The sequence below is a fragment of the Eulemur rufifrons genome, chromosome 9 (assembly GCF_041146395.1).
Source record: "Eulemur rufifrons isolate Redbay chromosome 9, OSU_ERuf_1, whole genome shotgun sequence".
Classification (NCBI taxonomy): Eukaryota; Metazoa; Chordata; class Mammalia; order Primates; family Lemuridae; genus Eulemur; species Eulemur rufifrons.
Genome location: NC_090991.1, coordinates 12,592,882 through 12,734,325, shown reverse-complemented (window position 1 = coordinate 12,734,325; position 141,444 = coordinate 12,592,882). Strand labels below are relative to the sequence as shown.

Sequence of the window (141,444 nt, the reverse complement as noted above, 5' to 3'; positions counted from 1 at the left end):
CACTTTGATATTACATACTTCATGCTGAATTTTTAAAAGGGGGCTTAGTGTATATTTCTGCTTCCCCAAATTTTATTCATAAAAAAAAATCAAGCCAGTTTTTAATTAGCTTTAATATTCACCTTTATTGTTTATAGACACAATTAAGATGTTAGTGTGCACTTGGAGAATTTTGATTGTGGTTTTGCACATTTGTATTTCAACTTCAGCAAGCACACTGTGTACACAGCTTTACAACAGCTGATAAATACATAGCAGCTTGTCACTAATGCATGAAGAACTTTAAAATGTTCATTTTGGTTTTCTTTCTTTTTTTTTTTTTTTTTGAGACAGAATCTGACTCTGTTGCCCTGGCTAGAGTGCCATGGCGTCAGCCTAGCTCACAGCAACCTCAAACTCATGGGCTCAAGCAATCCTCCTCTCCTGCCTCAACCTCCGGAGTAGGTGAGACTATAGGCATGCACTACCATGCCCAGCTGGCTAATTTTTTGTTTCTAGTTTTAGTTGCCTGGCTAATTTTTTTTTTTTCTATTTTTGTAGAGACAGTCTTGCTCTTGCTCAGGCTGGTCTTAAACTCCTGACCTCAAGTGATCCTCCCCCCTCAGCCTCCTGGAGTGCTAGGATTACAGGCGTGAGTCACCACGCCCGGCCACCTCAAATGATATTCAGAATGTCAGAAATCCCAAAGGGATCGCTGTGGTGGGACTGGGTAGGAATTACTTGAAGCATTTAGCAGGGAGCTCGGCCATTATGGGGCTGCTGGTGCTGGGGGTGGGAGCACAGTGGTTTCCAAACTTGTCTGCGTATTGGAATCCTTTGGGGGACTTACAGAGAACTGTGGGTCCCTGCTCACCCCGGAGGATGTGATTTCACTGGTCCCACATGTGGCCTGAGCTTTGGAGTTTTTTAAAAGGTCCCAGGTGATTTTAATGTGCAGGGAAGCTGGAGGCCCTGACCTAGGAGGGAGATGTTCTTGTGGAAGTCAGGCGTTTAGAGTTCCAGGGCCAGTGCTGTGACGCACGCCTTTGACCTTTGGCCTTTGGCTTTGCATCTGAAGAATGAGGGGATGGGAGTAGGTGAGTTTTGTCCTGGACTTGGAGATGAGTTATATGGGGACAGTCCTTGGTACTCATGAAAGGAAGACTGGGCCTGTGTTGCTGCAGAGAGGACAGCCAGGATCAGCATGTGGGAGTTGCAGGAGGCCCTGGGCTTCCTTCCAGCCAAGCCATCATGTCTGTGGGTGGACCTGTCAGGGACGGAGCGGAGCCAGCCCCAGGAGTGGGACTGGGAGGGTCTGGGATGCGGTGAGCACCTCGCTCTCATGTCTCGGGGGAAGAGCAAGCTCCCCCGTGGGTGAGCTCTCGGGAAGCCCACCTAAGCCAAGGTGCAGACAAGCTCTTCATCCGAGCTGGCCTAGGGTAGCACACAGGGAGAGAAGGGGTGGTGGCCGGCAGGCTGGGGTGCCACTGGGACGTGGGAACACGAGGTGGAAGCTGCTTACCTTCCCCTCTGGCTCGGGAGACCCACTCTAGTGTGTATCCCTGTGGGAGCCTGAGAGCTTCCCGGACCCCAGAGACAGCCGCGCTAGCCGCAGGAGTCTGTAGCACCACCTGGAGCCCTGACAGGCAGCACAGAGAATTCTTGTGAAGTCTGAGAGTGGGGTGGGAGCAGCCCCTCTGAGCAGGATACTGGGATTAAGGAAAATGCCCAGACACACGCTCTAGCCTCTGCGCAGACTCTAAAATTCAGGCACCAAATGAGGACAGTGGGTGATCATAATGACCAAAATGGTAAGAGGTAAGAGAGGGCGGCTGCTTCCACACTTTCCACGTCCCGGGCGTTATACAAGCATTTTATAAGTATTGTATTTGTTTTAATCTGCCTAACTGCTCTGGTGGAAGGATTATTAGCTTCCTTTTGCAACTATAGAAGAGGCACAGAGAGGTTAAGTCAGTTGTTCAAGGTCACACAGTGAATGTCAGAGCTGGGATTCAAACCGGGTGGATCTGACTCAGGAGCCTGTGTACCCACCCACAGCCCCACCCACCTCACTGACAGCTGGCGGGTAGGGGGAGCACTGGGCCAGGAGTCAGAGAGACGGGGGTTGGCATCCTCATTCATGTCCTCGTCAGCTGGGCAGGCCCCTGAATGACTCTGACCTTTGCTTCCCACTCTTGTCTCTCTCCGGGCAGCCTGTGAGCATCAGCAATGATAGAAAGCAAAGAGTTTTCACACAGTCTCCTGCTGAGATGCCCAGGAGCGGGGTGGCAGGAGATGCAAAAGAGGGGTGTATAGGTGGGAGGTCCTAGAGGACAGGAATCTGGGGCAGGGCCACGGGGGTGGAACTAGTATAGAAGTGACCATGACTTGTTTTTCATCTACATCCTAATTTTCTTCCAAGATGTTTCCTCTTGCAGACTGTCCCACCCGGCACCACCTTCCCTTCCCTCCCAAGATCCCAGCAGTGCTTTAAGACCAATGCCTGTGCTACCACTGACACAGGAGCCACCTCCTCGGTCTCTGGTGATGTCCCCACCAAACCACAGGTGTAGGCGATTTGCGAGCAAGCGCTTTCTGATCCATCACTCCCACGTGCTTCCTGCCCAGCAGGCAGTGGAGTACGGGGCTTTGCACCGCGGGCAGTCGAATGCTAGCTGACCTGAATGGATGTGAAGGGATGTGTTTTGAGATAATTAAGCAGGAAGTTAGAAATCTCCCCCACCCACACAACACCCCAGAACCCGAAGGCTCTCAAAGCAGCCGCAATGGCCATTAACTTCTGATTTTTCAAGATAAGTTACGATGACACAACTAATGCATGAACATGCTTTCTTTTTTAAAAAAAATATATTATGGATAAAGCCATGCCTGTTCCTGAGCTATCACTATTTTTACTCAGAGCGTATATGCAGGAGCATTCTGGTTAGCACAAAAGCCCGTCCCCATTCCCACTACAACATGAATCAGTGCTGTGGGCTTGCATGATTTCATCATTCTGCCACCCATCTCTGGCTCCTCGCCAACCCTTCCCCAACCCCAATCCCATGAAAAAAAAATCTAGATGAGAAACGCTCTGTTGTGGGCTTAGAATTCCTTTCCAGGACACTGTGGCTACCCGCCTGGCAGTTGTCAAGAGTTTCCGGCAGTCCCTTTGTGTCAGGCCTGTGGGTCAGGGCGGGGGGTGAAGGTTGTCCCTGGGAGCCAATCCGTCAGACGTGATTTGGCCAGGCTGCCCCTGTCACCTTCCCTGCGAGGAGGTGAGGGGGGAGCAGGAACTCCGGGCTGGCCCGGGAAGCAGGAATAATATTAATAACACACACCTCCATGCATTGCTTTGAGGGTCAAAAGAGAAACAGTGAGCGAAAGCTGTATAAAATGAAAATAGGAGCCAATATTAAAAGAAGATTGTTTTAATAGTTGGCTTTGAGAAGGGATTTTATTTAGGCTTTATTCTTTCAAGGGATGCTAAGGAGAATGATGTAACAACAGAGATATTTCACTGCCCAGACAGAAATTATACGGTGGAATTGCACGCACTTCTGTCAGTCGTGCCTTTAAAAGGATCCTGTGGTCAGAGTGGGCCTGAGGTCTGGGAGACGTGATCACATAGATTGCAGCCTTCCTGAGCACAACGTGTTTGGGTGGGAGTTTGTTTTGCAGACCACATGCAATTGCATCAGATGACTAGTCTCTGGATGGAATTCAAGCCCGGGAATTTCTGTGATTGTGTTTGGGGCAGACTTCAGGCCTGGCTGGGTGGGAAAGTCAGGGAATGTCCTGCCAGCTCCTGCTTAGTTGGCATGTGAAGGAACCTTGTCATTAAGCTCATGGGCAAGAAACAGCAGCTCTGCGGCGTTCCGTCTGTGTTGGTGGTGACCAGTACCTTCCCCAACTTTCCTTTCTGTCAGGGGTCTGTTTTCACACTTCCGCAGTCCTTGGTCAGGCTGAAGCAGCTCCTCACCCCACCCCTCGGCCCATCCCCATCCAATCCGCAGTCACAGCCCAAATGTCAAGGATATTTCAGGGTCAGTGTCAGGGGCTTCTCCCCCTCCCCGGTGATGTTTGTAGATCTCGATCATGGTATGGCCCCCTCGATTGCTGCCAAATCTCACGGGACACAGGATAAATGACCACGTATGTCAAATTTTTGTTGTTACTTTTGGGGGACAGCGAAAGAGAAAAAGTTCAGATCCTCAGGGTCTTTTCACGATCAGAAACTGGGGTGAACGTCATGTGCATGGTTAAGCTGTGGTGATGAGCAGCCATTCAGACTCTCATTTTAGAGAATAATTAGTGTTTTCAATTTTAAAAATGAAAGCTTGTATTCACATCTGGAATAATAACATCCTCTTCCACTCCGTGTCTCTATGAGCCTTTCTTCCTACCCTGTCACTGACATCACATGGTCTTTCCTACAGTAGCTCAGGGCTCTGGGATCTTACTGTGCCCATGTCTTCCCAACTTTCTATTTGTGAGGTCATGTAGGCAGCTTGACATTGGCCATGGTGGAAGCATTTACACCATGGAAATTGGCAACTACTACAAATCAGGGCACCTGTGCTCCGCACCTCCCAGAGCTGGTTGTTGAATATTTAGCACCGCACCACAGCTTTTCTATCTTAGTAACGTGAGATCTGTGCAGAAGGCCGGGGGTGGGTCACTGGGAAAAAAGAGACAAAGTTAAGGAAAAGTTTATTGTTAATATTAATATTTATCATGGAAATGTAAAAAAATTGGGAGGTCCGAGGTGAGAGGATTGCTTGAGGCCAGGAGTTTGAGACCAGCCTGGGCAACATAGTGAGATCCTGTCTCCAAAAAATGAAAGAAAACAAAAAAAGCAAAAATGTATTTGGAGGAGAGATTATAAGGGTCAGCTTTTGCATTGGCATGTGAATTTATCTTCTCCAAAAAAGTAAATCAAGGAAGGAATATTAATTAATTTGTTTGAGCAAATATCTTAGTATTGGTCAGGAAAACAATACAGTGCCATGCCAACTTGGCAAGATATTATTTTACAAAGCAGAGAACATGGTCTGGGCTGAATTATTCCCCTGTCCAAGTTTGCTATTACAAAGTATAGTAGGTAGGGTACAGTCTATCATATTCACTACTTATTTTATTTATTGATTCATGTATTTGACAGACACCTGGCTCAGGGGCTACAGTTACAAACAAAATAAACTCTCAGCTCTTGGTGAGGTCACATACCAAGATACAATCTGACCTATGCATATATATGATCTATTTTAATTGGAATGGGGGAGTGGTCAGATCAGATCATCTCCATGGAAAGGTAAGACATGAGGGTGTGTGTGTTTCATGTCGGGGGAAAGGGTGGGATGAGATAGGGAAGACATTATAGGCCAAAGGTAGGGTGTATGGGAGTGAAGTAGCCCATTACATTTGGGTAGTCCCAGCACTTTGGGAGGCCGAGGTGGGAGGATCACTTGAGCCCAGGAGTGTGAGGTTGCAGTGAGCTATGATGACGCCACTGCACTCCAGCTGGGGCAAGAAAGCGAGACCTTGTCTCAAAAAGAAAAAAAAGGTGATTCTGTCCAACCCTACATGGCGTTCCTCCAGAGCATTTGTATTCTTGTTTCTTATTTTTATTTTTTATTTCCCATTGCCTCTTCCCTCCCCTACTCCCTCCCTGCATATAAAAATGTTCATGCCTTTCACATTATAAAAGCAAATAAACAGAAAATCTCCTTTGACCCTCTGGCCTTTTCAAGTACACCTCAGTTTTTATTTGTCTCTTCATAATCAAACTTCTGAAAGGGGCAATCTAACCTGCTGTTGTTTCTACACATCGCCTCCCATTCTCCCCGCACCTGCAACAGTCTGGCTCCTTCCTCCACCACGCCCCTGAACTCCACTCCCTCTGAGTAATCCTATTGCTGAGTCCTCACGCTCTTGACAGTCAGAACTGCAGACCCCTCCCTCCATGCTCAATCCCTTCCAGTCCTTGGTTTCCACTCATTTCTTCTGCCTTTATTTTCTTCCTTCTCCCATCCACGCACCTTTCTCTCCTTGCCATCAGCATCCTTTCCTCCTTCCACCTGCTAAAGGTTGCTGTTTCCCAGGGCTCTGCTAGAGAGCCCCTTCTCTTGTCAGGGTCTGTCTTCTCTCGGGGAGTCACTGTCAGGTGACTTCTGACCCTCCATTTCCAGCAGGGCCACTCTCCTGAACTCTAGGTTAAATTAACTACTGCCTTCTGGACAGCAGGTGGACTCCAATGCAACTAGTCAATAATGAAACGTCACCAGCTGGCTCCCCCACTCCACTCCTCCTACCCCTACATCCCTGTCTTAGTAAATGACACCACCAACCACTCAAGCCAGAAACCTGGAAGTCACATTGGCTTGTCCCTCTTCCACCTTCATTTATTCAACAAGTGTTTGTTGAGCATCTACTATATATGAGACACAATTCCAGCTGATGGGTGTGGTATGGCACTGGACAAAACGGTCTCTGCTCTAATAGAGCTTATATTCTAGTAGGGGAGAGAAGACTCTAACAAAAATGCAGTTCTGCTTTATCAGGTGGTGGTAAGAGTTATAAAAATAAAGCATGGAAAATGGTTGTGAATTACACTTGGGGATGCCATTTGTGTTGGGTGGGCAGAAAAGGTTCTCATAAGGTGGAATTATTCCGAGATCTGAAAGAAGTGAGGGTGCCGACCACGTGGATATCTGTGGGAAAAGTATCGAGGGATGAAGGAACAGCGTTTGCAAAGGCCCTGTGGTGGAAGCAGGCACAGTGTGCTCCAGGAGGAGTGAGGAGGAGCAGCTGGAGTAGGGTGGATAAGGCGGAGCATGGTAGGAGCAGAGGACAGAGGCAATGGGAGGCCAAATCACGTGATTCTGTGACACCCTACTTTATGGTGAATGAGGTGGAAAGTCAGTGAAGGGTCTTGAGCAGAGAAGTGACACGATCCAACTTATATGTTTAAAGGTTATCTCTGGGGACTGTGCTGAGGATACACTGAAGAGAGGGAAGTGTGGACCCAGGGAGACCAGTTAGAAATTCAAGGACCGGCTGGATCTGGTTGGTTCCCATGGAGGCGATGAGAATAATTGGATTATGGGTCTATTTAGTAGTTAGAGCCCAGAGGGTTGCTGATGGGTTGGACGTATGGGTGTGAAAGAAAGTCAAGACTAACTCCAAGTATTTTGGCCCGAGCAACTGGAAAAACGAACTTGCTATGTGCTAAGCTGGGAAAAACTGCAGAAGAGTTATTTGCGTTGGGAAGGGAATTCTGGAGTTATTCCGGAGTGTGAGGTGTCTGTCCATTAGAAATTCAAGTAGAGCTATCAAGTAGGCTATTGGAGATGCAAATCTGGAGTTCAGCCGAGAGGCTGGGACTGGCCTGGAGACATAACTCTGGGAGCTGTCTGTATGTGATGGTATTTAAAGCTATGATACTGGACAAAATTGGGAGGCACTGAGTGAGCCCTGGGACACTGCCGTGTTTGGAGTTTGGGAAGAACTAGCAAAGGAAACTAAGAAGCAGCCACCAGGAAGGTGGCAGGAAAACCAGGGAGTGTGGTGTCTGGGAGGCACGTGGAGAAAGTGTTGTGAGAAAGAGGATGCTCAGTAGTGCCAGACACTGCCAAGGGCAGGGGAGATGAGAGTTGAGAGTTGGCCACTAAATCAGTGATTTGGTGACCTTAACAGATAGTCTGGATGGAGTCACAAAATCCTGATTGGATGGGTTCCAGGGAGAATGAGAGGAAAGAGTACAGACAACTCTTCCCAGGAATTTTGCTACTAAGGCCATGAGAAAAACAGGGCTTTCTTTGACTGGCATGGGATGGGAGTGTAAGGGAGAGAGTGTTTTGTTAAGATAGACGTTAACTGTGTATTTAGGCACTGTTGAGAATCTTCTAGTAAAGAGGGAAAATGAGTCCTCTTTACTAACTAAAAGAGAGTTTTTCTTTTAAATAGATCACACCAATCCCATCCTTCCGTTCCCAATACAGATGTCTTATCTGGGATTCGGACTACTTTCTTTATTAAAAAAAATTATCTAAAAAATCTAAAAAAATTATCTAAAAAATGTATCTAAATTCAGAAGGTGATAACTTCATATGACATCTCTAACAATGATATGCAAAATGGGCCATAAAAATGTATACATTTTACTAATAGAAAGACATCCCCCTCACACAAATATTTTCATTTTTTTCTGTTGATGAGAAAAAAGGGACTTAAGAATTACATGCCCAGGCCGGGCGCGGTGGCTCACGCCTGTAATCCTAGCACTCTGGGAGGCCGAGGCGGGTGGATCGCTCAAGGTCAGGAGTTCAAGACCAGCCTGAGCAAGAGTGAGACCCCGTCTCTACTAAAAATAGAAAGAAATTATATGGACAACTAAAAAATATATATATATATACAAAAAATTAGCCGGGCATGGTGGCGCATGCCTGTAGTCCCAGCTACTCGGGAGGCTGAGGCAGTAGGATCGCTTAAGTCCAGGAGTTTGAGGTTGCTGTGAGCTAGGCTGACGCCACGGCACTCACTCTAGCCTGGGCAACAAAGCGAGACTCTGTCTCCAAAAAAAAAAAAAAAAAAAAAAAGAATTACATGCCTTTCAGCAGGGAACTGCATAATTCAGAGCAAAGGGGAAAATGTGAAGCCTCACTCGGCTCAACGGAATCCGTGGTTTCAGATTTGCTGGTCAAGGCTACTAACACTATTTAGCGACACAGAACTTTGGACCTAGCATCAATTTGGAAAAGAGATCAAAGTTTAACATTTCAATTGTGATGTCATTTATATACACAGTGATAAAAAGAAACTTTGCCTAACTTCAGAAAACACAGTATACCCTTTTCATCCCTGGGCTGTGCTCTCTCTTACTTAACCATTCCCCACCGGAAAAAAATAGATGGTTTTGGAGGGCACTAAATTTGTAGTAAGTGGGACATTCACTCTTCTTGTTTTGTCTGAGATATTCTTCCTTCATCTTATACCTTGAGCCTGGTTAATGTTTTTCTAGCGTTAAATGTATATGGGACCTTTAAAAATGTTAGAAGCATTTATTGTGCAATATTTAAAATATATTTTAAAGGGATAAAGGATAATGTGATAAACATCTCTGTATCATACCAAATTAAAAATAATAAAACATTTCAGATGCAGTTGAACCACCCCTCTCTAATCCCATGCCTTTCTCCACTAGGCTAAAATTAAATTTGGTGTTTATTTATTCCCGTATTCTTTACACTTTCACAACTTCTGTTTGTAACCCTAAGCAAAATAGAGTACTCTATTGCATGTTTTAAATTTCAAAAATATTATCACACTGTATTATTTGGTAACTTGCTTATTCACCAAATATTGAAAGCTTTTGCCAAATATTTATAAGCTTCATCCATATTTATGTGCCTACCTCTAACTCTTTCATTTTTACTGCTAGAAAAAATTTAGCATAAAAATACTCCACTTTATTTATTCATTCTCCTGTTATTGGATGTTTCAATTTTTTTGCTCTTGCCAATACTATTGTTACTATAAACTTTCTTTCATATGCCTCCTTGTAATAAGTGCAAGAAAAGATTTTTTTTTTCTAGGACAGTTATTTTTGGACTTCCTTGATCATATTCCCCCTAAGATTATTTTGGAAAAATTATGTCCCCCTTTCTACATTTTAAAATTGGAACCTAAAATTTTTATTATCAGTTTCAATATTAATTTGAAACATATGAAATTGCCATAGTCAAAGGTTGAAAATAGTTGAATATTGACAATTTTATGTGATTCAAACTAATACTTGCAAAGAGTGTCACGTCTGATTATTGTAAATAATATAATTTAAATTAAAAAATGGCACTTTGCTTTTCAAAATGTATCAAATGGAATATAAATACCATAGTAATTTGACACTTGTAATTATCCACTTTAAAAATATACAGACTCTTCCCTGACCAAAATTTTATGTTGTTATTTTTTCTCGTTTATCTTGTATTTCCATTCTACTTAACTTATAAAACCTCTCTTAACATATTTTTTAATTTAAAGTCTTCTGTTTTTTCCAATCATATTTTCTGCAATAAAACTATATGTATAAATTGAAATATTAATGTTTTAAAGTTTCTTAGGACAGTAAGGCTCTAAATGTCAACATTTTCTCCTGCTTTAAGTTATCATAACAATTATTATTAGTATGCATTTGACCAAAGCAGCATAAATGTAACATAGATTTTTACAAATAATTGTTACACATAAAAAGTAAAATATGATTGGAAAGGCAACTCAGTAAGATTAACAGGGCTTTTGTGTTTTCGTTTAGTCATGGATGAATCTTACTTATTACTAGGAGGAAGCAGGATTGGCATTGATTCTATCCCAATTTTCTGCTATAGATGTAAAATCTGAGAAACTTTATGTAAATGAGTTGATGGGAATAGAAGATTTTTTTAAAGCAGCATCTTTCAATTCTATGAATGTTTTCCAAGTTATATACCAAAAATCACATGATGCTCTATCATAGAATATTGTTTTTAATGTTGTATCACTTGCCAGCTTAATTAAGTTCTCATTCAATTTTGTTAACAGCAAAGAATTGGTAATCACCTGAGTCGGACAAGTATTTGTTGCTCAGTCTTTAGAGTCATTTTGTTGCTTAACTTTTGGGAAGTATGCTGTCAGTCTGTTTAGGCTGCTATAAAAAAATACCATAAGCTGGGTATTTTGTAAACAAAAGAGATTTTTTTTTCTCACAGTTCTAGAGGCTGGGAAGTCCAAGATCAAGGCAGGTTCAGTGTCTGGTCAGGACCTACATTCTAGTTCATAAATGGCACCATCTAGCTATGTCCTCACAAGGCAGAAGAGGCAAACTAGCTCTTTGGGGTCTCTTTTATAAGGGCACAAATCCCATTCATAGGGGTGCCACCCTCATGACCTAATCACGTCCTAAAGACCTCACCTTCTAATATCATCACCTTGGGAATTGGAATCTTAATGTATACATTTTGGGGGAAACACAAACGTTCAGACCATTGCATATACCAAAAAAGACCTTATTAAGATTTTCAAATGATAATAAAATATCTCTTTCACTGAAAGGTGTCTGAAAGATTTGGGGAAATTAAAATATTGTTAATTTCAATATGTCTTGGCCAATAGACTAGAAAATGATTTTCTGTTTTTTACTTTAAAGATACTTTTGTCAAAACCTTGGAGCTACAAATTGAGCTCCTCTATAAAACCTAATGGGCAAAGTTAGTCTTTTTCTTTCAAATTAATCATCCAAATCAGATTTACTTTCTGTAAAAAAAAAAAAGAGTCTGATTTCATTTTCCAATTTGAATAGATATGTTCATTTTCATCCCTGCGACAACCATCTCTGAACTCATAACTCATGGAACTGAACTCACGTAGCTCATACAAGTTGGTATCATTTCCAAACATATCACTTTGAAAAGATGCAAGTGTCTTGCCCTGGACTTACTATTTTATCGTGAGTGGTAGATTGTATTATTTGTTCACAATTATTAATTCCCCCACGTTTGCCATCCCTCCCGGTAGACAGAGTACATTTCCCCACCCCACTGACTTTGGACTTGGCCATGGGACTTGCTTTGGCCAGTAGAAGGTGAGCGAGGTGAAGCATGCTGTACCACTGCAAGTTCCCAGCAGTGCTCTTGGCTCCTGCTCTCTGCCATGAGAACAGCATGTCCCCAAGAGCATCTGCTTTCTCAGTTTGGGTGAAACAGACCTACAGTCAAGAATAAGAAGAATATGGAGCTGCCCACTGTCTGCCCACCATCTATCCACAGCCTGGAGCAGAGCTGCCAAGCTGTAGACTCCCAACTGACTTCCAGAACTCACATAAATATTTGCTGTTGGAAGTCTAATCTAGGGAAAGCTGACCAATACTCTCTTAATGGCAACATTCAGGACCTGCGTTTTTAGCAACCAAAGCTTGTTTACAAATAATATGCCTTTCCCAAGTTAAAGTGTGGACTAAGACTGTTCTTGTGACCAGTCATTGGACTAACCCTATCCATTGATATACTTATGCACCATGGCCAAGTGCAAATAAACTTGAATGAAAATATCCAAAGTCCAAGAAAATCTAGGCACCAGATGCATTCCTCTTTACATGTCACAATCTCATCAGTAACACCATTTTCTTAGCTACAAATATCAGCCATAAAATATGAGCTGGGAAGAATTGGATTCATCAGTCTGAAGTATGCTTTTTATTTACTACAATTTAAAAATGCTTTTTATTTTAAACTGTTTGACTCACAAGGAATTACGAAAAAATAGTGCAGAGAGTTTCCATATGCCATTCTCCAGGTTCCCCCAATAACTGCAAATTGAAACTGGGGTCAAATTGATGAAACACACCATATTTTAGAACTTCCATGCCAAAAAGTAGACTCCTACTACCTGGGTTTTAATGTTAAAATTTGTTAAATGATTCAGGTAGGGCTAAAATTTGCATCACATAATTATGTACTATTAAAACTAAATATTCCATGCCAGGCACAGTGGCTCACGTCTGTAACCCCTGCACTCTAGAGGGTTGAGATGGGAGGATCGCTCGAGGCCAGGAGTTCGAAACCAGCCTGGGCAACATAGTGAGACCCTGTTTCCACAAAAAATAAAAAAATTAGCTGGGCATGGTGAAGTGCACCTGCAGTCCTATGTACTCTGGAGGCCGAGGCAGGAGAATCCCTTGAGCCCAAGAGTTCCGGGCTGCAGTGAGCTATGTTTGTGCCACTGCACTCCAGCCTGGGCGACAGAGGGAGACCCTGTTTCAAAAAAACAAAAACACACACAAAACTGATTAATTTATTAGAAATCATGATCAAACTTCTCCTATAGGTATTTAGTGTACTTAGTGAAAGAAAAATGTCTATATTGCTAAAAGCTAATTGATCCAGCGAGTGAGAGCAGGCATTGGACCGTGCGTGCAATCTCTCTTCTAAGCGTGGGTCTATGTCTAGGCTCTATTCTGCTGTTCTGTTTTTCTGTCCTCATGCCAATAGTTAATGATTACATCAAGTATTATAACTTTGTCATTCTTGAAGTCTGATAGCAATTCCTCTCACCTTTTTAAAGAGATTTCTTAACTATTCTTGGCTTGCTTGCTATTCTGCCTGAATTTTAGGTTTGTCAAATAAAATTCCTGTTGGGATTTTAACTGGAATTGAATTTATGGATTAAGAAAAAATAGATATTTTTATAATGTCTCCTCTTCCTATCCATTAACTTGGTATAATTTCTCCATATGTTTAGCTTTTTTGCTGTTTTTGTGGCACTTTAGTCCCCGGTATTCCTGAACTAGGGGATTTTTCTCAACAATCTTTAATACCTTCTTTTTCATTCAGGGATAATTTTGACTGGCTTCCACTGCTGTCTGGAATATTATTACTTAGCCTTTATAGTCTTGGCTCAAATGCTACCTCCTCTGTGAAGCCTTACCCAATTACTGTAGTCAGACTTGGTGGATGCTTCTCCTAAGCCCCCTGCTACCCAGAGTAATTTGTATGTAATCGCAAGAGCAAATATTTACTGATAGCTGGCTATATATCAAAGCACTGTGTTAAGCACTCTCTGAGCATATGAACTCATATAATCTTCAAAACAGCTGTTGGATATCAAAGTGGGTACTATTTTCTCCATTTATGAGAGAAGTTCAGAGAGGGCCACTTGCCTGAGGCACACAGCCAGGATGAGACAGGGCAGGCTAGAAACCCAGGCAGTGTAGCGCCATGTCCATGCTGTCCTGGACCCGCTCTGCAGCAGTTGTAGTATTAACTGAAATCATTTACTTGCTCTCATCCATGCGTCCCACAGAGAAAGTTTTGAGAGCACGTCCTGGATCAGGCACTGGAATAGGTACTGGCTGGACATACGGTGACCAAAAAAGCAGATATGAAATAAAAATCATGCATAATAATTAATGTATTGTACAGTGCATGCAAAATAGCTAAAAGAGAGTATTTCAAATGTTCTCGCCACAAAGAAATGATAAATGTTTGAGGTGATGAATATGCTCATTAGCCTAATTTGATCACACTTCAATGTACACATAAATCAAAAAAATCACATTGTACCCATGTGATTATTATGCATATCAAAAAAATCACATATAGACGATTATTATTTGTCAATTAAAAAAATGAAACAACATTTTATTCCAACCTGAAGGCATTTAAGAAAAGGAGTAACATTTTATTTTTTTTATTTTTATTTTTTATTTATTTCATCTTATGGGGGATACAGAATTTCAGGTTACATACGTTGCCCATGTACCACCTGTTTTTTAAATGACATCAATAAATATGTAGGTACCGATTCAGCTAAGCGCCCTGGGGGAAAGAGGGAAGGGTGAACCCAGGATGACGTAGATGAGAATTACAGAAGGGGGAGGACATACGGGAGGCGACTGCAGGAGGAGTTTAGGAGAATGTGTGTCCTCGGGTGCAAGTCATAGGAAGAGTCATGAACTTGATTCAGGGTGTGCTGAGTCTTAGGGCCTGAGACACATCCATTCTGCGAAAGGTTGGAAATCTGAGACTCTGGCATCACAGCGGTTGAAGACAGAGAGTGGCAATCGCTAAGAGGCAGGCTGTGGTTAAACCACAAGCATGGATAAGGCTCCCCAAAGGAAGCTGCAGAATGAGAAGACGACAGGCAGAGAGAAGGGTCGAAAAGAAGAACGTAATAGAGGTGGTGGTGTCTTTGCACCCTCGTGTCTCCAAAACAGGGCTTAGCGGAGCACACTTGCTCAGTACGTGTTTGTGGCTAGCTGAATGCATGGTGGAGGGCCGAATAAATGGTCAGCTCTCTCAGAGGAGCTTTGGTTTCTGTCTCTTCCTCTCTAGACCCCCGTCTCCCTCTGCAAAATGGCACTAGCGACCTGGGTGGGATGGGCAGCGGCCGCCGCCGGGCTCGGGGTGCCCCTGCAGCAGCCCACGCTTTGGCAGACCGGGCGTCCGCGGGCTGCGCGGGTGTCCGCTGGAGGGCGAAAGCCGTCCTGGCTGCGGCTCGCGGTGGCCTTGCCTCCCCAGCTGGGTGGGAGAGGGCGCGCTGGGGAAGGGGGTCCTGTGCCTAGAGCAGGGCGAACGCGGCCAGGCAGCCAGGAGGGACTGGGGGAAGCAGGACCCTGAGGTGCAGAGGGCGCTGGGGGACCCCTCCGGGGTAGGTGTGTCGGGCGGGAGTTATGCGGTGAAAGGGGGGGGGGGAGGCGGCGGGGAGGGAGGGGGGGACTTGGGAGATAGATCTGGTAGACCCAGGGGCCGGTGGAGACTTTCATCCGGGACCCCTAAAGCCCAGGAAAGAACAGGTGCGGACGTGGGAGGGGACCGCACGCCAAAGCGGGCAGAATGAATGACCGAAAACAGCGCGCTTGGCAGCCCGGGGTGCGCCTCTGTCCAACGCAGCGCAGGAAAGGCTTGGAGAGTCGCGAGGTGCCAGGACGCAGGCTGCCCCTAGAGGGCTGGTCCGAAGCCCTGGGTCCGAAGACGCCTCCCGCCGCCACCGGGTGGCAGAGTTGGGGGCAGGCGCGCCCCACCGACCCCGAGGAGTGGCCCCGCCCCGGGGCTGCTGGGAGGCCCCACCGTTGGGGGCGGAGTTGTCGCCGCCCCCCCTCCAATCCCGGTGACTGCGGCCCCTTCTTAAGCCCGCAGAGCCTCCAGCTGCCCCTCACTGGACTCTCCTGCTAGTTTCCCTCCCCCACGATGGCCTCGGCGCTGAGCTATGTCTCCAAGTTCAAGTCCTTCGTGATCTTGTTCGTCACCCCGCTCCTGCTGCTGCCACTCATCATTCTGATGCCCGCCAAGGTCAGTTGCATCTCCAGGCAGCCCCGCGGACCGCGGGCGCCGGTTGCCTTCTAACAGGCACGAACTTGGGTGCACTGAGCTGGAACGCACGGATTCCCTGGCGGGCACAGCTCCCGGGGGCGCGCGCACTCGGCAGCTCAAGGTGCCAGATGGGAGGTGCCCTGCAAAGAATCCGAGGGGCATGGCGACCCCGAGGCTCACCAACCTTGGGGTTCACAGATCCCGGGGCACAACAGCCGTCCGGGCAAGCACGGAAACCTAGTAGTGAGCACACAGACCCCAGCCATAGGCTCAGCCCTGGCTCAGAATTTCCCGAGTGAATAACCATGTTTCTCCCCCAAATGCCACCCGCCGGGATGCTTGCCTTTCCCTCCCTCCGTCCCCCCTGTCTTCCCTTTACCAGTTGAGACCAAGCTGTAGGTGGCTTTTGGCGTCAGTCAGGGACCTATGTGGAAAGATCATCACCCAGGCGGATCCTGCGTGCTCTCTTTGCCACTCTCTGGCCCTTCTTTGGGCATCAGTTTCCCTGTTTATGATCCATATTTCTTTCCAGCTCTGAAACACGGAAGCCCCATCTGAGCCAAAATTCTGCTCCAGGCTGAAAGGCAGGTTGGGGTTGGGCAGCTTTGCCTGCTGCCTGCGGTGGCCATGGCAGGAGGCGGGACACATTCCCAGAGCTCACGCCTTGGGTGGCACAGCTTGGGGTTGCAGCAAAGCCTCATCCCATGCCCTGGCCTCCTAATGCTCCTGGGAGGGAGAGAGAGAATGAATGGCCTGGGCCGCAGGCTGGGGGCAGGGCCAGGCACCCTGGCCCAGGCTCCACTGGGCTGTGCACAGCCAGTTTGGCAGAGGCCCGAGCTCTTTGAAGCCTTTTGTGGCTGCTGGCTGCTCCTTCCTCATTCCCTCTTTCGGCCCTTTCACTTTCAGCCCAGACAGGAAACCTCAGGGTCTCGTCTCTCCTCCCCAGGCAGGTTTGGGAAATAGAGGAGCTCTTCAGGGGATGCTCTGGGGGCAGCCCCGGGGGAAGGAGGGTGCACTGGGGTGACAGGAAGACAACCTGCAAGAGAACCAGACTTCCACCATGCACTCATCCTTGTGACTTTAGCCCAGTCCCTGCACTCTCTGGGCCTTGGTGTTCTCATCTGTACAATGGGGCAAGGTTGTTTGGTTCTGACACTTTAAGACTTTGGGCATGAAAAGGGAGTGTATTGGTTCCTAGGATGGGTGAGGGGAGACTGGGAGGAGCCCTTGGGGTGGGCTGAGCACAGGCCCTGGATGGGGCAAGGACAGCAGATCCAAGTGTGGTGGCTCTTCAGTTGCCACAACTGTAAGCAGCCGTATTTCCTCTGTAGAAAGAGATTTGGGGCTGCATTGCCCGTGGGAGGGAGGCAGGCAGGAGAGCTGTGATTTTAGTTCTGCTGGCAGTGAGTGATGTTCCCTGGAATAATTATAGTAGCTTGGCTGACCTTCCTGCTCCAGGAGAGACCCTCCTCCCACCCTGACACACACAGGTGGGCCCTGAGCTGAGACCCCAACTCAGGATGTGTGTGTGTGTGTGTGTGTGTGTGTGTAAGCTGCCCTGGGAGTGAAGCTCCAGAGGGAAGAGGTGACCCCAGGGAGAGGCTTTCCCAAGGCTGTGTCACAAGCTCTCCCTCCGACTGACTGGCGACTGGGAGCCCAGACCCCATCTATGTTCTTGTTTTCTCCCTTTGTGCCTCTGTTTTGGTCATCGCTGAGGAGCTCCCTGCCCCCACCCTTCACGGCCACCCCACTGTGCAAAAAAATCCAGAGATACACAGCAGGGGCAGAGTGGCTGGGAAGCCAGCAGGACTTTGGCAGCCTGAGTGGCATTGTCCCCACTAGGCGGTGACATCCAGGGCACTCGGCCCTCTGCCCATGCCCCGGCCCCTCTCCTCACCTCTGTCTTCTTTTTTCCCCCCTCTCCACCTTGATTCCTTCCTGGCCTCATCTCTGCTCCACTTTCTCTACCCTTTCTCTGGGTCATTAAAAAAAAAAAAAAATCATTACAATGAACGATAAATTTATTGTATTCCTTATTTTATTTAAAGTGTTAAAAAATCTTTTTAAAACAAATTTGTAAATGTTTTTTCTTTTGGCACCTTCCGGGGTTTTGGAACAAATTTGTAAAATTTAAAGCAAAAATGATAATGCCCTCAACTCTCCTAACATTAATATTTTGATAGACATCTTTCCAGAAACCAATCAATTAATCTCTTGTCTCTCTCTATAAATGCACTCTGTCTCTCTCTCTCTCTCTCTCTCTCACACCCCCCCCCACAGAGTATGTTTTGTCTACAGTTTTTCATTAAGTAACATGTTGGAGACACCCTTCCTTGTTAATAATTATATAAATAATGAGCCATGGTTTTATTTGGTTGTGAATTTATTTGCATGTGTGTTCCGTTGTGCACATGTATTTATTGAGCCCATTATGCCCTGTGCTGGGCACTGATGATTGAAATCCCATTGTTTGCTTGGATCTCAGCTTCCGTCACTTCTCCAGCCGCTTTCTCAGCTGCAGGGAAGTGCTCTGAAGTATGCACCAGAAACTGGGCCCCTCCCTGCAGGTAGAGCCGTCTCATTCCTCCCAGTTACCAGTCCCTCCCCAGACTTTTCTACCATCCTCCTTCCTGCTCTGCCCTCTCCACTGACACCGGGGGAGATTTCCATCTAGGGAGGGCCACGTGCGTTGACGGGTGTTATTCAAGCACCTCCTGGGCTTCCTAATGGTGGTACGGAGGTGAGGGGCAGTTAGCCTTGTGTTGTCACCTCTTTTCTAATGGTTGTGTTTGGCCCCTCCAGGAACACGCAGTGAAAACTGGTTAGCGTGCCATCTACTGCTTCTAAGTTTAGAGGATAAAAAGTTACGCAGGACTTTGTGTGCCATAGGTTAAGAACGGGCACTCTCGAACCTTCCATTCACAGAGGAGGACATGAAACCAGAGGGAGAGGGGTCAGGATTGGGAGTAGGAGGAGTAATTTATTAATGACATTGTTCGGAGTTGCTATCACATGATGACAATAAGAAGCAAACTGATTTTTAGCTGGTATTATTGTTTTAAAATTCCCTACCATACACCTCTTATTGCCGGCCATTAGAGGGGATCCCCTCCCATTGCCTGTCCCGTGGTACACCCTTGACACCAAAGCTTAGAGAAGTTAGTGGCCGCTGAGGGGCGGGATGACAGCAGACAGTGGATCCTGATCAAGCCTGCCTGGTGTCTAAGCCCGGGCTTCGGCTTCGCACCACACTGCTGTTCTGCCTTTAGTTCAGTGGCTCTTAACCAGCATGGATCCTTTCTCCCCCCAACCCCACCACACAGCAGGGGACCTTTGGGAAATCTGGAGACTTATTTATTGTTGTCACATCTGGAGAGAGTCCTACTAGCATCTCATGGGTGGAGCCAGGGATGCTGCTAAACCACCTAGAGGCACAGCATGCCCCCCCCCCCCCCAACAAAGAGTCATTTAACACACAGTGTCGATGTGCTTAGCTTGAGAAACCTGCTTCAGACAGTAGGGAGGTGCCCCGGGTTGCTCACGGGATGCTGAAGAAAGATTTATTTCTTGTGGCTGATAACACAACCCAGACAAGGAATTTCTAAGTCTTCCTGCAACGTTTTGTGCATACGATACATTCTCTTTTGGGCGATGATGAACAGCTGAGAGCGTAGAGGTACGTATTTCTTCAGCAGCCTTGTCAAAGCTCGACTCAGATGAATACTGTTGATTCCTTTAATAAGCGTTTGCCGCGATCTCCTAAGTGTTAGGCCTGTTCTGGAAGCTGAGGACGGAGTGAATCTACAAATACAGCAGCTCCTTGAATAACTCGTTTCATTCGATATTGTTTCATTATAACATTGATGAGAACAATCGATTCTCAGCCAATGTCTGTGTGGAGTTTGCCTGTTTCCCCCACGTGTGTGTCCCACGATGGGGCGGCAGCGTGGCCAGGGCACGTTCCCACCTGGTGCCCTAAACTGCCAGGATAGGCTCTGGCCACTTGAGACCCTGAACTGGAATGAGCAGGTAAATAGTTATCTTGCTTGTTTTTATTAATCTTTATTCAATGTACGTATCACTCACATTTATTTTAATGTGCAATATTGGAAGTGTTTTAGTCTTGTTTGGAAGTTTGGTGACGTGTTTGTGATCAGAAATATGCCATAGGAACTTAACTCTTGTTTATATCAATTAGCCTGTGGCCAAATTGGTTTTGTGATACATCATTTCATGCATAAGTTACAGTTTCCAAGAACCTGTCTATAGCGTTGAGTGAGGACTTACTGTATTGTTTGTGCCCTCAAGTTGCACAGTTTGGTCGTGGTGAGACAGGAAACAGTGACAATCCCGTGTGCTAATTGCTGGGGGGAACTGCTGGGGTTCTCAGAGGAAGGACACAAACCAGAGCATGGAGGGGCTGGGGAAGGCATCCAAGAGGGACTCTGAGCTGAACTTTGAGTGCTCACCCCAGGCCCAGGAGCAGGTAAGAGAAGGAGGCTGTGAGCGGGACAGCATCTGCCTGGGTTACTGCAAGTGCTTTGGGGTGGCTGGCACTTGGGCGTCAATGGGTGAGGAGATGTGGCTGGAGGGGTCCATGGGCCTGGTCCATCACGGAGGGTCTTGTGAGTCCTGCTATGGCATTTGGGTTTTGTACCGAAGGCAACGGGAGGCTTTTAAACAAGGGGGTGATATGATCAGATTTGCCAAAGAGAGAGAGGGAGGACAGTGTGAGCTGTTGCAATAGGAAGATAAATGAGAGAGTTGCCGAGATCCAGGCAGGAGGCATGGCCTGAGCAGGGGTTGGTGGCCATGGGGATGAAGGAGGGAGGGGGGAAGAGGATCGAAGCTATAGGTCTTCTTAGTGACCGATTTAATTGGAGGGGACTGGAATGAGGGAGAGGGCGGAATCTGGGTCATCAATAAGGATTATAAGAACGACACTGATGAAACATAAAACCACTTAGGGAGGTGGGTATTTTAATCCACATTTTAAGAGGTGACAGGACTGAGGGCCAAAGAGGTTAAATCACTTACCCAAAGTCCCACGGGGAGTAAGGGGCTCGGACAGGGAGTGAAGGACCCAGTCCCCGTCTCACCCCAAAGCCAAGATCCCTCTGGCTAAGTGGCTAAAGGCTGGGAATCAGCTATTCACACAAATAGTACAGCTTGGGACCTTAGTAATTAGAGAAATGCCAGTGAAGACACCAGGCACTATCTTCTCAATTGTAATTTAAAAAACCAACCAACCACCCAACCTTGAAAACACTAGTGCTGCCAGGTGTTCTGGATGAGCTGGTGGACACGTTCATTCCTGGAAGCAGAAAAAGTCGAGCAGCCCTTTGAGAAAGGAATTAGGAAGAGGGAGCAGCTGTTCCAGGAAGGGCTTCAGGGAGCCTCTCCTAAGGATCCATTTAAAAATAGGTGAGCCCAGTAAAGTAGGGTGGGCAAAGCACCCTCGTGAGGGTAGAGAAGAAACCACGTTTATTTTGCTGCAGGAAGGCAAAGGAAAAGTGAAATGATCCCTCAAACTTATGAAATATTTGGAGTTTTAAAAATTGTCAATATGAAGATTACGTAGCCCTGTGAAAAAGTGACAATCCTAGAATGCAGAGAGAAAGAAGTAGGGTTGAAAGGGAACCTGGAGAAAATCGCACCTACTACGCGGAATGGAGAAGAATCGCACGCACTTTGTACAATGATTTTAATTCTTACAATATGTCATTAAAAATTGTATTTTCTTCGTTTCTTCCTTCTCTTCCTCCTCTTTCTTCTTCCTCCTCCTCCTCCCCCTCCTCCTCTTCCTTTTCCTTCCTTTACTTTTTCTTCCTATTCTTTTGAGAGGTGACTAGTCCAACGTTTGGAAAGATGAAGGAACTTGCCTGGAACCACACAGCAGAGAGGCGTGTGTGTGTGTGTGCGTGTGTGTGTGTGTGTGTGTGTGTGTAGGAGTCCTTGGTGACAGATTCTTCACCTCGCTTACTGTCCTAACCCTGGAGTGCTGTACTGACTGGGGTGAGGGAACAGGATGACTCTGAGGGGCTTCCCTCTGATGACACCGCTGTCCTCGAACCACCCCTGCCACCTGCCAGCAGCTGTCCAGAGCGTCCTGGGGGTGGGGGGAGTGGGGCAGCCACATGCCGAGGCCTCAGGCCATCTCTTCAGTTTGTCAGGTGTGCCTACGTCATCATCCTCATGGCCATTTACTGGTGCACAGAAGTCATCCCTCTGGCTGTCACCTCCCTCATGCCTGTCTTCCTTTTCCCACTCTTCCAGATCCTGGACTCCAAAGAGGTGAGCAGCCCCAGGGGATCCTGGGGCCTTCCCGCTTTTTCCCATTCCAACTGCCTCATTCTCCAAGCCCCTCTGAGCTGCCCAGGCCTGGGGCAACCAGATGAGCCCCATTTGTGGAGTCTCCCTGGCATGAAGACAGAGCCACCCCAAGCCTGCATTCCCTCCCCTGTCCCCCAACTCCCAAGCTGTCCCTGAAGTCAGCATCCGGCCTTCTTGCCTGTCTCTTGGGTGGCCCTGTGCCCTGACAGAGCTTCCATGCCACCCTCCAGGTGTGTGTTGAGTACATGAAGGACACCAACATGCTGTTCCTGGGTGGCCTCATGGTGGCTGTGGCTGTGGAGCACTGGAACCTGCACAAGAGGATCGCCCTGCGGACGCTCCTCTGGGTGGGGGCCAAGCCTGCACAGTAATGACATCTCTCTCTCTCTCTCTCTCTCTCTCTCTCTCGCCACTGGCTCTGCAGGGGCCCAGGGCTGGGGAGGGGAGGGTGGCACAGACCAGGCTGGCCCCTGGGTGGGGCATGTTACATGGTACAGTCTTAGCTGGGGAGACCAGATGCATGAGGGGTGGTGGCAGCATGTGAGGAGCAGCAGTAGCTAAGGGCTCTCTGAACCCAGAGGGGACAGGTCAGCAAGAATCCTTGCAGGTTTGGAAGGCTTCCTGGGGGAGGCGGCTGCAGGGCTCCTCAGGGAGCAAGTTGGATGGAGGCTGGATCCAGCCATGCCTGAAGGGGATTTGAGGGAAAAGAAGGCCAGAGGTAGCATAACTCTCCAGCTCCGAAGAAGCAAGAAAGTTCGCTCTCCAATACTGGGATTCTATGCCCCCTGCAAAGCAGCTTCTCACTCATCTTCCCCCATATCACTCGGTACTCAGCTTCTCACCGCTTCTCCAAGATCTCCCCGCCAGTCGGCACACCGGCCATTTCCAGCCAACCCACGAGTTGCTATAATCATTATCACGGCCATAATGGGGACACTGAGTGTCTACAACCCCAGTCATGATCCTGGGGGCTTATGTATCACCTCATTTAATCCGCACCGAACTCTGAGAGCTGAGTGTCATTCTTACCACCCACATTCTGTAGGCAAATGCGAGGCAGGGGGGTGAAGTGATTTGCTGATGGTCACATGGGGATTGGACACCCAGCTTCTCTGATAAGGCCTGTGTCCCCTCTAAACAGGAACTCGGGGTACATCTTTCATTTGAGACAATGTGCTCCCTAAAGGATGGTGTGTCCCCAGCCCAGCCCTTGGCAGGCAGCAGCAGGTCATTTCACAGTTGTCAGGGACTGTGCCCACCCTCCCGGTGACTATACCTGGGGCTCCCTGGGTGCCTCTGGCTCCCCTGCACAGAGGACGCTGTGGCTCTGTGATCTCTGTCACCCTTCATGGCATTGATCCCCTCTAGTGACTGGCTTATAAGGTTAAATCAAAAGCCATTGCATTTTCTGGAACTCGAACTCCTGCCTTAAGGGATCCTCCCACCTCAGCCTCCCAAAGTGCTAGGATTACAGGTGGGAGCCACCATGCTGGCCACACCATTGTATTTTCCAAAAACACGAGCTCTCAGGAACGTGGACCTTGGAGCCCTCAGAATTCCTGTTCCCAGCCCCTCTGAGTGGCCAACTTTTCTCCAACAGCAGGTGGGAGGCCCCCACAGTGGGCATCATTCTGGCATGTGCTGAAGAGCTTTGTTCATGGATCCAAGGACTGAGCACGTGCTTCTCTGCCCCTTCCTGTTGCCTGGCTCCTCCTGTGAGCATGGCTTCCAGCTGTCCATGGCACTGCCCGTCCTGGGGGGACCTGTATGTGAGGCTCCCTTGGTGCCTTAAAGCATCATGTAGAAGCCATGGCCCTTCTAAGACAACCCACATCCACGCAAACTGTCAGCCTCCTCCTAACCTGGGTTCTGGCCTTTGTTTCTGTGGGCCCATGAGGTCAACTTGTATGGACACCAGCCTGAGCCCTGGTGCAGTGCAGCCACTGGGTCCCTTCTTCAGGGAGGCAAATTAGCATCCCCAAGGAGGAGCCTGACTGCGGAAGGGCACACCCACCCTGAGCCCCCATGCTCCTTCTGTCCCTGGCCTTGTACAGCTGGGGTGTGTGGAGCCAAGGACAAGAGTCAGTCCTAAGGAGAGAGCAGATATGGAAACAGGTGCCTTGAGTGCAGCACAGTGATGAGCGTAGGAGGCAGGATGGAGAAGGGTGTGGCCAGCCCCACCTGGTACACTGCGAGGGCCCCAGAGCAGGGACTTGTCTGAGCAGGCTGTGAAGGACCAGGAATTTTCCAGCCAGATGGCAGAGGAGGGAGCAGGGCTTAGAAGCAAAGGGAGTGTATTTTCTGAATACTATTTGTTGGATGGGTGCACCGCCAAGTGGAGGGGGCGAAGTGTGTGAGTGGGGAGAAATGGCGGTGGGGGGAGATACTGCTGGTGAGCCAGGAAGGTTACATGTTCCCAAGCTCCCTCCCCAGCTGGCCGTACCCCTGCAGGCAGACCGGGCTTAGCCCCTCTGAACTTTTCAGTGGCATCTTCCAGCTGGAAGTGGCAGCTGGAACTATCAGCACATACGGTCACTCCAGCGTACCCCAGGTCATACATACAAGGGTAAACTGCATATTGAGTTGGCACCATCTGGATGCCCTTGCTTCCCCTGCCAGACGGGGAGCTCCTTAGAACCACGACTGGGTCCAAGGCTTCTTGGTGGCCCCAGCAGCCAGCAGAGTAGACTTCAGTGATGTGTGTGGGAGAGAGGAAGGAGGGAGAGAAGGGAAGGAGGGAGAGAAGGGAAGGAGGGAGTGATGGAAGGCACCCAAACTCTAATCCCCTGTTAGAATACCCAGTCTCGAACTGGTCTCTGCGTCTCTCTGCTGCTCCCCGGGGGTGCAGGGCTGCGGGGGACTCTCCGGCATCCCTCCTTGCCCATCTGCAGGCTAATGCTGGGCTTCATGGGCGTCACGGCCTTCCTGTCCATGTGGATCAGCAACACGGCCACCACAGCCATGATGGTGCCCATCGTGGAGGCTATGCTGCAGCAGATGGAAGCCACCAGCACAGCCACCGAGGCCGGCCTCAGGGCACTGGAGCTGGTGGAAAAGGGCAAGGCCGGCGAGTTGCCAGGTGAGCCCCCGGCCTGGGCGCTGCCGGGGCCACGATGGCAGACTTCCTCTCTGTTGCCACCTCCCCCTCCCTCCCTGCTTCCTGGAGCCCTCCTTTAAACATGCATAGGGGGAAAAATTAGATAATACTGCTTTTATAAGTTTTAGGAATGGGATCACGGCATCAAAGTTAGATCCTTTAGTAGAGCTCAGAACGAAGTCCCACCCTTGGTTCCCGCTAGACTCACAAATCCATGTGTTCGTTGATTATTCATTTGGGCATCTTTTGAGCACCTACTGGCGAGGTCCCAGGGCTACAGAGAGGAACCAGGAACTCCCCTACTGCAGCCTCTCACGGAGCCCAGTGGGGCAGCAGAAATAGGCCCCTCACAGGAAACATCTGACTTGGGGGTACCATAGGCCTGACTGAAGGAACTTGGAAAAGGGAGAGACCTTGCTAGGAGGGGAGGACATTTGAGGTGGATGTGGACGCCCCCCAGATGGAGGGAGCAGCTTGAGCAACAGCAGGGAGGCAGGAGAGGGGCGTTTGTCTTCAGTTGCATCGAGAAAGCGTTGAGGAGCCCTGGGGAAGCCGTGGGAAGGGACTGGGAAGGCAGAGGGGGCAGACTTTGGGCTGGAGGCAGAGAAGCGCATGAGAAGGGATCTGGTGGGACTGGGATGTCCCAGTCCTCAGGTTAGCGGCAGGTCAGGGGCTGGGCGGGAAGCCCCCCATGACTGGCTCAGCTAATAACAGCACTGTGCCCACTGCAGGGAACCAGGTGACTTTTGAAGGCCCCGTCTTGGGGCAGCAGGAAGACCGCAACAGGAAGAACATATGCAAGGCCATGACCCTGTGTGTGTGCTATGCCGCCAGCATAGGGGGTACAGCCACCCTGACCGGGACCGGACCCAACGTGGTGCTCCTGGGCCAGATGAGCGAGTGAGTCACTGGCCACACCTTCTGGGGACAACAAAGTCGGCCCCAGGGCTAGAGGGACCTACCCCACCCCCACCCTCCCTCCTCAGCTGGGCCCTGGAGCTGGGGACAGCCAGGCCTGGTCTGGAGCCTGGCAGGGAGGGGAAGAGATGTCCCCGTCCAGTCTCTGTGTCCCTGCACCCCTGCATCCACTCAGAAGCTCTCAGGGGAGCTAACATCAGCTTCCTGCCCTGGCTTGAGACCTTCCTTTCAGCCCTGGGCTCAGGGATTCAGCTCAGAGAAGGAATGTGGGTTGAACTCTGAGCTAAAATCATGGGGGGATGACAGTGCAGTCCCAGATGCCGGGTCCTTGGTAAAACTTATAAAAAATAGACACCTCTAAGAGACGCCCTCCCTTTGGCTCACCGACTTTGGTTGTTAATGGTGATGGTCCCTTGATATCGGGGTCTGCAGATGCGTCACTCATTGCCTTGCTGTTTCATTCACGACAGCCCCACTAATTGCCCTTGGGGTGACAGGTCCCCTTACGAGGCCCAGGTGAACCACGGGGGAGGTTTGGAACTTTCCAGCCTTGGCCACAAAGGGACAGAGGCCACCAGGACCCCATTTCTGTGCCTGGGTAGAGCTGGGATTCCAGAAGCGGGAGAAGCCTGGGCCCTGCCCCTGGGGTACTGTGGTCTGCTGAGGGCGGCAGAGGCCTGGAGAGCTCCAGGCGGGTCTGGTACATAAATGCATTAATTGAGGTGTGTACAAATTGCAGTGGCAGGAACAAAAATAAGGTGGTGCCCATGCTGTGCCGACAAAAGCCCCGGACAGGGGTGGGGAGTGCAGCTGGCACAGGAGCTGGGAGGAGAAAGGACAGGCCTGGAGCCCGGCCGGGCAGACGCTTGAGGTTCACAACCAGACTGTTTTGATCCTGGAAATGTTTTCTATAATGATATCCTTATGGTTCTCCCTTATCTTTCTTTGGGAAGAGCAGCCTGTCTGGGCTGAGTGGGGAAACCTCTGTGTCTGCTTTGACACCGTGGAGCTAAAGGAGGCAGCCCCTGGGGCTGGGAGAGGCCCCGGGATGGGTGGGGAGCCAGAGGCGGAAGTGACCTTTCTCCAGCCCCCAGCCTGGGAAGCTTTTGAGATTTGCTTCGCTAAGGGGGCCCTTCCCTTGCAGAAACCCACAGGGTGAGGGTTCTGAGGCCCCGTGGACCTCCTGAGGGTGTCGGCCACATTATGTGCATGTGTGTGTACCAAGGTGCATTTTCCTGGGGAGATGGGCTGTACCTTTCATACCTTCCATGAGATTCTTAGCAGAAAGGTTGGCCGGTCATTCCTCAGCCTTGTCTTGTGCTGCGGCCATGTTCTGGGGCCCCCCCTTGATTGGGGGGGTAATGCCTGGCAGGGGACATGGGTGGCTGGACCTGGGAGGACGTGGCCCCCATACGGCCCACCTCTCAGGGCCCGGCTGCTGCTCCGGCCCCACACGCAGGGCCGGCCTGCCCTGCACAGCTCCGTGTCTGAGCTGCGGTGTGGACCAGTGTCTCTTCTTCCAGGCTGTTTCCTCACAGTAAAGACCTCGTGAACTTCGCCTCTTGGTTCGGGTTTGCCTTCCCCAACATGCTGATCATGCTGCTGCTCGCCTGGCTGTGGCTCCAGTGCGTTTATATGAGATTCAAGTAAGTCGGAGCTGCTCCCGGAACAGAGTCTACACCACGCGGCTGCGGAAGACCCCTCAGACTCAGTAGGCGAGTCCACAGGGTTCTTTGTGTGTGGCCTGACCATTTCTCCAGCCCCGCCTCCCGCTGGTCTGCCCGCCTGCTCCGACCACCCCGGTGCCCGCTGTGCCTCTGCCACGCTGTTCCCTCCTGCTGGAACGCCGTGTCCTGCCTTCCGCCTTCCTGCCTCCTCAGCCTTCAAGGCCAGTTCGAGTGCTGCCTCCCCGACTCTCCCCCACCCCGTTCCCCTGGACACGTCACAGCCCTGTCCCATGGCACCTGCATTCATGTTCCAGTGCCACCCCTTCCCTGACCGTGAGCGCCTCCAGGGCCTCTCTGACCCCAGCACTTGGCACAGCTCCCAGCCCAGGGAGGGAGAGCCAGGTGGGTTAAAGCAGTTAAACAGAACCTTGTCCCCATGTGCCATAGCCGCACTGCTGGACAAACTTCCTCTTGTCCACACGGGTCCATTAGGCCAGGTCACAGCAAACCGGATGACGTTCAAATCAATCCAAACCCAGACCATTACCAAACGCCCGTGCTGTTCCCAGCAGCGTGCGGGTCCTGGAAAGTTTACCTTCCTGTTCCCAGCACAGTGACGAGGACATCAGGAGTCACCCTGAACAGCAGCCAGACTTTGGTCAGAAACCATGACGTGTGGCTGACAAAGACCTTCAAAAAGTTGTTGTTCTTTTAAAAGACACAGATTTCTCTGTGGTGCAAAGGTGACATGTCACACGGAGACAGAACATGCTTAGCTCTGAGCTTAGTGGGTATGCGCTGCCTCCATTCACAGGGAGCCCGAGCCAAGTAAAAACAGGGGAGTCTGTGACCAGAGGGAAGAGACTGCAGAACTGAGATGCAAAAGTGCCCACGGAAACCTGTGATTTAATGGGGAAAATGGAACATTTTTCTAAGTTTTCTTCTGAAGGAGGAATTGTTTTGAAAACTGCTGTTAAAAAATTGCTATACACATTGAAAATGGCCATAATAATGATAATAATAGTAGTAGGCATTCCTACACCCCACCCCACCCCGCCTGTGTGCAGGCCCCTTGTGGAGGGGAAGCTGCTCCCGTGGCTGTCTGCACAGCGTGGCTTTGAGAGCAGCCCTCTCTCCCCTGCTGCTCGAATCTGTGCCAGGACCAAAGTCCTGCTCGTTCGCTCCCATCCATCCAGCAGGCCAGTAAGGAGCTAGCCCTGAGCCTGCTGTAGGTGGGCATCTGTGTCTCCCCACGGGGCAATGGAAATGACAGTGACCAACATTTGTTGAGTGCCTGTTATGTGTCAGACACTATTTTCAGCACTCTACGTATATGAACTTCATTCATCTTCACAACAACCTGTGAGGTAGGTACTAGTAGTATTATTCCCAATTTACAGATAAAGCCACTGAGGCACAGAGAGATTAAATGACCTACACAGGGTTGCGTAACTTGGACATAGTGGGGCTGAGATTTGCACCCAGGCAGTTTGGCTTCCACTTCCTTACATCCCCTCTTGAGGAGGCCAAGGGATGCTGCCTGGGCGGCCTCCAAATTAGGCATGACTAGGTGTCAGGAGCACCAGCGGGGGCCTGGGGGCCACCCTAGAACCTTAAGGCCTCCTGAGCAAGAGGAGGGAGCTGGCCCAGCACCGAGACCACAAGGGCACCATCAGCCTTCCGTCTGGCCAGAGATGGATGCCAGGCCCCTGGGAACTCGCAGCCGAGAACCTGTAGCTGCTGTTTTGGTCCAGCCCGGCACGGCCTCTGTCAGCTCTTCTTGACCAGCAGGGGACCTGGACAGTGTCTGCTGCGTTGGGACTCCGGAGCCTGCTCACGGTGGGGGTGCATGGCTACGGTACGGTCCCACCCCTTCCTGACAGGGTGGCTCACAGGAGCCTCGTTTTGGTTCCAGATCTGGAAGGCAGAGGACAGCTTTTATGTTCCGTTTGAAAATTGGGAACAATGCTCCGTCCCAGGCCACATCCGGCCACATACCAGGACCAGGTGATCCCTGCCCACCTCCATGGCCTCTTGCAGAGCCTCACCTGAGGCCGGGGAGCTACCTGTCTCAGCTGCAGGAGACGCCTCTACTATCACGTCTTACTGAATTGAGTTCCTCTTCTAGATGATTGTGGAGAACAATGCCAAGGTGTTGGCCTCGAGCCTAATCTACAAAAACTGTATCTTACTGAGTTTATGGGCAGCCTCCTGAGCTTTATCTAGCCAAGGGGGCCACAGACCCCCCGCCCAGGACTACCAATAACTATGCAGGACATTATTACCGGCTTATACCTGACTGTCCCAACCAGGCTAACCCCCTGCAATAGGGATGAGGGGTCTTCTGGACCCCTGCCATGGGCATCAAGGATCCTGCCCCTCCTTGGCTCTACAGTATCTTCAGTCCAAGTTCACCGGGGTGTATCATAGTGAAGATCGTTCTGCTGCAGAAGGACACTGTGGTCCCCACCCAACCCCAGGGCTCTCACAGGCCAACTGGATCCATATGCCCACATCTCATGCCAGCCTGGAAGTCACCAGATGAAATTAACCCAGAGATGGGAGGGAAACTGCTCAGTGGCCAGAGGGTCTTGAAGGCTTGGTGGCACCACCGTCAGGGACCAGTCTCAGTTGACTGCAAATTCCATGCAGCTCCACTACAGTCTGCAGCCACTGTGGTGTCTGGACGTGTCACCGGCACCAAATGCTGGCTTGGGCTCCTTATAACCCCTGCTGGGCAGCTGGGAATCCCACCGTCTCATCCTGGAAACCTGAAGCCCCTGGCCCAGCCCCGGTATCTCCAGGACGACAATGGCAGCAGATTGGTGCTTGTTAGAGCACAGACTTTACCAATCCAAGGCCATGAAAGCAAAAAGGCCCCCTCCCACATGAGCAGGGTGGTCCCCACAATCGATGATCTAGAGCTGTGGTCTCCAACCCCCGGCCCATGGACCAGTACTGGTCTGTGGCCTGTTAGGAACCGGGCTGCACAGCAGGAGGTGAGCGTGAGTGAGCGAAGCTTCGTCTGCATTTACAGCAGCTCCCCACCGTTCGCCATCCCCAGTCTGCGGAAAAACAGTCTTTCCTAAAACTGGTCCCTGGTGCCAAAAAGGTTGGGGACTGCTGCTCTAGAGGGTGACCCTTGGGACATACAGCCTTGCCCTTGTCCAGCAGGGAGATCCTGCCAGATGTACAGACCTGAGATCCCATCACTGCACACCCCTGAACACCCCAAGAGGCTGTGTCCTGACATCCTTGTGTCCCCGTGCTCCAGGCCATGCCACCATCACCGGCATGGCTCTCACACTCAAAAGCAGTTCAGGTCCAGCACTGGCTCCAGGAATAAGCGCTTATTCCACCAACCCCTGCCTTCCTTTGGCCCCAGGACGTACTCTCATAAGGGAGAGCTCTTCAGGGCAATGGTCGTGGCCCGGCCCCCCCTTCAGACTAACAGTGGCCGGAACAGGAAGGCACGAATGGAATTCTCAGAGAATATTTCGAGGCCCACATCCCGCACAGCAGTGACCCGGTTACCGCTCCCCACAGCCAAGCTACCCTCTACACCCCCCTCCTTCCTGCCCTCCCCATGCCAGCACCACCCTACAGGAGGCCCTGCAGGCACCCTGGACAATGGGCATCATCCCTAGGGGGCCCATCCAAGAGCAGAGACTGGGCTGGTTTCTTTCCTGGCCCAGCCATGCCTGCTGCTAACTCCAGGGTCTCCTGAATCCCTAATCCTATACCTCCAGCTCCCGGGAATGCAAGGACTCATCCTGCTTCTGACTGGCCCAGTCTGCTGGGACCTGTCCTTGCTCCCTGTGTTCTCCTGAGCCTCCTCGGTGTTGGGGGCTGGCATCCCGGCACCATCCAAGGCAGCTCCAGATCGAGGGGGGAGGAGGAAGACTTGGGGAGCATGAGAGGGAGCCCTGGTCCCACTTGAGTGGGCTCCAGACCTTCTTACGGCCTTCCCCCAGGTGACCCTGGAACAGCTGGTCTCCAGGTGACTGGGCACCTGCCAAGACTGTCTAGCCTCTCAACAGAGACTTTTCCCCTCTACATCCTGGGAGGCAGGGTAGGCAGATGAAGGAAGAGGAGGAGGAAAGAGGGAGGAAGGGACTTGCTGCAGGTCCCCCAGCAGGCAAGAGGCAGCACCGTGTGTCTTTCTGGCACATTCTGCCGTGCAAGATTCAGGCTCTGTCCGACCAGCACCTGAGCCAACCAACCTGCCCTGCTGTTCTCTCACCTTTGCATTCTCTAGTTTTAAAAAATCCTGGGGCTGCAAGCCAGAGCAGGGCAATGAGAAGGCTGCCTACGAGGTGCTCCAGGAGGAGTACAGGAAGCTGGGGCCCTTCTCCTTCGCAGAGATCAACGTCTTGATCTGCTTCCTCCTGCTGGTCATCCTGTGGTTCTCCCGCGACCCTGGCTTCATGCCTGGCTGGCTGTCTGTTGCCTGGGTGGAGGGCGAGACAAAGTAAGTCTTTTGTTCTGGAGAATTCTCTGGCTTAGTGCATTGCGCCTAAATGCTGCTGTTCTCGGCTACGGGCGGCTAGAGGAATGTCCGGGGCTGGGCACCGTGTTTGGCCGAGGCGCTTCTCCTTGGCTCTGGAGTTGGGTTTCAGAGAGCTCTCTGTTGGCTTCATGACGCATTTTTGTTTTTCTGACAGGTCTTCATGGTAAGACTGCAGGTGTGTTTTCGTGGCACTCTCTACTCCCCCAACAGGTTGAGCAGAAATGATCTGGCCAGGCAGGATGGCCAGAGCTGTGAAGATTTGCTAGGAGTAGGGCTCCTAGAGCTCTGGTCCCCCACTCTCTGCTCTGCCATCTTTCCTTTCTTACCTTTCTTCAGATCCAGTCAAGTCCCTCCCAAGATACACATCCGGGGGTCCAGAAGCTTCTTAGACAGAAACTTGGCAAAGGGGATATTTGTAGTTTCCCTCCTGGCTAGGATGTTGTCAGAATGGAAGTAAGGTTGAGAAACAGGTATTTTCTAGAAACGGCAGAAGATGTGGGTGGGGAGATGCTGCCTGTGATGGGTGATTCCATTTTGAGCATCTGCTTGGGTCAGCACTGAAGTCCTTATGGTCACCCTAGTGAACCCAGAATCCTAGAGAATCTGCCTGAGAAGGGGTCATGAAGTTCACCTGTGGAGCAGCGCAGGCCGGGAGGGTAGGCTGCTCAGGGTCACCCAAAGTTGGTGGCCAAGAGTATGGGCGTCTTGGTTTCCAGGCGAGACTCTGGCTACCACACCACTCTTGATCTTGGCTTTGGGGGCTCCAGTTTTCATACCCAGTTGAGCTTGTTTCTTCATGTAGGAGGATGAAGTTCAGACACTAAACTGCTAGAGTTAGCACAGGTTTGTTGAATGACTGTCTCTGTAGCAGTGGAGCTGGGCTGAAGGCCTGTGTGTTCTTCCCCACCTAGGTACGTCTCCGATGCCACTGTGGCCATCTTTGTGGCCACTTTGCTATTCATTGTGCCTTCCCAGAAGCCCAAGTTCAACTTCTGCAGCCAGACTGAGGAAGGTAAGGCTTCTCCCAGTCATCAGGATTGGGGTCTGGAAGCAAAGGGTCTCCGTGGGACTCCCCGGGCCCAGGAGGGAGAAAATCCCCTCCTGTCGAAGAGAACTGGCCATATTACAAAAGCCTGGGAGACAATGGTTTTCAAGCCAATGGTGGTATTATTTAGCACAAAATCTCTTCTCTTTTGCTTTTTGAACTTTGAAATCTTATTTATATTACAACAGGAGCAGAAAATATTTCAAATTCCCCATAATGCCATCAGTTTTTTTAATTTTCTCTCTTCCTCCCTGTCTTTGTTAATATGCATATATATTATATGGTTATAATCAAAACACACACAGTTTGGATCCTATTTCTTTGTTGTTTTGGTTTTTTGTTTTTGCTTTAGATTATACTATGAACATGTCCTACTATTGCTACGATCTTCAAATATCTTTTCTCCAATAATGGCATTATATTGCACTGAGGAGCTATAACCATGTTCCTGTTATGGAACATTTTGGCTGTTTTGCATTTTTGATATGATCAATTAATGTTTTCTTGTACCTAGCTTTTCTTTTGAGGGTACTTCTTCTCAGGGTAAATTTTTAGGAGTCATATTGGTGGGGAAAAGAATATAAATGTCTTAAAGACTCCTAAAATGAATGGCCAAGTAGCTTTTCAGAAAGGTTGTACCAATTTATAATGCTATCAGCAGTGTGTGTGATAGTTTTACCATATCCTCACAAGCAATGTATATGAAAATTATTGTAAATTTTAGCTAATTTACGGGTATGAGATGGTACCTCACTGTCCTTATTGGTTTTGTGCCTTCTTGGTTCTATCTCTATTGTTTTCTAATGCTGTTCTGGGATGTATGTGTGTGTGTGTGTGTTTATTTTTTCTTCTCAGAAAGAAAAACTCCATTTTATCCCCCTGCACTGCTGAATTGGAAGGTGACCCAGGAGAAAGTGCCCTGGGGCATTGTGCTCCTACTAGGGGGCGGATTTGCTGTGGCTAAAGGATGTGAGGTAACCTCTCCAGCCATTGGCTGCCTGGGGCCCCCTTCTTCCACCAAGAGGGTGGCCAAAGAGCTCCCATCCTGCATCCCTGGGCTTGTGTGTTTTTGTGTCTGTCTCCTCCATATAACTGTATATTCCTCGAGGACAGCAACTCTGTCTTGTCATCTGGGAACCCTGCACCACGAACAGGTCCTGGAAGAGAGAAAGTACTCTGATTGAATAAGTGACCCTGGTTAGCCAAGAGAGGCAGAGTACACTGCTAGGCCCCCTTTGGGCTTTGGTGATAATGACCTCTCCTTTGATTTATTCTAGGAAAATCTTTCTCCCAATGTATTGTCAATATTTTTGCTACTACCTTTGGTCTCCTACTTCCTGAACTCTTTGTTGACATGGTAGCTATTTCGAAATCTTTCTCTAGCTAAATATGTAGCAGCATAGGAGGAGAGGAACATTTTGGAAAACAGCCAAAAATATAACATTCCCTGCCTCCCTCCTTCCCTCCTGGGGAAGAAATGAGCCAGAGGGAGGGATGAGCCAGCTTGGTGCTGCTGTTCTCCAACTATCCACCCTCCCTCCCACCCAGGAATATAACAGACAGACTTATTGCTGTTTCCTCAATACCTAGGACAGAGCCTGGTGCATAGTGGGTCCAAAAAAAATTTTTTTTGAGACAGAGTCTCACTCTGTCACCCAGGCCAGAGTGCAGTGGTGTCAGCCTAGCTCACAGCAACCTCCAACTCCTGGGCTCAAGCGATCCTCCTGCCTCAGCCTCTTGGGTAGCTGAGACTATAGGCATGAGCCACCATGCCCAGCTAATTTTTCTATTTTTTTTTTAGAGTTTTTCTATTTTTTTTTTTTTAATAGAGTTCAAGCTATTGCTCAGGCTGGTCTTGAACTCCTAGTCTCAAGCGATCCTCCTGCCTTGGCCTCCCAGAATGCTAGGATTGCAGGCATAAGCCACTGTGCCAGCAAAAAATATTTTTTGAATGAGCAAATCCATCCATCTTGTCACCTTTCCATCTATCCATCCATTCTTCTCCCCATCCATCCATCCATCCATTCTTCTCTCCATCCACCCACCCATCCATCCAACATTCCTATTATGTCCCTAGTGTTAGGCCAGGCACAGAGATTACGGAGGAGATTGGGACATGGTCCCTGTTCTTGAGGACTTCACAGACTAGGAAGGGGCACATATCTGGAAAGGCATTTCAGGAAATGACCCACAAGCAAGGGAAAAGGCAGGAAGCATCTAGCTTAGGAGCAGGAGAAGATGAGGCTGGTGAGGCTAGCAGAAGCCACTTCTCCGAGGGCCATGAATTCATGATGGGGGTGTGGACTTGATTGTGAAGGCAGTAGAGAGCCATTGAAGTGCTGAGGCTGGAGAGTGACGTGGCAGGTCTGCACATGAGAAAGATCACTCTGCTGTCTGGGCAGGCCGGGGTTGGAGGAGAACCAGTTCAGGCTCTGTGTTCTGCACCTAACTCAGTCTCGGAACCATGGGCTCCAGCGACCATTCTCTCCTTGACATTCCCTCCTCCTTTGGCCGCCAAGACACAACTTTCTCCTGCTTTCCTTCTAACTTTGTTCCTACTCAGCTTCTGTTGCCGACTTTTCCTCGGTTCTCCCTTAAATAGGAGTGTTCTTCAAGGCTCTGTCTTTGGCCTCTTCTCCGTTACTCTTCATTCTCTCCCTGGGCAATCTCTTCTCAGCTCAAAGCCCCAAATCTAATCCCCAATTTCTGACCCAAATCTTCTGAGCTTCAGACACTGTGAGGCCTGAGAGGAGAAGAATGTGAGATGTTTTGGGTGACTTGATGGTTGATGGGGTATAAGGAATGAGGGGGACAGAGACCCCATAGGATGATGCCAGCCTTCTGGTTTGCCCAAACTGGGGAGCCCAGAGGGAGAAGAAGATTCTGAGCTAAAGAGGATGAATTTGAGTTGGGGCACGTTGAGTCTGGTGTGCTCATGGGACATCTGGGTGGAAATATCTAGAAGGCACATGGCTGTTTAAATCCAGATAGCAGAACAGCTGGGCTGGAAAAACAGAGTTAGGAGACAGCAGAGTAAGGATGGAGATTAAGGTCATTGGGATGGATGAGGTCACCTATGGAACGAGTGCAAAGAGAGAGAGAGAGAGTGGAGGAGGGGCTAAGCACCCCCAGCCCTGGAGGAGCCGTGAGCCAGGAGCCCCGAGGTGACTGCCCTCCCGGTGCTTCCCAGGCCTCCGGGCTGTCCGAGTGGATGGGGAAGCTGATGGAGCCCTTGCACGCCGTGTCCCCGGCAGCCATCACCATCATCTCGTCCTTGCTTGTTGCTGTGTTCACTGAGTGCACAAGCAACGTGGCCACCACCACCCTGTTCTTGCCCATCTTTGCCTCCATGGTAAGTAACGCGATGGCAGGGTGGGGGTGGGGGCTTGGGCCTCATTTCATGGGAAACCATCAACACATGACCATGTTCTGGGTCCCCAGAGAGGTGATGAAATTGGGGACGGAGCCCGACCAGGCTCTGTGGCTTGGGTCTGGGCCTGCTGTGGATCTGTGTCCTCGGCCGCCGTGCTCTGGGGGCCCTTGCTACCTTGCCAGTTCCTCTTTGTGTCCCCCACACTGACCAAAGCACCAGATGTGGACCAGGTGCTCCAAACTTATTTCATAAATCTAATTGGATTATTTTTTTAAGCCCAAGGAACAGGACTTGTGCCAAGGAAGAGTGGCCAGTGCCGCAGTCTTTGGGTTTACAGCAGAGGGATGCAGGACTGCAGAGCAAGGGGAGCACCAGGGCTGGGACCCAGCAGGGAGAGGCCTTGGGGGAGGTGGGGCTTGGGAACAGGTGGGCGAGGAGAGGGTGTTCTGGGAACATGGAGCAGCCTGGGGAAAGGCAATGGAGCACACTGCTGAGGACTCTGGGATCCTTGGTGGATGAGCCCAGGGCAAGGGATCAGTGGTGGCTGAGGCCCAAGAGGCGGGTGGTGGCGGAGGGGCTGCTGAGTGCCAGGCTAACGTGTCCTGTTATACGGGCAAGCATGTTTCTGAGTTGGGATTGAGAAGAAAGCAGAGCGTATAGGAAAATCGGTGGGGACGTTTCTTGCATTTCCTTCTGTCATTCATCGCAAAGCAGTGCCAGCCTCGGGGTGCTGTGGAAAGAGCCCTGGGCTTGCAGTGAGAAGACCTGAGTTCAAGTTGTGGGATCCCAGAACATGTCACTGAAGTTCCTTCCTCCTAGAGTTGAGCTGAGGGTCAAGTAAGATGGGAGCTATGAAAAGCCTCCGTAGACTGCAAAATGAGCATAGGCGAGGCCATAGTTATTCTGGAGTCGGGAGACAAACTTGCAAAGGACCTGAACTCGGGATTGAAGTTGGTAAATTTCCATTCGGCTGCCTGGGTGTCCACGTGTATAAAAAGCAAACCTAAGTGATTTTTCCCTTCCATTCCAAGCAAAGATGAAAGTGTTAAAAATAGCAGGGTGGCCTGTGTCCTCCTCCCCCAAGCAGGCCGCCCAGACGGATGCTGAGGAAGAGGAGCACCCTCGGATGCTGGGCACGGTGGTGGTGCCTCCCCTTCCCCAGCAGAGGCCCTGGCTTTGCCATCTCCAGCCCTAACAGGGAGCACAAGGGTCCCAACCAGACAAATGCAGGCCTTACCCTGTGGGGGTGGCCAGGTCCTTTGAAAACAAGTTTTTCTAGAACCAGAAGCCTCAGGCAGGATGTCCCACAGCTACCTCCAAGGCCCTCACACTCTGGCCTCAGCACCCACTGTGAGAAAGGGAAAGGTTGTGGTCACCAGCTGAGTCTCAGAGGAATGTGGGGTACACATGTCGTAGGGTACCCAGAGCCAGGAACAGCCTGGGCCCCTCCTGGGACCTCTCAGTTACTCCCAGAGGGAGTGGAACTTGGTGCAGCCTTTTCACGGGGCTGTTTACCAACAGGAACCGGAAACTTAAACCTGCTCATACCCTTTGACTCAGCAATTTCATGTCTGGGAATATATCTTAGAAAATAACCAGAGATGCCTAGAGCATATATTATGGTGATGTAAGACAGAATCGTTTAGTATAAAAATATATCCATAATAATAGGGGGTTGGTGAAATAAATGATCATATATCCAGATAATGTAATGCTATCAGACATTAAAAATCACAGTTTTAAAGAGTAATAAAGTGGGAAGATGCCCATGGTATAATTTTTTTAAGTTGAAAATATAATACATATATATGCCTTAAATGTGTCTAATGATGCAAAGAAGTGTACAGACCCCAATCCTCTAGCCTCCCTAGAGATGATTTCTGTTATTAATTACTTAGATGTCTTTCTGGATATGTCACACACACACATACACATACATGTATTCTTTTTAAAGAAATGGTATCATTCTATGGTCCTGTTCTATATCGTAATTTTAAAAAATGGCCGGGCGCTCACGCCTGTAATCCTAACACTCTGGGAGGCTGAGGTGGGCGGATCGTTTGAGCTCAGAGGTTGAGACCAACCTGAGCAAGAGCGAGACCCTGTCACTACTAAAAAAAAAAAAAAAAATACAAAGAAACTAGCTGGATAACTAAAAATATATATATATAAAATTAGCCGGGCATGGTGGCACATGCCTGTAGTCCCAGCTACTTGGGAGGCTGAGGCAGAAGGATTGCTTGAGCTCGGGAGTTTGAGGTTGCTGTGAGCTAGGCTGACACCACGGCACTCTAGCCTGGGCAACAGAGTGAGACTCTGTCTCAAAAATAAAATAAAATAAAATAAATAAATAAATAAATATTTAACCATAGGTCTTCAAGATCTTTCCATATTAGCACATAAAACCTACCCAGTTCTTCACAGCTGCATGCTATCCTGTTGTCTGTGTATACCGCACTGTACTTAACCACCCTGCTATCGATGACCATTGAGTCTGCTTCCTGTGTTTTGCTGTTACATTGTTGCAGTGAACATGTTTTCATATGTGTCTGCCATTATGTGCATGTAAATCTGCATGATAAATGATTAATTTTGATAGATTTTGCAAATTATATCATCCATTCATTCATTCAATAAATATTTAATGAGTGCCAACTCTCTGCTAGGTGCCATTAGGTCTGGCTGAATTTTTAAATGTAGAATAAAAAAGGTGGATACCAAATTCCATATGCAAAATGATCTCAAATGTGCATCAAACCACATACGTCCGCAGACGCATAGGTAAGTGAGAGGATATGCATCCTGCCCTCTCGGCTATAAAACTGAGTGCAGTCTAAGTGCTCAGCACAGTCTCTGGCACATAGTAGGTGCTCAGGAAATGTATGTTGAATGAATTGAAGGGGGAAGTGGCCTCTGAGCTCAGCCTTCAGTGTTCAGTAGAGCAATCAGCCAGAGAGAGGTGGCAACAGGTAGAAGAGTCAGCAAGACAAAAGCACCCGCACGGTGCGCTCAGAATGCTTTTCAGAACTGGGCCCTGGGAGCTTTTGTGTTCTGTGCCGTGATGCTGCAGTGCTGTGTTTTTCCCCAGTCCCGATCCATTGGCCTCAACCCGCTGTACGTCATGCTGCCCTGTACCCTGAGTGCGTCCTTTGCCTTCATGTTGCCCGTGGCCACCCCGCCGAATGCCATCGTGTTCACCTACGGACACCTCAAGGTTGCTGACATGGTAACACAGCTGTTTTCATTTACTCCTCTCAGATGCTAATGCTGCTGTTGTCTGTGAGAAGGGATGATGCCCCATTTGTGAATGTGTGAGTTTCACAATGATGTCGTAGGATTTGGAGTACCACAGAACATCCAGACCCATACGTGTTGTTTACATTTACAATGCAGCTTTTCTCCTCTTTTGAAATGACCTCAAACTTCACAGTCTGTCCTGTTCTCCCACCTGGAGAAGGCCGTGCAGGCACCAGGGGAGCCCTGGCTAAGGGCTGGGAAGGGGTGGGGGCGGGGGGCTCACATGGCCGAGGACGGACTTCACAAACCAGCAAGAACCCATGAGAGCAGTGAGGCGGGGCAGGCTGAGACTCGGGGGCAAAGGTTACTGACAGTCAAAGAGATTTGTAGAGGTGTTGGAAGAGGTAGAAGCAAGGAGGGGTAGAGAGACCACTGCTTGAGAGTAGATAATGGCTTGGAAACAAATGCAGCCAAAGGAAGGACTCTTCGTGCCTGGCTTGGCTTTGTCACCTCTGGTGGGAGGAGGGCAGATTTCCAGCTCTGGGATGGGGAAGGGGCAAGTGTGTGAGCCCCAGAGGCAGAAATGAAGGTCACTACCTTGGACCAGCCAGGTGCTGGTTACCTCCGAGCCTCCGCTGGGCATCTTCGGGACTCCATGGAGCACTTTCTCAAAGAGGGTGGATCTCAGAAACCATGGATCGCTCTGCCACTACTTCCCTGAGTGCCTCACGTCACCCCTGTGAGGTCATTTTTCCAAATGCTAAGATGGGCGTAGGGAACCCATCTATCCTGCCTCCCGCCCGGGGTGCTTTGCGCACTGATGATGCCTAGTGGACAGGAAGCTGCTTTGTCTGGGGTGGGAGGAGCACAGAGCGTGGCCTGGGACATCGAGGCCCAGCAAACCGGTCCTTTGTCCTCCTCTCTGAGAAGACGAGTTCCCAGCATCCCCTGCACTCTTGTCCTGACAGCCCAGCAGACCTGAAGGCGCTGATGCTGACCCTATTTTTCTTCCAGGTGAAAACAGGATTCGTGATGAATATAATTGGAGTCTTCTGTGTGTTTCTGGCGGTCAACACCTGGGGACGCATCATGTTTGACTTGGATCATTTCCCTGACTGGGCTAACGTGACGCACACTGAGACTTAGGAAGAGCCACAAGAACACGCACACAGCCCGGCCCTCCTGAGGACTACTGAACCTTCTGGCACACCTTGCACAGAGTTTTGGGGATCACACCCCAAAGTGACTCGATGATGCCCACACCCCACCAAGACCCAGCCAGCGGGCCACCTCTTTTCTTCCTCCAGGCCCGGACACAGAGATGGGGATGGGCAGCCGGAGGGCAGGCTCAGAACTGAAGGGAGCCCTTCAAGAGGCTGCTGGTCCCCATCTTTCCCGGAACCCTGCCATCTTCTCTGGGATGGCGGGCAGCAGCGGGGCTGGGACACAGGCTCCTGTACTCACTCAGGCTCGAGCAGCCGCCATGCTGGCCTCACACTGGGCTCTGGTTTTCACTTTCTTACTCCTGGGTAGTTTGAATGGGAATCAGAGCCCCAGGTTGGAAGCTGAGAAAACAAGCTGCCACTCCCCTTGGGCCGCCTAAGATCATCTCTGTCACTCTGAAGGGGACACCCCAGCCAGGGGCAGGATGCTGGTCTTGGGCAGCTCCCACCGCTGGAGTAAGAGTGGGAATCAGAGCCTCCTGGGGACTCTCAGAACTCCTTGTGCGGCCACCACGAAAGGATGAGGGGTTTGAGTCGCTAACTTCAAGATGACACGTGGCTTCCCTCCCACAGCGCACCGCTGGCCAGCCTGCTCCCCTCCTCGCCTGCTCCATTCTAACTGACAGTTCGGACCCCTGTCCCAGCTCTCCAGTGAGCTTCCTTCAACTCCTAGCTTCCCCGTGCCTGGGCCAACATCTGCTGAGATGCCCTGGCTGGGGCCCTCCGGCCTCCCCCTTCTCTCCGGGCAGGTCAGTGTGGCTCTTCTGCGACATGCTTTCCCTGCCTCCCTACACGGCTGGGGTCACACTCCAAGGATGGGCGGTGATGGCACTTTGGAGGCCACAGTGGGGTCGCTAGGTCCTCCCTTACCTGCAGGCCCAGGGTGGACAGCTGCTGAGGTCTAATAGCTGAGTCATTTCAGAGTTTGTTTGTCACACCAGAGCTTGAGCTTCTCTGGGGGAACCCCCCGTTTGTGACTGGCCTTCACAGCCAGGCCTGGTGGCGACAGAGCATCGCTGAGAATGAACAGTGCCCGGTGCCCCCTGAGCAGACAGCCCCCGTCTGTGAGCGATCCGCCTGAGGTTACTGCGGCAGAGACCCCAGAGTGGCCGTGGGAACCCTCAGAACCCTCTGTGAGAGAGACATGAGAAACAGCCACCCTCTTGCCCCCAGGCCCATTTGCCCTCCTGGTGCTGCTCTGGAAGGGAGGCAGTGGCAGACGGATGAGGCCCTTGGGTGGCGTTTTTCAGGGCAGGAGGAAGTATGGGAACCTAAGGAAACCCCATCAAGGACCAAGTGTCCATCTGGTTCCTTGGGTGGAATAATTCTTGACCACACTGTCGAGATCATGCTCTCATTAAATGCTCCGTCTCCCATGGAAAGTTCCACTGTGCCGTCTCACCTCTGGTTTTCTCCCGTGTGTGTTGGGGTGCAGGGGAGGTAAATGAACGAACGATTGCTTACTACCCACCGCCTGGGTGCCAGGCCTTCCTGGACCTGGTGAACCCACTAGTTATCTCATTCAGTCTCCGCAGCAACCCTGTAAGACAGGCAGGTGTTACTGTCCTTGTTTGTCTTTCAAGAAAACTGAGGCTCAGAGAGGCCAAGTGAAGTGTCCTAAGTCATACAAGTGAGTGGCAGTTACAGCTGCAACCCAGATCTTCTGACTCCTGCCCACTGCGCCTTCGTCTAGACATTAAGGGCCTCGGCCTTATAGGGCTTTTAGGGAAAGGTGAACGGCCAAGAGCAAGTCCACAATGAGGTCCCGCCTGTTTAGGGAAGATCACCAAACATGAGTCCCTTTCTGTTGCCTCCTGAGATGGGCTCATGGCAGAATTGAGTCAGATAGGGGTGGTCCTTGCCCTAAGAAGTGAAGAGTTTGGTTGGGGGGGAGCAATAATGGAAAGGAAAAACTGACGGCTTCCTTCTTGCACCTCCCTCCACCACTCCCTCCACCACTGCCCTCCACAGTGCTGCTGTTCACTGCTCTGCCCCACCAGACTGAGGGCTTCACTGCCCGCTGGGTCTACTGCCAGCACCTTGGCTGATCCAGAGCAGGCCACAGTAAGTGTGGTTGATAAATTAATGATTGATCGGTGTGGTCCATTGGGTGCATGCTTGGTGGTAGTGAGCAAGGTCAGTGAAGGTCATCCCAGACGGGCACTGAAGGATGAGTAGGATGGCCAGGCATGATGGGGGGGCTTTGGTGGGGTGAGTGGAGGACTCCACCCTCTGGTTGAGGGCTGACCAAAAACTGGGTGGAGAGCTTCAGGACAGCAGGACTCCCAGCTGCGAAGGCTGACCGGAGGCTGCTTCTAAACAACTTCTCTTAGCGTCAGCTGGGGTTGCACCAACATTTATGGGCTGTGCCAATTAGGAATGCTTTTGACTGCAAATAAGAGAAAACTCAGCCAACAGTGGCTTAAACCATGAGGCCATTTGATGTTTACTTAACAGAATGTCTGGAGGCAGGTGGTCGCTGGCATTGGTTCAGCGGCTCAATTTGGCCACCAAGGACTTGGGCTCCATAGTCCACTTGGTCTTCAGGGTATCACACCTTTACCCCCATGTGTTACGCTTAGGCTCATACACAGTCATGTTCCTTCAAGGCAGGAAGAAAGGGGTTTGTGGGTAGGGCCATGATGGTGCCTAACTGCATCTCTCGCTTTGATTAGGAAAATAAAAGCTTCCTCAGAGGCCCCATACAGACTTCCCTTTATGTCTTACTGGCCAGAACTGAGTCGCATGCTCTCCCTTAGGCCCATCTCCGGCAAAGGGGAACTGGAATACCACGAGACCAATTAACGTTCATCTCTTAGGGTTGGGGAACTGGCCTAGGTTTCCTGAAATCAGGAGATTTCCACCCAGTACAAAATATGGGCTCTGGGGTGAGAAAAGGCAGGGGAGCTGTTGAGTGGATGGTAAGTGTCTGGCATGATCACTCCAGGAGTGCAATTTTAACTCTTTTGCCAGGGATTTATGACTCCACAAGGATTCTTTGCATTCCAGAGGTCAAGCCCCCAGACTCCTTATCGTCTGGTCCCTGGATTAGCAGCTCCTGAGGGCAGGCCACAGGTTTCCTTCTCCCTGGCGGAGAGCTTCCTCAGAGAAGAACCTGGTCCTCCCCATCTGGCAGAGCCAGTGAACGGGGCATCTACCCGGGACAGAGGTGGTCTTCTCTCCTCCTCACCATCTCTTGCCTACTAACAAAAATAATGGGCAGTGAGATTTTTCCTCTGGACTGCAAGCAGGGTATCAACTCACCAGCACAGAGTGCAATCCTTGACATGAGTAAGGATGTTCTTGGGTTAGACCCTTGATGGTGTATTCTTGTTTGTGGAAATAAGACCAAATGCTGGGGTGCCAGGTTAGATACTATACCTGGCAGTCCTGTTCTTAGCTCACAATCCCGTTGTCAGGTGCTCTCTCCCCTAGTCCTGCAGCCTCTTAAAAGCCTTGTGTTCTAACCTACCAGGGAAGGTTTTTGTTTGTTTGTTTTTTAAATCTCTTCACATTTAAAAAAAAAAGTTTCAAGACAAATCTTCCACGTCATGGGGTGGGCTTTTATATCATACAACTAGACGTTTTGTCCTTTCAGGTGGAAGTCTTTGTAATCAGATGTTCAGTTTACTTTACATGGTGTCCTGTACCAGGACGTGGCTACACTCCCTTCCTTGCCCCACAAACATCTTCCAGGTGCTTCCCTGACCTGCTTGTCCGAACGCCCACCGCCACCTGCAGGACCACAGGCCTCCCATGGCTGCCAGTCGTGTCCCTGCTTCCAGGTATCAAGGGCAGAGAAATATTAAAATTCAATCTCAGAACACCTTGCCATCCAATCAAGAAATTTTAACTAGTTTTTAATAGTAAAAAATTAATATGAACATAGTAAAAGAAATTCCAACAGCACAAAAAAATACCAAAACATGTCCCTCCCGCCTCAGACTTTGAGTCTACAGACCCCTCTGAGAAAGCATCCATTGTCAATAGTTTTTACATATCTTTCTAGAAATATTATATAGACACCATATTATGTAATAGGGTATATCCCCTTTATTACGTACATATGGGAGCGTACTATACACGTTTTCTGTCCTTGTTTCTACGCCCCCCACCACACAGACCTTGCTTAACAATTTATTAGGAGATCATTCTATTTCAGGATGTATTAAGTTTAGCTGTTTTTTTTTTCTCTCACAGTAATTAATTTTGTTTTTAAGTTGAGCTAAAATTAAATTTAGCTAATTGCACAGATCTTAAGTGTACAATTCAATGATCTTGACAAATGTATATGCCATGTAATCAACACCCCAATTCCATCACCCCTCCCCCAAAAAAGTTCTCTCCACCCCTTCCAGTAATCCCAACTTTTTGTAGGCAAGTGCATTGACTTCTGTCACCATGGACTGGTTTTGTCTGTTGAACTTCATATAAATGAATCTTATAGTACGTACTCTTGTGCCTGATTTTAACAAAGTACTTTTGAAATTCTTCCCTGTTGTTGTGTGCATCTGCTCATTACTTTTATTGTTGTTGCTAAGCAGTGTTCATTGCATGAATATACCACAATTTGCCTATTCTCCTGTTGGTGGACATTTGGGCTGTTCCAATTTGGGGCTCTAATGAATAAAGCTGTTATAAACATCTCTGTACAAGTCTTGTTTGTGGGCATGTGTTTTTGTTTCTCTTGGATGTATGCCTGAGGGTGAGCCTCAGTCTTTTTTAAAGCTGCATAGTATTCCATTGTAAGTCTATACTGCAGAACAAACAAGTTCCCTAGTGATGGGCGTTTGGGTGTTTCTAGTGTATTTGCGAATGCTGTAATAAACATGTCTGTACATGCATCTCTGTGTGCCTATGTGAGGAGAATACTTTCCTAGAATGTCACGCTCCATCAAGGGACATATATTTAAATCTGGGACAGTCTGCCAAATTGCTTTCGGAGAGGCCGTGCCAATATACATTTTCAAGAACCTTAGCAACTCTGTGTATGATGACACTTCTTAATCTTTGCTGACCTGATAGTCAAAAAGTGCTATCTCATGACTTTCAATTGCATTTCTTTAAATTGTAATATGGAACAGTTTTTCTCCTGTTTATAATCCACTTGTATATCTTTTTCTGCGAACTCCCTGTCTTTTGTCCATTTTTCCAGGATTTTTTTAAAAGGCTTTTTCTTATTCATTTGTGAGAGCTCTTTATATATTAAGAAATGAGTCATTTGTCATACAAATTTTTATAACATATATTAAGATCTACTGAGGCTAGCTACTTTTAGTCTTCTTTTTCATTTTTTCCCTCTAGCTATTCTAACATATTTTTCCATAAGAATTTCTGAATTAGCTTTTTCAGTTCCAAAAACATCTGGCCGGCATTTACCTCCCCGGCTCTCTTTCCTATTACTCTTCCCCTTGCTCACCCCAGGGGTTCCTGACCCCAGCACTGCTGACATTTGGGATGGAACAATTCTTTGTTGTAAGGGGCTGCTCTGTGCACTGTAGGGTAGCGAGCAGCAACCTGGCTTCTACTTACCAGATGGCAACAGCAACCTCTACCCCCTCTTGTCATGACAATGAAGAATGCCTGCAGACATGGCCAGATGTCCCCTGGGGGGCAAAGTGCCCAAGGCTGAGAACCGCTGACTCGCTGACTCGTTCAGATCCCGTGCACTGGCCTCCCTGCTGTGCAGAGCCTGCACGGTCTGCCCTTGCTCCCTTGCTGCCGTCCATCTTTGCTCAGATGTTACTTCCAGCCTATTCGAAATAGGCTCCCCCATCTGCCCCCACCCCCGTACTGTCCTGGGCCTTTCTCTATTGCACTTTTCATCATCCGACATACTAGGTAATTTACTTCTCTATTTTGCCTGTCTCTCCCCTGTCTGTAATGAGCCCCACGAGGGCAGGGATTTTTGTCTGTTTTGTTCATTCCTGTATCTCCCCCGTGCCTTGAACACACCTGGCACACCATAGGTGCACAATAAATGCTGGATAAATGAATGCATCAGAATGGATTTGTAGATTAAGCCAGGTGAGAAATAATATCTTTACAATATTGAATCGTCCCACAGAAGAACATAGTGATTTTCCTTATATTAAAGGTTTCTTTCATGTCCTCCTGTAAAATTTTAAAGTTTTTTATAAATAAGAAATTTTATTTATTTATTTATTTATTTTTTGTAGTTCCAAGTGCCCAGCCTGTTTTTTATTTTTCCTGTTAGTGGACTTGGGAAGCTAAACTGTCCGTGGCATGGGGGTGGGGATGGGATGCCACGAGGGGGCCAGGCCCCAGTGACTTCCCAGCGTGACTGAGGCCTGCGGTGGTGTCTGGGGGTCCCTCCCCATTTCACTTCCCTGGTGTCCCACCCCGAGTTCTTCACGCGCAGCCTCTTGGGAGAAGCTCTACCTTAGCTGACAGTGCTGCCTGAGGGTCCATCTCTGTCCTTCTCCCCAAGGGGGCTCCAGCCGAGGGACGTAGAAGAGACATTGCTCAGTATGATTCCGAGGGTCAGCCTCTGGGAAGGGCTCCTCAGTACCTCTGGGTTCCTGCCCGTAAGGAGAGGGATGATGCCAGGGCAGAGATGACCTGGCTGTTCCTGGCCAGCTCCCCAGCCTAACGGAGGGGCCGTGCCACGTGACCCCTCAAATTCCAGTGTTTTCCCCAGACGGTCCAGTGGAGTATGATGTTGGAGGAGAGCCCTTTCCTTGGTAGTCTCAGAGAGGACAGAGGAGAAGGGGCTCTCCTTCCCTTCCTCTGTTTCCCGACTCTTCCAGATGGGCCACTCCTGTCCAGGCCTGAAGCGCCGGAGTGGTCGGGGGGCCTGGAGGCAGGGCCAGGCTCCGGGCTCTCCCCTGTGCTTGTGTTTCCTGCTGTAAGATGGCACAATCACCCTCCCAAGGTTTGAGAGCCCCCTCATGTCAGCCATGGCTGCACCTCCTGGGGCTCTTTTTCTGCAGTGCCTCTGAGGATGCCCGCAAGAATCACGAGTCCCAGGCCCATCCCAAGGCAGCCCTGACTGTGCCCAAGGCACCCTCTGGGTGGGTATAAAGCTGTGACCTGGTGCCAACCAGGGCAGGATTAAGATCTTTAGAAGCACTGACCACCAAAAAGATCACGGGCCCCCCTTCCCCTTAGATAAGTCAAATAAAACAGGATGATGCTTGTGAAGCGAGGCCAGCATCACTGGCTGTTGGTGTGTAAAGTGCTACTGAGTGTCCTGCCTGCCTCGCCCCCAGCCAGGGCCCCATACTCTCTCTGGGACCCCCTCCATGGGGCTCCAGCACCCCTGCTCAGAGCCCAGAGCCCTGAGGCCCGGTGGGCAGGGCAGGACTGAGGCTCTGTGGCCCGGCCCTGCAGCCTGCAGGGAGCTGGGGAGCAGGCTGCTGCCCGCTGCTGGGCTGCGGCAGTGTCCCGCGGTTCGCCACTTCACATTTATAGCACAGCGCTTCTCAGTTTACTGTCCCTGCGGTGGGAGGCCTGGCTCTTTGGAAACCGCAGCTGTGGTTTGTTGGGTGCCTGCCTGGGTGCTGAGCTGGGAGGGAGGCTCAGAAGTTTCCCAGGATGGTGAGGCCCAGCCCCCACCTTCAGACTTGCCCTGGTCTCTTCCTAGAATTTGACTGAGGCTGGAGGAAGCTGCCAGCATATTGAGGGTCCCCTGGCACCCCTGCCCCAATGTGGTGTTCCTATAGGAGTAGGAGCCTTGCCAGAGAGCAGGACACTCCTCAGGCCACAGTGGGGATGGATGGAGGAGGTGAGGGTGAGTCGTGAGATAAGAGAAGGGTCAGGACCCAGGTGACAAAGGCCTCTTGGCCACCGTGGTGCCACGGCCAGGGCTGTTTTCAGAGCCACCAGCTCCTCCCCTGCTGCCAAGACCCAAGGTGGGCCCACCTGGCTGCTCACAGACCCAGGGCTGTGTTACCCGGAGCTTGAGCTTTGACGTTTGCACAAGAAGCATCGAGACAATTTCTAAACTACTGAAGCTGCTGCTCTCAAATCCGAATCTCCTTCCCTGCTGGATTTCACAAACAGCCCCACCGCGAGAGGGGCTGGCCCAGTGCCGTCCCTGACTCACAGTGTGGCTTAGTTGGTCCTCTCAGCAGGTGACACTCCCTTTGGCCAGGAGGAGTCTGAGGCCGGGAGGGGTTTGGGAAGGAAGGTGAGGTGTCTAAATGCTGGCAGGGAGGAACCAGGGCCAGGATGGTGACCACGATGCGAAGCCCCAGCTCTTCTCCCTGCACCATGTGTCCCCGTGCAACATCGGAGCTAGGGAGCGGGGCCCTGCTGGCGTGGCAGAGACCTGGGAGAAGCAGGGCTTCTGTGCACCAGCCATGAATCTGCCCTGCCTGGGTCAGGTAAGGGACAAAGCCAGTCACATGCTGACTCCCTGCCTGCCCCTCTCCCCACCCTCCCGTAGGGCCCTGGCTCTGGCCTGCTCCTCACTAACTCCAGGGTCAGGGAGGGAGGGAGGCAGTCTGGGGCCAGGCAGGAGACAGGCCCCTGGGGCGTCTGGAGCCCACACCCTGCAATCGAGGGAAACCCCAGAGAGCAAACAGGGAAGGCGAAGTGGGGCAGGTAGGGCCATGATTACCGGGTGGGATATAGAAGGCACCGGTGGGAGGGCAGGGCCTACCTTGGGGAGGGGAGTTGGGAGGGCTGTTACCTAAAAACAGAGCTGATTTTCATATAAATAGAACACCTATTCGATGTGTTTCTTTTTTTAAAGTTAGGATTTATTTCAGCATTCCCTTCCTCGGCAAACATCCCTGGCATGCCAGCCTGTGGTGGTTTCAGCCCAGTGACATGGGCAGGTAGCTGGCTGGTTCAGGTCAGGGAACCCTTAATCCGGGTCTGCAGTGTGTGTGTGTGTGTGTGTGTGTGTGTGTGTTTGCAACTGCAAAGGGCAATTCAGGTCTATGTTTACTGACCCGTGCAAGATGCCTAGTTTGTGCTGAGAGATGGGGTCACAGACAGGAATCAGGCTTTGTACCTGCCCTCAAGAATATAACCGAGTGCACAGGATTAAATCAGCCTGCATGAATCACGAAAGGCTTATTGGGCCTATCTATTTATTCTAAGCACAGTTTTTTTTTTTTTTTTTTTTTTTTTTTGAGACAGAGTCTCACTCTGTTGCCCAGGCTAGAGTGAGTGCCGTGGCGTCAGCCTAGCTCACAGCAACCTCAAACTCCTGGGCTCAAGCGATCCTCCTGTCTCAGCCTCCCGAGTAGCTGGGACTACAGGCATGCACCACCATGCCCGGCTAATTTTTTCTGTATATATTTTTAGCTGTCCATATAATTTCTTTCTATTTTTTAGTAGAGATGGGGTCTCGCTCTTGCTCAGGCTGGTCTCGAACTCCTGAGCTCAAACGATCCGCCCACCTTGGCCTCCCAGAGAGCTAGGATTACAGGCGTGAGCCACCGCGCCCGGCCTAAGCACAGTTTTGAAGACAGTTTTTCAGACTCTCCTTTTTTCTTGCAACAGTTACTGAGCACCTACTAAGTGCTATGTCTAAGACTAGTAAGAAAGAGACAGGACACAGGGCTGGCCCTTGAGAAGTCAAGCAGGAGACAGTCATGCAAATGGTGACAGTACAATGTCTTAAGGGTTCAATTAGAAGTGTGTGTCAGGTGCATCAGGGGCTGGAGGAAGGAACCATCTCTGTGGGACATGAGAGCAAGGGCCGTGCAGGGAGCTGGCTTGTCCTCTGGCTTGCCGGGGGTAAGCGGGGTGTGTGCACCAGGAGAAGAGTCCCGCCAGGAGACAGGTACTGGGATTGGGCCTCCTGAGGCCCAAGAGCTCAGCAAGTTGCCCGAGGATGTGGGACCACCAAGGAGCAGTGGAGGGGCAGCCAGTAGCAGGACTGGCGGCTTCAGGCCAGTGGCCTACGGATGAGCTGTGTGGTCTGGGGGTGTTTGGACAACTCAGTTCCAGCTCTCATCCTTTGCGTATGAGCTGGGTGACCCTGAGCCACACAAGTCACCACTCTGAGCTCCATTTCTCACATCGCAAGTGAGAACTGCGATAACACATACTTGGAAGGCTGACAGGAGGAGCAAATGCGGCAGTGCGTGCTGTCAATGAAGCGGAGCTGTTCCTCCCCCACGGGCTACGGGAGGCAGCTCTGGGCCTGGGAGGGCCGGGCGGAGAAAGGGCGGCTGGGCCTCCTGACTCCCACGGTGTTCCGGGCCCACGAGCAGAGAGCCAATCCCACCCCTGCTCCGTCTGGTGTGTCGTCACGGGGCTGAGGGTGGCGTTCTCTGCTGGACCCAGGACTGGGAACGGGGGCAGCCCGCTGGGAGGGAAACCTTCATTGGCCCAGGCCTGGTCAGTCGCAGGGACCATCTGTGTGAGCCTGGCTCCTTCATGCGCCTTCAATTTCTTTTTCTGTCTCTTCTTTTCCTGAACTTAGGTCCCTTTGGGCAATACCAGCTTGTCTGTGACAACTGTGCCGAATAGAGCTCGGCCCATCTGACACTGGGACCCGGTGAGGGCTCAGGGGGCGAGCAGCATTCAGGAATCTTCCAGACGCACAGGCTCTGAGACAGGTCTGCCCAGGGCCTGCTCCAAGGGTGGTGCTCACCTCAGCGGGGCTCCCGTGGGGCAAAGCGGTAGCATCCCAACTGCTCGCAGCCACCAGTGGTCTTCTCCGAAACCGGGTGCTGACTCAGCCTGCGTGTAGACTGCCCCGGGCGGGGGAGGGGGGGTCCAACAAGACGGGCCTTGAGAAAGGCCTGTTACCTGCCAGTGCTCGGCATCCAAAATAGAACCTCGAAGGGCAGCAAAGCCTTTAATTCAATGTGTCCCAACAGCGGGTCGGTGTGGGGATAACTATGATCTGACTGGTCTCGAGATATAATTACGGAGTCAGAATAAAAAATTACAGGCATTGTGTGGGCTTGTTTTAAATATAACGTAATCCATACCGTCCTCTCTCTTATTTGCTAGATTTGAGGTGGAGTCTTTGGCCGTTGGCACAGGTTTTGCCTGACGTGTAGCAGATAAAAATGGCCCTTGCCCAGTGACGACGGCACGGTGGGAGGCCTCCCCAGACCCCTGATGTTCCCGACTGCTCACTGCCCACAACCACAACCACACGCAAGTATGTGTTCATGCAAGTCATCCTAGTTGGTCACAGTACCTATAGGTCACGGCTCCCCAGCTGGGCCCCCTGTCTCCAGTCTCCCGTAAGCCAGTCCACCAGAAACATCTTTGTAAAATCTGCCCTTGATGCTTAAGAACCATTAAGAGCATCTCTCTGTCTATAGGGTAAATCCAAACTCCAGTTCCTTCATGACTTGGCTCCAAACTACCTTTTAGCATCGTATCTGGGAACAGCAGCTACAGAGTGGAGGAGAAGTGCAAGGGCCCTGGGGTCCAACTGCACAGGATCACACTCAGGCTCCACCTCCTGTGAGCTGAGATGAGTCTGGGCAGGTTACGTAACCTGTGGGTTTCAGTTCCTCCACTCGTAGAGAGAATGACAGCACCTTCCACTATTGACGTGGGGTTGCTGTGAAGACAGAATGAGATAACACATTCCTAGAGTGAACCCAGGTATGTCCCTTTTCCTCTCCAAGCCTCAGTACCTATCATTAACAGGATACAATAGACTTACTGACTTTTCAAATGAGTAAATGTTTCTTTAAAAGATATTTTTCGGTGCAGCTGATAGAATGTAGTGAGGTGGGCATGTGTTAGTTCAAATTTTCTCAAAAGCAAAATAAAAATACATATACAAAGTCTTAAAACATGCCTACATCCTATGAGTAGGAATCTAAGCTAAGGGAAAAACCAAATTGTGGATAAAGATTTATGCATACAGATGTTTACTTTAGTGTCTTTTTATACTCTTGAAAAACTGAAAACATAAATGCCCCACATTAAAGTACCAGTAATTAAGATGTAGACACTCAAAAGAACGTAATGCAATTATTAGAAGTGTTTTTAAAGAATATTTCATTATGTTGAAAATGCTTATAATCTAAAGTAAATAAAGCAGACACAAAATCATATATAATGTATGCTCACATGAAAATAAAAATACATACGAGCATAGAAAAAAGTTGAGATGGAAATGTAACAGCAATTATCTTTGATGAACTAATAAGAGGATTGTTATTTTCTTTCTTATAGTTTTCTGTGTTTTCCAAATATCCTAGAAATGGGCATGCATTATTTGTAGAATAATAATTTTTTAAAAGCTGAATGTTAAAATGGTAAATAAAATGAGAGGGTAGAACCTGAAGTCCAAGTTCCTTCCTGACTTTTATCCATCAATGATTCTAGCTCTGGGATCACCCGCAGGGTTGGAGCGGAGACTGTAGATATCTAACCTTTCAAGACTCACCTGGCTCAATGATAAGCAGTGACAGGGCAAGTCCAGCGCCTGGAGTTAGCAGTCCGCCAACCATGGGGGTTCACCAGGTGCACCTGTACAGACTTCCCTTGAGGTCAGCTGCCTTTCTAAAGTCTTTCTGGAATCTTCCCGTGTGCCGAGAATCTTCAGCACCATTGGAGGTGGGGTGGCGTGAGAGCCCTGCTCTGGCCCTGCTATACCAAGGGGCATTGGTGCCCCCTGTCCACCTGGCGTCAAGTGGGCTTTCTGCCTGAGAGGTGAGTTCTTTCTGCCACTTTAGGTAAGAGGCTTATTGGAGCAGGCAGGCAGGCTGAGCCGCGGTCACCTCTGTGGGCCCCTCTACTGGCCACACATCTGGACTTTGAGGACATCACTCGCTGGCTCTTTCAGACCACACATCCAGGACATGCTGCCCTGTCTGTCCAGTAGTCCTAAGGGTGGGGTATCTGGAACACTTCACTGGAGGGAGTCACTGAAGGACATCCTGGTCACTCATAGCTACTTCTGGGATGTCAGAATTACTGGATCTGACCTAGCAGGTCAGCCCAGGTGAGGCCACCTGATGATATGAAAGGGGCCTTGATGAGGCCCTGCTGGAAGGAAAGGAACCATCTGAGTTCAGAGAAGTAGCTCCCCCCTTGGAGGCTAGACCCTAGAGCCTTGTGGCCAGAACCCTATACCCCAGAGACTAGCCTGCAGCTTGTCAGGGCTTGGCTAAAACCTCCATGAAGCAGCTACATGCCTGGCCAGTTAGAAACTAGAGAAAGAAGATTCAGAAGCTAAAAGACTGAGGCACATGGGCTTAGAGAGACAGGAAGAGAGACAAGCTCGGCAGTCAGGGAGAGGTGGGCAGAGGTATGGAGACGAAGACTGGGAAACAGACAGTGCCTGGGAGGCCGCTGCCAGGTGGGCTGTGTACATCAGCACCTACAAACAGGCTCATTCTCACAATAATAAGGGAAATGCAAATTAGAGTAACCCTGATGTGCCATTCATTTTACACCTACTAAATTAGCAAACATTAACAAAATTATAATGTCTCATGCTGTTGAGGCGGTGGTAAAACCAGCTTAAATACACTGCCAGTGGCAGTGTAAATGAGCACGACCTTTTAAGGAAGAAATTGGGTAATACAGTTCCAGAGCTCGCAAAATGTTCATGCCGTTTTATTTGGTGATTCCACTCCTGGGATTGTGTTGCAAGGAAGGAACTCGACAGAACAATAAGAGGTTTGTACCTAACCAGGATGAGTGCAGTGCTTGCTATCTGTTATGTCAACCTGCAATAGTACAGCCACTATGAGTATTTTTAAAAATAAGGAATACGAAGACTACAGAGTGTAACATTTACGGATTCTTATAAAATGTGAAAATAAGCAGAAAATAAAACCATCTGTACATTAAAATTAATAATTACGTAAACAGCTGCCGGGAAGCTCAGGGAGGCCCCGCCATTGCTGGCGAATGGTAAACAGTCCTTGATTTCTGCCTGGCCATACAGACGCTCCCGTCTTCCCACCGAGGGGCCTGCCCTGCCGCTCCCTGTCTGGAACCGCCCAGTCGTGAAGCCTAATCCACAGACCTCAGACTGGTGGGGAGACAGTCTCAGCAGAGCCTGCCCACCTGCCCAGCTTATGCGGGTGGCCCTGGTCTGGTCTGTGTGATGATCGCTGAGTCACACCCACTGAGGTGTGACTCCAACGTCATACCTCGAGAAGGTAAACCAGAAAAAGAAAAGAAATGGAGTTGGGTCTTCATTTACGAAAAAGGATAATGTGATTTTGCAAGTTCTGAAGCGTCTTGCTATTTGCAAGCACAGCAATCTGTTTAAGCCAGCCGAGTTCAGGCTCCCGGCTGGAGCATCACCTGGTGAAAGCAATTTAGAACAGATTAAAGGCAAAGGAAGGTGGGGTCCTGGGGTCACCTCCCCAGCCCGCGCCAACAGTAGGCATGATCTAATTCTGAGCGGGAACCATCCAGTTCTTTTTTTTTTCTTTTCTTTTTTAATTTCAGCATATTACGGGGGTACAAATGTTTAGGTTACATATATTGCCTTTGCCCTACCTGAGTCAGAGCTTTAAGCATGTCCATGCCCCAGACAGTGCACACAGCACTCATTACGTGTGAATATACCCATTCCCTCCTCCCCACTCCCACCTGCCTGACACCTGATGAATGTTACTACTATATGTGCACATAGTGTTGATCACTTAATACCAATTTGATGGTGAGTACATGTGGTGCTTGCTTTTCCATTCTTTTGATACTTCACTTAGTAGAATGGGCTCCAGCTCTATGCAGGATAATACAAGAGGTGCTAGATCACTATTGTGTTTTGTGGCTGAGTAGAACTCCATGGTATGCAAATACCACATTTTATTAATCCATTCATGTATTGATGGGCGCTTGGAACCATCCAGTTCTGCATCTCCTCCCAGCCCCGACTGCCCATCACAGAAGCTGGCACTGAGTGGGAACTCAATAAATTGTAGCAAATGAAAAAGTAAAGGGGACTAGACCATGTAGCATATGAACGAGCATGTGTCACCAGACAATTCCGTCTTTGTTCAAAACCTGTCTGGCTTTCCAAATGTGCCCCTAATTGCTACAGCCTGGGTGCCTGCCCTGCTAACTTCCAGGAGATGCCCTGCCTTACAGAGGCTGAGAACATTCAGTGACCATGCCCACGTCCAGACAAGCCTAGCCTTGTGCGTTTGTTCCAGATAGCCGCTGCACACAAAGACGCTTTGTGACAGTCCTGCCCTTGATGTGCTTTCAGTCTCATGGGAGAGACAGGAGTAAACAACAGAGAGTAACGCAAGGAGCAACCACACAGGAGCTGTAAAAAGAAGCAGCAGCGGTGGGGAGTGAGGACACTGAGGTATTGCGCTCAGAGTCAGGTGGAGGACTGGGCCAGGCTCCTTGGGGTAGGCGGAAATGGAGCAGAACCTTGAGGACAGGCAGGAGTTTACCTGACAGAAAGAACATCAGAGGTCCAGGGGCAAGTGTGAGTCCACCTTAGCCTCCCTCAGCTTTTTGTCCGTGAACCTACCAACAGCCTTGGTTCAGGGCAGACAGTCCTGCCCAGACCGAAGCAGAGGGTGCAGTGACAGTCTCAGTCTGCCTCCAAACTGCTGACAGCCTAAAATTCATCTTGATCATCCACTCATTCACTAGTTCCACAGACACTTACTGTGCACCAGCTTTGTGCCAGCTACTATTCTAGGTTTGGAGATAGAGTGGTAAACAAGTCAAAATTCTTGCACTTCTCTGGGGAATGTAGACAATAAACAATTAAGCAATGAACAAGTAATATAAATTCACTTTATAAGTGTCTGGAGAAATATAAATAGGAGATAAAAGTGATGGAAGTGGGGAAATTGGAGGGATTATTTAATCAGGGAAAACCACAGGTGGGGAAGCCATATTTGATTTGACACCTAAATGACGTGAAGAGGCAAACCATTTAAAAATCTGTGGAAGGGCATTTTTGGCAGAGTACATAGCAAGTGCAAAGGCCCTGAGGCAGGAATAAACTTGGCATGTTTAAGGATTAGCATGAAAGTCAGAAAGGTGGGAAAGGAGTGAGGAGGAAGGTGGTAGTAGGTGAGATCAAAGAGGAAGCAGGGAGCCAGGCTTAGTCATGGCACTGACTCCCGGGCTCCAGGAAGTTACAGCATCTCCTGCGTCATGGCTAGGCTCCTGCCTTGAGTTCAAGGTCTCAGTTGGGACAGAATCCAGGCCGGGCACACTAATGGTCTTGGCTGGGCTCTGGTTACGTGTCACACTCTCATTCACAAGTGCCTACTACGTCAGACAAGGACAATGGGCAAGACACACCTGGTATGCTGCCCTCACAGAACACTGGACCCTGTGGGGTTTTTGGTGCCTGTGTCCTCTTCTTCCTGTTCCTCCAGAAAGTGCTGTTGGAGTTCCAGCATGACCCAAAACCAGGTCCCACGAAGTGTGCTCCCCAGGATCGAGCACCAGAAACATGCGGCCAGAGCACAGAGTACCTAGAGGGACCTGGTGGCAGATGACGCAAGGGAAGTGAAGGCCGGGCGAGGTATAGTGTAGGAGGCAGGGAAGCACCCAAAGTGCTTGAGGAAGGGAGAAAAGAGTGAAATGTGTTTTTAAAACATAGGTTTAGAAGCATTTTGGATACGGATCAGAAGAGAGGAAAAGAGACCAGGCAGAGAGAAGATGAGACACTGAATGAGGGCAAAGGCTGTGGGCTGGTTTCAAGAGAGAGCAGATGGATCCACTGGACTGATTTGTCTGGGGGTGGGTGTAACTGTGACAGAGAAGTCAAAGGTGACCGGGCAGATGGTGGTACTGAGGGAAGGCAGGCAGAGGTGTGTGGGAATACGACCCAAGTTATAGTGGGGAATCCGGCACAAGAGGCAGATGGGCATTTTGGACCCTCTGAATAGAAAATGAATCTAGCTCATCGAGGACAAGACGTCCGGGCCGTGAAGGTTTGTGCTCAGGAGAGAGGTCTGGGCAGGAGTGACATCCACAGCCAGGCAGCGGTTGATGCTGTGAGTGCTGGAGCAGAGTGTGCAAAATGAGAAAATAAGGCTGAGGAAAGAATTCTGGGGACCACCGACATTTGCAGGGCCTGGGGTCAGGGAGGGGACATGGTGGGGAAGACTGGGTCAGAAAGCTCAGGCTCATGGAAAACAATGGAGGAGACAGTTTTGAGAAGGAGGGAATTATTCTCAGTGTCAAATGCTCAGAAAGGTCAGAGAGGATGGGCATCAAGAAGAGGCCGTTGGATCTGACACTGAGAATAGCCGGAAGAGACTTTAGGAAGGACGATTGGTGAGCTTAGACTACAGGGTAGGAGAAAACTACCAGGATGGGGACACTAAAGCAGCAAGTGCAGGCAGCTCTGTGAAAACGTCTGGGAGAGAACAAAATAAGAGGAACTGCAGCTTAGGGTGGAGTGGGGTGGGCAAGAGGCAGAGGCAAGGGAGTCCACTTTGGGCCGAGGGGAGAGGAAACACTTTTGTTGACCTAGGTGAGGGAGCGGGAGATGTGACCCATGAATCGCCCACTGCTTCCTTCTTCTCTCCACTCCTCAAACCTCAGGCTACCTGGGACCTTCCGGGCCTCTCGCCCAGCACCAACCTAGATTCCCTCTGTGGTCGCCCTTCCTGAGTGGCTGCCCAGCCTTTGTCTGCTCTTGCCGCAGGAGACTGAGCGTTCACCGCTGGAGGATTGCCTCGATGGTGAGCAGGGTTCTCCTTGGGGACAAGAAAGAGAAGGGGCATAGTGTTGGGGTTGCAGTGCGGCTGGCTGATGGGTATTGCTTTCTATGTTTGTCTGGAGATTTAAGATTTTATAATAAATGCATTTTAAAAATTCTTTTTTTTATGAGCCCGAATGCCTCTCCTTGTAGCTTTTCACCTTTTGATTCTAGTTCTGCTCTCAAGGCTGCCTCTGACAAAGCCGTTCAGATGGCAGAATGAAGCAGTGTCTACCTGCACGTACTGTCTTAGGCTTGAGCAACCCCTGCTCTTCTGACGGCCTCTAGGGATCCTCCTAACCACACCGCACCCTCACTATCCTTAGAAGTAGATACAATAGGTAGAGGACTAGGCATTTATTTCTCTTATACCAACAGAGGCTAGTGGGGCCAGTATGCATGGGTTTGGATCCTGGCTCTGCTTCTTCCTAGCCAAGAGTGCTGGATAAGTCACTTAACCTTCTCACTCCTCAGTGTCCCGGCCTACCTCATCTAGACGTGAGGAAGGTGTGAGTTAGCATATAGAGAGTGCTTCCGACAGTGCCTGGAGGACAGTGAGTGCTCAGCGTGCATTCACTGCTCTTAGTTATCAAATCTCCTCTTGGAAGGGAAGGTTGAAACATCCCTTTGCAACTGGGGGAGGATAGGAGAGTCCTCCTTGAATTGACGTGGGCATGTCATAGGAAGATAGTTGGATTTTCTAAGATGACCATGTGTAAGGCCCAATCCTGAATAACAGGACCTTGGTTAGAGAAAAACTAGACATCTGAAACGTTCCCAGGGGGTTTAGGAAAATCCAGACGAGAATTCAGCCTGCAAACGGAGACTGGAAAGTGGATGCTGTGATACCATGAGGAGAGGCAAGGGACTGTGTCTCTCACAAGTTTCAGGCCATGCTTTCTGTTCTTCCAAGCTCAGCCTTTCCTGCCCTGTGGGGATTGTCTGACCTCTGCTGTCCACTGTCTGCTATGGCACAAATTTACAGATGGTGGCCGACTCAGAAGAGGCACTAGTGGGGAGAGACCTTAGAGATGTACTTTTCTCCAACTTTTTGGACTGTGACTCTCAGTAAGAAATCTATCTTATAATGTGATTCCACACACAAGAGTTTTCACAAAACAATTTTGACCTTTACTATGTGTGAGCACCCTGATATTTTCTGTATTTTTATATTTTATTTAATTAATAAGAAAAATGCTGGTTGTAATCGACTGAGTTGATGTCACACACCCAGGTTTTCAGGAATTTGAAAACATTAATTTAGCATACTAAATTAGTACCCTAGTTTCTCAAACTTCCGTCAGTGTGTACCATACCTCTTTTGAACCTTTAGCCACATCCAAGGAAAATTGTTTATGGAATGAGATTATCTCTTCTTTAAATCAATTTACTTAAAGCATCTTTAAACATTTTTAGATGCTTACTAAAGCCTCAGTAAAATATTGGCCGAATGGAAGTTTGAGGGTCATATTTTTTTTCCAATGAACACTTAAATATTTAATTATAAAAATGTAAAAAATGTTTCTTTACCACCTAAAAAATGTTTCTTTACCACCTAAAATCACTTTGCACACCAGCACTGATCTGCATGTCTCATTCTGGGAAATACAGATCAGAGATTTGTCCAAATACCTCGTTTTACAGAGGCCCAGCCAGGTGCATTCACTTATCCGAGGCTGCCCAGTAATCACAGGCCCTAATTTCTTAGTCAATGGGAAGAAATGTGTTATCTTAGCCCACTCCTGGCCCAATGCTGGCTGTCTACCAGTCTTATGACTTTTGGAGAGAAGGCCCCACCCTATAATCTCACCAGAGCCCGGATATCAGTGTATAGACATCATGCAGAGCCATTTTAAGACCTTCATAAATCCTACACATTCTTATTTTTGGAAGTACTGATCTATATCATATAATGCATATTAAAATTTATCCACATTGGGATAATTTCAATTTTGTTTTCTTTTTGTATTTTGAGCCAATGAATTTTTTAGGCCTCAACCATTTTTGGAGGCCCTTGGAAAGTTCACAGGCCTTAGGACTATATAGCCTGCCATGAATAATGGGTGAAATGGTCTTGGATCTGGTAAGGGAATCTGATCAATCAATACACCCTAAGTAACAATTTAATTACTTACCCCCTCTCTCCTGGTCTTTTAAAAGGGGAATGTGGACAGACCACTGACACTAAATACGAGAGTTTCCACTGGTGAAATCTTTGCTATTCCGGCAGACCGGTGAGGGCAGTGCCGTCGCAGGTGGGCCAGATGCTGTGTGACTGGCAGGATGTTTTCCTTCTGAGTCTCAGTTTCCTCGTAGTAAAACAAAGGGATCAGACTAACTTGATGATTTTCAAATATTTTGTTTTAGCCTTGGGTCCCTTTTGCAAATGAAATCTTATGAGGCAACAAGCAGACCTGGGATGGATAGACTTTTTTGAGTCTTAACAGATATGCAGGTAAGTTTGTGACGACATCCAGGAGAGCCTCCCCTAGGCGCATGCAAAGATAGAGAGGTTTCCTATAGTCAGGAAGGGGTAGGTTTAGGGACCTACCTGAGGCCCTGATTAGATTTTAGTTCTAAAGAATAGCAGCATAGTGTTTTTCAAACCTCTTTGACAGCGATGCACAGTAAAAAATAAAGTTTATTTTAAGACATAGTATACATGTCACAAGTTTTCACAAGTTTTCACAAAATACACCTTTATACTATTAAATAAAGGACTGTCCCATACATAGGCTGGGTCAAGGATGTTGCTGGGAATATAAGCCACAAACCTCTTCTTGGAAATCAATTATATCTGATATATAGGATTTTAATGATAAAAGGATAAAGGAGATAAAAGGATAAAATCCTGATAAAAGGATTTTAATGAGATTAAGCCCTCTTCTAAGAAGTCAGTTATCTATGTACTCAGCTAATGTTGACCTTGGAAGGGATCCAATGGCCTTTAACTGTCTTTCAATGAATCTATTAATCCTTAACCAAAACTTTTTTTCTTGTATGTAGTCTAACAATGATTATCTAGGTGTTCCCTTTTTCTGTAAAATGTCCTTACCAATGGGTACTTGCTGAATAGTCCTAGTAGAAGCCCAGTCTCTCGCAATGTTGTAATAAAAACTTTGATACTAGCTCATAACTAAATTGTCCAAACCTATCTCCTTTCTCCCTTCCCCTTTCCTTCCTTCATTCCTTTCCTCCTTCCTTTTAAATAGTGTGGTACACGCTGATATTTTTTGTTCTATTCTATTTAATTTTAAAAATGCTGATTGTGACCCACTACATTTATTTCATCAGTCTTTAATAGTTTCAACTGGAAGCTTAAAACTATTGAGATAGCAATCCTCGTGGGTCAGTTTATTGAGACAGAAACACGGTGCTGATTTCATTATGAAATGAAATCAGAGAAGGAAACCAGGTAAGATAAAGGGACATGATGAGAGGTGAGAAACTGTCTTTTGAAACTTAAAAAAAAATTAAAAATTAAAAGAGGGAGGTTATGCTACAAACTTTGAGAATATACTTGCAATGCAAATAAATGAGAACTTGTAGTCAGAATATGAAAGGACTCATAAAAATAAGAAAAAAGAAAAATTAGCAAAGGGTATAAACAGGCAATTCACAGAAAAGGAAACCTACAAGGGCAATAAGCATATGGAAAGATGCTCTTCCTCTGTGGTCCCCAAGCCCCAGGCTGTAGACTGGTACTGGCCTGTGGCCTGCTAGGACCTGGGCTGCACAGCAGGAGGTGAGCAGCAAGTGAGCAAAGCTTCATCTGTATTTACAGCCGCTCCCTATCACTCCGCATCACCTCCTGAGCTCCGCCTCCTGTCAGATCAGTCACTGTCTCCCATCACCCCTACATGGGACCATCCAGTTGCAGGAAAACAAGCTCAGGGCTTCCACTGATTCTGCATTATGGTGAGTTGTATAATTATTTCATTATATATTACAATGTAATAATAATAGAAATAAAGTGCACAATAAATGTAATGCGCTTGAATCATCCTGGAACCATCCCCCACCCCTGGTCTGTAGAAAAATTGTCTTCCGTGAAACCGGCCCCTGGTGCAAAAAAGGTTGAGGACCACAGCTCTACCTCATTAGCAGACAGGAAAGGACAGGGCTCAGAATTACTGAATCTTTAGAAACTTGGAGCAGGGGCCAGGAAGAGCTGAAATTCAGACTTCTGAGAAGGGTGCTGGCTGGCTGGTACTGGTGTTCCAAAGTAGGGTGCAATAAAAATTTGTTCTTCAAACATTGGAATGTTACAAAGTAGATTCAGCTGGCACTAAGGGATGGCACTGCTGCTGCCAGGGTGAAATGTTGCTGGTATGAGCTCAACATGGAGCCAGGCGAGAGTAGAAATATGGTTTTTGGAGACTTAGCCTTAGCCACAAAACTGAGTATAGAAGTGGGGGTTGGAGCCAAGGGACAAAACCTGACTGCTACAGTCACTCTTGTTGGCTAATCAGCATTTATATTTGAACTTCCATACCACAAAAAGGGTTTTTTCTATCTAACACAATACAACTATTCTTCAAAGAAATAAAGATGCCACTACCCTCTCCTCAAAAAAGAAATGCAAAAAGTTCCAACAGTCATTGTATCCATCTCTGGGAGACAGTGATACTATCCCTCTCTGGGCTTTAATAATTACTCTTTAAATGTAGTCACAGTCCCACAGCAGATATTCTGTTGCCTAAAGACCAAATTATAAAGTTAATCTTCAACAAAATTTATATAAAATAATAATGAGGAGGAGGCTTCTAGCCAGAGTGAAGTAACAGAAACCGGATTTACCCTCTTGCCTGAAATAACTGAGGAAACAGTATGGGTAACACACACACATAACATGCAGCAGGTGCACTAACAATTATGACAAGCAGGCTTTAACAAACAGCATCACTTTAAAGCTGTGGAATCGGATGTGTAAAACAGTGTGTATGACAAATATCTTGTCAGTCTTTTCCTTCATGTCTCTTGCCTTTTTTGGATACTTTCTTGCTCTGTGCGTCTCTCTTTGGAATTAAGCTTTGAAACATGGATAAATGAAATTGGGAGGAAAAAACCTAGGTAAATCCCCACTTAGGAAACAAGGATAACAAAAAGAAAGAAGCTACTAGGGTCCTGTATCATTCCTAGATAATCAATCATCAAGAAACCAGGTATTTGGCTTTTTCAGAGTAATGTTCAAACCAAGCCATCAGATACCATTAAGAAGAGGGATAGAAGCAGTTAATGAATGCAGAAAAGTCTGGAAATATACAAACCAAATTGCTGACAGTCATTTCCACAGGATGGGAATGGAAAAAATTAATAATAAAATATTAAATTTTTCCTTACATATTTTTGAATTATTTAATTTGTTACATTAGGCACATATCACTTTTGTAATAAAAACATTTATAAGGAACATTGTTAAAGAGAAGCAACTACTTTGTTCATTTGGAAAACACTGATTGAGAGTGTTTGTGTATAATGCATGCAGTCTGTCATGTTAAAAAGATTTAGTAGGATTGACAAACACTGAAATTCCAAGGACTAATTATTAGTTTAGAGCAGAAGTTTTATGAGGCAGAAGGATTAGGGTAGCTTCTGGGGTTGTATAACATTTCTTCGGCCTGAGCTCCCATTCTAGGGGACAGGCCGTGCACCTCCCTGTAATTAAATGAACATAGGTAATGACTTAGCACAGTGCCTAAAAACAGCAAGTACTCTAACTCACAATGAGGTACAACAAATCAGGGTCATTGATAGCCTGTTAGGTGGGACCCTTTTGTCCTTTCAGGGTACATATCACATAAATTACTGAAAGCAGGGATGGAAAGCCCTCCTCAAAGAGCAACATATCCCTTTCCTCTGAGAGATCCTGCCTGCTACTCACCAGAGGTCACTACCCCTACCCCTCTTCCAATAGCACTTCTTAGGCCTCACCACCATTCTGCTAAGCAGAAGTGGGGTGCTTCCCTAATAGGCCATGCTCTAGCTTTCCAAGCTGCTAGATCTTTAGTGTTTCTCAGCCTTGGTGGTATTGACATTTTGGGCCCTGTGATTCTTTCTTGTTGGCAGAGGATTGGGTGCTGACCTGTGCACTGTGGGATGTTTAGTGGCATCTTTGGCTTCTATCCACTACATGCCAGTAGCACCTTCTATGACAACCCCCTTCCCTGCCAAACAAATATGTCTCTAAACATTGCCAAATATCCTCTGGAGCTGTGGTTCCCCAACTCCGGCCGAGCCACAGAGTTCACTTCACCCTCCCCCTCTCCCGTCGCCGTGGAAAAACTTACAGGGATTGCACAGCAGGAGGTGGGCAGCAAGTGAGCAAGGCTTTATCTGTATTTATAGCTGCTCCCCATCGCTGGCATCACTGCCTGAGCTCTGCCTCCCCCCTTCCCCACCGCCACAGAGTAGCTACTCAATAAATATTACTCTCCTTCACCTTCCTCAAACCTCAGGTCAGGTTTCAATGACTTAACTCTCACTTTCCCTTCTAAGATTATTTTTGATTGTTGATGGGTTTACCTTCATTTTTAACTACATCTGACCTATGTTAATAGGTGTGTGGATGGGGGTCCAAGATACAAAGACTTAGCACAGTGAAAATAATTTTGAAACACAAACACCAATCAATAAATTTATGAAAGTCTGTTTCTTGCCCCTCAAGTTTTTAGCAGGTAAATAATCATTCCACGGGTCATGATTTCAGTTTGGTCCCTGTTCCTAAGTTTCAAGGCATGAAAGTCTTTTGGGAGATATGTATCCAAAACTCACCTGGTTCAGAGGCTCAAATAGCCTCTTGTTCGTCAACCCAATTTACACAGCATCAGGGGCCTGAAAATCTTTTGTGCTGGCTTCAAGTTAAAATAGTTCACTGGGTCAAAAGCAGGATGGTCCAAGGTGCGGCCCGGTCAATAAATGTTGGCTGAGTCCAGAAACCGCAGCTTGGCTATTTCTTACATTGATTTCTGGGCTGTTTCCACGAAATCTAATAAGATGATTAGTAGTACACTTGGCAGCTGGCTGGCTGGAAACTGGAGGCAATTCCGTCCTGGCTAAGGGCTATGGCCCTTTCGACACCTTTGGGAAACATTTCATCGGGCTGTTTTTACGTTTTGGCGGCCTGCCGGCTTGTCCCGCCGGGTAGGGCTCTCCACGTGGTGCAGAGACGTCTCCACCTGCAGAGATGAGGACCTGACGCGACGGGAGGACGTTTCCGTGCGCTGCGAGGAGGTTTCCACGTGCTGGGAGGACACCTCGAGGACTTGCGAAAGGCGCTTCCCAGAGGGGGAGAGGGAGGGCCCCACGCTGCAGCGCTGGGAGGTCTCCACGTGCCGGGAAGACGTTCGCACCTGCCGAGAGGATGTCTCCACGCGGTGGGACGACGTCTCCACGCGGACCGTCGATGTCTCTTTGTAGCGGGCGGTCTCCACCCGTGGTGAAGAGCGCTTGTCCCCTAGGGGTGAGGCCATTCTGCAGGTGTCAGGGGGCCAATGAGGCCTCGGGAAATCCCACAACCCAAAGGTCACCCTCAGTCACGCCTCTGGGTTACGTCACAGGGTAAGAATGACGTCACAGGCGAAAGCGCCACGACACGATGACGTAGGAACACCATGGTCCTTTGGAGGCTGAAATGTCTCTTCATAGCATTGGGCCCCCGCCCCTGCTCTGAGGCGCTCCTGCAGCTCCGGCACCGCCCTCTGGCAGTTTTGGAGCCCGCGCGGGCGGAGCGGGTCCCGCCAGGGCTCGCCAGGGATGGGCGGAGCCATCCGCCTCCAAGCGAGGCTGTGCCCGCCCCCCGTATCCCACACTGCCCCGGGACCGGAAGGGGAGCTGTGGCTTCCGCAACCTTCCCCGCCACTCGGAGCAGTCTCTCTGTGGAGGTGGTGGCGATCTGGTGTCTTTGCTTGTTATGGCCGCTGCCGTCGCTATGGAGACAGGTGAGTAGCGTTCTGAGCCTCAAGTCTTCGCAGGTAGGACTGTCCTCGGCCCAGTCCCCTTCTTCTGCTTCCCCGGGGCCTCCTTTCAGGCCTAACTCTCGGCAAGCTTAGTGTTTGGGTTGGGAGGCGAGAGGGCTCTTGTAAGCGTCTGGAAAGACGAAGGTAGTTTTTGCTTTTTTCATAATTTGGTTTGTCCCCACATTTTATCTCACTTGCTATACAACATCAAAACACCAACTGCACTGGCTTCCCGGTGTGGGCGCGACTAGGGGAGAGGGCTTGGATCTTAAACCATTTCCTTTTTGATTGGTATTCTGCTTCTCACAGGAGCTTGCTTAAGTTTGAAATATGGTCGACAAACTTGTGTATCATTGTGCCATTGATATTTCTCACATACGCACGCCTTGCATTATCTTACAAGCTCTCCGTAGTCTTTTTCAGCTTGCATCCTGAACTTTTTCCTGACCGATTTAGCACTTTACTTTTACGTAACTTAATTACTGTTTGTTTGGTTTTTGTTTATTGTTTTTTTTTTTTTTTTGTTGAGACAGAGTCTCACTTTGTTGCCCAGGCTAGAGTGAGTGCCGTGGCGTCAGCTTAGCTCACAGCAACCTCAAACTCCTGGGCTCAAGCGATCCTACTGCCTCAGCCTCCCTAGTAGCAGGGACTACAGGCATGCGCCACTATGCCCGGCTAATTTTTTCTATATAGATTTTTAGGTGTCCATATAATGTCTTTCTATTTTTAGTAGAGACGGGGTCTCGCTCAGGCTGGTCTCGAACTCCTGACCTTGAGCAATCCACCCGCCTCGGCCTCCCAGAGTGCTAGGATTACAGGCGTGAGCCACCGCGCCCGGCCTTTGTTTATTGTTTATTGTTTTTTTTTTTGTGATCCTCTTGCCTCAGCCTCCCTAGTAGCTGGGACTACAGGCGTGCGATGCCACGCCCGGCTAATTTTTTTATTTTATTTTTTAAGTAGAGACGGGGTCTCGCTCTTGCTCAGACTGGTCTCTAATTCTTGAGCCCAAGCAATGTTCCTGCCTTGGCTTCCCAGAGTGGTAGGATTACAGGCATGAGCTACCGCGCCCAGCCAGTAACTTAATCAGTTTTAGCAATTTTTGTAACGCATTATTAAAATAGGGGAAGCCACAGTTGTTACAACCTATCTCAGTAATCACTGTTAACATTCCTACATAGTGGCCCGTAAGTGGTAGGTATCTTGCCACTACGTTTGTATTGCTGGGTTTTTTTGTTTTTTATGACTTCTCTTTAGAGAAACTTTTAACTTATTCTTTTTAATCAGGGCTCTGCTTTTCTTAGATTTCTGAGGAAGTTATATCTCCTTCCACGGCCAGTTTAGGAAGACCATCACATGCCCTTCTTTACCCTGAAGTGTATCTCAGCATTAGTCAGGTTTCTTTACTGCTGTTGATTTTTGCTGTCTTCTCTCCTAGATGATGCCGGAAATCGACTTCGGTTTCAGTTGGAGTTGGAATTTGTACAGTGTTTAGCCAACCCAAATTACCTTAATTGTAAGTTGTTAAGCACCTCATTAAATTGAGGAGCTATTGATTCCTGACAGAAGAGATGCAATTCATACTAGCTCTACTTTTATACATTCTCAATATTGAATGGAATTACACTTATGTTGGTATATAGATATAATTGAGCCTTGGGACTTGTGTTTTGAATTTAGTGTGTGGTGGTGGTGGAGATGTTACATAAATAGATTCTTTATATTAGGGGTCACAGATCATAGTTTAAAGGTTGGTTTGACCTACAGATCTTTTTTTTTTTTTTTTTTTATGCCTTTCAGTTCTTGCCCAAAGAGGTTACTTCAAAGACAAAGCTTTCGTTAATTATCTTAAGTACTTGCTTTACTGGAAAGAACCAGAATATGCCAAGTATCTAAAGTAAGTTTAACTTTTATAATCCTAAATATGTATATACTTTATTATAATACAAAACACTGATGTTTAACAGTCTTCTTTGTTTCACATTGGAAAAAATATATTCTGAATCTGACCACTTCTTTTAGTTGTCGCCGCCTTAATACAAGACACCTCATCTCTGACTTGGATTACTGCAGTAATCTATTGACTGGTTATCTCTACTTCCATTTTCACCTTATTCCTCACCCCTGAAACCTCCCCCCCCACCAACAAAAAAGCGAAACAGCTTTCTACACAAAAGCCTAACTTGATCTCTAATGTAAATCAGACCACTCTACTTTCTTACTTAGAACCTTTCATTGGCTTTCCATTCCATGCAGATTAAAATCTAATCTCTTTTCTTGAACTAAAGCCCTGTGTGATCTGGTCCTGTCTTGTCTGACCTTGTCTTTTACCACTCTCCCCATCTCACTGGGTTTCTGATCCCAAGGAACTCACAATCTGTAAATGTATCATCATAGCCATGGGCAGAAAATTAAAGAACCTTACAGAAAAGGGTACTTGTAAGGAAGGTGTTTCTGGGATTTTTCTGGAGGAAGTAAGCTTACCTGATTTTTAGAGCTGCTTTCTTTTCTTTAGGGCCTCCTATGTGCCAAGAACTGTGCTAAATGCTTGACATCCAGTAACTCATTAAGATAGATATATGTATTTTATATATATATATTTTTTAATATATAAAATATATATATTTGCCATTTGAGTTATTTAATAGGTACTTCTATGCTAAAGTTTACAAAATTGTAAGAAACATATAATCACAAACTTACTCCCTTTTAATGGTAAAAAAAAAAAATGAACTCACTTTTCTGCTTTGTCTTAACCAGGTAGAAAGAAAGCAGTAGTGAAACTTTTTTTAAACAAAAGTTTGAGAGGAAAATGTTTCATACTTGTTCTTTCTCCAAGTGACTTTTCTGATCTGTGTCCAATAAGATTCATGAAGCGTACATCCTCATGTTGGCTGCAGGACCCTTTGCACCCTTACTGGCTTTTTCTTTGCTCATTTAATAATTCAAAGAAAAGATTTTTTTAAATTAGTTTGCAACATATATGTCCCTTAGTCACCATCAAGTTCAATCTCATCCACAATGTTGTTGAGAGATGGTCATTTGTCTACGGCCATACCACCCTGAGCGCGCCCAATCTCTGATCTCGGAAAATAAGCAGGGTGGGGCCTGGTTAGTACTTGAATGGGAGAGATGGTCATCTATACTCTGGCTGGAGGTTTCCAGTGTGCACATGTTAACTCTGTCAGGGACAGCTGATTCCATTGTTACCCAGATGTTAGAAAGTTTTTCTTTACATTGTGATACAGTAAACCTCCTTGTAGCTTCAATCTGTTTGTTCTGGATTAATCCAGAACCAGCCTATGTCCTCTTGAGGACAACAGCCCTTCAGATTATTTAAATTCAAGAGAAGTTGCAAATTAATCCCTATTGGGCATTTTATTCGGTCTGTACAAAGTTTTATTTTAATAGTTGCCAACAATTAAAGATTGGAAAGTTTTATATAACAATCCAGATTTCCAGCTACTCTTTAAAATCTGGAAGAGCTGGTAACCACAGGTCTTCATTCTCTGAGGTCAACAACTGGCTGGAGCTGAGAGCAGCTGTTTCTACTAGACACTTTGCACCATGTGGCTTGCTTCATTGATAAGCCAATATGTGCAACTATAATGTCTGTCTTACATCTATTTTTCTCAGCCATCTTTAGCCATTGATTAAGTGCCATGGCTTCCAGACTTCTCATGAATTCACGTGTCCTCCTCTGGATATTTGGCAGTTGTACCTTAGGCAGTTCAGCCAAGAGGTAAACACAGGCCTTCAGATGTGGTCAGGGTACAGTGGGCCAAATGACATTTCTTTTCTTCATGTGATGAACATTACATGTCTATTAGTTCAACTTAAGTTTACATTACTTTTGGGGGGTGGGGTGGGGACCTAGGAGATCACATTGTTAACTTGCTAGGAGCTTTATTTCAACTAAAATCTTTTACTTCTTATTTTCATCAATGCTGTGTTAATTGAGTTCTCCATTCATATCGTGTTTATTTTTAAAAATCTAAATGCAGAACTTTCCTATTGTAGCTCTTCTATTTCATTTTGTTGACTTGTAGCCTATCAGAGAATATTGTAGCCTATCAGAATATAATTCCTTATTGTCATCTAATGTATTCTGAGCATTGTCTTCCACAAGTTTGATATGATAAATGATCACTGCATGTCTAAATTCCACTTATTTACTAAATGCTACTTGCTTGTCACATTATTTTACACCTGAAGAAACTGAACCTTAGAGAGGTTAAGTACCTTGTTCAGGGCCACCCAGATCTTTTTAACTACTAATGCTGTCATGAAAAGAAATTAGCCAGGACAGGTGTGAATAGAGCATTTTAAGCTAAGCTGCCAACAGTTTCAGGCAACAGTGTATTTTTGGAGTGTGGATAGTAAACTGTTATTATTTTGGAAGGACAGTATGGTATTGGGCCCTGCTGTTCATTGTGGTCTTCAGATCAGCAGCATTAGTATCATTTGGGCATCTGTTAGAAATGCAGAGCTCAGGCCCCACCCCAGACCTACAGAATCAAAATCTGTATTTTAAGAAGTGATTCATGTGCATGTTAAAGTTTAAGAAGCAATGCTCTAGTATTTATACTGTTTTCCAAATCAGTCATTTGCATACTACTTGTACCATTTGGGCTCTATCTGTATACTACCTATATGATTTGATATGTTTTAATTGTCTCATTTAAGTTTTATGTCTTTTTAATTTAAAATAATTTCATTTACAGGATAGCTGGAAAAATAGTAAAGAGAATTCCTGTATATTCTAAATGTTAACATCTTATAGGCCAGGTGCGGTGGCTCACGCCTGTAATCCTAGCGCTCTGGGAGGCTGAGGCGGGAGGATCGCTCGAGGTCAGAAGTTCGAGATCAGCCTGAGCAAGAGTGAGACCCCCGTCTCTACGAAAAAATAGAAAGAAATTATCTGGACAACTAAAAATATATAGAAAAAATCAGCTGGGCATGGTAGCACATGCCTGTAGTCCCAGCTACTCAGGAGGCTGAGGCAGAAGGATTGCTTAAGCCCAGGAGTTTGAGGTCGCTGTGAGCTAGGCTGATGCCACGCCACTCTAGCCCGGGCAACAGAGCGAGACCCTGTCCCCCCCCAAAAAAAAAACAACAACAGAAAAAACATATAGCCACAGTACAATGATCAAAATCAGAACATTAACATTAATTTATTATCTAACCTACAGACCTCATTCAGATTTTGCCAGTTGTCCCAGTTGTTGTGTATTTAGTACAGTGTCCAGTCTAACTCGTATGTTGCATCTTGTTGTCATGTTGTCTTGTTCTCTTTTAACCTGAATTTCTTGGTCTTTATTTTTTTCATGACTGGGGCAGAAGTGATATTATATCCTCAGTAAATCATATCAGGAGTCACGTAAAGTCTATTTGTCCCGCTACTGGTGACTTTTTTTTTTTTCTTTCCCTTGAGATGGAGTCTTTCTTTGTTGCCCCCGGCTAGAGTGCAGTGGCATCATCATAGCTCACTGCAGCCTCAAACTCCTGGGCTCAGGAGATCTTCCTGCCTCAGCCTCCCTAGTAGTGGGGACTCCAGGTTCCCACCACCACCCTGGCCAGGTATCGCTCTTGCTTAGGCTGGTCTCGAACTCCTGACCTCGAGTGATCCTCCTCCCTTGGCCTCCCAGAGTGCTAGGGTTACAGGCTGAGCCACTGTGCCCAGCCTTAATTTTAGCATCTACTGAAGATACTTCCCTAATACTTGCTAGTTTTTACTGTGGTGATTTTCTAATTCCATCATTCTACACTTATTGGAATTCTTTTGTAAGGAAGAATATTCTCTTGTTTCTGATTCATTATTTCATTAAAGAAATACACATCAGTGTAGACTTTTGGGTTCTTAATTTTATCCTATTATCATTATGTATTTTCTTGCTCTAATAATTATTCCAGATTTGGCCATTGGGAGCCCCTTCATTTGGCTCCTGAGTACTTTTGACATATCTCCATCAATTTTTAGTACTTTTCTTTCTGGCACTAAGTAACATTCCAGGCTCATCTTGTACATTCCCTGTCCTAGCCTTGGAATCTGCCATTTCTCCAAGGAACTCTGGAAAATGCTATCTGAAAATCACAGTCTGGGCACTGAGTGTGCTCACTGGTATTATGGTGTCATTGCTTCTAGGTCCTCTCAGTACACACAGCTAGGAATTATATGTATGTATATATGTGCACACACACACCTATGTCTCTGTTATATATACATTAAAAGCCCTGAGTACATGCAGGACATACAGTTTTCAATTTTAGCGCAATAACACACAGGGTTCATTATAGCCTTCCCCTTTTCTTTATCTGTGACTTCCTGATAGCCAGAAATGTGGCTCTGTTAATCCATAATATACTTAGTTGCTCAATCTTAGAATATACATAATTTTCAGAATTGCTATATTCTTATGGAAAACTAGAGTACAATATATGTGCATAGTTCTTTTTGAAATTGACTCACTTTTAAATGAATGTTGTCTTTTTTTCCACCATTGATGAAAAACCCTACAGTTTTCAAACCCTATCAAATACATAATTACTAAGTGTTCATGTTCTTCACGTTGTAAACCACTAGAATAGCATGGCTTGTTTCCATATTTTCACTGTTTACCAGTTACTATGTTATATATGGTCTTGGGCAAGTTATTTAATCTTTCTGAACTTAATTTTCTTATTTTGAAAATTTTGCTTAATACTGACTTTTGATGACGAGCCTCTCTGCATAACCGGGGGGAAAACAACCCCTGTTACCAAAGTGTACTAAGTTAATGTTATAGAAATGTAGGATATAAGATCATTTTTAAGAGAATAACTGAATTAGAACTTGGCATTATTGACTTAAATTATGTTGATCATTAACTTATAAACTTAAACCCAGGTACCCTCAGTGTTTACACATGTTAGAACTGCTCCAATATGAACACTTCCGAAAGGAGCTGGTGAATGCTCAGTGTGCGAAATTTATTGATGAACAGCAAATTCTACACTGGCAACACTATTCCCGGAAGCGGATGCGCCTTCAACAAGCCTTGGCAGAGCAGCAACAGCAAAATAATACATCAGGAAAATGAAAAGCTGGATACAGACTCTTAAGACATGTATATAATGTATTTATTTTGTATAGCAAAGACAAAGGACTTCTACCTACCTTTATTGTGGTAGCATCTAAAACCTTTAGTGTGTTTTTTATCCAACTAACTTTTTATTGTTAATAGACTATTTCTGTTAAACCAGAATTGTTCTACTTTGATTTCCTTGTGGGTTTGTAAGTTTTTATTAGCATTTAACGATCAACTGAATAAGAATGGAAAAGTTTGGTGCTTTAGACCAATTAAAGGAGGCAGTGGGGCATGAGGTAGGGGAGGACCGCCAAATATATTGAACTCTAAGCCTAGCTTTGTTCCTGACATAGAGTGGTGCCTTGGGTAAGTCCATTTCCTAGAACTTCACTGTCTCTCAGATCAGCTGTTCACCCTTCTTATCCAGGGAATGAGAGGAGCGGAATCAGTGACCTCTTTAAATCACAGAGCAGGAACTGCGTAAAGTTTCTTAAATTCTACAGGAAAGGACCTACCTGTCTTACCACTTGCTTTGCAAGATGGCTTTAAGAAAGAATCACTGTTACGTATGACTTAGTGAAGGTAAGATTAGTGGTTAACTACTAATTGGACTCTTGACCTTAGACTAGAACAAAGGTGAGGAGCCTCAAATACTTGTGCTCATTTGGGAAAGCTAACACTTACTTCAGAGGTACCAAAACCAGGTGCTATGTGTTAAGTGCTTCCTTGCATTCTCATTTTATTCTCAGAATAATCCTTGTATACAAAAGAGGAAACTGAGGTTTTAGACAGGTTAAGTAACTTACCTATGGTTACACAGCTAGTTAGTGGTAGAACTCGTGTGACTGACTTACAGGCTGGAGTTCTTCCCACTACTAAGTTATATAGTCTCTCTAGCCCCTCTCTGCCACATGCATCATCCCAAATGAAGCACACTGGGACAGCTGTAAAACAACTGCCTGAATTAAGTAGAGGTTGGATTAGATGTACTGTGCTTTCCTTCAGTGTTTAAGGAGTTTCAGGAATATCAATTGCTTTGCAAATTCATAGAATCTAAGGTGAAAGATCCTAATCCCTTTAGAGACTTGTAAGTTGTCTACTGCACTATTAGGGGCTTTTAGATATTTGTCACCTCCGATAATAAATTCCTTCAAGCTATTACTGCCACTCCTGAAGACTTATTTTACTCATGTCTTAAAAATACCGACATATTAAAAACAAACCAAAGGCTCAGGCGCAATTTAATACCATTGTTTAAACATATACCAAATTTTTAACATCATTTATTTATAGCTAACAGGAATTCAAAGGAAGTGTGCAGTTTTTTTTTTTAATACTAGAACAAATCAGGTAATCAAGACAATTGCCATCATTAAGTCTTAATCTTCAGAGAACAACATCTCCACGAGGTTGGCTTGAAGGCACTCAGATTCCACCAGTTTTTGAGGCTGTAAGAGAAGAAGAGCCAAATCTTAACTCCTAGGAAATGTTATTAGGAGTAGAGTGAGTTCTACCTTGAATGACACAAATTAGGCCATTCAGAAACCAACTCGTTATAACAAGTTTTATGAAAGAGTTAAGATATTTGCCTTAAGATGAATCACTAAAATACTTGGCTCAAGAAACTTAAACCTAAAATACCAGAAAGCTCTACAGACTGAAACAGGAGACAGCAAGCCCAATGCCATCCCCTTCCCCTCCACCCTTTAATTTAGAATCCCAGGAGCATGACTGAACTAGGAGTTTCCTTTCTTTTCAACCAGAATTATGGATTAAACAGCAAAACAACTGTTGATGCAAGTGTTTAAGGAATTATGAGTCAACCAACTTTCTGGCTATAGAATTTTTTAAGAAGAGTAGCTTGAAAACATGAAAAAGACCCAATAGATACTTGCATTATTTATTAAATAGTTTATTGGGACTGGCCATAGAGATGGACTCCAAACAGCATTCTGAACACCAATGTGATTGAGAGGAAATGTCAAGATCTTTTCAAATTTGAATCCAGAACAAGGTAAAAGAGTTTTTACAGTGAATTATAGCCCCATTTTATTTAAAGAAAGATACTCACTGTTCCATATTTAAGTAGTGTAGGCACTGCAGTTATTTTCAGGGTTTTTCTGAAGTCATTGTTTGGATCTTTCCAGCTATTCCAAAAAGAAAGTGATTATGAAAAAAAATTTACTTGGTTTATTACAGTTAGCTTAATATTTGATATATTCCTACATTTACTCTTTTGATAATCCATGTTGTAAACACTTAAAAAACATTGAGGACTATGACTTCATCTATTAATTTGTGCAAAATTTTCATTTACAATGTAACTAAGATAGAAAATAAATGTAAAGCCAGCTAAGTTCTGAACTTAAACCAGGACAAATTCATTGAATTACCCTTTATGTAAGTGGACATTTTAAATTTGCATTTAATAGCTTCTAAGTCGACTTATCAGACTTTACCTTAGAACACAGAACTTGAGTGAGACCCTGAGACCCTTCCCACCTAAGTTCTAAAGAGTCTAGTGCATGTCTCTGAAATACAGTGTACGTTGCCACTTACTAAGGTTTTTCTCCTACTTGGCAGTAGATGAACACACATCCTTCATTAACATGCTTCAGCCCCTCTCGTACGACTGGTTCAGCTTTAAAAAAAAAGTTAATATAAAATAATTACCAACTCTGCAGTCAGATAGGCACTCATAAACAGCGATCCTCTCCCCTTTCTCCAGCCTTTAAGAACTCAGACTTTAACCTGTAGTTGACTGAGGAGATCAACCTAAGTCAGGTGTTCTCTTCGGGTGACTGCCCCCACTCCAGAGCTCCCAGAACAATGAAAAGCATACCTATTTGCTGACTTACTTAAAGACCAACTCACGTGTCCTGTGAGACACTAATCATAGTGGGGAAGTGAGAAATTTTAAAGAACTAGATTCCAAGATCATCCGGGTTTGGTGGTTAAAAAAAAAAAAACGCTCTTGGCAGGGCAAGGCAGGGCAGGGCTTAATAAGAGGCTTGGGGACAGCTGAGATTGCCCCGAGGATCTCTGAGACCAAGATTCCCTCTGTCTCTTCTCAACCCAGCTTTCTGGCCGTAGCTTCATCCATCCCACCACTTCCGCTGGGCAGCAGCACCCCAGTCCTGGCCTCACCCTGCACGCAGTCGGGACACCAGCTTTTCCCTTTGTCGTCCTTAGAACCGGTAAAGTAGGCGAAAATGGTCTTGCCATTGTGCTGTTCCACAGCCCGGCTGAATTCCTCAAAGCCGGACACGCACACCTCCTCGTAGCTGGCCATCCGGACCGCGCCGCAGACTGCGAGACGAGTCGGGTCTGGCCGCTGCGGGCCCACGTGGGGCGGGGCGAAGCAGTTTCCGGGTGGGATAGAGCAGGGCGGTGCCTACAGAAGCCAGTGGCGCTTTGACGTGTACGGGAGCCTCTGAAGGCCAAACTCATCCGCACTGTCTTACTGCTCTCGTTTCTCAGCTCTTCTGGGGCTAGCTCCACTCCTGAACCCAGGCCTCTTCTCTCATCTGGTCCTGACCCCGGCCGCATGGACACTGGCTGCAAAACTTGCCGCCCGGCAACACCTGGACCCTTATGTAGCTCAGGAGCCTCAACGGCTCCCAAGCCGCCTTGCGCCTGTTGCTATGGCGACTGGGCGAGCGGCCGGAAGCGAGGCCTAGTTTGGGGCCCTCCTGCCGGTCCCGGTAGCCGCGCCTCTCCCAAGACCAGGTGGGCTCAGGCCGGAGCTGGGGGTGGGGGGGATTCTGGGAAGCTGCGTTAGGAGGCGTGGACCTGGGGAAGAGGAGACCTTGACTGGGCAGACTCTGCCGCTCTGTCCGCCTAATTACCTTTTTTCCTGTCTAGGCTTTAGAGGGGCCTGGGACTAGGGGGCGGGCGTCCGGGACTGGGCGGGGGTGGAGTGGGGGGCTGGGAGGGAGAAAGGCTGCGAGGGCTGGAGCTGTGTGTGAGTGCGTGTGTAGAGCAGCTTAGGGAGCGAGGTGCTAAGACACAAAGTGCCCCGGAGCTGCGTTGGGGAAGACGGAATTGTCCTGGAGCTATGAGCCGGGCGACTGGGCGTGGGGCCTTGCCCAGGCTGCGCGGGGGCGAGCTTGCTGCTAAGTTGCCGGGTCGCTGCGTGGGGCCCAGCAGGTCGGGGCGGAGAGTTCGGCGGCCGTGGGGGAAGAGATGGAGCGTGGGGACGTTTCGAGGCTGTGGAGCTAGGCGCCGGGCGAGGTCCTCGGTTTGGGAGACGCGCTGTGTGAGTGCAGGAAGGCTGCAGGACTGTCGGCGGCCATGGGGGAGGAGACAAGCAGCGGAGACAGCAGACGCCTGTAGGGAGAATGACGCTTCTGAAACACCTGGAATTGCAGGCTTGCTTGAGGCTGCAAGGGACCCTGGGGCTGTGTGGGTGAACGGGGCTGTCGGGGAGCCCGAGGTGGTGGGACCTGCTGGCTCTGTGTGGGTGACCGGGTCTGGGGAGGAGGAGACGGAAGATAGGAGTCCCCGGGGCTGTGAGAGAAAAGGTCGTCCTGGATCTCTGGGGCATGAGAGCATTTTTCAACTGTGGTTGAAGGTGCAGGCTATGAGGGCAGCTTCGGGATGTGGGGAAGGAAGCAGAGTCGAGCTCCATCCTGCAGGAGAGGGACCAGTTGAAAGGGGTGTCCCTGGCCGAGCTTCCTGGGTAGAGACAAGCTGTGGTGGTGTTACAGGACCTTGGGTGAAAGGGCAGGCCAGGGTGTTCCCCCAGGCCTCAGGACTGTCCACAGCTATGGGGCTAGGGGCGGGTTATGACAGAGCCTCAGGCTTCTGTGGACAGGAACAGGCTGGGAGGGTGCCTCCTCCTGTGGATGTGCCTGGGGCTGCTGAGACAAGTTCTGGGATTGCCTCACACCTACTGGGGAGGGGACAAGCTGTGGGAGTGCCTGGGGATGTGGAGGCCATAGGCTATGGAGTTGCTCCAGGCCCTTGGGGAAAAGGGCAGACTATGGGGGTGCCTAGTGCCACGGGGTGGTCTGGGGCTGTGGGAGTGCCCCGAGCTGTGGAGGGAGAGATGGGCTGTGGAGGTGCCCCAGGTCTTTCGGGGAGAGGGCAGTCAGTGCAGACTCTGGCACAAGAGGCAGTCTGTGGGGATACCCCCAGCCTATGGGGCAGGGGACAGGCTGCGGGGGTACCTGATGCTGTGGGGGTCCCTAGAGCTGTGGTGGAGGAACCCACCTCTGTGGGCACCCCAGGCATATGGCAGAACAGGCAGGCTGTGGAGGAGATAGGCTCTAGGGGTATCCCTGGCCTGTGGGGCATAGGACAGCCTGTAGGGGTGCCCTGTGCTACTGCAGAGGAAGCTAGATGTGGGGGTGACCCTGGATTCAGGAAAAAGGGACAGGCTGTGTGGGTAGAGACAGGTTCTGGAGGTGACCCAGGGTCATGGAGAGCTGCAGAGACCGCAGAGCTGTCTGGTCCTAGTGAGCAGGAGGCAGGTTTTGGGGGCACCCCAGGCCTGTTGGGTATAGAACAGGCCCTGGGAGTACCCCAGGCTTTGGGGAAGGAGGAGACAGGCTGTGCAAGTGTCCCAGGATTGTGGAGAACAGGACAGCCAGTGGAGATGCCCCAGGCTGTGGTGGTACCGGGAGCCATGGGCGAAGAGACAAGCCATGGTGGTGTCCCGGGCTTGTGGGATAGGTGGCGGGCTCTGGGAGGGCCTCCAGCTGCGGCAGTGCCAGGGCTTGCAGGGGAGGAGACACGCAGTGGGAATGTCCTGAGCCTGTGGGAGAGGACGCAGGCTATGAGGGAGCGAGGGGCTCTGGTGCCTCCACCTTTAGGGGTGCCTGGGCCCGGGGCACAAGAGACTGGCTGTAGAGGTGTCTCTTGTCTGTGCGGGAGGAGGCAGGCTGTGGGGCTGCCTGAGACGGTAGGGATACCCAAGGCAGCAGATGTGCCCAAGCACAGGTGTGCCCCAGCAGGGGTACCCACAGGTGTGTGCGTGCCTGGGTCTGGAAAGATGCCTGCCACTGTGTGGGTGTCTGGTCCTGTGTGTCAGGAAAGCAGCTCTAGCGCTGTTTTGAATTTGTGGGAAAGGGTTTGTGCTGCCGGCATACCCATGGCTTCAGGGAGGCCTCTGGCTCCAGAGGAGCTATGGCCTGTGGGGGAGGATGGTGGTTCTGGGGCTTTCCCAGGACCATGGGGAGGGAGGCAGGCTACTGGGGTTCCTGTGGCTCCGGAGGTCCCTGGGCTTGTGGGGGAGGAGACTGGCTCTGGGGGTGTCCCAGGGCCTTGGGGAAGGAGACAGAGTGTCAGAGCTCCTGTGGTCCCTGAGGTGCCCACGGCTCCTAGGGCACCTGGTCCTCTGGTGGTAGAGACTGGCTCTGGGGGCTTCTCAGGCTCGTCAGGAAGGAGGCAGACTGCTGGTGGGGCACCCATGGCTCCTAGGCTGTCTCGGCTTATGCAGGAGGAAACTGGTTCTGGAAGCGTCTCAGGGTTGTGGGGGGAGAGAGAGATAGTCAGGAGACCCACAGATGCCACAGGTCCTGCAAGGATGGTAGTGCCCACCTGTGCCGGGATGCCTCGACCCACAGTGGAGAAGACTGACTCTGGGGGCATCTCAGGCTTGTCGGGAAGCAGACAGACCCATGGGGTCTCCATGGCTGTGGGGCTGCCTGGGTCTTTGGGGGAGGAGACACTCTCTGGGGGTCTCTTGGGCCTATCAGGAAGAGGAGAGACTGCTGGGTTGCCTGTGGCTGCTAAAGTTTCCATGGCCATGGGAATGCCCATGGCTTCTGGGCTCCCTGGGCCGATGGTAGGGGATACTAGCTCTGAGGACAATGGCTCAGGCATGTGGGGGAGACCAGCCACTGAGGTGCCCACCGCTGCCAGGGCTCCCAGACCTGTGGAGGGGGACATGGGCTCTGAAGGTGTCTCAGGCCTGTGGAGGAGGAGACATAGTGGAGCGGTCCCTGAGGCCCCAAGGGTGCCTCTGCCTTTGGGGGTTCTTGCAGCTGTAGGAGTTCCCATGGCGGGGCACGTGCCTGCTGCAGTGTGGGTGACTGGGTCCACAAGTGCAGAAGCGGATGTGGGTGTCTCAGGCCTGACAGTGGTGAGAAGACAGTCCGCAGAGGGAGTGGGGGCTTCAGAGGAAGAGACAGGAGGTAGGAGTATCCTGGGACTGGCAGGGAGGAGCCAGCCTGTAGGGGTGTCTCACGCCTGTGCACATGGGGCTGGGTTATGGAGCTGTCCAAGGTCTGTGGGGGAAGAAACAGCCTGTGAGAATGTTCCAGGAGTGTCAGGGATAAGAACAGCTGTGGGGGTGCCCCCAGTTCCAAGGGAGGAAATAGGGCTTGGCCATTTCAGAGATCACCCACATCAGAGTGGGGGAAAACAGGCTGGAGGAATGTCTGCAGTCAGAGTGAGGGGGAACAGTTGGGCAGAGAATTCGGTGGGGGAGGACAGATTGAGGGGGATGTTCCAGTAGTATGTATAGGGAGCAAGTTGGGGGGAGGTGTCCTGGGGCTCTGTGGGAGGGAACAGGTTGGGGGGAGGTTTGTCCTGGGTTGTGGATGAAGGCACAGGCTGTAGGGGTGGAGATGCCTCAGGATATGTAGGGTGACAGGTTGGGAGGTTTCCTAGAGCAATGGGGAAGGGACAGATTGCAAGGAGAGGAGTGCCCCAGGACTTTGTATAGGGGTGGGTGTCCCTGGACTTTGTGTGTGCATGTGTATGTGTAGCATCACTTGAGGTTTCCTGGAACTGTGGGGATCGCCTAATATTGTCCTAGTGGAGAATGGACTGTTAGGCCTTTGGCACATGGAAGCCACCAGGGGGAAAGTACTGACCATGTAAAAGTTGCAGATGCCCTGGCCCCAATTCTGCATACTCCATTCCATGGCTCTAGTCCCCAGCCTGTGATGATGTCAAGCCAGTTGGGATTGGCTTTGCTAATGTTCCTTGTCCCATCTGCTTCTTTGATCATGTGTCTACAGCCTTAGAAATAAGAACTCTTGGACAGCTGTCTTTATATCCTACAGATGTATCTGTCTTTAAGCAAATCCAGACTACAAGCGTTTGATTTCTTCAAAAGCTTAAATTAGGGTTTTTTTTAACTTTGAATATCCCAATTGATTTACTGTGGGATTCTTTGAGAAACAAATTCCCCAGTGCATTTAAAACTAGTCAGTTCACAGAATATGAGCTTACCTAACAAATGTTGAGTTAAATTGTCTACTATGCTCAAAGCACTGTGTTGTGGGAAATAGAAGAGTAAGACAAGGCCCTTACCCTCAAGAAACCTTGTTTAGCCGGGAAGATGAGACATATACCTGTGAAACAGGTAAATAACAATATGAGACAGCACTGTGATAAGCACCTGAGTGACAGGGATAATAAAATGTCTATAAAGGAGCAGCAACAACAAGGGTATATCCCTATACAGCCTACTGAATGGTTTCGTATCGTTTGTATGTGTGTTTGTGTGTGTGTAGGGTAGAAGGAAGATGGGGGAAATTGAAGATTGAGAAAGGTCATTCAGCTAGTTAATGGCAAATCCTGGTTTGAGTCTAGGAGTTCTGATCCTGCAGGTTTACTTAGAGTCATTCAGAGTTTTGTCCATTTGGGCTACTCGGTAGAGTGAAGCACACTGCTTTTTGACTAGCGTTAGGATCCATCAATGTAGACTGTTCATTCGTAAAATCACCCTGCTGGAAAGAGCTAGTTTATCATAGCAGAGTTGCTTTTGGAATAATGTCTTACTGGATACCCTTGAGATTTGATATTTGGAATGAAAAGGACCAAGAGATTATCATTAAAATAGTAAGTGTTCCTGTATTTCTTTGAAAACGAGAATTTCAAAATAGCAGTTGCTTTTATAAATTGAAGAAACTATCATATGCCTGTCTTTAAGCAATCACTCTTAGTATGAGGTTGCTATGGGCTATTTCTAGAATATTGTTATACAAGCATGGCATTATGCTTTATTCTATTCCCTTGTTTGAACACTGTTGGTCTGAAATAGCTTTGTTTTGTTGTAGGACTGGTTTTAGGGAAGACTGCTGCTCATGACAAAGCTGTCACTATTGTTCTACACTATTTAACATGATGGGACCAGACCGACCAGCTTCAACCTGTGTTCATCTAGCATCTAGTGCCCAACTAGATGGGAGGAGTGACCCCATGAAACTTCAGACCCAGGTAGTTTTGTTTCTTAAGATTTTTATTATGAAACATTTCGAACAAAAAAGTTGAAAGAAAAGGACAATGAACGCTTTTGAAATCACCTTCTAGATTCAGCAATTGTTAACAATTTGTCCTGTTTTTGTATCTACCCAACCATCTGTCTCTGTAAAAGTTTTGCAGAACCATTTCCAAGTAAGTTGCAGACATCATGACACTTCTAAATATTTGAGAATACTTGTAGTAAAAATAAACTCACCTACTTAATCGTAATACCATTATCATACCTAAGAAAATGTAAAAAAAAAATTCCCTAATATTATCTAATAACCAGTCTTTATGCAACTTTACTTAGTGTCTCAAAAATGTCTTTTTCTACAACATTATATTATGAAAATCGTCAAACATGTAGCAAAGTTGAATTTTACAGTGAACATTTAGATTCTATTAATATTTTATTTATTATTTCATTGTCTGTCATTTGATCATCCCTCTAGAGAGCCATCCATCAATCTATCTTATTTTTGATACATTTCAAACTCAGTTGCAGATGTGAATACCCTAACTTCCACATGCATGTTGTACACTAGAATTCACTCTTTCTTCACCAATTCTTTCAATATAAATTTTATATCAGAAATGGTGAATACATTGGAATGTGTACATCTTGTCACATTTGCTGAGTTTTGACAAATACATGCATATGTGTAACCCATACTCTGTCAAGACACAGATAGTTTCTATTCTAGAAAGTTCTCTTAATGCCCTTTCCCAGTCAAGCCCCATCCCTACCCTCCAGAGGCTACCACTGTTCTGATTTTTTTTCTACCATAAATTAGTTGTTCCTATTTTATATAAATTTATATATATATAATTTATATATAAATAAATATATTTCCTATTTTATATAAATGGGATCGTATGATGTTTACTCCTTGGTGTAAGGCTCCTTTCACTAGGTGTAAAGTTTTTGAGATCCATCCATGTTTTTGTATTTATCAGTGGTTTGTTTCTTTTTAATCCATTTTACTAATTCCGTTGTATGAATATACCACAGTTTATCCATTCTCCAATTGATGGACACCTGGCTTGTTTCCAATTTGGAGTTAGTGTAAACAAAGCTGGCATGAATGTTCTTGTGCAGATCTTTTTATTGCAAGAATAGTACACAGAATTCCTGGATACTCTTCTCTCACATTCCCCAAATGTTAACATTTTACTGCACATCCCCTCTCTCTCACTCTCTCTACATATATCATTTCCTAAACTGTTTAAGAGTAAATTGTAGACGTGATGCCCTTTTACCCATAAGTTCTTGTGTATTTTTATGTATTTCCTAAAAACAAGGAATTCTCTTATATAATCATAGTACAATTATTGAAATCAGGAGGTTAACATTAAATTAATACTATCGTGTACTCTGCAGACCTTACTGAGATTGTTAGTTGTCCCAATAATGTCCTTTATAGCAAAATAAACTCCAAGATCATAAGTTGTATTCAATTATCAAGTCTCTTTAGTTTCCTTTAATCTGAATGATTTCTGAGTCTGTTTTTGTATTTCATGGCATTGACATTTTTGAAGAGTACGGGCCTGATGTCTTTTCATAATTACATTCAAGTTTTGTCAGGAAAACCACTGAAATGATGCTGAATACTTCTCAGTGCATCCTATCAGGAGGTACATGCTGTCAGTTTGGTCCCATCACTGGCAATGTTGACTTTAATCATTGGATTAAAATGGTACTGCCAGGTTTTTCCATTGTAAAGTTATTCTTTACCTTGTATAATTAAAGAGATATCTGTCTTTGAGACTATGTTAATATCTTTTTACTCCCCAAACTTTCCCGTACTAGTTTTAGCATTCATTGATGAGTCTTACCCGAATCAAATTTTTATTATAATGGTTGGTAAATGGTGATTTCTAATTTTACCCTTCCTTCTGCATTTATTAGTTGGCTTATTACTATAAGGAAATGCTTTCCCTTCTCTTCCTATTTATTGATTTCAGCACAGACTCCTAGATTTTTACTTTTGTCAGTAGGTTGTAATCCTTTGCTATCACTATTTATTTAACGTACAGATATTTATTTTGATGTTCATACGGTCTCTGATTTGGCCACCAAGAGCCACTCAATCTTTGATCATTTTATGGTATAAAAAGATATTCAGGGTCAACTTGTTTTTTGTCCTATCCCAGCCCTGGAATCAGCCATTTATCCCTTTGCCCTTTTAGTGGAGAATGGAATTTAAAAATCAATATCTGACACTAGAGATGCTCATTGATACTGGAGTGTCATTTCTAGGCCCTCTCAGAGGACAGAAACGGGAAATAGATATATATACTGTGTGCATATACACACGTACAGACATTCATATGCGCATCTATACTCACATACATCTATCTCTTTCTCTCCCTTCTTTCCTTCCTTCCTCACTTTCTTTCTTTCTGTCTGCCTGTATGTCTATGTTAAAACCCATGAGTTCACACAGGTATTGCCAATTCCAATCCAACACTCCATATTTCTAACTCCTTTGTTCAACAGTGTGAAACCTGGCTCCAGTTACAGACAATATATTTACTTATTTACTCAGTCCTAGAATGTACAAAAAGTAGTTTCAGAATTGCTGTTTAACAGAATCCTCTGTTAAAAAAAAAAAAAGCCTACAAATTATAGTTCAATATTTGTTTAGAGTATACTTGTCTTTAGCCTGAGGGCAGATAATCCAAATGTCGTGTTTGAGAGTTAGGTGGGTTAATTTTTTTTCACCTTCACTTTTTGGTGTGGTTATGTTATTTATTTGAAATTCAGTTTGGTCTATTGATTTCTGTTAGTATTCATTTTTAGAGTTTTCCTCCATCCTTATGGATTTTATTTATTTTCTTCGTCCCTCCCTCCCTCATTCATTCATTCATTCATTCATTTCTTCTTCCTTTTTTTCTTCCTTCCTGTCTCTTGTGTGTAAGTGAAACATTAGCATGGTTCCATATATTTAGTATATTTGGTATATTCAGGAGTGTTAAATGGTGCCCCATTCCCTCTATCCTTTCTAACTGATTCCCACCTATACCCTGTAGATAACTCATTAGTGTTTGATTTTTCTTTCCTGTTTCTTTTTGCACAAATCATCCGATGCATATATATTTTCTCATGTCTCCTTTTTTTCTTATGTGAAGGGTAGTGTACTACAGATAAATTTTTTGCACTCTGCACTTTTTGCTGTACAATATATCCAGAGAAATCTCTCCACATTGGTTCATAGAGCTGCTTTTTTACATCTTCATGGTACTCCATTATGTGGGTATACTGTAGTTTATTCAACCACTCTCCTACATGGGCATTTAGGTTGATTGCATTAATTTATGGTTACAAACAGTACAGCAATGAGTAACCCTGTGCATATATATTGTTGGAGATGTATCTGCAGGGTAAATTTCTAGAATTGAGACTAAGTCAAAAAGCAAATGCACATGTAGTTTTGTTAGGTATTGCCAAATTTCCCTCCATAAGGTTTGTGTCAATTTACATTCCCACCAGCATGCTGTCAGGGTGCCTGTTTTCCCACAGTCTCACCAATAGCATGTATTATTATACTTTTTAATTTTTGCTAATCTGTTGGGTGATAGATGGTATTTCAGTGTATTTTAAATTTGTATTGCTATAAGAATAAATATCTTTTTATGTATAAGGGCCACATTTATGTATTTCTTTGTAAATTGGTCATGTGTTTTCCCATTTTCTATTGAGTTTTGATTTTTTGCACCTCACTTTTTAAGATTTCTTTATGTATAGGAGCCTTTTGTATTTGCAAATATTTTTCGTCCAGTTTTTCTGTTCTACTTTTGACTTTGCTTATGGTGCTTTTTGCCAGGCAGAAGTTTTTAAAAAATTTTTTTATTTTAACATAGTCAAACCTTTTGCTCTTTTATTGTATATGGATTTTGAGTCCATTAGAAAGCCTTTCCCTAAACCTAGCTTAAAGTGGAAGTCACCCATGTACTTTTTTTTGGTACTTACAACACATCTCTGAGGTATTTTGGGTTATTTTTACTTTGGGGGAAAGGATTTTTTTCCAAATAAGGCTATAAGTTTCAAGTACTGTTCATCAATCTTTGTACCTTTCAGATGGAACACATTTTTTTCTCTTTAGTGACATTTTTAACTACTTTTTTTAATCCAAAATACTTTGCTGAAGTTTTATCATGATAGATTATCTTAAACTGACTCTTGATACACATGATTATATAAATGTATTCATTGTGAGAGTAGGGAAACTGTCTCTTAGATGAAGGCATCAGAGGACTGGTTTCATTGGATTTGTAGGCATGAATTCTCCTAAGGCTATTTACCTGTTTTTGACAGGTTCATTCTGGAAGGTCCAGGAGTGTACATATTTAAAGCCATAAAATTGTTTGTTTCCTTTGACCTAGTAATCCCAGAACAGATCATTTATCCTAAGAAAATAATTTATGGAGAAAAAAACCCTAAATGCATAGAGATACTAATTGAAGTAATATTTCTATTAGTGGGAAAACTGGAACAACCTAAATGTTTAATAATAATGTTGTAGTTAGGTTAAGCATAAAAAGGCCTTTCATTGGATTTTGAAAATGCAACCATGAAAAATAAAAACTATAGGAATATCGAAGCATTCTTAAGTGCAAAACAAAGCAAAACTTGTATTTATTATGAGGAAAACTGACAAAAACTGGGGCCTGCATAAGAAGGCATAAGTGGACTGTTTAGAGCAAGATACACTTAGGCACAGAAGGAAAGATGGATCCTGCTGCCAGATGTAAAATCCTGGGAAGACCTGAAGAAGTGTGTTTGTGTGTTACAGCATTTTTAGGAAAGCTCTAATGGATTGTGTTGGTCACTTGCAGAACCCTAACATTTAAAAAACAATATTTTTAATTATTGAAAATAAGTTATACTTATTTATGGGGTACATGTGATATTTTGATAAAAGCATATAAAGTACAATGGTCAAATCAAGACACTTGGGATACTCATCACTGCAAGCATTTGTCATTTCTTTGTGTTAGTTAGTGATGCAGGGGGTGTCCCAGTGGAGGGAGGAAAGCCGCCTGAACTTGCCAAGTGGGTTCTTGGCTTCCTGAGGGAATGAATTTGAGAATGAGCCAACTAGCTACAGGAAAGTTTTATTGAGACGGAGACAGACAACAGATCCCATTCCACGGACAAAGTAGGGGTCCTTTCCCGAGCAGAAGAGGGACCGCTTATGGTGTAATGGTAATTTTTTAGATGTTTAAAAACCCTATAGTTACTAGCATTGTCTTGAGGTCAGGCTATAAAGGTTAATCATAAACTGCTGTCATAGAAAGGTAAGCACAGTTTGTAAGGCATCCAGCTTAGTAAATCATCCATCCTCACGTGGTCTCAGGCAGTAACTTATTGGCGACTTCCTTATTCAGAGTGATTAGGGTCTGATATCAGTCAAAATGGCTGCCCTCTCAAGCTTTCTTGACCTTCCTTTTCTGCCTTATCCCTACATTATTAGGAACATTCTAATTCTCTTAGTTATTTTGAAATATACAATAAATTATTGTTAACTATAGTTGCCCTATTGTGCTACCAAACGCTAGATCTTATTCCTTCTATCTAACTGTATTTTTGTATCCATTAACCATCCTCTCTTTATTTCCCACCTCTTCCATACCCCGCTACTCATATTCCCATCCTCTGGAAACCATTGATGCTCTGTCTCCATGAGTACAATTTTTTTTGGTTCCCACATGTGAGTGAGAACATGTGATATTTGTGTTTCTGTGCCTATCTTATTTCACTTAACGCAATGTCTTCCAGTTCCATCCATGTTGTTGCAAATGACAGAATTTCATTCTTTTTTATGGCTGAATAATATTCCATGGTGTATATGTACCAGATTTTCTTTATCTATTCATCTGTTGATGGACACTTAGGTTGATTCCATATCTTGGATATTGTGAAAGTGCTGCAATAAACATGGGAGAGCAAATAATATCTTTGATACACTAATTTTCCTTTCTTTTGGATATATACCAAACAGTGGGACTGCTGGATCATATGGTAGTTCTATTTTTAGTTTTTTGAAGAACTTTCCTACTGTTTTCCATTGTGGTTGCACTAATTTACATTCCCATCAATAGTGTATGAGGGTTCCCCTTTCTCCACATCCTTGCCAGCATCCATTATTGCCTGTCTTTTGGGTAAAAACCATTTTAACTGGGGTGAGATGATATCTCATTGTAGTTTTGATATACATTTTTCTGATTATTAGTAATGTTGAGCATTTTTTCATATACCTATTAGCCATTTATATGTCTTTTGAGAAATGTCTATTCAGATCTTTTGCCCATTTTTAAAACACATTATTTGTTTTTTTTCTATTGAGTTGTTTGAGCTCCTTATATATTCTGGTAATAAATTCATTGTCAAATAGGTAGTTTGCAAATATTTTTTTCCATTCTGTGGGTTTTTCTCTTCACTTTGTTGATTGTTTCCATTCCTGTGTGGAAGCTTTTTAGTTTGATATGATCCCATTTGCCCTTTTTTGCTTTGGTTGCCTGTGCTTTTGAGATTTTGTTCAAGAAATCTTTGCTGAGACCAATGTCTGGCATGTTTCCCCAATGTTTTAGTAATTTCTTAGTTTCAGGTCTTAGATTTAAGTCTTTAATTAATTTTTATTTGATTTTTGTATATGGTGAGAAATAGGGGTCTAATTTCATTCTGTTGCAAATGGATATCCAGTTTTCCCAGCATCATTTTTTGAAGGGACTGAAAATGAGTTGACTGTAAATGTGTGGATTTATTTCTGCGTTGTCTATTCTATTCCATTGGTCTATGTGTCTGTTTTTATGCCAGGACTGTGCCGTTTTGGTTACTGTAGCTTTGTAATATCATTTGAAGTCAGGTAATGTGATGCCTCCAGCTTTGTTCTTTTCACTCAGGATTGCTTTGGCTATTCTGGGTCTTTTGTAGTTCCGTATAAACTTTAGGATTATTTTTTCTATCTGTGAAGAATGTTATGGTATTTTGATAGGGATTGCATTGAATCTATAGATTGCTTTGGGTAGTATGGACGTTTTAACAATATTAATTCCTCCAATCCATAAGCATGGAATATCTTTCCATTTTTTTGTTTCCTCTTCAGTTTCTTTCATCAGTGTTTTATAGTTTTCATTGTAGAGATCTTTCACTTCTTTATTTGTAGGTATTTCATTTGTAGCTATTGTAAATGGGATTACTTTCTTGGTTTCTTTTTCAGATTGTTCACTGTTGGCATATAGAAATGCTATTGATTTTTGTATGTTGATTCAGTAAGTTGACCTACAACTTAACTGAATTTACCAGTTCTAATAGTTTTTTTGGTGGAGTCTTTAGGTTTTTCTAAATAGAAGATTATATCATCTGCAAACAAGAATAATTTGACTTCTTCGTTTAGAATTTGGATCCCCTTTATTTCTTTCGCTTATTTAATTCTCTGGCTAGGACTTCTAGTACTATGTTGAATAAAAATAGTGAGAAAGTGGGCATCCTTGTCATGTTCAAAGCTTTCAGTTTTTCCTTGTTCAGTATGATGCTAGCTGTGGGTTTCTTGTATATGGCTTTTATTATGTTTGAGGTATGTTCCTTCTATACCCAGTTGTTGAGAGTTTTTTCATGAAGGGAGATTGAATTTTATTGAATGCTTTTTGGCATCTATTGAGATGATCAGATGGTTTTTATCCTTCATTCTGTTGATAATGATGTATCACATTTCTTGACTTGCATATGTTGAATCATCTTTGCATCCCTGGAATGAATTCCACTTGATCATGAGAAATAATCTTTTTAGTGTGTTGTTGAATTCAGTTTGCTAATACTTTGTTGAGGATTTTTACATCTGTGTTCATCAGCAATACTGGCCTGTGGTTTTCTTTTTTTGCTGTGTCTTTGTCTGGTTTTGGTATCAGGGTACTACTGGCCTCGTAGTTTGGAAGTGTTCCCTTCTCCTTGATTTTTTGGAATAGTTTGAGTAGGATTGGTATTAGTTCTTCTTTAAATGTTTGGTAGAGTTCAGCAGTTAAGCCAATCGGGGTCCTGGGCTTTTCTTTGAGACTTTTTATTATTGCTTCTATCTCATTACTTGCTATTGGATTTCTTCATGGTTCAATCTTGGTAGGTTGCATGTGTCTGGGAATTTATCCATTTCTTCTAGGTTTTCCAATTTATTGGCATATAGTTGCTCATAATAGTCCTAATGATCCTTGGAGCCTGATATTTTGAAACAGGACAGAAGTTCATGACTGGGACTTACTGATTGCTGCTTGAAGTTTTCTGGATTGGCTTTTAGAGTATGATCCCAGGATGATATTAGTAAACATAAGATTGTAGCATAGAACCAGGGGTATGTAATGAACTCAGTAGAAAAGCGCTGATTGTATCAGCCCAACAAAATGCCTCTTAGCACTAATAATCTGGTGGGTGAAATTTTAGAAACTCAGTTAATGACATACACCAACTATGTAATATGTTATTTTTCTAATGTCTGCTTACTTTTATTTACTTTCTAAAGAACCAGCTGCAGTTTAATAGGAATGTTCCTACACATTCAAGCAACTTGGCAATCCGATATTCTTGCCCACATGCAATTAGAATTGAAAAACTGAAGCACTCGTACAATGAATCATACCATTGTAAAGATGCAGATTTTAGAGTTGATCCTGACCTAAGCAGTTCTGTTTCATTTTCCGTCATATCAGAAGAGAGACTTAGCTATGCTGTCCACCTAGCCAAAAGAGATGTGAAACGAAGACAATTTGAAGAACATATAAAGGAACATCATCTCAGAATTCAACCCCAAAGCTCTCAGAAATGTGGACATACTAAGTATAAAATATCTGACCACAGGGTGGAAAGGAAGGAATCAAAGAGTCAGGAAGTGTGTCAGTGCAGCCACCAGCCATCCAAAGTAGAAATTTCCAGCTCGGGTGCCAAGGTATACCTGTACACATCTCATCCAGGACAGTCAAATCTTAATGTGCCAAATTCGCCGCCCACCCGTGATCCAGGACTCTGTCAGCCACATCCCAGGATAAGTGACCACAAAAACTTAAGTGAACAGAAAAGTCTACTAGAAGTCCAGCGTCTCCAGAAAGAATTGATCAATTGTATCCACAAAATTGAAGCGGTAACTAAAAAAGGTGAGAAAAATTAGATTCTTCATTTTGACCTGATGTCATGAGTGTGGAATAGTTCAAATGCATTCCTTCAGGACTCTCCCACCCCACCACTAATTCCATTCCTTCCTTCCTTTGTGTTGGTTCACTAGAGTATGAGCACTCATAGTAAGACAGTTGGAGTTTGACCAATGTCTTCTTTTTCTAACGAGTCTGCTCTGCCTTAGCCCTTCTTTCCAGCAGAGACCCATGAGAGAGCTCCTTCACTGTAGGCTCACTTTGTATGTGCACTGACTGAGGGCCCAGCCTATGAGTTGGTTCACCTGCTGTCTGAACCTTAGGTCTTCTGGTATCTGAGTGCAAATTATCCCATAATGTTTTCCTTCTGTTCCCAGAAGTCCTTCTGGCAAAATTATTAATTTGCTCCAAAAAAGATCATAGTGTATGTATATTACAGATAAAACCAGTTCTCACTTAGGCAATGTTTATATGAGTATACACTAGTGACAAGGGAAGCTGTGGGTATATGTGTGAAATATCTGATCATAGGGTAGAAAGGAAGGTGTATAATCATCATATACTGTTTTCTATAATTCTTTGGTCTTCCCAGGGCCCTTGCATTTTCTTGGGGAGTAGAAGATTGATTCCATTTGGAGAATTTGGGTTGCTATTGCTAACAAGTAGGGAATCAAGCCCATCTTTCAGACTGCAAGGAATAAGGAGTTAAGCATGAAGAGGAACTGTTGTGCTGGAATAGTACATAGTCTAGAATTTTCTTTTGCATTTTAAATTTAATATATGCATATGTACATATGTGCATGTTACATAAAGAATTTAAGGTAACTTTAAAAAAACATCTGTGATTGAACAAGGTAAAATAAAAATATGCACATGAGTATATTGTGGCATAGGAAAAAATAAGGAAAGGATAAAGATTTACTAGGGATAAGTTACGTATTTGTTTCTGAGCTTCCTAGGAACCAGCTAATGAGGAAACTGTGGTCAGTTGCAGAATTTATAAAATCTAAAACAGAAAAAACAATTGTGCAGGGAAAATAATTATTCCACATACTAAAGCCAGAAAGAAATTTCTTCTGTGGGTCTTCTTGAAGAGTATGTTGTGTACTGTCATGAACAATTCAAACACATTCTGATACCAAAATAACAGAAGTGCTATGGCTCGTTTCTCATAGCATTCCTTAGCATCAGTCTGTGGCATGACCCCCGCATGTTCGTGGGCAGAAGCCACGCTACCAGGGGGATGAAGCCAGGAGGCCCACTGCTCTGGTGATCAGGCCCAACACGGGGACTTTTAGAACAGAGCTTTCAAACTCTCTGTGGGGAAAGCCTGGGTTGGTTTATTTTATTTGTTTAAATTTTCAACATAAATCAATACTTTGTAAACTATAATACAAATGTGACAAAAGTGCCAAATTGCTTTAGAAGCATGTAAATGTATACTTTCACTTTCTGCATTTACCTTGTGGTGGACTAGTAATAGTTTGCAATGGCATCTAGCTGCAGACCACCTTTTCCAAGTAGCCCTAAAGTGCCCATTTGTGCTTCCCATGTGCTGCTCTGTAGAACAATTGCATCAGAATCATCTGTAAGGTGAGCAGTTAACCCCTCCCTCCCCAGGCCAGTTCCCATTTATATTCATCCAAGCTTTGAGTCTGGATTTCCTCCCCACTGTGCATCCCAAAGGAGATAGAAGTAATTTGGCCTATAGGTTCCCATAAGACTGCAGCTACATGTGTAACTGCTGACTGCAAATTTTTGCCTGCTTCAAAACAGCCTTATATTCTTTTCATTGTTTGATGTTTTAATGAGTACATATTAAACATTTGAACTTATAAAATACGCTTACACTAACAAAATGCTACTTTTCTCTGACTTGTATGTTGGAATTTTGTAGGAGAATTTGTATAAATGTCTTTGAAAACCACAGGCCTGAACGTGTGGATAGATTGCATCTCCCTCAGGCAATCTTCCAGAAATAATTTCTTTGAACCAATCTTTTGAAAATGTGGAGCACCAGTGTGTACAGGATATGCTTTCTGACAAATATTTGAAGACTTTAGACATTCAAATAGTTTTAATACTTGCTATCTTAATATATTAGAGGAGAGACCTCTCTTTTGGATTCAAGATAAGAAAGCGTCAAAATAATCTTGCTAAACAGAAAAATAGGTGGTAAAGAGTTTTTGAAAAAAATAGAAAGCACAACAGATTTTGGCTCAATGTAAAGAATTTTAATAAAATAATACGAGGTGCTTCACAGTGAAATAGCTGTCCAGGGGGATTTGGTTCAGGGAGTTCCGGCATGAAGGGAAGCATGATCAAGTTCATGTCTTCATGTCCCTTCCATCTCTGTGTCCGTACACAGGCACACTCATTGCTGGTTTCTTGGCCGATGAAAAATGAAATTTTCTGTTATGACAGCCTCACTTTTTTTCTTAATAAAACTATAGATCTTTATTATTTGTTTAAATAATTGACATTTTTATAAGTTTTTGTATGTATGGCTTGTAAGTCACCTTTGGGGGGGAAATATTTTCAGACAGACTAGAAGAGGCTTTGGATCCAGATGAAGAACGTCGAGTCCGTGTCAGGAGACAGGAGCAAGCTGTTCGTTCTGCCCGAATGCTCTACGTCCTCCAGCAGCAGGTGTGGAAGGCCCAGGGAGAAGTAGGGCAGTCAGCTTTGTGTATTGCTTTCTTAGAGAATTTCTGACTGATTTGTGAGGCTAAATTTCCTGAACACATAGACAATTCCTTTCTTTTCGTAATCTACTTTTTTGTGTGTGTTACATGTATATGGCTGAACTCCTTAAACAGTGATTCTTGACTTTTTGAGATCATAGACTCTTGAGCCCTGACATGCTTATACAGCACATATTTTTGCTAGGAAATCAGGTGGATCAGTTACCCTGAAACCCTTGTTCCCAGGTGTGAACCCTAGTCTTAGAGGAAAGGGACTTTGTTAGTTTCCCATCTGTCTCATATTAATAATGTACTAGAATCTCAGTAGATAATAAATAATTTGAATCTTTATTAAACCGTAAGGAATGGAGACTGTGTTAAATGTCTTTCAGGACATGTTTAGTGCCTGCTAAACAGGCATTTACATTCTTTACATTGCAATAGATTTTTAAAAAAATATTTTTTCCTAATACCTTATTTACTAATAAGCTTTTAACTAATTTCTGGTCACTGACATCCCATGTTGGCCTTATTGCTTGAACCAAAAACTGTAGTTTTTCATTTAAAAGAATATGCCTGAGTTAGATTTTGCTCTGTATTCTTTTGGGGTTCTGTTTCAGTTCTTATTCTACGCTGCTGCCACAGAAATTGATCTAAAACATGACTCTTATCACGTTAGATCTCTGCTTAAAAGACTTCAATGGCTCTCTGTAACTTAGAAGAGGAAAGCTAAATTCTTTAGCATGGCACATAAGACTTCATGATCTGGTCCTCCTACCTTTCCAGAGTCACCTCCTCCTTCGCTCCTTCATGTTAAATTCCTATTACATTGGGGACCAAGGGATGGAAGGTGAACACTGTACTCTATTCACCATCTTGAACTGGAAACCAATAACTGTTTTTTGGGTGCATGAATGAAGAGCCTTTTCTCATTTGCAAGTGATTTGAATTAATAATGGTTATGTTTGGACAAGACAAGATGTATCCCTTTCTACAAAAAAGATCAGTGGAAAGGTACGAAGTTTTCCTTTTTTCCCCTTTACAAAACAGGTAAAAGAAATCCAGGAAGAATTGGATAAATTGAGTCCACATAAAATTAAACACACTAAGAAGGTATGATGCAATTGAGTTATGATTAACACTTATTTGTAAATTTATAAATTACACTTCCCAGTATTTTGTTAGTGTTGCATGTGGGTTCTCTGCACTAATATATCTTCAGTGCTTGTAGAAACCTGTTAATGACAGAGTGAGCACTTCAATATTCTGAATATGGGGTTCCCTTCCAAGGAACAGGTTTTGAAGGATATATTTTTGTTGTTGTTGCCGCTGGTATAAGAAACTGGGAATAGGAAGGAAAAGACTTTGTCATTAGAAAACTTTAAACTTTATAATTCCCTTTACTATGAAAAAGTTTTCATAATGGGAATCACTTTATATAGGAAGAAGATAGACTATAAATATTCTTAAAGATTGGGTTAGTATTAGGAAGTTCTGAATTTTGAAATAACTTTTCACATCTTGTTTATTGCCAGTCGTGGGCAATGTCTAGGCTGGCGGCTGCCCATCGAGGAGCCATTCGGGCCTTACAGATGTTTGTCACTCAGTTTACTGACCGAGGGGAACACCCAGTTCCTACACACTGTAGGGAGCTGGGCAGCCTTATCCGCCAGCTTTCACTTTGTTCTGCCAAGCTGGATGCCGATCCTTCTGTTCCTGATGTGGTTATAGATATTCTGCAACAAATTGAGGTATGAAATTGACTCCGATTTTTGCTCAAAATGTATTGGAAGAAGTAATGTTTACTGTCGCCTAGTTTCATGAGGATTTATGCAGAACACAAGACAAAGCTCCTACCTGGTAAATTAAAGCTTTGCAGGGGCAGAAGAAACACTTCATTTTTATTTTATCCTTTTTACAGTGTAGTCTATATTGTATTTCACTTCTTTGAAATTTGGTAGCTTGAGTATAAAACATATAACAACTTTAAACCAGGTCCATTAATTAAACAGAATATTCCATTCCCTGGCCATGCCATTTAAGGAAGAATTTATTAGCAAAGAAAAGGAAAAGAGTAAAGCGCTCTTAAATTAGTGCTTAGATTGGAATAGTAGTGTTTAATCTAGATGGATTTTAGAAAAGAAGAAACACTTAAAGATACAGTATCTGGAAGCAAAGCCTTAAATCGTGTGATGTAACTAGAGACTTCTAGAAATTCTCGTTGGTGACAAAGACAATAATAGCAGTATGCTCTTAATTTTATGGTTCTCTGAAGTTTGCACAGTGCTACCACATAATTATGCCATTTAATTCTTACTATAGCAGTGTGATTTGTAGTTGGTTTTATTACAACTATTTTATAGATTAAGATTTTTTTTTAAAGAAGCAAAAGTTAGAGAGATGATTCAAAATTACTACTTTTGAGAGCTGGAAATCAAATTCCTATCTTCTGACTCCCATGCCAGTACTTATTTCTACTACGCCATATGTTATCCACAAATAAAAAGATGATCTTTATGTCAGCGTGGCATAGTAAGCTGTTAGCTGTAAAAGAACGGCGATGAGGTAGAGAGAATTCTAGACTAAATGACGTGCCAGTTCTACCATTATTAACTAGCTCTTGGTGGTCTCTAAGTCCCCTTCTGCCTTTACAGTTCCATTGCCCAGATATGTTTGTGATTTGCATTGGTTACCTTTGTGTATATAGAACTCATTATCAGGAATGTTATTGTCAAGTACAGACCTCAGGACTTTAAGCAGTATGTCAAGTCATGTGATGCTTTTTAAACTTATTCATAAAAAAATTTATTGGCCAAAATGATTTCCTTTAGAGGACATAGCTTCGTAATTCTAGAAAGGACCTTAAAAGACCTTAAAAGACTGCTGTCTAGTTCATCTCCCACATTTTAAGCGTGAGCAAGAGTACATTTACCGTATTTCTTAAACAGAATGTTTATCTCCCCTACTTTTGAAAATATTCAATAGTGCAAGACATTTTTCTTTCTTATTGCTGTACTATATCATTTCACAGCTTATTATCTTATTACCTTATTATCATTTGAACTGGCCCTCCCTGGCTATGTTCAGTTGTCCTTAATTTGTACTGACCAGATGGAGACTGGGCCCTCACTGCCCTGTAATGAGTGGTTGGGTACTCAACAGAGGATATGCCTTTTTTAGGAAGGAGGGACACAGATCTTCTACCGTAATTGTGGTAGACAAGTAACCAAAGCCACTGGACCTGCTCAGTTTCCTTTAGTTTATGAAAATGTATGTTAAATGTAGTATGTTTGCCCACTTGAAAGACTATTTGAGTTTATGAGTTTTTGTTGAGAAATAAAATGCTTTTAAAGCATATAGGATAATATTCTGAAGATTATAGTTAGTTTCTGAAATGATTATCCTTAATTTTAGGATTTGGATGCCTTTAAAAGTAGTCAAATTCATTATCTCTTTGCTATTGATTTTAGTGAGCTAAACATGTAAAGGAACTCACAGAAATTATTTTTACTAATTAAGTATTCTATATAATAAAATTCTAAAATTAACGTTTTGTTAACCATTAGAGATAGCCATTTAATAACACATTTCTCTGGAGTCCTTATTTTCAGTTTTGTGATTAAAAGTCCTACTTATGTAGATAAACTAAGAGAATAATTGTTTCATGGCAGGCTTTGGAATCTCTCCTGGAAAAGAAACTGTCACCAAAAAAGGTGAAGAAATGTTTCAGTGAAATTCGGAATAGATTTCCCATTGGTAGCCAAAGGACCTTGGAGAGATGGCCAAGTACATCGCCAAAGAGCGAGAGGAGACCCTTTGTAGCAAAGGAGACATTTCCATGGGAAATGAGTCGACCTTCAGTGGCAAAGAAATTTCTTGCTGGTATGTGTCTTAAAGTGTTTATTGTGAGATATTTTATTCATTGAAATTATCTGGGCTGTAACAGTTAATGCACTAAGGGGAGTATCAGGGTTTAGAACCTAGTCCACAATAGATGAACTTTACCTGGGATCAGAAAATAGCAACCAAGATGCTTCCTTAGGCTGGAGGCTGGACTATTCTTCGCTGGAGGAGGTCTAGGGAAAGTAAAATTCACTTGTCCTACATCATAGCATTTGGGCTACCCAAAGTAAATTCCTTATAGGCTGGAAGTTAGAACCCTACTTTTTAAAAATTTATTACATTTTAATGATAGATAAATATACACACACACACATGCATTTAAGTGTATTTTTTCACATAGGTAATAAATTCTTGTTATTCTAAGATGTGGAATTGTTAGATGATATGGTATGCACATAAAAACAGATACTGCCAGTGCCCCTTAAAAGTAGGTGTACATTAATGTTTTGATTAACAGTGACATCAATATGTATTTCCCCATATCCTCGCCAAGTACTTCATATAATAAAATTAAAAAATTTTTCCAGTCTTGGTAGAAAATGATATCTTATTGTTTTATATTGCATTTTGCTGATTCCTAGTGAGGGTTATCATATCTTCACATATTCCTTAGCCATGTTTATTTCCTCTTCTGTAATTGGCCTGCTCATTTTCTTTCTCCATCTGCCTGCTCGGTTCTAAGTCTTTTGTTTATGGGCGTATAGAAGTTCTTTATATATTTTGCATATATTTTATATATACATAAAAAGGATCTTAATCTTTTTTTGGTTTACATGTATTGTAAATGTTTCCCCCTGCTTAGTCTTTTATCTTTGAAATTTATTTACGATGTCTTCTCTGGTACAGAAAATTTTAGTTTTGTAGGCAAATCATCAATCTTTCTTGATATTTTAATATTTGATAAGGCAGTTCTCTCTTTGTTCTTTTTCAAAATTTTGCTGATGGTCATTGCTCATCTTCCTGAGGAATTTAAAATGAGCTAGTCAAGTTCCATGAAAAATGCTGTTGGGATTTTGATTGCATTGAGTTTATAATAATTCAAGGAGAAATGCTATCTTTATGATATGGAATCTTCCTGTCCATTTATTCATGCCCCTTCTCCATCCCATAGGTTGAATTTTATCATTTTCTGCATGTAGGTTTTATAAATTCCTTATGAGGCTTATTTCTAGATTTTATATTATAAAAACTATAAGGTTTTTATAGCTATTGTGAGTGGGAAATTCTTTTTTATTATGAAATTGGTTATTGCTACTTAAAGGAAAGCTATTGGATTTGTATGTTGCTTTTATATCTGGCACTGTGCTGAACCTCTTTTTGTTATGATATTGTATTTTGTTTATTCTGAGGTATACATTTGAACATTTCTGAAATGGGGGTATATTCTTAATTTATGATAACTTACAACTGTAGCATTTTAAAATTATAAACATTTTAAACAACATTTAAAAATTCCTGTTGATGTATAAAGTAATGATGTGTCTTATAATTGATGTTTTAGATTTAATGAAATATGAAATGTTAGTTAATTCTTTTGTATTTTTCTAGATAGATGAGATCACCCATCAATAAGCGTGGCCAAATCCAGTAAACTAGTTTTCCTTTTAATTAAAATAGAACATACAGGTAAAAAAGTAGAAAAATATAAATTTACAGCTCAATTAATTACCAGAAGACAAAGACATTTACGTAACTACTGTCCAAGTAAAGAAATATTAATAGAACATTACTAGCACCTAAGAAATTCCCCTTGTACCCACCCCTTCCAATCTATATCCCTCCCTCTTCCCTAGATGATTATTACTCTATTTTTTAATGCCATTCTTTGGTTTTGCCTGGTTTGAAACTTTGTAAAAATGAAATTACCCAATAGATATTCTTTTGGGACAGATTTTTTTCACTTAGCACTTTGTGAGATTTATCTATTCTGTTTGTACAGCTGTGATTTATGTTCATTACTATATTGTATTCCACCATATGAATATATCACAATTTATTGTTTGAATCATTGAGTTATTTTCAGTCTTGGGTGATTATAAAGACAATCACTATGCTTGTTCTTATACATGTCTCTTGGTACATATGTGCATACATTTCTGTTGGGTTATTCCCAAAATTATAATTATTAGGTCATAGATTATGTGTTTGTTCAACTATAGTAGATAAAGTTTTTTTTTCAAAGCACGTTTATCGTTTTATATTCTCATGAGCAGTACATGAGAAGAGTTGCTACACATCCTTGTCAGCACTTGTTACTACTTTTTAAAATTTTAGCCACTTGGTTGGAGTGTAAATTTATCATTGTGGTTTTAATTTACATTTTCTAAATAATGTGAGCACTTTTTTATATTTTTATAGGCCATGTTGATGTCTTTTGTGACGTGCCAGTTCAGATCTTTTGCTGTTCCTCCCTCCCTCTTTCCTGTGTCTCTTTCACTCTTTCTCTTTCCTCCTTCCTTCCTTCCTCTCTCTCTCATTTCTTTATTGATTTATATTTTTTTAACAGAAATATTCTGTATGTGGAAACTTTTTCAGTTATATGTATTATAAATATCTTAGAAATAAAATGTGTCTTGCTTGTCTCAGTGGTTATCTTTTGGTGAACAGAATTCTTAATTTCACAGTAGTTCAATTAATCTTTTCCTGTATTGTTTTCGTTTTGTTTTATTTTTGTTTTTGTATCCTAAGAAGTTTTTCCCTATGCCAAGGTTAAGAAGATTTTTTTAATGTTATTTCCTAGAAAATTTCATTTTCTTCCAGATGAGTATCCAGTTGACCTAGCACTATTTGTTGAAAAGATTATTCTTTCCCCAAAGTGACAAGCAGTGCCAATTTTGTTATAAATCAAGTGTCCACATATGTATGGGTCAGTTTCTGGACACTGTGTTATGCCAGTGCTATGCTCTTTAATTATCCTGTCTTAATATCCAGTTAAACAGCTTTTCCCACTTATCCTTCCTCCAGAATGTCTTGGCTAATCTTGACCTTCGGTATTTACATAGAAATTTTGAAATCAGAATTCATCAATTTCCACTAAACCTCCACCTACTTCCACCTCCTCCAAAAAACCAAAAAACAACCAGGGAATTGATATCTTTACAATATTAAATTCCATAATCCGCCAGCAGGGTATATCTCTCCATTTATTTAGGTTAACTTTAAATACTCTCAATAATTTTTTTTATGTGTGTGTGTGTAATATATACACACACACATTTATTTGTGTGTGTATAGTGTTGTTCATCCCTTATTAGATTTAATCCTTGGTATTGATATTTTTAATGCTCTCGTAAATTTTTTAAAAAAATTTAATTGCCAATGTTTATTGGAGATCTATAAATATGTAATTGATATTGATTTTTATGTTCTGACCTTATATCCAGCAACCTTGCTAAAACTCATTTATTTCTGATAATTTATCTAGGTTGTTTTTGTTTTGCTATGTTTACAATATTATCTGTACATAACTACTGCTTTATTTCCCTCTTTTTTTTTTTTTTTTTTTTGAGACAGAGTCTCACTCTGTTGCCCAGGCTAGAGTGAGTGCCGTGGCGTCAGCCTAGCTCACAGCAACCTCAAACTCCTGAGCTCAAGCGATCCTCCTGTCTCAGCCTCCCGAGTAGCTGGGACTACAGGCATGCGCCACCATGCCCGGCTAATTTTTTCTATATATATTTTTAGCTGTCCATATAATTTCTTTCTATTTTTAGTAGAGATGGGGTCTCGCTCTTGCTCAGGCTGGTCTCGAACTCCTGAGCTCAAACGATCCGCCCACCTCGGCCTCCCAGAGTGCTAGGATTACAGGCGTGAGCCACCGCGCCTGGCCTTATTTCCCTCTTTACAGTCTTAATCTTTTTATTTCTTTTTCATCAATAGTTTTCTGGTTTTGTTTACTTGATCTGTAGATGACTGATATAAAGATGTGTTAAAGTCTCTTGTGATACTTGAGACTTTCTTAATTTCTCATTACATTTCTGTTAATTTTTTCTTTGTATGTTTTGAAGTTGTGTTATTAGAAGCATAATAGTTCCTGACTATTAAATCTTTTTTGGTGGATTTTAAATTTTGGTTTTCTGTTTTTGTTTTTGTTTTTTTAGAGGCAAGGTCTCACTCTGTTGCCCAGGCTGGAGTGCAGTGGCACAAGCATAGCTCAGTATAACTTTGAACTCCTGGACTCAAGTGATCCTCCCACATCAACCTCCCAAGTGGCTAGGATTATAGGTGCATGACACCATACCCAACTAATTTTTAAATTTTTTTGTAGAGACAGGATTTGACTATGTTGCTCAGGCTGGTCTCAAACTCCTGGCCTCAAGTGATTCTCCTGCCTCGTCCTCCCAAAGCGCTGAGCTTAAAAGGCATGAGCCACCGTGTCTGGCCTATATGTTGTTATTATTAAATATCTCTCTTTATCTCTTTTAAGTTCATTAACTTGGCTTATGTTTTGTCTGATATTAATATTGCTTCATCTACTTAACTTATTTGGTGTTTTCCTGGGATAACATTTTTCATCCCTTTATATAAGTCAGTCTTTCTTTGCTTTTTTATTTTAAGAATGTCTCTTCTAAGCAGTTTATTATTGGTGTTTTTAACCCTGTTTTAGAGCTCTATATTTAACCTACTTACATTTACTGAGATTAATGACATATTTGAACTTTTTTCTACCTTATTTTATATTTTTCATTTGCCAAAGTTTTTTTTTCCTTAGTTGTAATTTATGATATTAACCAAGATTTTCCTGTTTTATTTTTTCCTCTATTGATTTGAAAGTTATCTGTCAGTCCAGAATTTGGTTGATTTCTATCTCAATCTGCCACTGTTCTGTGGAACCTTAATAGCTTAGTGTTCCACCTCTAACACGAGTGTAACTGGGAGAGACAGGGAGAACCAAACTGTTTTTTCTACTCTCACTCACTCAACACTCTCAGTACTTCACTTCTGACACCAGATGTATGGGTTTTTTTTCACTGCATAAGCAGTTCTCCAGTAGCTACTAACTGGGGGTCCTACAATTCAATTCAATTCTGACACTGTCTACCTGGGATTAGAATCAGATCCCACAGGTTAAGACTCAATCCTATACGACTGCCCCCACTTCAGACACCAATTGCAAGTCCCCGGTTGTGACCTGTGCTTCTGACTGAGCAGCTATAAATCAGGGTTCCCTCAACCCATTCCTAGGATTTGCTAAGATGGCTGGTAGAACTCAGGGGAATGTTCACCCCTTTTTTATAAAGGGTATTACAAAGGATACAGATGAACAAACAGATGGAAGAGATGCAGGATGCATAGGGCAAGGTACGTGGGAAGGGATTTGGAGCTTCCATGCCTTCTCCAGGTGCTCCACCTTCCAAGAACCTCAACGTGTTCAGCAACCCTGGAGCCCTCCAAAACCTGTATTTCAGGGATTTTTATGGAGGCTTCATCATGTAGGCATGATCAATTATTAACTCAGTCTCTAGCCCCTTGGCCCCTCCAAGGGTAGAGCTGAAAGTCCCAAGCTTCTAATCATGGCTTGGTTTTTCTGATGACCAGCCCCCATCTAGGAGCCCACCAAGAGTCACCTCATTAGAACAAAAGATGCTTCTATCACCCAGGAAATTCTAGGGGATTAGGAGCCCTATGTCAGGAATTGGAGTTAAAGACCAAATATTAGAACAAACAATGCTCCTAGCACCCTTGTGGCTCAGGAAATTATAAGGGTTTTAGAAGCTCTATGCCAGGAACTGGGGGAGACACCAAATATATGTCTTTGATTATATTACAATATCACAGTAACAAAAGCTAATTTACTCGGTTACCATTAGATAGTTGTTCACTATGATGGGATATTATCTCTCTTTCATTGGTAGACACGTAGAATTAACGTTGTATCTGCCTTTGAATCAGAAGTCTGCTTATGTGACTGACTTAGTTGTTACAAATAGTAAATTAGGTAATTACTAAATGCTACAAAAATGTAAGGTGGTATTTTTAGTTCATAACAATAGCGTCAAGTTATTAAGAAAAGGCTAGTCATGTGAGGCATATTCTAACTAAGAAAAATCTTTGGTGGCCATTTCACAGTGAGTTTTGGGTCATAAAAGAGTAAGCTTTAGTTCTCAGGAAAATACATTTATGTGGAATAACTCCTTAGTCCCTCACAGGGCAGAATGAATGGGTCTAGCCTGGGACTGAAAGTCAGAAGACGTGGCTCTGCCACTTACTCTCCTTGTGACCTTGAGGAAGACACTTAAGGATGTGGCAGCCTTCTTATTTATTTTTGTTGTTTTTTCCATATGATCTGGATTTCAGAAGGTTACCTTTTTCTGTTTGTTTTAGATATCACTCTACCTAATTCTTGCACTCCGATTTCTTAAACTCTTCTCTTCCCCATCCACCCTTAAAAAAATGTCATGGGGAGCCACTGGGTGGAAAACTCTCTGTGCCCTCTTCATCTGGGATATATGCTTGAGCCTGATTTGATCAGCTGCCTTGTGATTTACATAATTGTTGGCTGGTGCAATGTTTTAGCGGCTTCCGAAATGTTCTTTCAATGGTTGATTGCGTTAGTATAACTTGTCAGCTATAAGGATGGTGGCTCCCTTCCCACCACCAGCAGTGTCCTCAAACTCGCTTCTGAAACTTACATTGCATTTACAGGCTGATTTATGCAAATCCTAAGTGAAAAGGTATCAGGACCTAGAGTCAGAGTTGCTTTGATATATCTAAACTTGGGAGTTAATAAATATATTACAGACTGAGGATTCAGTTTTACTATTCTTCTCTTCCAATTTATATTTCCTTACGCCGTAACTTCTATAGCTTTGAAAAGTACCCAGTTAAAGTAGACAATGCAGGGTAATCTGACCCTTGACTTAACTGCTGTTGAAATAGTCTAAATTAAATACACAGAAAGGAATGAAAAGAATAAACATTGTGTATCTACTACTTAGATTTAACAAATATTAACATTCTTGCTTTATTTGCAAGAATTTTTTTTTAGGAATAAAGTACAGCACAGGTTAAGTATCCCTTATCTGAAACTTTGGAATCTGAAAGGCGTCAATAAGCATTTCCCTAGAACATAATTTCTGCACTCTAAAAGTTTCAGATTTTGAAGCATTTCAGATTTGGGGTGCTCATCCTATTCCCCTTACCTGTGCGGAATATATTCCAAGATCCCCAGTGGATGCCTGAAATCAAGGATAGTGCTGAACTGAATGCCATCATTTACAATACGTTTTGTTCATGTCTTCCACCCACAAATCGAATGCCTTTTCCATCTTAAATAAGCATTTATCACATACTATGGCTGTAACTTTTGCAGTGTGAGGTGTGACAGCAAAACTCGCGTAAATCTCTTTTTCCCGCTTCACAATTTCACAAACAGTAGATTCTTTCTTACCGTAGATCTTAACAACCTCAGCATTTGATTTTTTTTCTTTCCTTTTCACCTAAAGAAGGCACTTTCCAGCTTCTTTGGCAGATCTAAATTGCCAGATCACTACCCTTACACTTTGGAGCCATTATTAAGTCAAATAAGGGTTACTTGAACACAAGCACTAAGATACCACGACAGTTGATCTGATCACCGAGATGACAACCCAGTGACTAAGGGTCAGGGAGCATGTACAGCTGGATACACAATTTAAACCTTAGGAATTGTTAATTTTTGGAATTTTCCGTTTAACAGTTTCAGACCCGTGGCTGATGATGGGTAACTGAAACTGCGGAAGGGGAAGCCGTGGATAATGGGGAGCTCCTGTGTGACAGGTGCAGTTGAAGTCCCTTTGATATCTTTCTCCTCATTCCATTCCCCTCCCTTCCTCAGTATAGGTAACAATTGTTATTATTGCTTAATAGACCTGTTCTACTTTGATATTTGTACTGCTCATGTGTCTATAAACTGTATAAAGTGTTGTTTTATGTATTAATAAATGATATCTTCCAGTATTCATCATTTTGTAGTTTGCTTCCCCTCCCATTATGTTTGTAAGATTTGTTCGTATTGATACTTGAATTCAATTCATTAATTTACCTGTTGTGTAAGTTTCCCTTGTATGAATAAATCTTAGTTTATTCTTCAGTTCTTCTTATTCATGGGTATTTGGGTTGTTCCTTGTTTTTTGCTTTTATAAACAGAGATGAAGTGAAGTGAATGTCCGTGTACCCACGTGAGAGTTCCTCTAGGCTGAGCATATACCTAGGAGTGAAATTGCTGGGTTGCAGTGTGTGCGAATCTTCAAGTTTACTAGAGCAATCAAGTCGTTCTCCAAAATAGTTGGGCCAATTTACTCCTGCACTAGTAGTTTGTGAGAGTACTTGTTTTTCCACATCTTTTGGCGGATATGAAATGGTATCTCATTGTTTGAATATTTCTGATGACTGTTGAAGTTGATCGTCTTTTCATATTTTTATTGATAATTCAGATTTTCTATCTCAATTTCCAGTTTATATCCTTTGCCTATTTCTCTGTTTGATTGTTTATTTTTCTTATAGTTTTGTAGAAGTTCTTTATATAGTCTAGATATTAGTCCTATGTTAATTATGTGCATTACAGAAATCTGCTTTCAGACTTCGGCTTCTCTGATGACTTTGTGGTATCTTTTTGTCAAATGGAAGTTTTAGTTTAGTGTAATTAAATTCAAATATGTCAATATTATATTTGACCTTAAGGAAGTCTTTTCTGCCCTGATGTCATACTGATAGTCTCCTGTATTTTCTTCTTAAAGCTTTAGAGTTTTCTTTCTACATTTAGGTCTTCATTCTTTTAGAATTTAGGTGTTCAGTGTGAGGCAAAGATTTAGTTTTCTTTTTCTATCTGTGGATACCAGTAGTCTGAGCATGTGTTTTGAACAGTCCGGTTCACACTCACTGATTTGTCATGCCAGCTTTGTTACATCCACCCTGTTTCAGTGATTTCTGCCTGTCCCACCATCACTCCCACACTGCCTTGATCTTACAGTTTTATCACTAAGACTTTATCTCCAGTAGAGTAAGACTCCTGCCTCCTCCCCACTCCCCGCTTTGTTGTTCTTCAAAATTACTTGGGCTATTCTTGGGGTTTTACTCTTCATATGAATTTTAGGATCAACCTGTTTTAGATCCATACACAAAAAAAAATCTGTTGAGATTTTTTAAATTGAATATGCGTTTGAAATTGTAGATTACTTTGGGGAGAATTGACATCTTTATAATCTATTCATTCATGAAACAATTTTTATAGATTTTCTTTCATGTTCTTTACCTTTTAATTTTTTTCTGTGAAAATCTTATACCTCTTTTATTAGATTTCTTACCAAGTACCTCATAGGTTTTTCTTTTGCCAATGTTGATGAGATTTTTTTCTCTTATATTTTTAATTAGTTATTTTTATGTATGGGGTCGATACTAATTTTTCTGAGTTTATCTTCTTATATCCAGAAACCTTGCTGACCCCTCTTCTTAGTTATAATAGTTTGTCTGTAGATTCTTTTGGGCTTTCTATACAGACCCTTACCTCATTTTCAAATAAAGATAGTTTTATTTCCTTTCTTATTACAGGTTGAATGTCATGTATGGAGTTAAGACTTTATTCTGTATCAAATTAGGAGCCGTTGAAGGCTTTGCATAGAGAAGCAACATTTAAATATTTGCATTTTAGAAAAACAATTTTGGTAGCCAGATGACGGTATGAATATAAGCAAGGAATCAGTTAGGAGACGCTATTATTATGGTCACAAGATACTGCAAACATGACCTTGGATAGTAGCAGAAGGAAGGAAGGGCAGAGATAAGTTTAAGACATATTTCAGAATTAGGATCAAAGGGACCAGGTAAATGAGTAAATATGGGAGCTAAGATTCAGGAGTCAACCATGACACCCTGGTTTCAGCTTATAAAACTGTAGTGGTATTCGTAAGAGGAGGAGCAAGTTTAGCAACAAAATACCTGGTTTCTCAACAGGAGTAGGACAGATATGTGGAGCTTATCTGTATATAGATAATCATTCTCAGTGATTTGATTTGAGTAGCATTTCCCTCAGTTTGTCCTTCTGAAATCTCCATGTAGATAAGTATCAGCCTGATGCGGAGCTTCCAGTGACCCAGAGGTTGGAGAGTGAGCTTGATTTATTAGATGCGGATATCCTTCCGGAAGAAGCCCCACTTATTCCAGACCAAAGTGCAAGCTTCAAAGACGAGGCAATAGCCACGGCAAAAACAAAAGCAGTGAAAAAGAAGCCTGTGACTGAGAATGTGCCATTTAGGAAGAAAGACACTCTGGCGCCAGCGAGACTACAGCAAGTATGAAATCATTTCTTTCTTTGGGCCAATTTATATTAAACTGACATTGTCCAAGATCACACAAGCTAGTGTGCAGTGGAGCCAGGATTTGAGTTCTCAGGCAGTTGAATGCCAGAGCCCTTGTGTCTAACTGTCTAAGCTGACTGAACAACATCGCTCTTGGTTGTTTTTATATTTTAACAAAACATAAAAATTTTTAATATTGTTACTAGATCAGGGCATTCTCTCACGTCCTGGTTCAGTAAGATCCTAACTAATTCGATACCAAGATCCTAATTGGGCAGGCTATTTTAAAATTAAATTTCCAAGTCAGAAGCATAAATTTATGCTTCTGACTTGGAAATATAAGATCTGAGGGGGTTAAGATTTGGTTTCTGCTAAAGGTAAATATTGATTAATAATGATCACTGAATATTAAAAGACATTCTGGGGTAAGTGCTTTCTCAGATGGCTTTCAGAGGCAGCTGGGTAGTTAGAACTTGGTTGAAACTAGGTTCATTTTAAGCTTCTGTTTGAAACTTAACTTAAGGCCCTACGAGTGGAAAACTGGCCAGAAGACCACGTCCCGGTCTGAATACCCTTATTGTAGTTACTGCCATTTGCTAGTGCTGTCCAAAGGCTTTTGTAGCAAACCTATACATTGTCAGGTGGACTGAGAAAAAGGAGATTCAGCAGTTATCACCAGTTACTGACTTTATTCCTTCCCAAACAAACTCTTATGGGGGTCATTGGGAAGTCAGGATTGAACCTGTGAGAATTCAGCTTGGTGCTAAGAATTTAGCTTGGTAGCAAATTTACCTCTAAAGAATATGGTCTAAAAAGTTTTTGGTTTAATTAGGAAAAAATTATAAATAAATAAAAGCATATTTTATGTATAGTTTATGTAAGTGGCAAAGCCAGGGATTTCAATTCTACATCCTTCACCCCCACCCCCTGCCAAGGTTGCTTCAGTGTAATATATACCTTCCCTCAAATTTTTCCCGTAGTGCTTTCTACTTAGGTTTTACTGAATGGGTGCATGTGGAGCATGGAGACACTTGGAGCTTCAGTGGGTCAAAGATTGAAACCAGAGTTTCTTTGGTATTCATTTGGCTTTATAATTTGTACTTATCTCTTATAGGGATTCCACAAAGCTGAAAGAAGTAAACAAATCCAACCTCACAGTAAAAGCAGGTTGCAACAGACAACAGTCTCATCCAGGTTAAAAATGAACCGACAGCCTGTGAAAGACCACAGGGCTCCATGGATACCTCCAAACCCCACGTCCCCACCAGCGTCTCCTAAATGGTATGTAAAAATTCAAGGGACTATTTGGGTATGTGATTTTATTTTCCCTCCGCAGATGAAAGGTGACTATAGCTTAGAGCAAATGAAGTAGCAGCCTTAATTCTCCCCATTAAGAAGAAATGCTCTTTTGGGTGAGTAATCCATGAGAAGTTTTTGTCTAGAAGCTTTCGCTTCGTTTTGCTCCCTGACTATGTGGTTAGCATAACCTGTGGGCTAGCCCAGCCCAGAGGACTTGTGTCGTCATGTGGAAGATGGTGGACTTCCCTTTACTTGTCTCTTCCCACAACAGATTCTAGTTATTTGAGGCCGGGACTGTTTGTCTTTCTTATACTTGAATGTCCAGTGCCTGGCACATAGTAGGCATTCAGTAAATCTTTGCTGAAGGAATACATATTTTAAAATAATTCTAATTCCAAGTCAAGATAATGATAAAGTATAAAACCATATGGATTTTGTCAACAGTCTTAACTGCGGGGGACAGTTAGGATAATGCCGACATTACTGTCCTGTCACTTTCATTCACAGCACATGGAAAATGAGGAGAAAACAGGGCTAGAAAGAAGGGGAGCAGGGTTGAGTTAGGTGGCAAATAGTCTTTTGGGGAAATGGTTCAAAGGTCAGGGGAGCTTGTTTGCCATGGGACAGTAGTTCTTGAAAACACAGTCGAAAGAACAAGGAGATGGAACAGAAAAAAGAGGGCAGCGTAAAGCAGTAACATGAAGAGAGGACAAGGGAGAGGCTCTGCCTTTGGAGCTGCGAGAAGTCAGGGCGAGCAGCCTGGTGGAAGAGATGCCCCTAAGATTCTGAATGGTTCTGAAGGAGTGGTTGTGTCCATCCATCAGCCCTCGTTTTAAAGTTGCAGAAACAGTGTTTAGAGGATTTAATGTCTTGCTCATGTAACAGAGCTGGGGCCAAGATTAAGTCTTCTGATTTCATAATATGCTTTTTTGTTTTTATTATTCTGTTCTGTTTTCTGTATTTTTGTATATAAGTATTAATACAGAGTTGTGCATTGAGTTGGTAAGCTCATAAAAACATCCATTGGTTGAAGTTTGTATTGCAAACCAAATATACGGTGGACTGTCTTTCAGAGTGAATGAGTGGTAGGTGGAGGAAGGGGCAGATAAGGCTTCTAGGTTTACAGTGTTGTGTTAGGCCTTACTAAGGTACAGAATTACCTTGTAATACAGGATGCAATTAGTGATCCTTATCCATATATTATATAATAGGATTTTGTTGAAGTTCACCTAGTATTCTGTAATTGACCATTGTTTTTCATTTAAAATAGTGATTGCTTTATTGAAGCAAAGGAAAATTTCTTTTGACCCTGAGTCTGAGTGCTAGAGGATCTCACTCTTCTTCACACTCAGCTTGCAATTTAGCCCTATGCCACAGATCACCATTAAGTTAATGCTGTCATCTTCTCTGGGCTGGCACCTATTTGGCTGAGTTATTGGACATGGAGTGAGTGATCACTAAGGTGCACTTTTCCATTTTTGCAGTGCTGCATTGCTAAAGGTGAAATCGAGCCCTAGAGATGCCACAAAAGACTCTCTCCAGCAAGAAGTTACTCAAGAGGAAGGTCAATTGAAAGGTGCTGTTGAGCACGAAGCAGCCAGGTTTGTGCTGGTATTTTTCAAATCTTTGAAAATTAAAGGGCTACTTTTACATAGACTCTGAAGCAAACCCTTTCTTCCCTTTTTTATGTATAAAGTTGGTTATTTAAAATGTAGATTATTAAACTTTTTTGTCAAACTATACAACATACCGTGAGCCCCTCTTTTATTCCTTCTTATTTCATTCATTCAAGAATTATATGCATGTCAATTGTATACCAGTTGCTAGTTTTGTAGTGGCACAGTTGTGAGCTCTATGGAGACTTTTTAAAAGGAGGAATAAGATATCTCAGCCTCTGCTTACTTGACAGTCAGTAGAGAAGGTATGTAATTAACTATAATTTAAGATAGAACGTGGTATGTAACCTAAGAACTGAGAAAGGAGAAGTAATAGTAGAAGTTACTTCTTGCCACAGAGGTCCAGGTTTCATGGAGGGAGATGGAAGTTAAGCTAGGACTTACAGAACAGGCAGGATTTAAGTAGGGGGGGATGAGGCATAGGAAGAGGACAGTGAAAACAGGTTGCTCTGCATTTGTTTGGCTGAAATTATTCTTGCATTTATGGGAAAGCAAAAATGAAAGTGGGCCATTAAATAATTGGGTAATATTCACATGTCCAAAAGAATCAAAGCCCTTTCACATACTATAAATTTGTACACAGTTAACTTTTCCCTTTTGTTTTTATTTGACCTCATTATGCCTAGATGGCTTTGCTGGGGGTCCATTTTTTTCCTCTCAACTTGAAGATACAGCAAGATCTTTGTTTCAGTCTAACAAGAAATCCTAGGTACGGTGATAGCTAGTTTTGTTGACCCTTTGCAGGGGGTTTCTTGTTGCTTTACACACTAACTTAGAGTGCTTTTGTACATACATATCTTTGTACGTGGAACATGACCCGGAGAGCTTTATGGGTACAGAGAGGTTACATTATCCACTGAGTCCCTCAGTGGAGCCAGGATTGGCGCTGTGGGGGGATCCTAACTTCTGGTCTGTTGCTGTGGCAACGGCACCCTGCAGTGTGAAGGCAGTACTGGTTTGACTCTTGTCTGTCTGCTAGGCTCGCTTGGCTTGATGCTGAAACTTCCAAAAGATTAAAGGAACTAGAAGAATTAAAAGCCGCAGAAATGGACAAAATGCAAAAAAGGAGGTAAATATTTGTTCCTGGGGTAGAAAAAGGTAAGCAGGCCTATTCTACATCATCTAACTATTTTAACAACGAATTGAGATTGGGTGGGTCTAGCCATACTTCTTATGTTTATCGGCTGTTTCCGGCTGTTTCCTTAGAGGACTATGAAGTCACCTAAGAAGCCTATGGTGTAGCCAAGATTGGAGCCCAGAGGAGTCCTGACTCTGCTTTGAGGAGAGTTGGGGTGACTCTTTGTACTGTTCTCTAGGCTTGACTGGCTTGATGCTGAAACTTCTAGAAGAACAAAGGAACTAAATGAACTCAAAACTGAAGAAATGGATAGACTTCAAAAATTGAGGTATGCGTTTGCTTCTGAAGAATAGTGGATGCTTGCCTGTTCTAGTTGATCTAGATAGTTTTAACTACTGACCTGGACTGTGTAAGCTTAACTTCCTTACATGGATGATGTATGTTATACCATATTTTTGATGGGAAATGTTTCTTTGTGGAGTTTGAAGGAGAACTGAAAAAACATCTAAAATTCTGGGGAGGTTCTGTTTGAAAGATCAGAATCTTAATATTTGTTTATTTTACTATCCTCAAAGATATTTTTCTCTAGCCAGATGCCCTTCATTCTGAAGGTAGCAGGTTAGTATGATGTGCACGTTCTGCTCATATGAGTGAATGTATAGATACTTTTATTTCCCATGTTAGCTTGAATGTAGCCTGAGGTTTCAAATACAGTTGCCTTTTTCATGCACTGCCTACGAGCCTTAGCACCTAACCGTAGGCACAAAGAAACATGTTAAAAGATTTAGTTGAGCTGCTACAATTGGCTCATTTTTTCAGCTCTGATAATAATTCATCCTGCAGTCAGATTAACAGAACAGTCATTGAAACCTCGGTGCATTCTGTCACCATTCATCATAGAGTGTTCAATCTCAGGTTAGAAGGGCTGTGGTTCTGTCATTCGAGGGCCAAGGTTTTTTGTCTGTCGTTGAGATTGCAAGTCATACAATCACAGATTCTTAGGATTTGAAGAATCTTTTTTCCTTAACTGATGTTTTCAGCCCCTCTGCACTGTCTCCACGAAGTAACTGTGCAGCATATTCATACACACACTCTGCGGTGGGATGGTCACTATCATCTGAGGGAGTCCCATTCTTGGTCATCTGTAGCTATTAGAAGGTGCTACCTTAGATCATGCTGAAATTTGATTCCTTATGACTCCTACCCACTTGTCTTTTAGGCCTCATGGCGAAAGCTTAATCCTCTGCACCGTGTTTATCCCTTTGTGTGTTTTTTATTAAAAACGGAACATACCATACATATAGAAGAACATACTAAATGCTTATGTACAATCCAAAATATTACCAAATGAGCATGCATGTACCACCACCACAAGCCAAGAAATAGATCATTGCTGCTACTGTAGAAATTTCCAGAGTGTCTGTCCATAGTTGCATCCCCTTCCCCCACCAAGGCAACCACTGTCCTGATTCTTGCATTCATCTTTTTATTACTCTTTTTCATAAATCTGTCATCTGTGTAGTCTCCGTAACAATATAGTGTTTAATTTTGAAAACTGAGACACAGGCATAAACCTGGCTGAACAAGGAAAGGGCAATGTAGCTGGTATCAGATGAAGACTCCAAGGGGAAAATAAGTTGAACAGAGTCTGGATGGTAGTCTGACTTGTGCTTCCCTGAGAGCCCCATCTCAGGACGTCAGTGAGCAAATGTGGAGCTTACCACATCTGGGAGGCTCTACGTGAACCACGTACACTGGACTTCAGGGAGAAGCCTGGTCAGGGGAATGGGTCATCCTGTACTGCTCTACTTCTCAGCTCTTTCTGGGGGTGAGTGTGGGTGAGTGAGTGACCTCATCAGAAAGCAGGTCGTAGAGAACAGAAACTTCATCAGCAAAGGGCAAGACAAGCCAGGAATCTAGGCCAGCCCTGCCTTTATGGTTGGAGCTCCTGTTTCCCATGTTTTTATAATCTTCCTCAGTTTACTTGCTTGTTGTGATGAAGCACATCCTAATTTAGCTTCTTGAGAAAGGATGAATGGGAAATCTTTTTATATCTTTCAAGTCTAAAAATGGCTTTATTTACTGATAAACCTTACTACCCTCATATTTGCTGTTAGCCTTACTGGTTATAGAATTCTTAATTGAAGATTATTTTTATTGGAAATTTTTAAATTAAACTTTTTATTGTGAGCTAATCATAGAGGCACATGAAGTTATAATACAGAGATATTTTGGGTTGCCTTTACTCAGTTCCCACCAGTGGTAACATCTTTGGAAACTATAGTGTAGTATTGTAACCAGGTTATTGACATTAATATAGTCGAGATACAAAACGTTTCTGTCACCACAAGGATCCCTCCTATTGCCCTTTTATAGCCACACCTACTTCTCTCCTGCCCCCGTCCGCTGCTTGGCTAAGTAACCGGTGGCAACCACTCATCTGTTCTCCCTACCTTTACTTTCGTTATTTCAAGAGTGTTACATAAGTGGAGGTATATAGTATATAATCTTTTGGGATTGACTTTTCTTTCCTTACATAATTCTCTGGAGATTTATCTGGGTCATCACATGTATCAGCAGTTCTCTCCTTGTTGCTGAGTAGTAGTCCATGGTGTAGATATGCCATAGTTTGTTTAACCATTTGCCTGTTAAAGAACATCTGGGTTGTTTCCAGTTTTTGGCTATTATGAATAAAGTTTCTATAAACATTTATGTATAGGTATTTATGTGAACATAAGTTTTCATTTTTTTCTGGGATAAATGCCCAGAGTGCAATTGCTCTGTTGTATGATAGTTGTATGTTTTGTTTCTTTTACCAAACTGCTATACCATTTTCCAGAGTGGCTCTCTGTCGCCAATAACAATGTTTGAGGGATTCAGCTGTTCTGCATTTTTGCCAGCATTTGGAAGTGTCACTACGTTGTCTTTTAGACAATCTGATAAATGTGCAGTGGTATCTCATTGTGATTTTAGTTTGTATTTCCTTAATGGCTAATGCTGCTGAACATCTTTTCATGTGCTTGTTTGCTCTCCACTCACTCTTCGCTGGCCTGTGGCCATAGGTGGTTCTGTGGTGTTGGGTGGCAGTAGCGCAGTTATTTTCTGAAAGTTTTCCATCTTCCTAGGCTGCCACTTTCTTGGTCCTTTGGCTCAAGAGAGCTTTTATTGGTTTTTTGTTTGTTTTGTTTTGTTTGTCTGCACCTCTTGGTGTTTCTAGGTTGCTGGCTTCTCTAACACCCAGTCTGAAATATATGAGGCAAAAAGAAAACTCAGGAAACTCAGCACCATGTCATTCTTTGGGCCCCAGTGTCCCTAGCTGGCCTGGCTTCTCAACATCTTTCCTATTCCCCTTATGTTTGTTTATATTTAATGTCCAAGGTTCTTAGTTATACTTAACAGGAAGAATAGGGGAAAGTACATTTATTCTACCACTCCAGAGGCAGAAATATGATCAGAGTTTTTAAAGCATTGTTTCATTGTCTTGTTTCCAGTAAGAAATCTGAATTCTGCTTTTTATCCTTCTTTAGAAGCTTACATATAGACTCTTCTTTCTCCTCAGTGTTCTGAAATTTCATAGTGATAGGACTTAGTGTGGGTGTATTTTCCTTCATCTGTAGACTTCTTCAATATGGCAATTTAGGTCCTTCAGTTCTGAGAAATGTTCTTGCTTTATTTTGTACTTGTTTTTCTTTCCTCTGTTTTCTCTGTCCTCTCTTTCTGAAATTCTTGTTCTTTGGTGTTGGACTTCCCAAATTGGTCGTCTGATTTTCTTATCTTTTTTTTTTTTCTATTTTCTTTCTCTCTCTCCTTCTCTTCTTCTCTTTCCTCCCCGCAGCCCCATCTTGCCCCACTAGATTTTTTCAAACTTATTATCTAACCTGCCTATTGAGTTTATCATTTCTGCTATAGTATTTTTAAACTTTAAGAGCTCTATTATATCTCCAGATTTCTCTTACTTAGTAGTCTCCTATCTTTCTTTTATGGATACAGTGCAATTCTCTTTCTCTCTGAGTATATTAACAATAGTTTTTTTTCCCCCCTTTGCCCTACATAATCTCTTTCTTTTCCTTCCTTAGATATCTAGTACTCCTTGGCCAGATATCTGAGGTTTTAGAATTTGTAGGGGACTGGCTACTGATGGAAAACTCTGAGTATGTGGGTTGGACTTAGTATTTTAGTTTTAGGGTCTTTTTTTTTTTTCTTTTTATTATGTTACAATTTACATGTAGCAAAATGCAAACAACTTAAAGGTATAGTTCAGTGAGTTTTGACAAATGTATATACCTGGGTAACCAAAACCCTAATCAAGATAAAGAATATGTTCATCAACTTAGAAAGTTCCCACGTGTCTTTTCTGGTCATTCCTTACTCCACACTATCCCTGTCCCTCACAGAGGCAGCTACTCTCTGATTTCTTTCACCATAAATCACCTTCCCTGTTCTTGGACTTCATATAAATGGAATCATCAAGATCTGCTCCTTTGTGTCTGGCTTCTTTTGCTCAACACAATCTTTGAGATTCATCCACGTTGTACATACATGAGTATAGTTTATCCACTTTATTGCAGATTAGTATTCCATGTGTGAATACTAAATGTATGTTTATTCATTCTCCTATGAATTAACATTTGGATTGTTTCTCATTTTTAGTTAGTATGAATAAAGCTGCTGTAAATATATCCCCCTGTTTTCAGCATGGTACCTACAGCCTCAGCTGTGATTGGCTGCCCCTAGTCAAGAGACCCTTCAGAGAATGAGCAACCAGACTTCTCTTAGAATTGGAGATAGGCAGCTGTCCAGTTGTGTGAAGTAGGGAAAGGGACTAGGGGGTCTAATTTCTCAAACATCACTTGACTCCTATCTTCATTTTTTTAAGCTGCCCCCTGCTAGCTTAGCCCAGGCCTAGATACAGCTGCTACTACAAGTCGTGTGCTTGGCTAAGTCAGCAGTGCAAATTGTGTGGGTTCTCAGTTTTTCCCATTACTGGCCTAGAAGTCAGCTTTCTCAGGTCAGCTAAGGTAGTAATAGTTACCACTTTTGTCCTTTGTTTTCCAGGACCATTTTTTATTTCTCCTTGTCTTTGTGGGTTTATATCTAACTCTACTATTATTTTAGTAGGGTTTGGGGTAGGGAACAAAATTTGTTTTGTTTTGTTTAGTCTACTAAACTCTTTAGTTATTTAAAGGCAACCATTATCTTTTTAAAGTATACTCAGAGCCTAACACACTTCTTCAGATCCTTCCTAAACCCCTGTGCACAGAGTGAGGTCCAGGACCAGCGGTGTTGCATCACCTGGGAGCTTGTTGGAAATGCAGAGTCTCAGGCCTCACTCAGACCACCTGAATCAGAATCTGCGTTTCAGCGAGATCCCCGGGAGATTTGTATGGCTATTCACATTTAGAGAAGCTCTGTAGTTTTTATAATCATTGTATTTCCCTTCAGTTGGAGTGATAAATATGCAAAATAGAATATTTTTTGCTTTTGATTTTAATTTTCAGTTTCATTTCTAAATAGTGTTTCTGCCACCCAGTTAGACAAGGTTGAGGAGTCTGTTCTGGAGCGTTTGAAGCCTCTCTTGGAGAAGGCCCAGGTAATCTAGTTCATCTCATTTGCTTGCCTTTTGGAAGTTCTGGGGTAAAAACAGTTACTACAGAGGTCACACTGCCTCACCCCAGACCACCGCACATTATTGATGTGTCCTCCGTTGTGGGGAAGGGGTAAAGACAAGGGGAAGAGAGAAGAGTCCCACTTATGAAAAAGGTGAGGTTACAGTTTGGTGAACAAATTTAGATCGCAGTCTTCATTATCAAATAGATCTATTTGTGATGTCAGTGTTCAATTAACTGCTTCCATTTTAATGTGCTCTTTTATCTCAGTGGTTTGGAACAATTGGCTCTATTTTTCCCAAGGAGGGAGGTGTTAGGACAGCTTCTGTGCACAAACCAGTACTTTCTTGAAGATGAAATTACATCTGGCATCACCATGGGGTTGTGCCACCCTTTTGTAAGCACTAAGCCAAATTCTGTAGCCAGACCCTGCAGAGCCGACCTGTAAATAGAAGCAGTCTTGCTTGTATGAATAGATGAGGCCACAGAACAATATTGTAATTTAAAATGGAATGAATGACATTCTGGATCCCTGAACAAGCCACTGAACTTCTATATTTCTAGTTTGAGAACTGTTAAATTATTATTAGAGTCCATGGAAATCTCAGGAGTATAGAACTAAGGAGGGCTCTCAGAGATCGAATAGTCCAATTTCCTCATGGTATCATTGAGGAAACTGTAGAACAGAGAAGTTGAATGACTTGCATAAAAAGCACACAGCTACTCTGACAATGTTTACAAAGTTGAGGGAAGAAAGAGTGGAAAGCCAAAACCAACACATGGCACATTTATTTTCATGAAGACAAAGTGCTTTGAATTGCTGCAAAAAGCCTAATGTAGCTAAAGCTGATGAATAGTTCCACACAGAAGTTATTCTGGTAACAAAATTCATTTGTACTAATGTGAGCTATAAATTTCTATAATCCATGAATGTATTTGTCTGTTTTTAATAGAGAGTCAGTTCTTCTACAGAAGCAAATAATCATTTGAAGGACGGTCCATCAGTAAACACAGCAACAGCCCAGCCTGCACGGGAGGTATGTGTTGTGTGCTGTTGATATTCTGGTATTATTGCATGATAATGTCTTCAGTTGTAACGAAAATGGTATGCAGATTGCTTTGCAAACACTAGATTATCCTACTCAAGAAGGGTGACAATTATTTTTCACATTTGGCATGTTAATTCCTATGTGTATATTTAGCATTATGACTTAGATCAGCCTTGCAAACAATGCACAGAAATCTCTAGAGCCACAGTTTTCATCAGTGGCTCTTTATCTCTCCTCCTGATGACAGAGTATGCATGCCCTGTGTGGCCCTGAATGTTGATGGCCTGTGGCAAAAGAATAGCCGCCCTCATTTCCTTTCATTCATCCTAGTTTCACTCATTACTGGCCTAATTTCCTTTATACTTAAGCCCTAATATTTATCGTTAGGCAAGCTTGTTCTGAGTGCCTAATATGTGACCAGTATCTGGCCTAGCAGAGAGAAAAGGCAGCCGAGGAAAAAAATAAGAACATTTGAGAAAAATAAAACCATTTTATTGTTGTCTACCCTATACTCTTCCTCTGGAGGACTTGTTTTTAATATTTGTAGGAATGTTCCTACCTTGCCTAGGCTTAGGGCTGCAGAGTAGAAGGTGCAAGTTACATTCATTTAATCTTTGTGGACGTTGGAAAGACATTTATTGCATTAGTTGCCCAGAGCACATAAAGGGCAGAGCAAATATAGAGGTTTCAGAGTTAGAAGGAAGCTGGAATGAAGTTCTACCAGTCCAATGACCTTAGGAACAGAAAGAAAATAGGTTTTGAGACTATATCTCTATTCTAATTATTAAGCAATATTTTAGCTGCAGATTTTCATAATCTCTATAATTATAATTTAATCACACCGATATTTTGTGACAAAATCTCCTGTGAGGTGAGGCTGCTAAGACTGGAATTTAAAAGCCTGCATTTAGCCATTACAAATTTTCAGGTATGCTCTGGCTTGGAGTTTTGTGCAGCATGGCAACCAAACGATATTTTTTTCCTCACAGAATAATGGAGCTAATGTCTAACTCAGGGAGACAACTCCATACATTTAATATGCAAGGAAAATGAAGTGATTACAAATGCTGATAATAAAACAGACATGTTTAAATATTGCTAGGAATGATGAGCCTTATATATAAGAATTATGTTGTAAGCATTAAATGGTTTGTGGGGGGCAGGCAGAATAAAAAGGTTTTAATTTAATGAAAGAGAAAAGTAACTCTATCTAATATGTAGAATTCTGGGCTGTTGTTAAACACCAACATCATTGCAAAGAGTTTGCCAGGCAGCAACCAAGAGTCAATGTTTATAAAGAAATGAATAATAACAAACAAAAGCAAACAAACAAACTCAAAGAAATTGACATGATGACGTAGAAAATTTTTTTTAATTATGTTAACTTATAAAAGATCTGTGGGACCTTGAGTGCAAATTCTCAGAATTCTCACCTTTAAAATGGAGAAGACATTTGCAAGTGAAGTATAGCTCTCCACAGATTTACTTATAGACAAGAGGATCTCTGACGTCAGGAAAAAGCTCTTGGAAGGGGACCGTCATAACACATTTGTCTGTTACTGCAGCTGTTGTCATTAACTAAATCTGCACGTGAAATATATTTTTCCAAAATGTATGAGCTTTTTTAGAATTAAAATTTATATATGCACATGGCCAAAAATTCAAATAATTCATAAAAAGTATAATATGAAAAGTTACACCTCACCGCAAACAAATACCATTTGCTGTTCTGTATCCTGCTTCTTTCCTTATTTTTTGGTGCTTTTTCCATACTAGCACATTGAGACCTTCTTTTTGTTTTTTAATGACACGTAGTATTTTTGGTATTCCACTCTTTATAGATAGGAAGTGGACACATGCAAATGCAGACACGTATCTTAATTAACTAGATGTGTATTATTGGTTGTATATTTTTTGTAATTTTATTGTATTGGTTATTCAACGTAATTTTTATTTCTTTAAGTTTGATTAAGGTTGGGCATTTTTTTCATAGCTTTATTGGCCATTAATATATTTTTTTCTGTGAACTGTTAAAATATTTCTTAAATCGCCATAGCGGTAACCATCTGTTGAGTGTCTTATTTCACACCAGGCACTGTGCTGCTGAATGTCCCAACGTGTAAGCTCTTGTGAAATCCTTACAACTCTGAAATGTAAGATTATTACTTCCATAGTACAGGTGAGAGGATTCAGGCCCAGAGAGGTTAAATAAACTTGCCCAAAGTTGCAGGCTTGAGTGGGTAGAACCAGGATTTAATTCCAGAAATGTCTCATTGTATAGCCTAATAATGATCATTTCCCCAGCAGACATTTTTTGCAAAAGCCTCTTTCAGAGCATATTATAGACACGTATCAGAATCAAGAGAAATACAATGTAAAAATGCTTTGCAGACTGTAAAGTGCTTTGTGAATGTGAAGGATACAAGCTCAAGAAAGGCTGGTAAGCAGGTTCTAGGTTCAGAGTCTCAAGTAAAGGTAAAGAATCCTGAATATTTACTGAGTTAGGAGAGATTTGTTTTAGCATAGAAACTCTGCCGGTTGGATCAGTATGCTGTTGGTTTATTATGATCAAGTAATAATCTTTAAACTTTTCTGTTTTCTTTGTATCACCTTTCCACACCTCCCTGCCCCCCTTCCCCCGCCACACACCTTGTTTTGTAGGCTACAGCCATTGATTCCAAATCCAGCAACATTCAGCAGCTGGATGAATTTTTGGAAGATACGGCTCAGGAGCTCTGGACTATGACTCATGCTAAGATCTTGGGGTCTGAAACCCTAGCCACCTTGGGTGACAGCAAGGACAGTGCCAACCTGGAAATCATGATGCTCCGAATGGAGGAAATGGAGGTAAGGTCTGGGGCTACTGGTCTGGCTTGCCACTGGGGGCTGGCCTCTGCTGAGTGAGGCTCCGCATGCATCAGAGTCACACGGTCCTGGTTTTAAATCCCAGCTCTACTGCCAGCAAAGTGTATGACCTTGATATAGTCACTTACCCGCTCTAATAAGTAGGGCGTTTTTAAAGATAAAATGAGGCATAGAGTATTCAGCAAACTACCCGACTTGTAATCCAGTAAGTGATCATTATTATTCTCCCCCTGATATCATTGATATGTGATTCCAAAAAGGCTGAGACCAGGGCCTTGTCCCACAAATGGGACGATAAGCTTTTTCATCCATCCTCTTGTAAGTGCTATTCAGTTGCCGCTTCTATCCTGTTGGAGTGTGGTCCTATCAAATTACAAATAACTTTACCTCCTTTAATTTCTATGATACTACTTCACCCAGCCTAACCCCTAGAGTGTTCAGTGCAAGAAATTGAGGCACAATAAGGAAGTGAGTGATATCGTCAAGGTTACAAAAAAAATTCCTGGTAGAGCTAGGATGAGAATCCAGGTCTCCTGACTCCTGATTCAGCATTTTCTTTTTAATTGCACCATGATTAAGTCTCATTTCTGCCTTGCTGCTAAATAGAAACATTATAGGGGAAGACAATTTTTTGTTGGGTTTTGAAAATGTAAAGATACGTAGTTTATCCCAGTCTTGTAATCAATTTCCACTTCTTGGGGATAGCTGTGTAGATCTGAGGTGTCCAAAACAGTAGTCACTAGCCACATGTGCCCATTGAAATGTAAACTAATTAAAATTAAACACACTATAAGTGGTCAATAGTTCATGGTTACTGTATTGGACAGGGCACATACAGAACATTTCCATCACTGCAGCAAGTTCTAGTGGACGGTGCTGGTCTAGACTGCAGTTATGTAAATTGCTTCATTTTATTTTAGGCCTTGCATCCTGAACTAATTACTTCCTGGCCTGGCAGATGCCCATTTCTGGCAGTGTGTCTGTATCAATTGTGTCTACTGAACTTTTACATCCTTACTAGTTCTGGTTTGTTATGGAACTCATTTTTTCTCATAAATTAAACTTTTTTCTTTTTTAAAAGAAATACCAGGAGACAATTCGCCAAAGATATAACAAAATTGTATATGCTGATCCTCAATTTTGGATGCAGGAAGGAAAAAATGGTAGGTGTTTCCCCCCAATTTTTTCCCATCATTTTATTCTGAAAAATTTCAAACATACAGAAAAGTTGAAAAAAATGTGCAGTAAACACTCATATACCCACCTTTTGGCTTATACAGTTAACATTTTGCTCTATTTGCTTGGTTATATATCTGTTTATCCCTGTATCCATCCATAAATTCATCTTATCTTTTCACTTCAATGTAAGTTGCAAACGTCAGTATATTTTACCTCTAAACATTCAACATATGTATCATCAACTAGAGTTTAATATTTATTTACAGTTTTTTTTCCTTTTGAGATAAAATTTGCCTATAATAAAATACACAGATCCTGTTTCATTTGGTGGGTTTTGACAAATGGATTCCTGTTTGTTACCCAAACCTCCATCAGAATACAGAACTATCACCTCAGAAAGTTCCTCATGCCCCTTCCCAGTCAGTTCCCTACCACCCAGGCAACACCTGTGCCAAAATAGTTAGTTTGGATTATTCTAGAATTTTATACAAATGAATCATACAGTAAATATTGTTTTGTCTAGACTTCTTCCATTCAGCATAGTGTTTTATAGATTTATCTATGTTGCTTATTTCCTGTTGCTGCTGTTAACAAATTTAAGTTTATAACAGGTTTAAGCCACACATTTAGTGGCTGAAAGCACATATTTATTCTCTTACTGTTCTTGAGGTCAGAGGTCCAAAGTGAGTCTTAAAGGGCTGAAATCAAGGTGTTGGCAGGGTTAGTTCACTCTGGAGGCTCCAGGGGGAAATCTATTCCTTGTTTCTTCCTGCTTCTAAGTTTTGGGCTATTAGGAATGAATCTGCGATGAATATATTCATGTACAGCTTTTGTGTGGACATAAGTTTTTATTTCTCCTGGACAAATAAATACCTAAGAGTAGACTTACCAGGTCATAAGATAGGTGTGTGTTTAACTTTATAAAGAATTGCCAATCCTTTACCAAAGTGGCTTTCCCATTTTACACTCTCATCAACACTTCATCGGCACTGAGCTCGTTGCTCAACACCCTTGCCAGCATTGGCGGCTTGTAACCATTCTGGTGAGCTTGTAGCAGCATCTCATTGAGGTTTTAATTTAATTTCCTTGAGGAATAATGAAATTTAGAACCTTTTCAACTGATGATTAGCTATTTGTATATCTTCTTTTGTGAAGTGTCCAAAATCTTTTGTCCATTTTTTTTTAATTGAGTTCTCTTTTTATTTTTGAGTTGTAGGAAATCTTTATGTATTTTGGGTGTAAATTCTTTGTCAGATATATGGTTTTGTTTTTTAAAATAACTTTAAAGAGATATAATTCACCCTTTTAAAGTGTACGGTTCAGTAGTTTTTAGTATATTCACATAGTTGTGCGAACATCACTACTGTCTAATTCCAGAACATTTTCATCCCTAAAAAGAAACCCTGTATCCACTAGCAGTCACTCCCCATTCTTCCTTCCTTTATCTCTGGGAGCCGTTAATCTACTGATAGATGTTTTGCAAATATTTTTCCCCATCTATGACCCACCTATTTATTTTCTCGAAGGTGTTTTATTATGAACAGACATTTTTAATTTTGATAAAGTCACATCAGTTTTTTCTAGTATGGTTTTTGCTTTCTATGACCTAAGAAACCTTTATTTACCCTCAAGTTGATTCTATTGGAATCTTTTCTCTGGAAACTTGATGGTTTTAGTTTTTATATTTAGGTCTATGATCCATCTTGAGTAAAAGTTTGCCTATGATTTGAGGTAGAGATTGAGGTTCATTTTGTTTTTTCCTAATGGATATCCATTTGTTCTAGCACCACTTGTGGAAGAGACTTTGCTTTTCTCCTCCACTCTTCAAAATTTATACATGTGTATTTTGGCTACAATTGTTAGGCTGCTATCACAATTTTGCCTGGGAAGTGTTACTCAAATTCTCTTTGACCCATGCTTATCACTTACTGCCTTACTCAACGAAAGGAGGAGAATAAAGTATGGTTAAACATTACCTTTAAAGGAACTTAAGCACTATAAGTACTACACTTACTAGGATGTAAAGGAAATTGGGGGTACAGAAGGTTTACAATAGCAGCATATGTCACATGTAATTACTTTAAAATATGAGTTTGGAGTTTTGTGTTAGAAAAAGTATTCTCCTTGTCAAATTTTGACAGAAGAGCAATCTAAACAAAACACTGATTTTTTCCTCGTATGTGTTCTGTGTTTTCAAGCACTCTGGTTTTTGCTCATGTCGTTCTCTCTTCCTTCCAGCCCTTCTCTGGCCTCCATTTTTATCCTCATGTAACAACAGAATCATTCTCCAAGGCCGACCTCATATGATCCTACTCTACTTGTGCAGTGCTTTCCCTGTATCCCTGTACTGGAACTTTCTTCCCATCCTCCCCTCTTTGTCCATGAACGCCCATGGCACTTTCTGGCCTGTTCTGCCACGTATTAGAACAGTTTGTGAAGATGTCTTCTCTCTCCCAAGTAAGCCACAGATTCTTTGAGGCCGGGAGAGTTTGTCGTAGTCAGTGTGCTCCGCACTGCATCTAGCACAGGGCTGGCGCAGCGAGGGCCCTTCTCATCATTGTTTAGCCAGTCAGTGGGCATTTTAGCATCTTTCTGTGTGGAAGCAGAGGAAAGGCAGATGTTGAAGGGCAATTTGTTTCATGGATGGCTTGGCCTTTGGCCACAAAGTTAGGTTGTGTCACGTAGAAGACAGTCTTACAGAGGACTTAGTGTTCTCTTTTATCAGGGATGATTTAAATCATTAGTCACTATCTGTGACTCTGCAGATAGTCTAGGAATGCATTTCAAAAGGAGCTCTTTAGAACACTAAGAACTGAAATGAGTTTTGGGACACTTCCAGAATCATAAAATCATAGTAAGAATCCTGTTTCCACTTGTACTCCCTGTTTGTTTAATTGTATCACAAAACCAAATTTAAAGTGATCTTTGGGTTGTGCAACATTACAAAAACTGACTTATGCAGTATTTCTGTCTGCCAGTGGGAAATCATAAGCATATAATATGAGTTAGAGAAAATTACTTAACATATAGACACTCCCTACTTAAGGACAAATTTTCTTCCTATACTTGAAATACACTTAAAACTATAAATAATGTAAAACTCAGAAGAGCTGTCAAGCCTGCAAGTTATAGTTAATAAATTAATGTTTTGACTATCATCATGTAGATTTTTCCAGCAATGCCCAGAGACAAATTAAATCAGCTAATTAAGTGTTCAGGTGTGAGTGGTTTTTTTTTTCTTCTTCAGTAATCAAAGCATTTAAAGGTTAAAAAACAAGCCCAACTGCTTAAGACTCCTTGAGTGGGTGGCTGGGTCCTAATGGAACCCGCATAGCCTGGGGCTTTGCATAGACCTTTTCAAGAAGCCTTCTCAGAGCAAGCTGAGGCTTTGGAATGAGTTCGTTATTTCTTAAAACTGATTCCTCATTGGTTTATTTCTTTGTTAACTTTTAAATTTACCTTTGCATTTAAAACAGGAGCATTTTCCTCATTGCACTGCTAGCTAAGCCCATTGTGCTTAAGAGGTTTACATCTGACTTCCTTACAGGTTGTTGGCCACCATGACAGCTCTAATATGGACACTGACTTTTCTTTATATGCAGTCATTTTATGCCTCTCCTTTCTAGACCAACAGATCCCAGCAGTAAGCCAAATGCCTTTGCCTCCTCATCCAATCAAGATCACAAAGACAGTAGCTCGAAAGGATCCAGCCGTGAACATCGTGTTAGAAAGGCCCTGTAATGGCAAGTAAGTGGCAGTGACACTGGTTTCATTCTAGTTGGTGGCCTTTGATGTTGTTAAATTTTGAAATCCTTCAATTTCCTTAAGACAGGGAGAAATTCTTCTTTTGAGCAAAATCTTGCCAAACTCTAAGATAGATCAGTAAAACAGCATATTTGTAAGATTGATTGTGTTGCATCTTAAGGAACCTTACAGGATCCAATAACACCTTTCAGTATTCAGTAACATTTAGCTGTTTTGTATTGTTGAAAGCACCACATTGGTATATGTGGGTTACACTGATATTTACTGCAGGGTTTGCTTTAAGAACTCTTTTGTCTAAGGGTAGGTATTCCTATTGCGTCAAGGGTTAGTCTAGTGTAAAGGGGAACCAGCGAGTGGTGATAGAATGTTGCATTTTGTTCAGTGCGAGAAAGAGAAATGCAGGTGAGCCTTTGGTTATAAAACCATGAGGGTAAATTAACAGCTTACCCTTGCTTGCTGATGATCTCGAATGCTTTCATCATTTTTATTTGTTCTCAGTTCCTTGGATGAAAGTGTGGGAACAGAGGAGAGATCAGAGAAAAGAGAGGCTCCCCTTCCCTCCTTTGCAGAAGATTCTCAACGGAAAGAAGGCCAAGCTCTCCTCTTTGTCCCACCGGGTATGCGGCACAGCATTGGTGACTACTGTAGCCGTTTTGAGCAGTATCTCCGGATGGTATCCCACGAGGCCATAGGCTCCTTCAACCCATGGCTGATAGCTGAAAGGTTAGTGAAATGTTATGGTCTTCTGTTTAGGAGCCAGGTATCAAATTTTAGACCTTAGGAAAAGCTGGAGAAAGGACTAGCCAAGGTCTCGTTCCATGCTTTGGGCCCTGAAGTTCGGATGATATTTCTTGGGCTAGTGGACAAGCTTTCTCTGCTAACTGCCTTTTTTTCAGATATGGGAGACCATAAAACACCTGAAAAAGTGCCCTGTAGCCTCCCCTTCCTAGGCAGGGTGTCTTAGCAGCTTTGGCTGCCATAACAAAATACTGTAGACTAGGTGACTTAAACAACAGCAATTTATTTCTCATAGTTCTGGAGGCTGGGAAGTCTAAAATCAAGGTGTGAGTGGATTCAGTGTCTGGTGAGGGCCCTTTTCCTGGCATGTAGATGGTTGGCTTCTTGCTGTGTCCTCATGTGGCAGAGAGAGAGCAAGCTTTGGCCTCTCCTCCTCCTCTTGTAAGGGCTCCACCTTCAGGACTTTATCTAAACCCAATTATCTCCTAAAAGCCCTTATCTCCAAATACTGTCACATTGGGGGTTAGGGCTTCAATATGTAAATTTTGGGGGGGATACAAACATTCAGCTCCTAACAACAGAGGCACAATATTCAGTAGTCAAGTAAGGGCTGATTTCCTGTTGCTATTAATGAGGGTGATGTCCCGTCAGAGAACACAAAATATTGCTCGGCAGGAAACAGTCATGACCATGAAATCTTCATGGTTGGGACAAACTTGCCTTTACAAGCAGCAGGTGCCTGAGTTTGCAACATTTTCTTTAACCCTTCTCCCTTTTTTGGTTACCTCCCCTGAGAAAGGTAGTAACAGTTTTGTGGAGTCATAAAACAGGATCCCACATCTACTAAATATGTGAAAAATGGGTAGCCTCCTTTTATGTACGAAATACTTAATTAAAAGATAAGTGTAAATCCATTCTTTTTAAATAGGGCCCAAATTTAAATTTCTCATGGGTCTGACCTTAGTATAAACATGCAAGATATTTTTTGTCATTAAGTAGTATACTACATTTCTTTCTTAAACAAGTTTTAAACATATTCTAGGAGTTAATAATTACCTCTTTTTTTATTTGCTCATCTTTTATGTAATATATTTATTAACTTTCCCCACATACTAGCCAACAACCTGTCAATATAATTTTCCTTATGATCCAAAACATCAGTTAATCTCTGTTTCTTAACCGCCACCCTTACTTTTTTCTCCTGAGACCCTTTTTCCTCCTACCCCAGTCTGGGCTGGCGACTCCCCAGGTTTGTATATGGCCCTTATCCTGGGATTTCCGTTCATCGTCACCCTGAGCATTAGGTCACCTCCCCCTGTATTAGATTCCTTATTTTCTAGTGCCCCATCTTCCTCTTCCTTGGTTTACTCTCTTATTTTGATGGAGCATATCCTGGTTTGTGTATTGGAGGAAATTTCTTAAGGCTTACAAGTTTCAACGTGTTTACCTTCAAACTTGATTGATAACTTGGCTGAGTTTAAAATTACTGGTTTATGTTTTCCAAAGAATATATACCTTCTTTCTTTTGTGGGGGTGGAGAAGGGATTGTCACTTAGCTGCTGGGAGTAGGAGTGGAGATCAGTCAGTCTAACTATTCTGCAAATTTTCAGCCTCTTCATTTTCTATCCCATACCTCACACCACATTCATGAATCTCTGTACTCTTACTACCTGAGCCTTTCTGATGTTTTGTAGGACAGCTTGCCTTTGCTAGGCAAGAGTCTCCCTACAGACTATTTGGTTTCACCTTTCTCTGTATTTCCTCTATACTGCTATAAATCAATTACGAGTCTTCCATGTGCTTTTTATCTTCTGAAAAGTTTGGACATTTCTCATCTACTTTTGTCTTTTTTTTCCTCAAAGATTTATGAATTTGTTGATATATTTTCCTTTATTTAAGTGGGATTTGGGGTGGCATCAGGGATAATCGCGTATGTTTGAGCCCTCAGGTTTAACCTGAAGTCCTGAGACTTCTCTTTAATATTTGGTACCGCTTCAAAGTATCTGAGACGTTTTGTTTTGGTTGAGGTACACAGTTGTCTTCACCTGTGCTCTGAAGGATTTTCTGGGGAAGAGAAGAAGTAAACTTGACTTGCTTCTATGTGTTAACCCAGAATTTTGTAGCATACTAACTCAGTTTCCCATAATCTGTCTGGAACAGTTAGGCTAGGAGGCACACTGGAAAATGCAACAGCAAGCCAAGGAGGATAGACTCTTCTTTGTGTGTTCTTAGCACCTGATAAAATGAGATGTTTTGTTCATAGTTGTTATATAGAGGTAGGGAAAAGCTCTCTCAGCTTATAAGTCATAATAGGCTAAAATGTAGAGGATAGAGCTATTAAAATATGCCTAGATTTTTATAGATGTTTTCCTCTGCTATCTTTTGACCCCAAGTAACCGTGCATCTGAATATTCTAGCTCTATTTTTTTTAATCTCGCCTATTTTTATTTCTTATTTGAATGTTCCAAAGATGAGAGTGGTATTGATCAGATTTTGAAATAGTATCCAAAGACAGTTGACTTCATCTGCTAGCCTCTTAGGTGAGGCAGAAGCTGAGTGTTTTCTTTCTTTTACTCTCTCTGTTCCTCCTTACACATGAAGAAAAGCACTATTCCAGCGACAGACTGAGCAGATGATATAAACTGGATGCAAATAAAAGAGTGATTGTGAAAGGAAAACTTAAGGTGATAATGGTTTTAATGAAAGCAAACTCTTAAAGATTCCTGGTTTGAAGAAAAATCAGGAGATTTCTGGTTAAAAAGGACAGATTGAACATATGTATTTATCTCTACTTCCTGCATTCCTTTCCTATTGTATATCACTAAAAGGATGAGTAAAAGGCATGATACCATAAATGACAGCATACAGGAAATATGAATAAAAATTTGTAGGCCATAAAGCAGTTAGACAAATGGCAAATGATTTAGCAGGCCAGAGAAAAGCCAAGTGCCTAACGAGGATGAAGTCAAGAACTAAATTTATCTGCGCAGAAGACCCTTAGTAGGACTCGGGAATTGGCAGCCGCAGATGCTTGTGAAGGCGTGGATGCAGGTGGGCCAGAAAATGGGCTTTTTGAAATTCTCAGTCTTGAAAGTGAGCAGGCAGCCGAGATGACCAGAGGTTGATGGAAACCGTGAAAGATATGTAGGCTATAACAGATGAGAAGAACTCTGAGGAAGCAGAGACAATGCAGAGAGCAGAGTAGAACATTAAAAACAAACAAACTAGAATTAATATTCTCCGAGAACAAAGTGAAGTTGCTGTATCATGAAAAAAAGAACAGGATACTATAAAAAAAGGAACTTTTGGCTGGGCGAGGTGGCTCACGCCTGTAATCCTAGCACTTTGGGAGGCTGAGGCGGGAGGATTGCTTGAGGCCACCAGTTCAAGGCCAGCCTGAGCAAGAGCGAGACCCCGTCTCTACAGAAAAATAGGAAAATAAGCAGGCCTAGTGACACACACCTATAGTTCCAGCTACTCGGGAGGCTGGGGCAAGAGGATCGCTTTAGCCCAGAAGTTTGAGGTTGCAGTGAGCTATGATGACATCACTGCATTCTGTGCACTCTAGCCTGGGCAACACAGAAAGACCCTGTCTCAAAAAAAAAAAAAAAAAAAAAATAGTTCTTGGAAATTACAAACATAATAGCTGAAATAAGTTCTCTAGAAGGATTCAAAGAAAAAAGTCACATCTCTTAGGCAGTAGAATAAAAGACAAAGAGTTAGATAGTAGAGAAGAAAAAGATTTTTAAAAATTAGAGGGTTGTTCTAGATCCAACATCTGAATAATAGGAGTTCCAGAATATGGGAAAAGAACAAAAGGAGGCATCGGGAATTATCAAAGAAATACTATAAAATTTCCCAGAAGGCCATTAGTCTTTAGATTGAAAGGATTCATCAGTTTTCCACTGTGAGTGAGTGAATGAATAGAACAGAACACACCATGGCATATAATTATCCAAAGGAAATTTGAGCATCCCAGTGTAAGAAGAAGATGACGAACCATTCCAGAGAGGGAAAACCAGACACATTCAAATAATCAGAAGGGAGAATGGCATATTGTTTTCTGTAGCAACACCGGAAGCTAGAAGATATTAGTGCATACTTCCAATATTTAACCTAGAATTTTGTGCTCAGCTGAATTATCAAAGATAGAATAAAAACATTTTAAGCATGCAAAGTGTCCAAAAATTTAGTTCCCAGGCACTGTTTCTCAGTAAGCTACTGTGTGATGTATGCCACCAATGCAAGGGAGTACCTTAAGAAAGAGGAAGCTTGAGATTTAGGAGACTTAGACTCTACTATGGGACTTCCAGAAAAACGGCAAAAGCAATTTCCAGGAAAAGAATCTTTCAGTGAGCATTGAAAGCAGCTAGTCTAGATTAGAGTAGGGACAGAGGACTCCAGAGAGCATGATTCCCAAGAGGAAAGGCAGAATGGAGAAGGTTAAAAAGAAAAAAATAGATACATTACCTGAAGTGTTAGAATGTATTGGGAACACCTTTGTATTTCTCTCACAGTTTGGGGTTAAATTATTGACAGGAATATATTAATAGAAAGTGAAGCAAATATAAAAACGAGGTAATCTGTTTCTAGTAATGACGCACTTGGTAATTTGGACCATCTCTCCCACAGAGGATAACTATTAATAGAAAAGCTGTATTAAAAACAAAATATATATGCTTGAAGGCATCAAAACATTAACTGGGTAGTGAAGAGGAACTGGGCCGGGATCCTGGAGAAGACAGAGACCCAGGAAGCTTAGCCCGTCGTTTGGCACTGGAGAGTCAGCGTGGAGGGGGACGAGCAGCACTTTTGACGGCTTTTTCGGATCAGGGGACAGAGGTTGCAACCCAAGGATTGCCAAAGTTCGGGGATTGTCCTGGTGCACTTTCCTTGCTTTTGATTGGGACCCTGGAAGACTGCACTCTGGAAGTACAGATGATCTGGATATTAACAGGCCTTCTCAGGGACTCAACTCAGCTCCAAATTATCTCACTTCCTGCGATTGGATTGAGGTGATTCTAGATTGTTAGTGCCCGCCCAGGCACCATGCATAAGCAGACATAAATTTTCTCTGGAGGAAAATAACATCATCTTATTTCTATAATTTTCAAATACAATGTCTGGCATATGGTGAAAAATAACCAGGCTATAGAGAGACAAGAACAAGAAGAGACCTACAGCATCTCTAAATATTAGATCTATCAGACACAGACATTAAAATAATGGTGCCTAGTGTGTTCATAGAAATAAAAGGTAGAAATGTGGGTTTTTGCAGAGAACTGGGAAGTAAAGGAAATCCGAATGTATATTCTGGAATGAAAAATACGATTTCTGAAATAAGGAATTCATTGGATGGACTCAATAGTGAATTAAACACAACAGAAGAAAAAATTGGAGACTTGGAACATAGGACAGAAGAAAATATCCAGAGTGATACATGGAGACACAAAAAAAAAGATGAAAAAAAGAAGAGAGGGTAAAGGACATAGGGGATAAAATGAGAAGGTCTAATATATGTGTGGTTGGAGTCTCAGAAGGAGAGGAGAGATGATGAGTCAGAAACAACATCCAAAGAGATAGACTATCAGTTCCCCAAAGTAACAAAAGACATCAAACCATAGATTCAAGAAGCTCCAAAAAACCCAAGCAAATAAAGAGAAACCCATACTTAGCCATATGGTAGTATTGTTGAAAATAAAAGACAGAGAAAACCTTAAAATCAGCTGGAGGAATAAAAAGAAGAGAAAAAAAGAAACAAAAACAGTAGAAGCTAGAAGACCTGGCATATCTTTAAAAGTTCCCAAAGAAAAGAACTACCAATTGGGAATTCTAAGCCCAGTGAAATATATATCAAGAAGGAAGATGAGAAGAGAGGTTCCAAATAAACAAAGCTGAGAAAATTTAATACCAGTAGACCTTCACTGGAGGAAAATATTTCCAGAAATAAGAAATATTAAAAGATATTCTGCAGACAAAAAGAAAACAGTGACGGAAGGTCAGAAATACAGGAAGGCATGAATTTTTTTAAAAAAGGTAAATATGTAGATAAATGAATACTGGGTGTGTGAAACAATGATAAACAATATGTAACAATAATGTCTTATGGGCATATATGTGTGTGTATATACACACATTTAAAATACACAATAACAATAGTGTATAAGATCTAAGTCATGAGGGGATGAATGGAGTTAGTGTTCTTGCATTGTCTGAGAAAAAGACTATCAATTAATGTTGGATGTTAAGTCATGGATGCTTGTTGTCATCTAGGGTGACCACCAAAAGAATAAAAGTGTGTATAATATCCAAGTTAATAGAGAGGAGAGAATGTAATAAAATACTACAAAATCTAAAACAAGAGAGAACAAAGAGACAAATAGAAAATACCTAGTATATATCAGAATAACATTAAATGAAAAAGGACCTCACATGCCAATTAAGGCAAAAAAGTGCCAGATTAGCAAAAACAACAACAAAAATACAACTGGAGTGGGAATGGGCTAGAAGGGATGGAGAGGGAGGGGGAGTGACACTTATCTGCGTTTACCTTTTTTGTGTAATTCTGACTTTTGGAACCATATTAATATTTCCTATTCATCCCCTCCTAATCAACAAGGGTGCAGGGAACCCTAAATTGGAATGCAAACAGGTACATGAACCTAACTGTATTTTAAATAAATAATTATACTAAAGGGAATGGAGACAGATAAGAACCAGCCTAAGTAACTTTTGAATGCAGTATTTTGACTCTATACCCTCTGGCTAAAGACAAAAAAGAATACTGAGAAGACATCACTGAATTCTAGTTAGTAGGTTTCTTTTACACAGTGGTGTGGGTTACAATTCTGAAACTGCTTTCTCTGCGGTTTAGCATTGATCAAATAAGTACATTGTAAATATTGGGAGCAAGGTTTCCAGGGGAAGGCTAGGATGAATCCTCTGTTGAATCGGAATGGAAGTATCTCTTATGAATGTTTGGTTTTTGATAGAGAAACGGATATGGGGGAGGGGTGTGCATGTACCTGTGTGTTTCTTAGTTGATCTGCTGAGAGGACCTGGAAGCAGAGGCACCAGTAGCAGTGAGCACACCTGGTACTCAGATCTTGGTTTCTAAATACTATTCTCCATGAAAAGGTATCAGAGCTCACTGGATCAGTGGCCAGTTCTCAGACTGGATCTGGGGCTGGGAAAGTATAAGATGAACCTGAAGCATCATGTTGTGCCCGAAAGGAAGTGCTCAAAGAATGCTAGGAACACGTCCAGAGGATGCAGGCATCAGCTTGAAGGGGCTCCTGTCGACCAAGTCTGGGATGTTTTCAGGCATCAAAATGAGTAACAGTTGTCACAGATTATAAACTGTTGAATAAAATGAAAATCTGTAAGGCCAAAGTGATGAAAGAATGAATGAATGAATACATAAATAAGGAAGAAGGGAAAGCTCTTCATTATAGCAGAATGCCAACCATCAAATGGAGAGGGAACGATGGAATTAGAAAATCAGTGTTTGGCAGCCCTGCTATAATTGATTCAGGCAAGTTTGATGAGAAACAGGATATTTACATAGTCGCAAAGTATCTCACTCTAATATACCTATTAATTACAAAGGGAAAATAATAGCCGCTTTTCAAGGGAGAAACCTGGCAGACATCGCCATAACCAAGTGATCAAAATTAACAATTATTAGCAATGGGGCAGATAGATATCATCATGCACTGAAGGGACATAATATTCCTTCTGTGGCATTTTTTCCAAAAGTGTATAGCCTGAATCTGATTATAAGGAAACATCAGATAAACCCAAATTAAGGGACATTCTACAAAACAGCCTTTGCCCTTACAACATGTTAAGGTCACGAGAGACAAAGACTGAAGAACTATTTCAGATTAAAGTAGACTAAAGAGATATAACTAGATGTAACATGTAATCCTGGGTTGAATCCTGGACTAGAGAAAGTTTTCTTTTAAAGGTGATTACGTGGACAGTTGGGAAAATTTGAATAAGGTCTGTAGATAAGATTATAGTTTTATATTAATGTTAATTTTATGATTTTTTATAATTGTGCCATGGTTATTTAAAAGGGATATCAAGTCTGCAACATACTCTCAAACAGTTGGGGGGGGCGGGGGAGATGTGTGTTTAGAGAGCGGAGGAACACAAATGTGGAGTATCCCATCCCCGCCCCCAGGGGGAGGCACACACCCTTTCCTCTGTCTTAGGCAGCTGTCAGAGGCGGTGCTGGGTTGCAGCTACTTTCCGTTACCTCTGGTTTCCAACGCCTGGAGGATGCGGTCCACCATTCTGTGTATGTTACAGGCCCCTCCTTCTAGCAGGACTTCGAGATCTAAGCACCACCATCTTTATATCTGGGAGAGCAAGGCCTCTCACCTTATTTTTCTTCTTCAGAAGTACCTTGGCTATTCTTGGCCTTTTCAGTTTATATTTACGTTTTAGAATTGTCTTGTTAAGTTCCCCGACTGAGTGGAAGAATGGCTCCCATATTTGGCCGTACATACCTTTGGCTGTGTTGTCTGTCTTCCAGCTTTTCGGAAGAGCTGGTAGATGAAGCGCTGGAGGCCGTTGCTGCTGAACTTCAGGATATGTGTGAAGATTATGCAGAAGCTGTGTTCACCTCAGAATTCTTAGAGGCTGCTACATGAAGGCTCTGCAAGGCGGGGCCCTCGTATCACACTGGAGAAGGGACGGCACCATCCTCGGTTTAGCCCACAGGAAATCTTTATCCTCAGCTGTCCGTCTGGCCAGAAGGTGCTGCCCACTGAAAGGAAGGAAATGCCGATGAGGTCGTCCTCGCTTTGCATTTTCTCTTTGTCATAGCAATGGTTCTGGAAGTTTATGATGGAATGTTGTTACATTTATCAGTGCCCAAGAAATGTGAATTGATTAACACAATATAATATTTTCAGAATGTATAATTTCTCCATTGAAAATACTATGTTCCTTCCTCTGGCTTAGTTTGGTGATCGCAATGTTCTGAAAGGTAACAGATAAGTGTATTTCACACAGGGGATCAGATTCCTGTTGAACCCACAGCTGGCGCTGATGCCGACACAAGTGCAGTCACTAGCTGGTCCCATCAGCAGGCTCATGTTTCGCAGCTTCAGCGATTGCTGTCAGGACCCCTGTCCCTGCTAGGCTGTAGACTTAGGTGGAGCACGGTTTGCTTATGCTGCCAAACCTGCTCTGCTGCAGCTTATTAAAAAGAGGAGCCCCCCAGTTGTCAGTGCGCATAACAAGCACATTTTAATGTTCAAGTCCTGGGTGATTTTTCACATTTTTAGTTCTTAAATGTCTTTTATTGCTGTGCATTGACACATTCTGGTATAAAAAACTCTGTCTGAATTCAGAGGAAGTTGGGGACGTCAGGAGAGGACCAGGCCTCCTCCTGTGCCTGGTTAAAGGTGCAGAGCTCACTCTTTCTCTGATGAGATCAGAAATGTCTACATTTCCACAGCACGCAGGACCCCCATGTGGGAGGAGAGAACAGAAGGATGGTGTGTAGACCTCTGTGTCTCCCCAGAGAAAGGAAGAAACTTCAGAAACACAGTAGCTGGGTCCTCAACTGCCTCACAAGTCTTGTTTTACCAAGAGAAAAGGGTCTGTGTTTTCAGAAACTCTGAATTCAGAAAAAGAAAAGGAATGCGCGTAAGAATAAGGCCACTGCTTGGAAAAAGTTTTCCTCAATTTTTTGCCTGAGGCTTGGTCAAAGAAATGTGGGAAAAGAATGCCAAGAGACACCCCCCAGGGAATAATGTGAATCTTTTTAGAACATACACAGTGTTGTCATCTGGGATTTTTCTCTAAAGTAGAAGTATTTCAGGTGATAATTTAAGCTGCTTGATCACACTTATTTGTGCAAAATTGATTTTCATTTAATGTTAATGTTTTCCTGCTTAATTGTATATAACTTCAGAACTTAAAGAGCTTCAAGGGAAATTACAGGTCTTTAACCTGGGGAGTTAAATTTGTGCACTTGAATTGATAGGAGCACCTGTCGTTGCTAGTGTCAAGTAATTTGTGGCAGTTTTTACTGTACTGATTTTTTTAATAAACTCAATATTTTAAAGTATGTACGTGTCTATTTGAAATAATTTACATCTCCTTTTTTTTTCCACAGGCAAAGTGGAATGTGATTTACAGGAACTACTAAGAATACATTTATATTTGATATGAGTGTAGTGGATTATTTGCTACCACTCCCTCCCCCCCAAAAAAATAAATAAATGATAATAAAAGCTAACATTTATTGAGCACATATCAGAGCATTGCTGTAAGTGCTTTCCACGTATTAACTTATTTAATCCTTTCATCATCTGTGTGCGATGGATACCATTGTTATCATTCCCATTTTATAGATGAATAAAATGAGGCACAGGAGGAGGTAATTTAATCAAGCTAGCCTATATTCCATGATGCCATGGTCATGGCTCCGCTTGTTCCCATAAAGATAATGATAGCAATTTTGAGAGCTCATTTGGGTGCGTTTGCCGGCCTCTCCTTGTCCCCACTCAGCATGGCCTGGGCGCTGTCCCCTGGAGCTGTCCCTATCCTAAGCACTTCCTCCTGCAGCCTGTCCACTGGAGGGTCAAGTCCAGACTCTCTGCCTTGTTTCAGGAGCTTTCCAGTCTCCCCTCTCTGGCTCAGGTGGGCGAGGCTTCCACCTGCCTCCGCGTCCAGGTGTCTGCTTTACAGCCCGGCACATAGTGAACCTCTGCAGCCAAAGCATTCTCCAAAGACACAAAAATAAGCTACAGGAAATAAAAACCTTTATTTGAAAATGGAAGTTGAATCCTTAGAAAACAAGTGTTCCTGTTTATAGCCTTACAGCCACACCTCTAGAATTTTTGCTCTTCGTGAACAAGGGCTGGCCGCGTGTAAGCCATTCTCTTAATTCCCTTCGGTTTCCTCACGACCTATTCATGTGCTATTTTCAGAAGCAGAGACATGATGAGGTTAGTGTTTCTGTGTTGCATAGGCTGTCCAGAAATGCTACACTGCTTCGAGCTGTCCACGGCTCAGCCCCAGTTACGTTGGCTTTTCACCTGTTTCCATACCCGCCCCTAGTCTGGTTAGGTCCTGAGGGCAGGGACTCTGCCTGGCATGTGGTTGGTGCTCAGTAAATTCTTCTGAATTATGAAAGAAGAAAGGCACACATCTGGGGAGGATCGATTTTCTACAGGGGATCTATCACATCCCAGCATAGCCCACAGTGTTGGGCTATGTTGACCTTTTGTGACCCTGAAACAGAATGCCATCTGAGAGAGATACAGATCCCATCTTGGAGGTGCTGCTGCCATTGGAATTCCAACTCGGATGGCAAGAATTTGCCTCCCTCCTCCTGGGGGGGGGGTGCCTCTCGCCTGCCCTCAGCCTTGGTCAGAGTGCTGCTGGGAGGGGCTGGGGTGGGCCCGGGGACTGGAGCAGGGGACAGAGAGATGCGAATGAGGGGCCACAGGAACAACTCCCCCCCCCTGCTGCTTCTGTCCTTTATGGTCTGAGCTCTGCGGTCCCTTCTCCCTGGGCCTGTTGGTGCCGGGGGCAGGGAGTGTTGGGAGTTGGAGGAGAGCTGGTGAGGAGAGGAGGCTTTTCTCCCGTGCCCTCCCTGGTGGGCTGAGCGTGTGTGTGTGTGTGTGTGTGTGTGTGTGTGTGTATGTGTCTTGGCTGGGGGGGTGGGCTGGCATGAACCATGAACCGCTGCACTGCGCAGAGGGTCTGAGAGGCAGGAGCAGCAGCCTGTGCGACACCCTAGAGCCAGCAGCAAGGGAGAGGTTGGAGTCGGAGAGTTCCCTGTGGCACAGTGTAGGTTTCTGTAGTTCTGTGTTTCTCAGAGGAGCACTCTTTATTTTAGCAACTTGAGACAGTGATGAGAATTCCCAGCAAAACCTGTAAATCAGGGGTGTACACGTCACCATGGGCTTGTTACCACCACAAAGTGCCCTTGGGGAGGGCCAGCCTCCTGAGAGAGCTCCCGGTGCTCAGGGCTTGAGCAGCAGAAAGGCAGCAGCCTGTCCGTGCGTCTCCATGAATATTGGCCTTCTCCCAGTCGGCTCTGCGGGCTCAAGGGCAGAGATCTCTGATCTGTTCCAACGCCGGCATGTTTATTAGTTGGCTGAGCCCAATAATGTGGGCCCGGTTTGGGAGAGACATCCTGTGTGCTTCCTATCAGCCCTCAGTACGGGGCCCAGGAAACCCCAGATTGGGACCGTGGGTTGGCTGTCAGGCCCAGGTGAACTCGGTCAGCCGATCCATCCATACTGTCCTGCTGACCTGGAGGGCACAGCTCGGACAGCCAGGCTCGGCTGGCTTCCACGGTCAGGCCTCCCCCAGCTACAGCTCTAGACCTACATACCCCTCTTGCCAGGCCGCCTAGGGCCCCTGCTTTGCCCTCCCCAGTCTTCTCCCCAAGCCTGCACCTGCCATCCCGGGTAACCCCCCATCTCCGCCACCCTCCCGAGGGTCCCCTTAGCTGCTCTTTTGCTCATCTGCCCGGTGTCCCTCATTGACTTCTTGAACCAGACCTGCTGCCTTTTTCCGTTTTTCCTGGCTGACTTCCCCTCCATCAGGGGGACTTCCTGCTGTGGCCTGGGGTTGGAGCCACGCATTCCCACCCGAGACTGCCCCTCCCAGCTCCCCAGCGGGTGTGTCCAGATGGGCTCCACCATGTCCTGCTGCCGTGGGATAAGCAGGACACCACCTTCCACCCTCGCTGAGCCTGGGCTGTCCACGGGTCTGCTGTAGAGGCTGCTGCTTCCCGTTTCTTTCTGAGCATCCAGAAAGAACTGGTATCTCCTTGCTCCCATTGTTTCTTCCTATCCACCGCTGCACCCTCATAACAGGTTGCTCCCAAGCCATCTGCATATGCTGCCCCTTGCCTCCCTGGTGGTGCCATTCATGCCCCATGACACTCTGGGTCTTACAGCTTTCACCCCTCCCTCCACCCATTCCAGTATCTCAAAATTCTTTGTGGAGAACCTTTCAAAGTCTTTCTTGGTGGTTTCTGGAACATCTTTACACGAAAGAGCACCCTTATACCATCTTCAGACCCCACTATGGACATCACTGAGACACTGCCCACCTCTGTGTCCTCATCTCTGAGACCTGCTCTGGTCACCCTTGGCCCTTTGCT

At 44.2% G+C, this 141,444-nt stretch overlaps 6 protein-coding genes across 15 annotated transcripts; 4 read left to right on the top strand and 2 right to left on the bottom strand.

The window, feature by feature from the left end:
• The first annotated feature begins 15,643 nt into the window (after nucleotides 1-15,643).
• SLC13A5 (solute carrier family 13 member 5) lies at nucleotides 15,644-45,047 on the top strand. Of its 6 annotated transcripts, none has more exons than XM_069482107.1 (12): nucleotides 15,644-15,803; nucleotides 21,990-22,118; nucleotides 22,388-22,524; nucleotides 25,100-25,236; nucleotides 25,986-26,154; nucleotides 27,696-27,818; nucleotides 32,098-32,310; nucleotides 33,261-33,361; nucleotides 34,250-34,368; nucleotides 36,585-36,746; nucleotides 39,856-39,993; nucleotides 41,019-45,047. In XM_069482107.1, the coding sequence occupies exons 1-12, from the start codon at nucleotides 15,702-15,704 to the stop codon at nucleotides 41,148-41,150; spliced, it is 1,662 nt and encodes a 553-aa protein (XP_069338208.1). In that variant the 5' UTR covers nucleotides 15,644-15,701; the 3' UTR covers nucleotides 41,151-45,047. The 6 variants fall into 6 exon arrangements, with proteins under 6 accessions (XP_069338208.1, XP_069338207.1, XP_069338205.1 ...); XM_069482106.1 differs by having other exon boundaries at nucleotides 25,049-25,224; XM_069482104.1 differs by having other exon boundaries at nucleotides 25,049-25,236.
• Nucleotides 45,048-65,490: 20,443 nt separating this feature from the next.
• C9H17orf100 (chromosome 9 C17orf100 homolog) lies at nucleotides 65,491-66,613 on the bottom strand. The gene has a single exon (XM_069483438.1). The coding sequence runs from the start codon at nucleotides 66,299-66,301 to the stop codon at nucleotides 65,924-65,926; it is 378 nt and encodes a 125-aa protein (XP_069339539.1). The 5' UTR covers nucleotides 66,302-66,613; the 3' UTR covers nucleotides 65,491-65,923.
• Nucleotides 66,614-66,700: 87 nt separating this feature from the next.
• Nucleotides 66,701-74,034, top strand: MED31 (mediator complex subunit 31). The gene is made up of 4 exons (XM_069483435.1): nucleotides 66,701-66,769; nucleotides 68,223-68,300; nucleotides 68,585-68,681; nucleotides 73,671-74,034. Exons 1-4 carry the CDS (start codon nucleotides 66,742-66,744, stop codon nucleotides 73,861-73,863), a joined length of 396 nt encoding a protein of 131 aa, XP_069339536.1. The 5' UTR covers nucleotides 66,701-66,741; the 3' UTR covers nucleotides 73,864-74,034.
• A 1,040-nt stretch (nucleotides 74,035-75,074) lies between these two features.
• TXNDC17 (thioredoxin domain containing 17) lies at nucleotides 75,075-77,202 on the bottom strand. Its single transcript, XM_069483436.1, has 4 exons — nucleotides 76,999-77,202; nucleotides 76,411-76,492; nucleotides 75,923-75,998; nucleotides 75,075-75,299 (listed from the first exon to the last, which is right to left on the bottom strand). The coding sequence occupies exons 1-4, from the start codon at nucleotides 77,141-77,143 to the stop codon at nucleotides 75,231-75,233; spliced, it is 372 nt and encodes a 123-aa protein (XP_069339537.1). The 5' UTR covers nucleotides 77,144-77,202; the 3' UTR covers nucleotides 75,075-75,230.
• A 308-nt stretch (nucleotides 77,203-77,510) lies between these two features.
• Nucleotides 77,511-138,575, top strand: KIAA0753 (KIAA0753 ortholog). 5 transcript variants are annotated; one of them, XM_069483428.1, is made up of 19 exons: nucleotides 77,511-77,580; nucleotides 82,866-83,025; nucleotides 91,566-92,193; nucleotides 94,730-94,836; nucleotides 95,922-95,984; nucleotides 96,407-96,622; nucleotides 98,543-98,753; nucleotides 108,807-109,039; nucleotides 110,160-110,326; nucleotides 111,829-111,945; nucleotides 113,000-113,089; nucleotides 113,337-113,426; nucleotides 118,613-118,688; nucleotides 119,658-119,741; nucleotides 122,415-122,600; nucleotides 123,700-123,781; nucleotides 127,424-127,544; nucleotides 128,061-128,285; nucleotides 136,843-138,575. In XM_069483428.1, the coding sequence occupies exons 2-19, from the start codon at nucleotides 82,930-82,932 to the stop codon at nucleotides 136,958-136,960; spliced, it is 2,910 nt and encodes a 969-aa protein (XP_069339529.1). In that variant the 5' UTR covers nucleotides 77,511-77,580; nucleotides 82,866-82,929; the 3' UTR covers nucleotides 136,961-138,575. The 5 variants fall into 5 exon arrangements, with proteins under 5 accessions (XP_069339529.1, XP_069339530.1, XP_069339531.1 ...); XM_069483429.1 differs by lacking the exon at nucleotides 95,922-95,984 and adding an exon at nucleotides 95,492-95,885; XM_069483430.1 differs by lacking the exons at nucleotides 95,922-95,984; nucleotides 108,807-109,039 and adding an exon at nucleotides 95,492-95,885.
• LOC138392567 (collagen alpha-2(I) chain) lies at nucleotides 77,845-81,841 on the top strand. The gene has a single exon (XM_069483434.1). It carries the CDS (start codon nucleotides 77,909-77,911, stop codon nucleotides 81,311-81,313), a length of 3,405 nt encoding a protein of 1,134 aa, XP_069339535.1. The 5' UTR covers nucleotides 77,845-77,908; the 3' UTR covers nucleotides 81,314-81,841.
• Nucleotides 138,576-141,444: the final 2,869 nt, after the last annotated feature.

What these genes read in the sequence shown, in the direction of transcription:
- MED31 (XM_069483435.1), top strand. Translation starts at nt 66,742, where the DNA reads ATGGCCGCTGCCGTCGCTATGGAGACAG. An exon ending in TGCCGTCGCTATGGAGACAG is followed by an intron (nt 66,770 to 68,222) that starts GTGAGTAGCGTT and finishes CTTCTCTCCTAG; the next exon opens with ATGATGCCGGAAATCGACTT. An exon ending in GAATATGCCAAGTATCTAAA is followed by an intron (nt 68,682 to 73,670) that starts GTAAGTTTAACT and finishes ACTTAAACCCAG; the next exon opens with GTACCCTCAGTGTTTACACA.
- KIAA0753 (XM_069483428.1), top strand. Translation starts at nt 82,930, where the DNA reads ATGATGGGACCAGACCGACCAGCTTCAACCTGTGTTCATCTAGCATCT. An exon ending in AAATTAAACACACTAAGAAG is followed by an intron (nt 95,985 to 96,406) that starts GTATGATGCAAT and finishes GTTTATTGCCAG; the next exon opens with TCGTGGGCAATGTCTAGGCT. An exon ending in GATAGACTTCAAAAATTGAG is followed by an intron (nt 113,427 to 118,612) that starts GTATGCGTTTGC and finishes ATTTCTAAATAG; the next exon opens with TGTTTCTGCCACCCAGTTAG.
- LOC138392567 (XM_069483434.1), top strand. Translation starts at nt 77,909, where the DNA reads ATGAGCCGGGCGACTGGGCGTGGGGCCTTGCCCAGGCTGCGCGGGGGC.
- TXNDC17 (XM_069483436.1), bottom strand. Translation starts at nt 77,143, where the DNA reads ATGGCCAGCTACGAGGAGGTGTGCGTGTCCGGCTTTGAGGAATTCAGC. An exon ending in CAAGTAGGAGAAAAACCTTA is followed by an intron (nt 75,999 to 76,410) that starts GTAAGTGGCAAC and finishes TTTTTGGAATAG; the next exon opens with CTGGAAAGATCCAAACAATG. An exon ending in CACTACTTAAATATGGAACA is followed by an intron (nt 75,300 to 75,922) that starts GTGAGTATCTTT and finishes CTTCTCTTACAG; the next exon opens with CCTCAAAAACTGGTGGAATC.
- C9H17orf100 (XM_069483438.1), bottom strand. Translation starts at nt 66,301, where the DNA reads ATGGCCTCACCCCTAGGGGACAAGCGCTCTTCACCACGGGTGGAGACC.
- SLC13A5 (XM_069482104.1), top strand. Translation starts at nt 15,702, where the DNA reads ATGGCCTCGGCGCTGAGCTATGTCTCCAAGTTCAAGTCCTTCGTGATC. An exon ending in GTGGGGGCCAAGCCTGCACA is followed by an intron (nt 22,525 to 25,048) that starts GTAATGACATCT and finishes GCCCATCTGCAG; the next exon opens with GCTAATGCTGGGCTTCATGG. An exon ending in CTCCTGGGCCAGATGAGCGA is followed by an intron (nt 26,155 to 27,695) that starts GTGAGTCACTGG and finishes CTCTTCTTCCAG; the next exon opens with GCTGTTTCCTCACAGTAAAG.